Raw genomic sequence first — 144,179 nt, 5'->3', positions numbered from 1 at the left:
AGAGCTGACAGGAGACAGCTGAAGTGATAAAACATTTATTGGCACGTTAGGTTACCAAAAGCTTACCAACAATAGTTTGGCTGAGCTAGCTATCTTCTTTAATATTGTCTCTGAGCAAAATTAATGAGAGTGAGAGTAAATGAGCGTGCAGTGAGAGAAAGACAGCAGCATCATCACTGGATCTTTTCATTCGTCAGCTTACTTTGCCCGCAGTTTGCAGTTAAGTAAAACCACTTTTGCAAATGCACAGATGCTGTTAGTTTAGCTACAGTGAAATACCTGTCACAGTCTGAACCAATGACATTCTGCCATTAGCTTCTTCCATGCTACGTAAACTCTGCCACTAGCTGCTGCTGTTAAAGTATAAAACTGAACTGAATGGTCTGGATCACAGATCAACTCACTCTCAATGATATTTGATCCAAATATCAGATCTGTGCATCCCTGGGAGATACCACAGGACTTGCTTCATTAAAGCAATGTTTTAACTCAGCTGCCATATTACTAAGGGGGCCTCGCAGTGCATGCAAGTCTACTGAAATAGAAAGTCAAAATATAAAGTCTAACTACAAAAAAATCCTTGTATCCTGGATTTGCAAATAGTTTGTGTAGTTGCAACTCTTTATCTGCTATTTGTGTGTTGTAAAAAAATGAGTATAAAATCTGAATTTAACAGGATAACTGCCGATTATTCCTAATTTAAATGAGTTGTCTGTCCAGGTCAGTCATAGTCTTTTTACCGACAATGCGAAAGGTTAAAAAGCCATTTGGCTCAGTCTCGTCTACAGTCTTGTGAATGCTGTTGTCTACGCATGTCTTTTAACTTCATCTTTTGTGAATATATGCACAAAACAAGCCCTTCTGAACATGTTTTCTTCTAGAGTTATCAGTTTGTTGAAAAGAGTCTGTTCTTTCCAGCTGGCTAGTTATTATTTTTTGAATTATTGTTGCATGTAAATCTGCTTTAGTTTGATTTCTGCTGCTGTATCAGCCAAATATGTATGTTTGTGTACAGTTATCAAGGAATGCCAGGGCCTCCATCAGGTGTTATGATAAGTTTTGTGCCGGTAGCTGTTCTGGTGATCTAACATTAATGTATTAGTTCCAGTTTTTGCAAAAACACTGAAGGGTTTTGGAGGCAGGCCCATCCAATTTTCTCACCCAAAACTTCTGGCGGCTGCTGGTTTCTACACAGCATTTATATCTGTGGCTTCTGCTGTAAGATATGGCTTTGTCTCTGAAATGAGAACCCAGTGTAATGTGCTACTGGTTGTGCTAAATATGCAGTGGTAATATTGCTGAACACTGTGTCTCTAATGGCAAATTTGTAGGATAGTAAAAGCTACGAAGAGTGTAATACAGCTGGGAATAAAGCAATAGTTTAATATTTTAAGAAATACTTGCTTCCACCTTTATGCAGGGAGTTTTGTTGGAGAATTTGCTAGGAAGATTGATCCCACACTTGTGTGTGTAACCAACTTCTGTTAGTTTAAGACAGGAAAGAGTCAGACTCTGATTTCCATCTTGCTTTCTCTCTTCAAAAGGCTGCAGTTTACTTTTTATGTTTCTGTTTGTGTATGAATTCCACATGTATGAACTAGGGCTGTCAACAGATTTTCACTATACAACTTTTGTAGCCAAAGTGTTCTCATTCCCATTTTGTCACATACAGTGCTGTGAAAAATTATTTGCCTCCTTTATGGTTTCTTTCTTTCTTTCTTGCATATTTCTTACTTTTGCATGTTTCCAATAGTCAAGCAAATTGTATTATTAGACAAAGATAACGTGTTAGCCCTGTGACAGAGTGGTGACCTGTTCATGGTATATGCTGCCTCTCGCCCTATGACAGCTAGGATAGGCTCTAACCCCATCATGACACTGAATTGGATAAGCATTAGAGAATGTGTACAGTTTGTGTTCACCTCCAGCTGAACGTCGGCAAGACCAAGGAGCTGGTGGTGGACTTCAGAACGAGTCAGCACAGAGACTACAAGCCCATTATCATCAATGGAGCTCCAGTGGAGAGGGTGCAGTCCTTCAAGTATCTTGGTGTCCACATCTCCTCAGACCTGACATGGTCTGCCCACATTCAGGTCCAGACCAAAAAGGCTAGGCAGCGCCTTTATCACCTACGACAACTGAGGAAGTTCAGGGTCTCTCCAAAGATCCTCAGGATTTTCTATACAGGCGCTGTGGAGAGCATCCTCACACAGAACATGACATCGTGGTTTGGGAACAGCTGTGTGAAGGACCAAAAAGCTCTCCAGAGAGTGATACGTACAGCAGAACGCTGCTGCAGGATTGCTCTCCCCTCGCTTCAGGACACCTACACCAGGAGATGATGGACTAGAGCAGCGCAGATACTGAAGGACCCGTCCCATCCTGGCAACAAACTGTTCCAACTTCTGCAATCCGGCAGAAGGTTCCCCATCATCCGGGCAAGGACAGAGAGACTCAAGAGGAGCTTCTATCCCCAAGCCATCCGGGCCCTAAACACACACACCCGCCCTCTTACATCATCTATAATTGACTGAGACAGGACTCTCTTCCAGACACTCTAAACCCATCAGCACAATGTACATTCCAAATTCCTTTAATTTTAAATATGTTTATATTGTCTATTCTGTAAAATAGTCAGATGTCTATTCATATTAATGTACAGAATTCACCTGCTTGCTGCTACTACTGCACATTCACCCAATGTATATACTCTATGTATATATATATATATATATATATATATAATGTTCTTCCTCTACCCCCCCCCCCCCCCCCCCCCCCCCCATTTTTGCACATGTTGAGGAGTGTGTCAGGCTACATTTCACTGTGTGTTATACTTGTATAACGGACGGATGGATGGACAAACGGTAACTAGACAAAACACAGTTTTTAAATCATGATTTCATATATTAGGGGAAAAAACGTTATGCAAACCTAGCTCTCCCTCTGAGAAACAGTAATTTCCCCCAAGACTGAATAACTGGTTGTGCCACAATCAAGCGTTGACAATAAACATCACTGTGGAGGAACAGTTGCCCACTCTTCTATTCCACAATGGGAAGGTTCACCACTGTTTTTCTCTATATGTGAATAATGGCTCTCATCATGGTTCACTGCAGCTTATTATGTTTTGGGTTTTTTTGTTTGTTTTTGTAATATTTCTGGCAAATGGAGTCAGAACTTCCCATTCTGGCAAACCTGTTCTGGGTGGGTCATTAGCTCACACATTCAAGATTCAAAGTGTTTATTGTCATGTGTCACAAGAAAAAAAGGCATTTCTCTGTGCAATGAAATTCTTTCTCTTCTGTCCACCCACAGATGCCGATTAATATATACAATAGGAATAGAAAAGATAAATACAAATAGTGCAAATAAATAAATGAAGACAGAAAAGGAGACAAAAATATTGAAGTGTGAAACAGAGATGTGTGCAAAAGACACATGACTTTGCTGTGGTGTTTTATGATGGGCAGCAACCAGTGTTAAGTTGTAAGAAAGCTTTACATGAGAAAGATTTTTGCTTTTAAGGTTAGTTCTAGTAGAAGTTAAACTTTATTAAACAAAATAAGTGGCAGTCACATTAGGAAGTTTTGGATGACACTGAAGTGTAATCTTTTCTGTGTGGGCATATTTGTGCACTGGAGACATTTTTATAAGATCATTTTGATCATTTCCTGTGATCTAATTTCTGAATATTTCATGACGCCTCCAGACATACCACCAGCACTTTTCAATCAAACACCCTCTCAAAGCTGTTACAGGAATCACTTTGTGCTGGTTTAGCAGAGGCTCGCTAAACATCACACCCAAGTTTGAGATTCCTCAACTTCATCCTGAAACGAGTACTTGATAATGATCCAGAGCTTCTTCCAGACAGAGGAGCAGATACCACACACATGCGAGGTGTTCCAAAATAAAGCGAACAAAAAGGCTCAGGAACAAATATCCATACAGCTGCTTTTGATCGTGTCGTTCTTCTTGTTTTTCCTTCCTTCCTTTCATCCTCCATGAGAACCTGAGCGTTCCACAGCTGTTTCACTGTTAGCTCGGAGTGATTTGACACCTTCACTGAACATACAAACAGTCACCAGCACAAATACAGCCCACAACACTCGCTCTCTTCCTCTGTCTTCCCAACGCAAACACTTGCTAGCACACTAACCGAAACCACAAAGGTACAATGCTGTTTAGTAGAGGGGATTTACTCAGACAGTCACACTTTTTATTACATTTGTATAAACATGCCAACATTTACTGAGCATTTGGTCCACGGAAATGTTTTGGCTTTGCATATTTTGACACCTTTCCTGTTCTTTTTGTTTGACGTTTTTCTCATCCATTTGGTCTGCTCTGACACAGGGACTGTGAGATGTTTTATCAGCTGTATAACACTTAACTGATTAGAAAGCACCTAAAGTGAGCTCGAGTTTGCCAGTTTATTTTTGATTTAAAATATAAATATCAAAAACTTTGTGCTATGGGCCAGAAAATCAACAAAAGGTATTTTTTATGTATCATTTAATGCAGCTTCCTGTAAGCAGACTGTTGCTGGGGCCTGTAAACAAAGCCAACTGGTTTCCACTTCATTACCGCAGATGTGCTATGTGAGGTACTCCTGATGTAAACACGGGAGTGTCTATGTTGGAAGCACTGGTGTTTAAATTGCTATTGCCATGGTAACAAACAGTTATTGTGGGTAGCAGCCACATGTTTTTTGTGACTATGGAGAAATGCATTAAAAATCTTATTAGCTAAAAAAAACAAAAAACACAAACAGCTGCACAAACACATGTCTGATACACGTATGTTGTTATCTGAGGTTCGGTATTATTCAGATGATCCACCTTTTGACGAATCAGCAAAACTGCAGACATGCTAAAAGGAAATATTGATTTAGACATAAAGCTGGGAACGTTGTGGTTAAAGTGCAAATGCAAAGCCATATAGTGTGCAACATGAGCGAGTGTTTCAATGGATCTGCTCTCTGTCCTTCCATGGCTTAGAGACGTAATAAGGAACAAACTTAATACGCATTTCTAAAAGAAATCAACACCTGCTCAGTTACTAAACTAATAATCTCTGTAAGCTAATATTTGTGTATGAACATGTAAAACCTGTTGGCAGGCAACATAAGGTTATGGTATTGGAAGCTTTCTGGTTTGGGTTTGTGGTGAGCTTGTAGCTCATCATCTATAGTCCAGTAAAGTTTGAGCGGGCTGTGGCTCCATGAAAGTAAGCAGTCCTTGGCGAGAGCACATTTGCCAGAATGCAACGTCTAAATCACTGGCCCAAAGTCTTGGCCTGAATATCCACTAAATTTACCAGAAGCACCAAAATATTGGCTGTCATCACACCCATCCATTCTTTTACTGTGAGCTTTGGGTTTTACTCAAAGTGTGTGGTACATCCAGGTCTGTGGGCCACTCGTGCTTGTGCTGTTATTGATTCTTAAGCCAAGTGCAGAGAAGAGTGAGGTTTTAACGTACAAAGCGCTAAAGTGAAACTAAGTGTTAAAGCAATGAAACGTGTCCACTGCAGCCACTTTCTGTTCTTTTCATACTGTATTTTGTTTTCACATTTCTCCCATTTCCAGTGAACTCCGCTGTCGCTCCATTCTCTAATCAGTATTTGGCAGATGCTTACATTATCCGTTCAACCTTCAGGTTTCCTGTCATTGGCTTGAACCATAACCAGGTGTGTTCTTCATGTTGATTTTTCATGCCAACAAAGATAACATTAACTGCCAGTGTTACTAGACTTCTGCATATTAGTCAACAGATCCTGGATAATGGTTAACTGAGAATTGGATCCAGATTTCCTGTTCTCTGCATGGCACACTGATTACAGTCCCACTATCAGATAGATTTTTAAAAAGCCAAACTCACTCAGACTGGATATCACTACAAATGGAAAGCAAAAAGCTTCAGAGATTATCTTTTGGGTCCCTGAAAAGGAACCCCAGTGAAAATTCTCCAGGAGTGAATTGGTTTAGAAGTGCTGCTTACACGGCGTTGCATTTGAAAGCACAGATCTATGATTGATTGCTTTCACAGACATGTCAGCTATGCCTCTGTAGGAGTAACATTAAGGGTAAAATTATCTATAGTGTCTTTATATTCATGCTATCAGACCATCACACGCTTTGGATTGAAGGTGTTTTGAGTAGTTGCCCCGGAGTCACTGTTAGCGTTTGGCTATCAGGACACATTTATTAGCCTATATCAAATCGCTGCTTAATGAAAGTGCAGCTCTTTTTAAGCTCTTTTTAAAAAACAGATGTTAATGACAGCATCTCTATTTTATGGTCAGCCATACTGAAACACAAGATATGCCATCACAGAAAAAGTGCGACTCCAGCAGTAATTTAGCCTCTGGCTGTGTCTGTCCAAGCCGTCTGATTCACTTTCATTCCCACATATATTGTTGTTGTTGTTGTAAAAAGCAGAAGAAGAAAGGATTTGACTGTTTGTCTAGACATTTATGTGTGTGGATGCTGAACTTTAAGAAATCTATCTGAAGCCCGGGAAATGTAGACAGAAAATTATCTGAGATTTATTCGCATGGACGCAGTTTTCATGTACAGGAAGAAAAACATCATCCACAGAGCACCATAATCCATCACAATAAGCTCAGCACTGTTATTGGTTTTTCTTTTTGTGTTTTTTATTTGTTTATTGCAGCTGAGCTTCTTTCATAGCACGCAAAGATGTTATGCTCTGTCTACTGTCAATCACGACACCCACAGACATAAAAAATATATATAATCCTTCAAGTCACCTGACAAATAAACACAGGTATTATAAAAAATGCTCATTAAGAAAGGTGGTTATTCTTATAATAGAAATGACTCTCTTATCTCAGCTGTAATACTCTCTGCTTGCACTTACTACATAAATAAAGTAAGAAAGACAACAAAATCTGGGAATGCCTCCTTGACCTCCCAAGCAGTGCAGGTCACTGCTAGCAGCTGTTTATTGATGTGAGATTACTGGCGGAGAAATCCGAGCCCGTTTTTCCTCGGCATAATTTAGAAGCATCACGAACATCCCCATATGGAGCCAGTATGTGCAAACAGAAACAAATATAGGCTTTTTCTTTACCCCGTAGTACTATTTTTTTCCAGTTATACAAGTACATGTACTTTCTTCCCCCGCCGATCCGGTGGGGAATCCCGAGAGCTTGAGAGAGTTTGAGTCTGTATGCGTGTTTTCTGCTGCTTCACTGCTGCTTTGATTGACACTTTTCATATTAGTCTCCGGTCTCTTTGGCTGAGTGCCGTGCCAGTAAAGTCTCTCCAAGTGTTTTTAAAGGATCAGTCAGAAAATCTGCCTTCCTCAGTTTATAATCCCTGTGAAGCATTGTGGAAATGTGTTGGGAGGCTGTCGTTTCCTTCTTTTATGGTTCTATAAAAGTGGTGTGAGGACAAATAAGTTATCTCACTGCACATTTGTGTGGAAGGCCCTGCTCTTTATTTTCTTTTACTAAGCACAATTCATTGAATTTCTTCAGATTCACTGGAAATACCACTAACCTGTTCTCTATACTTTTGCCAGTCCACTGCTCTGCTCTTCCCCACGTGCTGAAAATACTTACTTGCTTTCAGTCTTGCTGTTGAGTCCACTCATTGTCCAACTGCTTCTACGTGCGCTTTCCAAAATTGACTCCTGTTACTATCCTTCCTACATTTTAACTCACTTCTTTGAAAGTGATTGAAACATCTGGGAATGAGATGTTTGGCTCTTGTGATGTTTAACACAGCTGCATACATTCAGTAATGTTCTGGTTCAACTCCGTCACTTTGACCTGTTTTGTAAAATTACATGATGAAAGCAGTTTTTTGCTTCCTCAGGTCAATTATTTATAATTGCGAGTTTCTTATAAGCACCATGTTCATTAAATGCTCATTCTTGTTGTTGTTGGAACTGATAGCAATCATAGTATGTTATGCACAGGATTTTGTATAGTTGTATATTATTCTGTATATATTTTTTTGGGTGTGTCAAGGAAACAATCAATCCCAATTATAATTTACTAAAACCAGATGCTGTGGTACTGTACAGAAGTCATGAGTTATCCCGCTTCTCTTTTAAAAATGTTTCCAAGGAGACAGACTTTCTTCTTTTTCTTCTCGGACTTTTTTTGTACCTGACTATTGCACAGAAGTGTTTCTTAAGCCACTTAACTCAAGGGATGAACCAGTGTTGTGTCTACACGTAACCAGTGTTGGTCAAGCTACTTGAAAAAAGTAATCAGTAACTAATTACTAATTACTTCCCAAAAAAGTAATCCCGTTACTTTACTGATTACTTATTTTCAAAAGCAATTAGTTACTTAGTTACTGTTTAAAACATGATCTATCCCCTAAATAGGTGATAAAGCGATTTCTGCCCAATTCTACTTTTTCTGCATAATCCATCATATAAAATGTAATCAAATGAAAAAGTCTCTTTTTAAAACTTGTTTTATTAGTTTAAATCTTTCAACTTTATGCATCAAGCAAAAATTTAATTATATGCAATATTCTCTGACTGGAAAAAAATTGTTTAACATTTAAACCTATTTTCTGCACATTCCAGCACATATAATAAAATAGTTTTTTGTGTTTACACTCAGTCTTTCAAATAGATGCACGTAAAACACAGCAGAAAATAAATAAAATCAAAGACTCAGCGGTCCTGTTGCTCTATTTTCACCTGTATAGCAGGAGTGGGGCAGGCGGAGGTTTGCCCTGGTGCAGGTGTGCCGCAGCGGTCAGTGGAAGGATCCGGCAGTTTCTTTGTGAATTTCACATTCCAGCGGCAGCGTATTTGGTGCTTCCTCAGATGTTTAGGGGTTTTTCGCTGTAAAAAGAAGTTTTCTTCCCACGCAGTGAGCAGCGGACGCTAATGTTTTTGTCACTTTTTACGGAATCAAACTCAAAGTAAGGTCAGTACTTCCACGCTTTAAACGCTGCACAGTCATACTCTCTCCCGCACTCCATATAGTATCCATTTTTGATCTGCACACAGCTGTTGCCACAAACGTCGCACTCGCTTACACCACTGTCATGAGACACTTGCAAAAAAATCACGGTTTTAGTAACGCAGTAACGCAGCGTGCTTACGGGAAAGTAACAGTAATCAAATTACCTTTTTTGCAATAGTAATCCCTTACTTTACTCGTTACTTGAAAAAAGTAATCGGATTACAGTAACTGCCCATCTCTGCACATAACAGACAACTTTGCAAAATACCACTTTTTAATTGTATCTTTGGGCACTTTGTTGCTAGCAGCCTGTCACAAAAACATATAATTTGTTCTCATTTGTTTAGCTAAATTTATGAAAATCGCCAAAGATAACACAGTTTGAAAAGAATAAAAATTATATTTTTGCTCCAACAATGAGATTCCAAAAAGCCTTTAGCCATAAACGTGGCATATCTCGGAATGATGTGCCTAAGAAATTTCAGGCTGTGTTGAAGAAAAAAGGTGGTTATATCGAATATTGAATATTGATTTCTGTATTTCCATTCCACTTATTTATGGTTGCACCTGTTTTAATAAATCAGTGTACCATATAACCATATAAAAATGTTGACCAATTAGAACCCTACAAACAATAACACTTGCAGAGTCTGTGATCAGCAAAGGGGATAAAGGCCACACCTTTGACACTGCGAGGCAAAATCCTAATTTTCATCCACATGTAAACAGAGAAACAGCGTCTCTGAATATCTTCACGTGGAAAAAGTTTTTCAAAAGCTTCATTTTGAGCAACACCACATATGCACAAAATTCCACTGAAAAAGCTTCATTTTCCGAATGTGTACCTGTGTAAGTTTGGACAGGGCTTGAATATTACTGGTCTTTACAGTGATCTCTTAAAAAAATAATAATCTATTAAAATAAACATAATAAAGTTTATAATATTCATTTCCTCTTATTTTCTCCTCTACTTGGCATAGCTGCGTATTGTTCATGTTTTCCATCTGTCTCTTCTGAAGTCGGTAGTGCTTCAAATAAACTGGTCATCCAGGATGTCCACAAAACAACCCTTTCATTCAATAAATTAACATAGATATCGAGCTGTTGGCATGAATTTAGAGAACTGTGGTTACTTTAGAAACAGTGTCTCATACTTTGTACTCACACACGAGGTTATTAATCTCTAGGTTGTGTAACACTCTTCAGATCTGGTGCTTAATCACATCATGTAATGCTGACATAAATGAATACAGATGGCATATCCTTAGAATAGGCAGAGACAAATTGCGTTAAACAGATACTTATAAAACCTCGTTTTTACAAGAATATTCATCAACAGTCGACAGCTTTCTTGCATTTATCAAACGAGCTTTTATTTTTTTACTCTAAGCTTGTTCCATGACATTTATAACCTTTCATTTTTTTTTATTAATTATTATTATTTATTTTTTTTACATTTACTAACTTTAGTCTTTCAGATCAAATCTGGACTCGAACCTTTCATTTTGTTTTGAATATTAAAATCTTCACTCCCGTATAGGGCGACAGATTATTTCCTGTCTGCTGGTTTGACTGGACTCACTTGGCCCTTCAGGAGCACTCTGTACTCGAGGTCTGTTGATGTCTTTGTAATGTATCTTTGGCTCAGCATTGCGTTGTTAGGGGATGCACGAAGTAAAACTGCAGGTCAAGGCGCTCCGCTTAAGTGCGAGTGAAGAATAGTCCAATTTTATGCTGGTTAGAATGAAATCTTTGGAGCAGAGCGCCTCTCGACCGCAGAGAAACGAGACGAAACCAAGCAGCGATCCTGCTCACAACTGTAATAAAAGCTGTTTTTTGCTGTGCCTCACAAAACACCATTTAGTGTAATATAAAGACCAAGCTGCGGATATGACTGGTTCATTATTTATAATTAACAACAAGGCAGCATTTTGTACACTAGCTACAAATTAGTGCTTAGCGAATAGATCGGCTTCCTTTGACCATTGTTCAGACAGCCCCATATTTACATGTATTCAAATTTAGAAGCTGCATCGTACAATAACAAGGTTCACAGTGCACACAGAGATCTGCAGGCATGGTGAGAGAAGGGAAAGTGTTTATTGTCTACAGGCGGTCTGGGAAACAAGCTATAACCACGGCACGCAGTCTCTGGGCTCCCACTATCATTTTATTTACTACAACAATTTCTGCTCCCTTGTGAAAGCAGTTTTCTGAGAGCAGTGCAAAGCATTATTTCATTTTTAATGGTTGCTGCTGGGGTCAGGACTGAGTAGTCTTTGCATAATTATTTGTGGGCATGTTTGTATTGCTTATAGATTTTTTCTTTCCTGCCTGTGCTGGGCCATTCATAGCAGCGTGCTCAAGGAGATATTTTTCTTTACAGTGCATCTACTTAATGCTTTTGTTTGGGAGCTATTGATTAACAAGAGCATAATGGTTGCGTCACCGAATCGATGCCCAACTGGACAAAAGAGGCACTGAGATGGCTGTAGAAAAACATAGTAAAACATTCAGCCCAATAACCGTCAAACACTCGCTCGAGTGCATTTACTTTTTGGAACAGTGTTCTTTCATTTCCGAGGCGGTAAGTGCGCCGCAGATGTCGTAAAAGTCACATTCCGTGTGTTTGCACAGGCGAGAAAAAAATAAATGGGTATGGAAACAAAGAGGCGCCGTATTTGCAGTCACCATAATTTGCACACACTGTTCGGCTCTCCCCGGCAATCTGTCACGTGAAAACATATTTGCACCTCTCTTATAGTTGGTTATTTACGGTAATGTACTTTTTCTTTTGCAACAGTGATGCACTGTATTGCCAAAACTATTCACTCACCCATCCAGATCATTGAATTCAGGTGTTCCAATCACTTCAATGGCCACAGGTGTAAAAATTAAGCACCTATGAAGACTGCTTCTACAAACATTTGTGAAAAAAGGCATCCGAAATGTATCTTTACACAAAAAAAAGAGAAATAATACATCAAACAATGTTTCTCCATAAACATAACTCCTGTAGAAGTGATGTGAGGGTTCAGCTATGCAGCAAAGTAGCTCTCCTGCCCCTGTGTTTGCATTTTTCTCTCAGCGTTTGAAGTGGGTAATATGCTTTTGGTCGAGGCCCAAAAGTCTTGATGGTAATTACCTTGTTCTTATTCTGACTCTCATAATTGTGTGTCTCCAGGGGGCCATTACAGAAGCCTCTACATCTAACTCTGTTGAAATAAAGAAAGGATAGGCTGGGAGCAATGCTGCCCAAATTTAATGTCAGGAGAAGAAAGAAATGACATATTTACTTTTGATTGCTTCAGAGGAAGACAAATGAGTTGTGATAAAAACGTATTTGCTAATTTGTATATAAGCCAAAGAGTTTCATCCTGATTCCAGGCAGCGATCTCAGCGAAGTTTAGAGACTGCATGCTGAAAAATATGTGGCTTGGGGTAACAGATTTGAAGATGCTAAGATTTTCCAGCATGGACAAGATTAGACAGGATTAGACATGAGTGTATCAGAGGGACAGCTCAGGTTGAGCTGTTTGGAGACAGAGTTAGAGAGGTGAGGATGAGATGATTTAGGTTCAAGGTTCATGGTTCTTTATTTGTCACATGCATAGTTATACAAGTATAACACACAGTGAAATGTAGCCTGACACGCTCCTCAACATGTGCAAAAATGAGGGGGGGGGGGGGGGGGGGGGGGGGGGGGGTAGAGGAAGAACATTATATATATATATATATATATATATGGAGTATATACAGATTTAGAAATGTGCAGAGGAGGCATAGCTGATATACTGGACAAAGGATGTTGAATATGGAGCTGCCAGGCAGGAGGAAAAGAGGAAGACCACAGAGAAGATTCTTGATTGTAGTCAAGGAGGACATGCAGAGCAGGAGGATAGTGACAGGGTGAGATTGCAGCAGGTGATCCGCTGTGGGAACCCCTGAAGGGTTCAAGAAGAAGATGAAGCAGTGACAGATCTACCATCTAGCACATGTAACACTCACTAATGATCACTATTATATCTTGTGTGCTAATTCCACTATATAACATATAGCCAGAGTCTAAATTATTGGCATTTTCCAACCCCAAATAAGCACTAGAAAACCACATGCATGAATTGTTACATCATTTAAAAACTGGATCTTGGTGTTGCTGAACCTCTTGTTGACCCTGCCACTGTGAATTTGTTTTTCAACCACCTTTAACACGAGCTGTGGAATATGAAATATGCAGCTTTATAACACAAGATAACTACAGTGCATTATTTTTTCAACAGTAAAATAACTTGGACGTCTTACATGGCTCAGCTGCTTCTGTGGATTGTATTCACTATTGTATTTAGCAGATAGCCCTGGCGTTTTTTGAAACTCGTCATTTTAGTGAGCTGATCCCGTAGCCTGAAGAGCATGAGACTGTGGTGTATTACAGACTCTGTGTTCTTTGTGCTGGTATGTTTTGGATCAATACCATTTTGAAAAAGGTGATGTTTGACTTTGTAAGCCTACTTAACCTTTATTGTCATTTTCCTTTTGTTGTGAGATCGAGGCTGAAAAGATTCTCGCGAAGGTGAACGGAGCCTCTCCTGCTGATTCCTTTCTTCAGGTTGTTGTGCTAAGCTAAGCTAATAAAATGCTTGCTGGAGCCTGAAGTTTCTTGGCCAGAAATCAGAGTCATGTGTTACGCAGGTTCTAGTTTACTGTATAGCAGCTGTATAACACAACATAACCACAATGCATTCTTTTTTTTAACAGTAAAATAACTTGGACGCCCTGCATGTCTCAGCTGCTTCAAAACCTGATAATTATAGGTGTTACCCATAATTAGGTAAGGCCAACTGCTTTCAAGTATGCAGTTCTCAAGATGACTGACAAGTACTCAGGTAGATACTTGATCAGTGGGTGGAGCAGTAACCGCAAATGTTATTACACTGAAACCAATTGCAGCTTAAGGTTTTCTTTCAAGTCTCCTCATCAAAAGACAGTGACAGATGTGTTCCATTTAAGGAAAAGAAGCGGCCCTCAATGCGCTGACAACTTCTGTGCACTAAGGAAACGTGTATTCTCCAAGTGGTTGGCAAGCGGTTGCTGAAAGTTGCTGGCAGTTGGGTGAAAATGGTTGCAAAGTGGGTGCCACACTAAAAGCCTCCTTGTTTGGTTGGCATCAGATTGCCATGGTTGACTGCATGAAAGACCTGGACTTGTCTGCAAACACTCACTAACTGACAACCTTCAAAGTAAAAGTACTATTTAGTGAGAATCTGATGAGCGCAAACAAGTCAGTGTCTTTCATGGAAACTACAGGCAGCCATGGCAATCTGCTAGGACTGTAAACAATCAAAAGAGGGTTTTTGGAGCAATACTGTATACCTCTTAGCAAATAATCTACCAAATCTACCGACGCAGAGTCCAGTCCAATGAGTGAACCTCATTTTGTATTCAGTATGATTTTAAGCAAGTGATAAACTCATCCTTATAAAATTTTTACTGAGATCAAAAAATCAAGAAAAATGAAGGGTTGTTTTACCGTAGACTTCTACACACCCAAACTTATTTTTGAAACCAGAGGAATCGCCCCCTTCTGGTTATTAGAAAGACTACAGCACACTGACTTCCCCTTTTAGATCTGTAGGCTGTTTCCATCCTTTATATTCAGTCTTTGCTTAGACAAGAAAAGAAAAAAGTTTGTTTTCTAATATGTTGAAGCACTTCAAATGTCTTCATAGAGCATTCGTCACGTGTGACAAGGTTATTAGACAGCGTTTAAGAAAAGAAAGAGAAGTACTTGAAATGCATAAATGATTCGACAGTGTAGACTTTGGCCCTCCCAAACTTCACCTCTCTGTCTGTTTCCTGCATGAATCACCGTGAGTCATTAGCAGTCCAGATCACTGACCAGACTTTGTGAGGATATGTTGAGCCTGCTGAATATTCTGACAGTTACATCTGACTGCTTTTCAGGTCCACTCAGACCTGACTGAAACTTTGTTATAACCGTTTTCCTAAAGTATGTTCCGGTTCAGTAAGAAAGCTTTCATGGCTCGACATGTTAAGACTTGATATTTCAGTGACATTCTTGTTGAATGACATAGAGGTAGATGGGAAACCTTTCCTGCTCTCTTTGTGTAAGAGAGAAAACTAGTGTTTGTGCTAATATGCACCTATCATTCTCGTAAATAAAACACTGACTTACTAAATGTGAGTTTACATGGCGATGTAATCGCCGTGCTTTTGGTGTCTGTTTTAGCTTAAAGTACACTACCTTGTAACACTAGCCAGACTTGGGTCTTTGATTGTGGCTATGATATATTCATAATATTTATTCTCTGTTTGGAAACGCTGTAAAATTAACTTCTTTCTACAAATATTCACACTGATATGTATTTTTATTGTCACTGCATTTTGTTTTCAGTGGTTTAACTCACTCGTTTAAAGCCAGTGTTGCTTGCAGCCAAGTGAACCAAACCAATGAGCAGCTAGTCAGACTAAACCGAAATTAAAAAATGCTCATATACTGTTTATCTATGACATGTAATATTGTTGGTTAAACAAGAGAACAGATATGTACAAGATGAGTTCACAAGCATGAAAAACAAAAACAAAACAGTTGTATAGGAGTCCAAAATGTACTGTAGAGCATGGTTGCTTGGCCACGAGGGAGCTTCTAGACCACTAATACATATCAAATGAACCCATGGGATTTAGCTTTCTGTTTGGAATATCAGCAAAGGCTCATTTAGTCTAAAATGAACAACACTTGGAGGGATTGTCTTGCAGACATCAATTCAGTCTCTTATGGTCTCTCTGGGTTCCTTTCTAGTGACAACTCTGACACATCTGACAGCAGTATTCTCCGAAGACCTAATTAGCCTGACCATTAATCTCAAAAGGATGATGGGAGGTGCTGAAAAGAACACTGCAAAGCAACAAATATTTGTCACTTTGTTTACTGCCAAAAATGATTAAGACAGCTTGTCTATATTTATTTTACCAGCTCTCAATATTCAGATTTTATTTCAAGATCTAACTCTCCGTGCTGTGTTTGTGATGTTGGATTACATATATTGCACAAATTCTTCCTAATAACCTTGTATAGTCCTCACCATATGAGAGGTTTTCACCACTCAGTGTGCGGCTGTGTGTGTGTGAGGCTGTGTGTGTGTGTGTGTGTGTAGGTGTGTGTGTGTGTGTGTGTGTGTGTGTGTGTGTGTGTGTGTGTGTGTGTGTGTGTGTGTGTGTGAGAGAGAGAAGCAGAAGGAGTTGATAAATTCCTTGAGGCAATCGAGGAGGGGAATTCAAGAAAGGGAAAAAGAAAAGATGTGATCCCTGAAACATGCGAGCGCTTGACATAAACAAACATACCAGGAGGATTTCAAAGCGTCGGCCCCTCAGTGGGAATCCTCTGATGCGCCGATGGCATATAAGGAGACAAATGCACCGCAGAAAGGTATGAAGACATACTGTCTGCCCACACACACAGTGCCACTGTGAAGACCCTTTCTCTTTCATGTGTTATCAGGCGAAGACTCAGTTGTTTGTTTACTGGCAATTTGTGCTGTCAGCAGCCCACAGACCATACCCATATCAATGCCAGGCCAGGAATGTAACCATGTAATGGAGGTGGAGGCGGTGGGAGGTGGGGATTTCCCCTCAAGCTCTACTGATAAGCTCCATGGAGCTTGCCGCATCTTGTATTTAGAAAACATCTGTTGAATTCTTTGGTCATAACAAAAACTGTTTATAGTTAAGTTTGTGTGAGAAATGCGAGTATGCTGCAAATTGCTGTAAACATGTGTTACATCCCAGTGTTCTCGGTTTCCATATCAACCCTGGCTATGGCAGGTGATTGGCACTTGTGCTGGCTTGTGGGCTGGGCTTATACAGGCTGGTCCTTTGTTTTAGCATGCTCCCTCTAACCTGCTCCGTGGTGTTTGGCATTAGGCTCTTCATTTATCTGATTATCTGCCTACAATAAACAGTGCTGTGTAAACTCTCACTGTTGTGCTGTGTCTACTAATATGTTTGGCGTTAGATCATGGGACGAGCCTCTATTATAATATTACAGACATTATAGAGAAACTTGGGAGACTTGTCCCATGATCTAAACCTACCCCATCACTTTTGGCTCACAAAGGTCATATGTGTTACCACATCAGGTAGGTTGGAATTGCTGAGTTGCAGGACTCGGAACATAAAGGAATTGAGAAAAGGAGGCAACTTTTGTTCACTGTAAACAAAACCAAATACTAAATACAAGGAAGCAAAAACCTGACCCTGGAAAATGAAAGCTGGGAACTAAGAACTGGGAACAGACTAGGCAGTAACAAGGGGACCGAGGAACACGGTGACACATGCGCCGCAAAATGGGACTACGAGACAACAGGCAGAGGAAGACAGGGGACTAAATGCACAGAGGATAACGAGGGGAGAGGAAACAGGAGGGAAACACAGCCAGAATTAATCAGACATAATGATACAGGGAGGAAGCAAAACTAAACACAACAAACACAGGACGAGAGACTGTCAAAATAAAACAGGAAACACACTGAGATGCAGACTAAAAGACAAAAGTTTGACACTGGAACCGGGTGATAAACAGACATGGGAACATGATAGACGAGGGAATAGAGAGGGCGAGAGACATGACTGCCTGGGGAGAACACAGGGGAGACCAAGGCTACGTCCACATGTACACGGGTATTTTTGAAAAAGGAGATTTTCTGTTTTCGTTTTAAAAAATAATCCTGTCCACACGTAAAGGCAGAAATGAAGGAAAACGCTGCTAGGAACATGCCAAAGCAACAGGTGGCGATATATTCCTAACCGTGCAGAAATGTTGGCCAATCAGAAGTCTAGAAGCCTCAGTGGGAAAAAGTAAACAAAGCTGGGGCATAGAAGCAGAACCAAGTCGTATGTGTGGAGGGACAGTAACTGTGTGTGTATATGTAAGCAAAGTGTGACGTCAAAAAATGCGCACACCTTTGACGCTGCGTTTTCTGCGTTTTCTCAGTTTTCAAAAATATCCACCCTGGCCGGAGTTTTTAAAAATCTCCGTTTTCAGTGACCAAAAATGCCGTTTACGTGTGGACGAAAGATGCAAACGTATAGAAATATCTGTGTTTTCAAAAATACCTGGGTACGTGTGGATGTAGCCCAAACCAACCAGAGCATGAAGGGGAACAGACTAAATGAACACGAACCTAAGAACTGCAAATACAAATGGATCATAGCACTCTTAGTTTGCATTAAGAAAGATCTCCAATCTGTGGTAGACCAGTTTTGGTCCTCCGGGTAATTTAAGGAATTTAAATATTTTCTGTGTCAAAAGCAATAGTGGTCTGGCTGAACAGGAGATATTAGTTGAAGTGTTTGAGTTGTTCTGTGACTTAACCACTGAAGGTGAAGAGACAGAACAGTTGCAGCAGAGTGAAAGGATACAGGACAGAGTTGTAGGATTAAAGGAGCTGGAAATAAAGACTTGGGTCTTTAAGAATTAAGGGTTGAGGCAAGGAAAAGGAGCAGGTAAGGTAGTGTGGGCAAAAAAAACAAAAACAAAAAAAACAAAGGCATGAAAGAGAAATGAATGAGATGGAGCTTAGAGCTCAAACCCAAAGTGCCACCATAAAAAAAATGAGTCATTTTGATATTTGTAAAAACAATAATCTGGCCCCCCCTTTCAGCGAGAAAGATGTTGAAAAGTACTTTCTGCACTTTGGACGTGTAATCAAAGAATTGCTAGACCTTACTGTTTTAGTTTTTTCTAGTTGGTAAAGCTCAGGAGGCATATTCATCACTCAGTATAAAGAAGAGTACAGACTGTGGCCTTGTTAAAGCTAGTATCGTGCGAGCTTATGAACTGGCGGCAGAAGCTTACCAGCAGCATTTTCATGGTTGTTCTAAAGATGAAGCATAAACTTCATCACACAGATTTTCAAGAACAAGGGTGATGTGCAGTGCTTTAGTAACTACAGGAGAATAAAGTCAATGAGTCATACCGTAAAGCTATGGGTAAGAGTTGTTGAAGCTAAGTTAAGAAGCGAGGTATGTTCACTAAGCAGCACTATGCTGAGAAAGAGCCCTACAGATACGATTGCTTTGAGAGTATTGAGAAAGTACAGAGAAAGTCAGAAGGAGTTTCACTGTGTCTTTGAAGATCTAGAAGCGCATGCCAAGAGAAGAGCTGTGGTAGTGCACGAGGGAGTCAGGAGTAACAGAGAAGTATTCGATTACATTTTCATTTCAGTTTTATTCACTTAGCACCAAATCACAACAATAATCTGCTCAAGATGCTTTATATTGTAAGGTAAAGAAGCTATAGTAATAGAGGCAAAACCCCAACAACCAAATGACCCTGATTGAGCAAGCACTCGGAGACAGTAGGCAGGAAAAACTCCCTTTTAACAGGAAGGAACGTCTGGCACAAACAAGGCTCAGGGGGGAGCAGCCATCTGCAGGAACTTAGGGGGTGAGGAGAAGAAGCAAGCAAGAGAGGAAGCGAAAGAGCACTTAGGTGTAGAAAAAGGTGTGGAAAGGTGTAGAAAAATGCTTGTGTAAATGGGTGAATGAGGCATGTTGTATAAAGTACTTTGAAGGCTCCAGGAGAGTAGAAAAGTACTATGTAAGAACTAGTTCATGAACAAAACAACAAAAACAGAACAAAACAGAGGGGCTTCCTGGAAGGGAAGAAGGACATGCAAAGGGTTGGTGTTGCAGAGGATGATGATGGAGGTAGGGGATCTGCTGTGGCAGCAACTGAAAGTTGAAGTAGAAGATGTATGCTGTTTATGCAAAAATTGTTTTTCTCACTTAGTTATTGCACAATGTGAAGTAAAATAAAAATAAGTAAATTAAGATCTTTGACGCAACAACAAATATTAGAAATTGCAAGACTAATCTCGATGAACAAAGTGTACAGAGTGACAGGAGAGTCCAAAACACTAATACCGAAGGTAGTTGGAAGATGGAGTAGAGGCGGTGACCTGAGAAAGACTGAGAGAGAAATCAAGGTCATAGAAATGCTTGGAAAAGTGAGAAAACACAGAAGGAAAAACACAGAAAGTAAAATAAAGCAAAAAGTAAACCAAAAAGGACCAGATAATATACATAAACACTAGGGGTGCAACGATACTCGTATCGATATTGAACCGTTCGATACAGTGCTTTTGTAACCAATACGTCTACTCACAAAAGAATGAGTGAAGCAATATGGATAACAGCAGAGGACAATTTATTTAGGGTCTGATGGCAATTTACCATCGGTATCCAGCACTTTAAAGGATTGATGGACTGGAGCACATCTGTCCTTAACATACCCTCTTAAACATCAGCTTGACACTGATACATCAAAGGAAACTTAACAGACTTTAAGTGCAAATGTTTCAACCTGAACAACTTAAAACTTCTCTGGGATACAATGTAAACAAAGACAAGAAGAAGAAAAAATATTTCCATCAATAGTCACTTCTCCTAACCAGGACACAAGTGAATATATCATGTAAAGAGTCTTTTTTTCTCAGTCCTGGGGTTGTAACACCACAACCTCCTCAGTCCGTAATCAGAGAGTGTCTATTTGACAATAACCAAAATGTCTTTGGATAGTCTTTGTGAATGCAAAAAAGAAAAAAAACAATGGTGTTAGCTGGCCAGCAAAATAAAGAGAGTGTATGGCACTGAGTGCGGGCGTGTGTGTGAGTACTTCGGTCCAAATAATCCAGGTCCGGATGGATGAATGGATGGCACCGGTCCTTTAATGGCACCAGCGAGACAGCACAGTAGTACGGCAGCACAGCAGTAAGGCAGCACAGCAGTAAGGCAGCACAGCAGTAAGGCGTCTGGCAGGAGAACGAACAATAGTCTTTTTTTAAGGCTACTGCAGAAGGAGATATTCCCCGCTAGCTCACCCAAGCTTGCTCTCTGGCACAGCTACAAGCCACGTGAGCTCGTAACCCCACAGTGACATACGAACTTGGCTACCAATGTCTGCTTAGCATGGCGGCTAATTGTCGAGCTTGCTAGCTTATTCCCGATTAGCGATTAGCACCTTAATAACCATTACTACACATCACATCATAGCAAACACATGATAACACATGGAATAGTATAATATACGTACGAAACAGATTTTTACCTGGCAGGAGAACGAACAATAGTCTTTTTTTAAGGCTACTGCAGAAGGAGATATTCCCCGCTAGCTCACCCAAGCTTGCTCTCTGGCACAGCTACAAGCCACGTGAGCTCATAGCTTCTCCCGCTAGGATGTACTACCACAGTCGACTGTCGTAAAGCAGCCGCAAGCCAATAGCAATAAAAAAAACTCAAAATCATTGAAGAACATTTTATAACTGAACATCCAATATAGATATATACATATATACTGAATATCACACAATATCAGATAACCAAATTAACATTGGGTTACACTTTCAGTTCAGGTACGCATATGTATTGAACAATACAAAATTTTAAATCTATTTTATCAACTTTTCTTCTGACGATGCTGTCTGTGTTGAAAGCTCAGTGGATCTGCGTTCGACTACTCCGCCTAGGCTGCACTGTCGAGCACAGATCCAATGAGCACAGCGCAAGCTAGCAAGACAAAAGCTAAGCTTGTTGCAACATGGCAAATTTAACCTCCCCCACCCTCATTCAGATCTGGCCTTTGGAACTATTTTGGTCTTCATGTGAAGTATGACCCTGAAGGTAAGCGCGTCATGGACAAAAGTAAAACAGTATGTCGGATGTGCCACGCAATGCTCAATTACATGGGTGGGAACTAGTGTATTAGCGCAGTTAGCTCGTTAACGTGTTGGCCATCCTGCCCCACGCATGAGGCGATCCACAGTAGCTCGTTAACGGAGATTTGCCATGTTGTGGCATTAACGTCATTTCAGATTAACACTGACAGCACTAGTGGGAACAAAATGAATATGACTGCACATTTACGCTGACATCATCCTAGTGCAAAGACAAGTGGAAGCAGACAAAAACAACAAGCACGTATGCTACAAACTTTACCCGAGTCATTTAGACAGCCGTTAGCACATGATTCTCCTTATGGGGACCTGATATGTTTAATATGCTGCTGAGAATATAGCCCAGAAGAAGCGTATAGTATAGCTTTTAGTTTGGAAAGAGCCATTTCTCTGTAATAAACTCTCTTTTCCAAATATGAGTGATTTCTCGATCAGATAGATTTATTTTTTATTACTTTGTTGTTTCAGCAACATTAAATTTAAAAACTGTACTTTTGATTTAAAATATATATTTATAATTTTAATAAATGACAAATTAAAAAAGCATGAACAGTTTTTTGTATCGAAAAAATATCTAACCGTGACACCAAAGTATCGAACCGAACTGAACCGTGAATTTTGTGTATTGTTGCACCCCTAATAAACACATAACACTGACACTGTGGGACACCGTTGGGCTGGGTGGAAGTGTTTTATCACGACTGCAAAGCCGAGTATACAGCACTCTCTGATTTAAGCCTCCTGCAAGCATGAGACCCCCTTATGCTGGAATTAAGCCTTGGGCGTTCGATGTTTGCGCTTCTACTCGTCTATTATTTACCACATCACTGCATTGAAAATGATGATATAGTGTCAAAGAGTTGAAGAACCACACTACCAAAGTTCAGTTAACTTTTATTCCCCCAGAATGCTGACGGAGCGTGCAGAGCAACCCTTTCTTTAGTGGGGCAGCCATAAAGGGTTCAGACAGTCAAATGATTTGAAACCTTTTTGGTTATGTGGTTTTGAAGTACCACAAAAACAAATTCTGCTTTTTCATGTGACCTACAGCTGGCTTTTAAGGCGGATTACTCCACAGGACTGTGTAAATAGCACTCCATGACTCACGCACATAAACACATGGCAAAAGACTGAGTTAATAAACATGCTGTTGGACAAGTTCTTCAAAAATGCTGTGTTTTTGTAGAAGAAAGACGGAAATGACTTTGAGCTGAGCTGTTGAGTGAAACATCAAGCACAATGAGCGTGGGTGTAATGTAAGTCAATAATACAGGAGCACAGGTGAGAGTACAAAATCCAAAATGCTCCTCATACAGTTAATGATATAGGTTGTTAAGTTAAAAAGTCAAACAAATGACTTCTTGGATCTATGGAACTGCTTTAGGAAGTTAATATTCATTAAATATGTTGATTTGTTTGAGTTTTGTACTTGCCAGAAGGCCACTCAAAACAGCCAGTCGGCAGACACACCTGAAAACTTATCAGTCATATTGTTGCACTACTAGTTCTGGTAAAGCTGACGGTATCATTCTTCGTGGTTACTGCATATGAATATCTCTTTGAAATGAGCCGTTAATAAAGCCATAATAAGCAGGTCTTTATCACATTTCATTTACATGTAGCCTTGGTTTAGTCGACCTAAAATAACTCCTCAGAGGTTAACAGATGACAGCCAAGATGCAAGAGTTTCTTTAAAAGGATCTAGCTTCTGCCTACTGGCTACACATTTAAATTCAGACATGACTTCAGGTGGAATAAAGGTGAAACTGATATAAGTTTTGTTGTGTGTGAATTAAAGGTCAAGTGTTCAACCTACCAGAAGCCGCCTTCTTTTTTAGGCTTTTTTTTTTTTTTTGTCTTCGTCAGCCAAGAACTTTTGACACTGTTGATGTCTGTGCTCTCCTGGCTTGAAGGCTGCCTCCACAGATCCTTACAGCTGCCCTGGTATTTAAAAAGTTATATGGATTTTTTTTCTTTCTTCCTGAACCACAGTCAGTCATCTTTCTTCTCCTGCCAAATGATCTTTCCTTTCCCTTTCTCACTTGCCTGACTTCCTTTTCCCTTTTTTTTTCAACACTTCACTCTTATTTCTAGGGAAATATTTTGAGTTGGGATTTACTCAGTTGAAGTAAGATGTTTTTCATTCTTTACCTCAATCAGTAGTGGCTAATCTTCTTGGTTACTCCACAACTTTTGTCATTCTTTATGTGGGTAACCTGTAAAATCCATAAAACAATCAACCACAAAAACACCCGAGGTGAGTCTTTATTTTGACTAATTTCTGCTTACCCTGTAAAGATTCTCACATCTACTTCAGTTTTGCAATAAATGTCGCATGATTATATCCATGACTGCCCAGGGCTGTCCATTAGAATAATCACCATTACAACAGAAACAGCTTACACAATGATAGCTTAAAGATCATTACACCACCATTAGGCCATTAATCTTAATGGTTGTAATTCTGTGGGTACTTTGATGATATCTTTGGTGTTACTGTGTCACAGACAGAAAGATTTGCTTCACTCGCCTTTCAAAACACGTGGATAAAAACTGGATTAACGTGTCTTGAAACAGATAAAGACAGTTGTAGCAAATAGATGGTCCATCGTCTTAGAAGCAATACAATAAAATAATACAATAAAAACAGGAATTTTCTGTTTGCACAGTAACTGCATGTGTGCAAATGCACAGTGAGCCTTTTGAAGGATCTCATTTGAATCTGACAGGTTGAGGAAATATTTTGGTACGAAGTATTTGGGATTCTATAAATTCTAGAATAGATTCTATTCATTTGGGAAGGGTAAGTGGTCCTCAAAATGTAGCAGAATATGCTGTATGTATGTGCAGTTTGACTGCAAATAGCTTCCCTGTAATTATATGCTTGTGACTGATTAGCATCAAAAATTCAGATTAGCCTTCACAACAGTCAGCTCATTGCCATACGAAAGTAGGAATCACAAGCATTTAGTACACTCAAAAAATGTGCACAAACAAAATACTGACTAATTACTAAGTAATTACATCCATCTAATTTTGTTACATAACTACAATATAAAACATTATATTTAAGTGAATCCAGTCAAATGAAGTTTACTTGAATGGTATACAGTTTAGTTTATACCCAGCAGTGGTATAAACTAATGAATTATTTGAATAAATAAATCTTTGATTATATATGTAAACTATTGCTTCATGTTAATAAAGGCAAAGAATATTTTTGTAGTGTGTGAATGTAATCATGCATATGGTGTTATGTGTGTGTTATGGCTGCTTGACAGTTTATAGACCAGGGGTGTCAAACTCAAATACACAGTGGGCCAAAATTCAAAACTGGAACAAAGTCGCGGGCTAACATTAATATTTATTGAAATATATTTATTCCTCCAGATATAAGAATGAATCTTTTCTTATGGACTCAAACACGTTTTGCTGAAAAACTGAATATGGAACAAGCAAAGCTTAATACTAAACAATATATATATTAGCTGTATAATACCAGTAGGCCAGCTCTGATAGTAATTTGGTATGGCTTCGCGGGCCAAATATAATTAGGCTGCGGGCCAAATTTGGCCCGCGGGCCAGAGTTTGACAATTTACTGTCTCAGCTGCTCCACCAAATATACGTTTGTCACGCTGCGCTTTTTATCTAAGTAAGCCTAATCTCTCCACTTTGGGAACAAAACAACATGAAATTCTGTGCAAAATGTTTAGAATGCATTTCCCTGATGCAAAAAAAAAAACCTGTCCCTAAAATGATCGAATGATTGAAAAACTATGGTAATGATATAAAAACACTTAAAGCTGGAGCAGCTTCTTTCATCACTACTGAAGACAGTAGTGAGGGAAAAAAAAGATTAATTTTGTAAAAATATTATAATATTCCCCATCATATGTTTCAGTTAATGATACTAGTGAGACTAAAAAGATTGTGTGATGTGGCGTAAAGTCCAATGAACATGTTATTTTTATTTCCATAGAGAAATGGTAAATGGCCTGTATTTGTATAGCGCTTTACTAGTCCCTAAGGACCCCAAAGCGCTTTACACAACCAGTCATCCACCCATTCACACACACATTCACACACAGTGCGCCACAGCCACCCTGGGGCGCACTGACAGAGGCGAGGCTGCCGGACACTGGCGCCGCCGGGCCCTCTGACCACCACCAGTAGGCAACGGGTGAAGTGTCTTGCCCAAGGACACAACGACCGAGACTGTCCAAGCCGATTACAAGGCGAACTCCCAACTCTTGAGCCACAATGATGAGCCTGTAATAAATATGATTTTGGATGATGACTTAGGCCCAAGGAACAAGTCTTTAGTTACAGTCTGCTGGATTTTATGGTCTACAGATAAAGTCAAGGAGTGTGTGATGGAAGATTCAGATCTTTGTTCTTAAATTGTTTAAAATGTTTACAATATTTGGCACTGGCATTAGCTGTTTTTGGTTGAATTTGCTTTTCACACGTGACATGCAGTATCATGACTTCATGTCTATTTTTCTCATATAATTCAGTGTCTATGCATGGATCCACATTCAGATTTTGCCTTGTCATTTGATCATCTCCACGTTTGCAAATCAGCTGAACAATCTTTGGTATTTCTTGGGTTTTATCAGAAGTAAAGACAACCCCTTAGAAATCTTAAATTTCAAATGATATCTAGCATCTTTCTGTTTCTATCACAGCTCCTCTGTTTCTGCTTCTCCCACACTCCATTCCACCAAACTGATCCTCTTATCAGGGATTGTGGAAAGGATTTCTGTATTCACCGTGGCAAATTCTCCACAGGGTTCCTTTTGATTTGTCTCTTCTGTGCACATGTGAGCACCGCCATCATATTCCTTGTCTTCAATAATAATTTTTATGCCAACGACACCCAACTCTTCTTTTCCTTTCCTTTTTTTAAACACAGCTTGATGCTTCTCTGGTCGGGACCTCCAGCTGGAGATCTGCCCTGCACCTCAAGCTCAGTCTTGACAAGGCTTAGCAGCAGTTCCTTTACTGACAAGCAAGTCTTTGCTCTCTATCACTGTTTATATCACCACAGTGCCGCCTGTCAAGACTTACAAGAGTCTAGGTGCGATTCTTGAGAACTGTCATGGATTAAAAAAAAAAAAAAATTAGGATTGAGGACTTTTTGTAGAAGGAAAAAAAAGCAGGATTTCATTTATCTTAAAGATTCATCATCTGATCTAAGACTTTCAGTCAAACTGTCTAGAGTTCAAGTTGATTTTTGTGTATCTGTACTATGAGTGTCTTTATGAAATATGTCAGAAAGAAATTATTTTGAAAAATTTGTAAAAAAAAAAAAAAAAAAAAAAAATTAAAACTTCAATAAGACTTAAATCCAAAACTACAGCACGTGACGTTATAAGTTCTTAATATAATTTGCAAAATTTTTCATGTCACATCATTTTACTATTTACCTGAAAACTCGACTTCACAAATATACACAAATATCTATACTATACCCACACATACACAAAGAATTTCTCAGCAATAAGACCTTTGATTATGAAGATGTGTTCTGTATTGTTATTAATTGAACATGCTTTAGTAACATAAGGTCTAATCCATACTATATATACTTTATTATATACATATCTATATATACTCTTATGTTATTAATTGCTACACTGGTTAGGTTGTGGTAATGTTGCTGTAAGCAGACAAGGTTTTTTCCGAGGTTTGATATCTTTGATTTAAAAGATATATTTCTAAAAACAGGCATAATTTTTGTTAGCTTGTAAACCATTAGGGATCCAGTTCAGTATTCTGATGCAGAATTTGCAATATATGGAATAAAAGGTATGTATTCCTGCGACTGCATATGCATTTGCTTGTAAGAGTTTCTTTGTGCTGCTTTACTATACGTTTCAAGAACACACACCTTTCTGTATATGTGCTGCAAGTTGTGATGTCCCATCAGTCCTTGAACACTGGCCCAATGTCCTGCATGTGAATTGACCATTTCTCCAGGCTCTGACAGCTGGGGAGGCAGGCGAAGCGCAGCCTGCCTGGGCAGACAGCTGCTATAGCCCTTCGTCTTGCCCTCTAACAGTGAAGCCTTGTGCAGCGCCTGCCTCTCCTGAATGTCAGCACTCACATAACTACCTCACGCTCACATTGCCAGCTCTGTGCATTACTCCGCAACCCCGTCTGTCCCCTCGCTCTTTTTCTTTCCAAGGGATGATCTGTCTATCTGTTGCAAATTTGCACCTCTCCTTTGTTTATGTTTCTCACCATCTCTACTTTCTGCAGGAATGTCGGCAGGTCAAAAACTTCACCGCTGCAGGGTCAGAGCTTTGCCATGCTGTAAACATCTTGCCATATTCCCACATTCAAATCATCATCTTGTACTTTATTATATACTAAAATAATTCTTTCAGTGAGCTTGTGAACTGTGAATTTACGAAGTATTATTCCATAAAAGATGATAATTCCTAAAAAAAAACTGGTTTCAAATAAACACGTGATTATTCATCTTCATAAATACAATGAAAGCACTTGTGGCATTCAGTAGGTGTGATATAACCTCATGTTTAGGAATGCAGCCTGTGTGTGTTTTCGTTTACCTTGGACAGGGTTGAACTTGCGCTCTGGAGCTTGACTCAATGTTAAGTCCAGTCAAGGAATGCTAATGTGGGAGGGCACTTCAACTAAGCTGGGCTTCCACATCAAGACGTGAAGGATGGGGTGATTCAGTGCTGCGGGAGGATCAGTCACTCTGTGCTTGCAACTTGACCAATTTCCGAGGTCAGAGGGCGTTGCTGTAAAGAATGTGAATGGATTGACGATGCAGCTGTGTGGAGAGATGCAGTGATTTATCATTCCGGATCAAATCTGAGCAGAAGAAGGAGCAGGATGAAGGAAAGTGGAAATATCACTAACTTATAATAGAAATAAATGAACCTTGTCACACTCAATGTTTGTCAGTTAACACAAATGATCAGTTAATGCATACAGAACTTACTGATGAATATACACCTTCATCTTTATTATAACACACTTAACAGGAATTAAAACCATAGATTCAAGGTGCACAACGTCTCTCACAGCATATGTAATGCTGCTGCAGAATCGTGCAAAAAACATTTTTTGCATGCCTTTTCATTCCACTGAACAATGCTCTCATATATAGCGCTGTCTAGAAAAGCTCAGGTATGTGGCGCTTGTGTGAAAACAAACTGAGGTAAGGCACACACATACACACTCACACACACACACGGAAAAAGTAAAGTAAGGCACAAGTGAACCTTATCAGACAATACAGAGGGTGGGAAAAGAACAAAGACAGGAACCATGACAATGACACTGACAATAAAGCAATGAATGATGGACTGTAATGCAGTTCGTTAGGCCATTTAGCAAAAAGTTCTGCAGTGAAAAAGCTATGAAAGCCCATCAATTTGCTTTATTTAATAAAACATGACTTAACACAGCACAAACTTAAGGATAAAAGTACAGTAAAGTACATTTTAATTACTCTCTAAATTCATTCCTTATCTCTGTGTTGCAAGCAATGCCTACCTCTGCTGCTGTGCGGAAATCTACTGTAGATAACCTCATAGCCATAGTTATAGCATGTGTCTGTAGGAATGGAAACATTTCTCAGAGATTTTGGTTCATAGTGACAAGATAGCATGACACAGTGGCTGCAGACTTGTTGGCTGCACATTGTGATGTGAACTGCCCATTCCATTACATCCTAAAAGCGCTCAATTGGATTGATATCTGGTGATTGTGATGGCCATTTGAGTACACTGAACTCATTGTTCAAGAAACCAGTTTGAAATAATTTGACCTTTGTGACATTGCAGAATGGGGCCATGCTTTATGTTTATGCTAAATTCTGATCCTACTACCTGAATGCTACAGCAGAAATCGAGACTCAAGCAATGGTTTTCCCATCTTCTATTGTTCAGTTCTGGTGAACCTGTGTTAACTGTAGCTTCAGTTTCCTGTCCTTAGCTGAGAGGAGTGGCAACCAGTGTGCTCTTCTGCTGCTGTATCCCATCTGCTTCAAGGTTTGCCATGTTGCATGTTCAGAGATGCTGAACCTTGGTACGGTAACAAGTGTTGCTTTCGTATTTGCTTGAGGAAGTCTGGCCATCCTCCTCTGACCTCTGCAATCGACAAGACATCTTCACATATAAAATCCCAGTAGACCAGCACCTTCTGAAATACTTAGACCAGCCTGTATGGCACCAACAACTATGGCACATTCAAAGTCACTCAAAATCACCTTTCTCCCCGATTCTGATGCTTGCCGCGAACTTAAGCAGTTGTGTATTGAGTTTCTGCCATGTGATAGGCTGATTAGATGTTTGTATTAACATGAAGTTGAACAGGTGTACCTAATAAAGTGGCCAGTAAGTATGCTCTTGGTAACAGTTTTGCATTTCGGTATCATATCTTGACAGCTATTGTTCAGTTTTGTATCCAAATAGCTGAAAAGACACACCTGTCTGTATTTCAATTCAGTTAAATGTTTTTTATATAGTACCTCATCGCAACAGTCGCCTCAACGATATAAGTAAAGACCTTATAATACTACAAAGAAAATCCCACCCATTAGATGTCCTACTATGACTAAGCAGTTGGTGACAGTGGGAAGAAAAATCTATCTTTTCACCGGAAGAAACCTCTGGCAGAACCAGGCTCAGGGACAGGCAGCCATCTGCGGTGACCGGCTGGGGGTGAGGAGAGGAAGACGGAACTAAAGACCCACTCTCTTCCACACTGTGAACAAGAGCCAGTCGTTAATAATAAGTATTAACAGTAATAATGATAATCAGGCCTTTTAACAATTAGTTATCTAATCTAATCTAATCAAATCTAGAATAAAATGCATTAATATTAGCATTGCTAAACTCAGTTTTCAGAACAGTTCACAGTATGTGGCACAATTATATTCAAAACCTATAATCTTCCTTCCCTAAGCTCTGTTTTTTAAACCAGTTAAAATACATGTAGCATGATTTACATTGCCTGAGCCCACACATAAAGCAGAGTGTGAAAGAAATGATTAGAGAAGAATGAGAGCTTGGAACTGAGAAAATCCTTGTGCGCCAGGCTGTGTCTTGAAACCTTGATCTCTTCAATGCAAATCCTTCCCAGAGGTCATAAGTATTTTCGTGCATGTGAGAGCACGTTTCGGCAACAACAATCATCTGTTCTGAACGCTCTGAAAATAAGCTATGTCATGTATGTGTGTGAATGCGGTTGTTGTTTTGTTCCGTCTTTGTGTGTTAACGTTTGGCAACTCGTTTGATGCCAGTATCAACTGGTTGATCCAGCTTTGACAGACTGCTCATTTAGACGACGTGTCTTTATGCGAATTAGGTTTCGTCTCCCACGCTTCGTTCATCATCATGTTTTCTTTGTTAAGCAGCACAAGTTCTTTCTTTTTAAAGATCCTACTGGTTATTTAATGCCGCACTAAACCTTTATGTGTTAATCACCGTGTGAAAAAAAAGCCACACACACACACACGCACACAAATAGCTATCATCAATTATTTCCACTAAAGCAGTGATTTATTGCTGTGGCAGTTTTACTGCACACCCACCATTCTTTAAATGTTATTCTTACACCTGCTTTCTCCCTCTTTCCCCACATTGCCCTTCCTCTCATATGTGAATTTCAAACGTAAACTATTACCCTGAGGGTCAAAAAGGAAAAGGTCACCAATTACTCAATATGTAAATTTCAAGGCAAATATCAGGATCCTACAGCCAGCAGGCACACAATTATAACCTCCTCAGTGGGAGCAGTTTAATTCCTGAGAATAGATCTTCTCATGAGTTAAGAATTAATGAAGCACATAATTTGCATGTAACTGGAAAAAAAAAAACTTTGTTTCTTGTCTCCTAAGAACTTCTGTACTTGCAGATAGTTTACTTAGATTTTGCTATCACCCATTTTTATGTGCTGGCTTTCCCTCTCAGGTGCAGATAGGTATGTGTTTGTGTGTTTATGGAGCTTCCTACAGAGTAGATTGGGGGTAATTACAGATCTAAAGCCTCGCATATAACAATGTGCTCTTTGTCCCACCGACAGGGTGCCTAGCATGGGACAGGGGGTCACGGAGTGCGCTCGAATAGCAGCAGTGTAAGGATCAGATTTAAACGTCTGCTGGTGGATTGAAAGACACACAAACAGGAATGCACAGGTGGATGTGTGCATGAAGTTTTATACTTGGTCAGTAATGAGACAAATCTCAGTGGTGCCCGTTCCTGATTTATGTATTTTTTCTAGTTAGTGTTGTGCCGTGTCATTGTCAGTGGATTTCATTTAAATGTGCAAATGTCTAAGCTAGAGGTGTATTCAAAACCAGAAAATTAGAAACAAGAAACACACACACACAGAAAGAATTTCAATTACTACAGCACACAAGTCATTATGATATCATTAGCAGAATTCACAACTTATCAGTGCATAAGCGTCTAGTAGGGGTGGGTTTTTATAATTGATTTATCGATTAAAATCGATTCTGGCTTGGATAACGTGATATTGATTCATTAAAATCCCGAATCGATTTTGCCCGAAACGCCAGAATCTCAGGTTAAACCTCACAAAATTTCAACAACCACCAAACAGCTAAAACAGTAAATGAGAGCAGGAACACGGATTCTGCACAAAGACGTAAACACAAAGCGCGGAGCTGCTGATGGATCAGAATCAGTGAGATGTCGCCTTTCTCACCCGACGGACACGGTGGGGGCTGAAAGCCGACAGCTCGCTGATTCCGATGTTTTCGGCCGTGCTTTGTGTTTACGCCCTTTTTGCGCTGATTCTAAAGCTGTTAGTCTGATCTCTCTCCAAATAATATTGACCGAACCAGCAGCAAAAGAAGATCCAAACTATGCTTCACAAAAACATCGTCATGAATTCCCTCTTACTTTTGCTGTTTTGCTTCCACCACACGTCATGCACAGCTCTCTCTCTCTCTCTCTCTCTCTCTCTCTCTGTATACTTCAAGAACAGTTTCCCATCTAAAAATCTGTTTTCTGCATTATTTGCTTGCTTGTTACCCACAAGTCTACCGTTGTTTACAGCGCTGTCGGCCGCTGTTTTTTTCCTTTTACTTCTGAAAAGAAAACCTGATTTCTGTTGTTCAATAGGCTTCTGAACAAATGTAAACTTTTTAAAATTATGCAAAATGCAAAACGCTTAGCCGTGTCTCTAATAAAACCGCTGTAACTTCAGAGGTAATGTTCATATGTTGATTAATGGTTTAGTTTTGTTTTTGATGTACTGCAGAATATTTTTATAAAATCCCAGACCAGGAAAATCACCTTCATGTTTTTCTGTGTTTTATCTTTATCTACTTTGACACAAAGGCATCTGCTGTGATGCTCACACCTTTGATAAAGTCTTGCGAGTGTCAGCTTCCTTTTTATAGATACAAAAATATGTAAATGTACTGATCTGAATTATAATATTCCTGACTGTCTGAGGCAAAATTTCCCAGATTTAAATTGAATTGAATCAAATCGAATCGAATCGTGGATCGAATTGATTCGGAACCTCGTAAATCGGAATTGAATCGATTCTAGAAAACAGTGACGATACCCAGCCCTCGTGTCTAGTCAGGTTTCTAGTGGTGTGCAATACTGCAAATGTTGATCCAATACCAAGTAAACACAGGCCCAGTTTTTCAGATACCAGTACTGATCATTTTAACCCATAAAGGCTGTTTATATAGGGGAGAGCAGTGTGTCATGATTTTTGAGATGAATCATTATCATCATCAGTCTGAACATATTTTAATGACCACTAAATCACTGTGATTTTTACTTTCTACAATATTAGGTTAACACAGCAAAACACACCTTTTCATGTATTTTGAAACCGGGTTTTTTGGAGACCTGGAATGTAAATGTGTCCGTCTCTAAAGCGCTCTGGCTCAGCTTCTGTTGTTCAGATGCTATATTTGGATTAATCCACCAAGCTGTAATCAACATCAGTGGTTGTTAGTTGGTTAAGTATTGCAGTATTGCAGTAGTACTTGCCGGATGATCTAATTCGTTACACAAATTGTTACATTACATTCTTCTTACTCTGTAAAATAATCTGAAATGCATTGTCTCACTAATACCAGTTTATATAAACCTGAGGCTACAGCCCCACACACTAACACAAATCCTTATTCTAGAAACCGAACAAAACAATCTTTCTTTTAGTATTCAAGTGTGAACATAACGCTGGCAACAAGAAGCAAAACTGAAAACCAGGACAAAGACTTCAAAGTGACAGTGATTCTACTGTAGAGACATGAACAGGTTGAAACAGAGTCTGCAGCCTGACTGCTTTTCACTGCCTTTGTTACCTGTTGAAGTTCAGGGTCTGGCTGCTGGGCTGAGGTCGCCACACATTCTGCTTTAACATCATTCTGCCGTTTTGGCTCGCTTTCTATTAGCATGCTGTCTGTGAAGATGTTTGCAAAGAGTTGTTGTGCAAAATTGTGTTAGTAGTTTAATCCCAGTGTTTATGTCCTGGGTGCTTTTTGCACTTTGCCATCACAGTCTTGTTCTTTTGTTGAATAAAAGTCAAAGTAATGTCCATATCACTGCTGTAGACCACTCAAAGTGAATCAGCTGACTGTAGCGCAAGTACCACAAGAAAACAGCAGGTTTGTTTGATGTTTTTTTGTTCTTTTTATTCGCCTGGTTAACCGATAACTGAAGAACCTTTGAAGAGACATAATTGTAACTGTAATGTATTTTTGAACAAAATTAAACTTTTGGCAAATGAGTAAAGCTGTGAAACAAAAAAATATGATATGATGAGGTTCTTGCTTTGTGTCTGGGTGTTTCACTTTAATAACAATTTAGATGGTTAACATAAGGTCACCGGACAAAAGAGTGCAGATACCTGTGTGTAGAAGTGTTCTTTCAGCAAGTCTGTATGGATAGGCTTTTCAAACACTGTTACTCATGCAGTATTAACATGCTGGTGTAACACGCTGACTAAAGCCCGCCAACAGTGAGTGGCACAAAGTAGACTTAATCTGATGCAACAGCCACTCAACTATCATCTGTGAGCTGATGCAGCTTAAAGCACCTTCGGCCTCTGTGTTGTCTCCCTGAAACTCAACAAAAAGTCTGACTTTTTCTCCTTTTTAGAAACGGGGGGGGGTCAGCACACAGACCTTTACCATAGGCCGCTTTGAGGCTGCTCATTGCTACATGTGTACAAGTTATCCTAGTCTGCATATTTATTTCCCCTTAGCTTTGCATTCATCCATACATTAGCATATTTTCTGATTATCTCTGCATGTGAAATGTCAATCACATATGCATAAGTGGCTCTGCAGAAAACCATGAAGAAACTGTGTAGGCGTAAACAAGCGTTGATTAAAAAAAAGGTCTCTTCAGCAAAAGTGTTCTGTGAACATGTGAGTGCAGACTTCAGTGTTTCAACCGAAATCTGAAGAATCGCACGCTCGTCCCAGGCTTGAGAAACCTGTGCTACATTCAGTCTTATAAAACTCTTTGAAAACCCACTGGATGAATCAGGAATTATGCTTGCGGTCACACTTAAACCAAGACAGCTTTTTTTTATTCCTAAAAAGGCTGGAATCTTAAAAAGTGTTCCTCCAAACAAAAATTGGATGAAGAACATAGACCTAAAAATCTCCTTAAAACAAATACAATGCTAAATGTTGTTCACCGCATTCACATCCGCAAAGAAGACTATTACAAAGCAATGGTTCAGTCCTGACATTTGTATGGAATCATTCTGGATACGATGTCTTATCCGTGTCATTAATCTTGAACATACCACAGCAAAATTAAATAAAGCTCGACCCACGACTGTTGAAGCTTGGAAAATCTTCTCATCCAAAGTTATCTCCTGGAAGAGGCAATAACTTGTTATGACTTTGTGTTTTTGTGTTTTTTCTTTGCTGTCCCTATGCCTTGTGACCAATGTTTGCTTTGCTACTGCAGTTTACAGTTGTGCTGTATATGTCTGTACCCCCCCCCCCCCCACACACACACACACACACACCCCGTTTTAAATCAATAAAATGTTGATCACAAAAAAAGAACATAGACCTAAAAGAAGGAAAAAAAACAGACACAGATCCAGCATGCACAAAAAAACATAAACATAGAATTCTTCATGCAGACAGGAAATAGAAAAGATGCTATCAGGTATTAAATTTTAAATGGAAGGATGACGCTCAGCGATAGTTTGTTTAATGACTGCAATATCTTGTTTCATCACTCGTCCGCACGTCCAATGAAAAAGATTGTTATGAAAAGTCATGTCAGCTGGCCAGACGCTATCAGACTCTCACGCCGACATATCAGTTAACAAAGATTTGCAAACTTATCAGGTTACAAGGGTAGCTGGTGAAACATGAATAGGACATAACATGCAAGAGCGCAAACATCTGTGTCAACAAAAGTTAAGAGCACAGGGGAAAACTGGCAAAAATGGAAAAGGGTCCAAAAAAGAAGAAAATAGGGCAGTGTTGATTCCTCGAATGGAGAGATAGCCATCTTTGCGTTCAGCCACACACACACACACACACACACACACACACACACACACACACACACTTCTGTGCAGGTGGTTCTCACAATAAGACTTGCTGAGTGAAGTACTTGTGTGAGATTAATAGTTGTGATAAAGCTGTAATGAGCGAGCGAGTGAGGCGGAATAAGTGGGGAGAGAGAGAAAGAAGAGAGGAGACTGTGAGAGAGATGATAAAAAAAAAGGGGGGGGGGGGGGGCGCCGATTTTTTGAGAGGGGAACCCACCTGGCTGTCTGCCAACAGGATGTCAGCGGTCTCTAGATTATTGGCTATACATACCGCAGCCTATGAAAATACTGCATTCAGTGACTGATGCTGACAGCCTGACCAGAGGGCGGTTACTGTGTGGATGAATGTGTCTGTCTTCATTTAGGCTTTTGATGTTGCCAAAATCAATTTCTTTTACCAAAGTCCTGCAAATGACATGACAGTGGATTTCTTTAGGTCTCCCAGAGGAAACAAATCATTGCTCTTCACTGCCCAGTTATCAAATTTTCAGCGCATCTCTGATGGTCTGATTTTTGCAGCTGGAAGTAGAGGCGAGTGGATCGACCCGAATATCGATAGTATCGATACAAACACTGATATTAGAAAAGATTCAAAATGCATAAAAACTGTAAAGTGTGGAGGTTTTTTGTAATTATCTGGCGAGTTAAAATCACACTACTTTATAGCTTAAAAGTATTGGTATTAGCAATACTGGCTTTTTATTTAAACTGGGAATTGGATACAAAAATTTGTAGTATTTCACAGCACTATCTGAAACCTTAGGGCATGCAGCACAATGAACTCCAAAGACACATGACCTTCCTCTCCAATAATAACCCCAGGAATAACCTCTGCTCAGCTCTACACTTCCTATACTTAAAGTCCCCTTTTACACATGCCCATTTTAACTTGAAGGCTCAGCTGGCCAGATCAGTAAATAATTACAGGCAGCCAGGCAGGCTAGTGCTATAATTGAATCTACAGCAAGGTGAGATGTGGTGATGGAGGAGTCCCACTAACCAAACTGAGCTCGTTGCAGTTCTCCTGAGGATAAGTTAGGTTCAAACACAACCTACTTCACCTACAGAGTAGTCTGACACCCTGGCTGACAAAGTAAACCAAGAGATTGACAGTATAATTCAGAGCAAATTTACAATAATGGCTGCCCACGGCGTGGCCACTCTTTGCCCTTGGCTGTTTCCTCATTTTTAAATGGGTAGACAACACCTGCATTAGGTGCACTTCTGCTGAGGCAGTTTGCAAGAACCAGGAGGCGGAAGGAGGCACTTGCCTCCATGACTTTCTCAAACTCTCATCTGCCTCTGGCTCTCACTTGAAGCACTTTAACGTGTGGCCATTCGACAAGATGTGCTTGTTTGATCTTGTGACCTTGTCCCGGCATACCCATTCAGTTGAAGGCAAGGAGCGCAACACATATAGCAGACGGCGCTGTCACACCGGCTGTGAAGGGCATTTCATTTACTGCTTCACTGTAGATTAAATTCTGGAGGCTGTCGTGCACAGTGGCTGTATTTATAAGCAGCACGGAAAGTTGATTAATGTGAGACGTGGCCAACCGAGAAGAAAGCCTGACTTCATTAAGATTTAGAGGGGAGGGGTGTAGATAATATAATGCAAACTGCTCATGTAAAGACTTGGACTTGAAATGAAGGATGAATAAATCACCTGTGGCAAATAGAAAAGTGGGTCACATGGCGAACAGCACGACTTGTCAACATCTCACATGTCATTCCTCTGTTTTGACTTCAACAGCTGCTGTGTTCACGTCTTTCGATGAGCATGGGCTGGATTGCTATTCAGTCAAAAGATCAAAAGTGTCTGTAGCAATAACAGTTTTATCTGTGTGCTTGTTTCTTTTGCCACATTAAAAATATTGGTTTTTCAGTTTCAGTTTGTTTTTTTTTGCTTTTGTACTGATATTGCATAAGTGCCAAGTGAAGGACCTCATTTATAGTAAGTGATATTCTACCAGTTTTGTTTTTTCATGCAAGGTTAAATTTTTCCCTCTTCCTCGTGTCTGTTTTTTCATTGTCAGATGCAGTTGTGAGGTTGTTCTATATATAGGCTGTGTTTACGTTTGCCGCGTGTGTGTATTTGCATGGGCAAATCCATACGTTTGCAGACCCCAGACGGCATCTGTCTGCAGCCTTTTGTTGAAATCCACCATTAGAAGCACGTCTGAAACTGTATTCCAGTGGGTGATGGTAGTAAGGTGATAGTTGTGAGTCTCCTGTTTCACCTGCACAATTCATTAAAGGAGACACCGTTAAAGTCCTGGTCACTTTCAGACACAGCAAAACTTCAGCATAAAAAAAGAGAATAGAAATAAAGGCATTTGGTGAGTTAGGCATGCATTACGCTCACTCCTCACCCATCCTTGTTATTTTAAACTCGTGCAATTGTATTGAAAGTGTACAATATTCACATCAAAATTTACTGACTACCTGGTTACTATTACAGGTTAGTGAGCAGCAGGAGTTGGTGTTTTATTTGAGCCTGTTAGCATTTGTCTATCTCTAGTGTGTTTGTGTGTCTCCGTGAGTATTCATGTTGTGTGCCTGTCGAACAGATGCTGTTGCCTCAGACTCTCTTTGGTGTCCTGTGGGAGTCCTTCATGTTTATTTCATCAGTTCTAGTATTGCAGAAGTATCACCTCATCCAGCTCTTGCAAGGAGGCTTCATTGTTTTGTTTTGTTTTTTGGTGGATGCATAATGAAATCATTATGCACAAGAGGGAACAGTGTGAACAGTGACACCAGTAAGCCGCAGCATTAAAACCACATGCTTAATGCCGTGTAGGTTTCCTTCATGCTGCCAAAAGACCCGTGACCTGTCGGAGATTAGATGTAAAACAGCAGCATTCAGGAGTCTCAGCTCCACCCACCTGCTGATCAAGTATTAAAGAGAGAGCAGTCTTCAGTCGGTCCTCAAAACCTCTGAAACCAATTATATGAACCCATTATATGAACGTTTGATCTGTGACACATGCTGAGGTACCCTAGCAGGGAACAAAAACAAAAATATTGGTGTGGGAATATTCATAAATAGCCAAATATAATTTGTCAATGATGCTCATGAACATTACAAATAAAGTGTATTTGGGGCAATGCAATGTGAGCACCCTCTGTTGGTTTATTGGTCTTTTTTTGTAGTGGTCAAAAAACATTTAAAAATAAGTAATACCAGGGCTCCTTTGTGGCAACATGTGAAATAGGGTTGCGTATACGTTACACTTCTGTTCCAGATTATAAAATGACCCCTACTGTGATACAACTGTACAGTCCCATTAACAAAATACATCATGATTATGTTGTTCTATAGTGTTACTGCAATGCTGCAGGGTGTAGTTGTTTTCCAAACACAAAGCAATGGTGTCACAATGTCATGAGTTGGCAATGTTGCAACCGTAACAAATCATAACCAAACACAACATTAGCATTATGTCGTGAAGCTTATGTGTAAACTCAGTGAGGAAGATTTGCAGTCACACATCTGTCTGCTAATCTAAGCTTTACATCACTTCCACTTTCCCAGGCTTTCAAGCTCATTGTGACATCACTGGTGTAGTCCAATCATCTTTCTGCCGGCCTCCTTTAAGCTAATCAGCCTCCACTCCGCATACTTTGAATCTCACTGTTCATCTGTCATTCTCCCTACGTGCAACTTACATTCTCTCCATCTCCACCTCCACCTTGTTACTAAGGCTCCTCCATCCTCATCTCTACTACCTCACTGCTGGGATTACGTTCTGCTGTGACGGGCCATCGGGGTCTAATCGCCAAACACCTTAATTGAATTATGTATATCAATAAATCATGTTCAATTACTTCTAATAATCCGGCCCAACAATTTCAATTTGTCATCATGTTATGTTTTAAGGTCTTTGATAACTTTTATTATCCAATGATAACCGGCATGCTCAGAAGCACCTCGATTACTTACTTACTTCCCTTTTCAGTTGTTTTATCCAGACAGTTTAAGAAAAAAATTATGCATAGATTATGTGATCACACTGCTTTTATTATTTGTTATATTATGATACATTTTTATTATCTATTTGTTTTAATTAATTAACTTATTTATTTTGCCATGAGTGTCTCATTTACACTTGCAGCCAGTGAAATGTGCTGCTGTGTAAGCGTTTTGGCAGCAGTGATGGAAAAAGGCCTTTGTTAGATGGTCATATGCTTTTTTTATAATCAGTCAACCTGTGAACTGGGTGGACCTGAGGGGAAAAAAGAGGCCTAAACAAGAACACAAATGAAACCTAAATTCCAAGCATAGCTCGGTCACATGAAAGTGACTCACCACAAAGGGTGTGCAGACACTCAAAGCTAATTAAATCCCTGCATGCTATTGCAAGCTTTTGAGCTCCTGGCAGAAAATGCAGAGCCCAGAAACACACTGCAGAAATGTATTTCCAGATGAAAACGCATGAAGTGCATCATCATCTTGATCAATGATCATCATTATTATTAAATGTTGACCAAAGATTATTATTTCAAAGCCCGGATGCTTTCTCTTTCAATGTGACCTGTTGTCTTGGGTCACAGTAACAGGTTGCCCTCAGCGCTCCATATGCTGATCACTGATTTAAATTAGCTGTTCTCACTTTTTCCACTGTTAATGCATAAAATTCAGTTCAGTCCAGTCTACTGTCAAAAGAAGATTGTTGTACACCTTCTAACTCTTCCATGTCTAAGGAAGCATTTACTTCTGTTTGTACTATTGTTGCTTGTGCACAATGTTGCACCTCTCACGTGTCTGCTACTCTGTGAGACTATATTGCCTAAGCCTGAATCTATTTCAGTAACAGTAGATTTCATGGGAGGGCAGCGTGCATCTGCTCAGTCTGTGTTTACACAGATAGAGGAGAGAGGTACGGTCAACCATCTGGAGTTATCTGCTTCATTTCCAGCCAGCACATTTAGGTCACGGAGAAGTCTACACTCCAAACCTGCAGGGGCCTTAAGATAGCAGATCAACCTCTCTGCTGTACCTGAGGGACATATATGAGAAATTTGGGGGACTCTAATTATAGGTTTTTATCTGTGTGTGGATGTGTAGAAACTCACCAGTAAATGTAGTGCGATGTATACAGAGACGGGAAATGAAGAAGGGTTAAACGTGAACAGAATTTATGGAGAGAAAACAAAAGGAGACACAATGAGTTTTGAACACTGAAGCAAAATTTGTTAAAGAAACATATTGTAAGCATTTTTTTAAATATCGTATCAGTCTCTTTTTTTCACGATTATCGACATCTGAAGGTGGGAGTGTGCTTCTCTTTCAGCTGTGTATTCATGCCTAGTTAAAACTGTTCACCAGAAAACAAAATATATGATTTTGTTAATGTTTGAATCTCTATCCAACCATTCAGTCACACAGGTGTAGACCCTCTGCTAACCTCTGATCACTAGGGAAACATTGCCTGACTAGCTGGCGAGTGCTTGCTGGATGTCATTAAATGAAATCAGTCACAAAGAGGGTGCTGCACCAAAAGTGGGTTGTGACTGCTTTGCTGGCTTGCAGATATTTCACATGGAAGATGCAAATATATCTACAGACACTTGCTAACTAAGCACCGAGCGGTGGTGAAACTTGAAAAGTCAGACATCAGCCAGAAACAGAGACTGTTTGCCTTCAAAGTAACAGTCTTCCCTTACTACTGCATACATGTTATTCCCTAGAGACCTGTGGTTTCCAGGGCTGCACAGACTGGTTTCTAAGCGTTTGGAGGGGCCTTTAGGAGTTGATTTAAAAGCAATTACTATCCACTTCCAGCAACTATTCGCATTTGGCAGGGGAATACTTATTTTTTCCTAGCAACTGGTGCTTTCCAGACAGACACCAACTGGTCTCTATCCCTGTGTGACTGGAGCCTTAATCTTCACTTCAGGTTTCTTCTGACTGTAATACACTGAAAGCACAAAAATTAGAATTAGCATCTGAAAAGTGAAGTTCCTTATACCTGTTCTTTGCAATAACCAGTGGGGGGAATTTCATGCTTTGCTTTGCTTCCAGTTTTTAGAAGTCTGTGGGAAAACTGCCCTCATCTCCCTTCTTTTTCCTAATGACTGCACTGGGTCTTTACTAGTTTCAGATTACACTAAATTAAGTTGATTTTTTTTTTTTTTTTTAAGTTGTTATTTGAGACAAAAAGAAGGATTAATAGGATTAATCAAGATATCCTTATTATATGCTTATTGAGTTTTTTCTTTTATGTATATATAAGAATCCTATGTAGGAATCTGTATTATTGTTATTATTATTATTATTATTACAACTTAATAATTCATTGGTTAAAAACTGACCAAAATCCCTATAACTTAGAAACCATGATTCTTACAAGGGTGGCGTTTATTGCCAACATATAGAAATGACCATATACAGATTCAAAAATTAACGTCTGATCTCTGGTCTATATAGAGTTACATAAACATGTTTCTTGCTGCCATTATTTGTGTTTTACATATCCGATTACTTTGGACCGCTTCTTCGCTTCTTCAAGATCAAATAAGGCCAAACGTTCATAAAACATCTGTAATCTTTAAAACTATGCCCTACTGCCTTTGTCTATATTGGGGAAAAGTATGACTTTGTTATGTACGTCATAGCAACAGGATGTAACTGTTTATATATAACAATTTGAGTTTGAACAATTTTTACAGTGTTTCTGAATAAAAAAATGTTTCTTTTAAAAAACAAAAAAACAAAATAGACATTTAAACTATTTTTACTAAATAATGAAATAAATTATTCATGTGTACTATATTAGCATAAATAAAAATAATTTTAAAAAATTATTATATTTAAAATGATGTGAAATATTTTTAAATGGGTTTCACAAAGGCGTATAACTTTCCCTTTGCACTTATTTTCACTGCACAACAAATCTGTTAAAGTACTTTATAGTAAAATAACTTTAAAGTTATTGGATTGGATGTCATTATTAGGGGTGTGAGCCCATAATTGTTTCATGTTCAGTGTTCAGTCTAACCAAGACAGGTAGTCAGTTTAAGCATTAGCTGATGACTCCACAGCTCTAACCCTCCAGTCCACATGTGGTTGAAACAGTGATATTCACAGTGTTTACTCCCAGAATTCAAACTCCACATTGTCTCGATTACAGTTTCAGGTTTTTGTAGAAAACATGAGCCCCTGACAGTAAAGTTGCAAGTTGGATCGCTGAACTGTCAGCTTTTATAAAGCTTCATAAAGCTGGGGGGAAAGCAGAGGTTTCACATAAAAATAAAAAACAACGCCGTTCTCACTGTCACTTGATATACTGTTATAAAAAGCTCAGTTACAGCAGCTTTAAAAGACTCAGGAAGACTTAAACACAATATAAATCTCTCCTTTATTTGGATTTGTTGCAGTGATCGGATCAAGGCATAACTCACAGAAAACTGTCTCCTCCAAGCAGCTTTTGGTATCTTGTTCTAGAAGCTCGGGTCTTTTCTTTGTACTCTATAGCCCTGACGCCTGCACACAAACATCGGATCAGCTTTACTGATAGTAAAATGTTCCAGTGAACCTGATTGTGTTTCCTTTCAGCTACCTCTGTGCTTTTTTTTTACTATTCAACCAACACCTCACTCTGAGAAGACCAGCGTGCAAGGATGATGGAAGAGCTTATTAGACCAAATCAGACAGGCTGTGTTTTGCAGCTGTCTTTGAAGACACAAACCACCCTCAAAGATTCTGCAGTACAGATAAGGCAGTTTTTAGTGTTTGAATTTTTCAGTAACCTTTCATATCACATTTCCTTCCAGAACACATGTATGCAATTTTTTAACAGCTCAGCCTCTGTTCTCTGACTTAACTCTGCGTTTCAAACACTTCAAACACTGCTCCCACCTACTGCTCTCAGCCAAACCGGCTTTCCATCAATAAGAAAATATTTTTGTTGTGCTCCTTCTCTCTCTCTGCAGCTCTGTGGGTGTATGGCTCTCTTGTGGCAATGGTTTATTGGGCTGTTCTCCTCTCCTAAATGATATGAGGGCTGCCTTCTACTGGAGAGGCAGATAAGAGCTTTAATGGATTACCCTGCAAAGCTGCAGCTGACATTGGCCTCATAAATCACATCGTAGTTGTACTTGAGTGCCGAGTTGTGTGTTTGTATGTACTGGTGTGATTACAACATACAAATCCTTTCATATGCCTGATGATATACTGCAATGAAGGTAGCTGATTTTTTTTCCACAAAACTTTCTTGTGATTTGTTTCACATTGCAAAGACTGAATGCAATTGTCAGGATGAGGGCTAAGAATTAAAGCAAAACTCAACTCTTACATGTAGTCACCATCTATCATCACAGGGTTTTACTGATAAACTATTTATGAGGCCAACGGAGGCATGGAATCCATAGGAGACAAAGGAAAACACTGTTGACATGGCTGAACGCGTGGCCTGAATAGAAATGAGCTGACTTGCACACGCGGACCTGACAAGCATGATCTCTATCTTTCACTCGAGATTTGTAGAGCAAGATGCCAGTTTGACTACAGAATAAACTGTTGCATGATATACCGAAGCAACAGAAAAAAGGGGGGGAAAGGAAGAATAAAATATCATAAAGCGCTTTTCGTGTCACAGAGAAAGACTACAGCAGTGACAAATTTCAGGAAAAACCAACATAAAATGTCTTAATAGTATACATGTAGGCTGCTCAAAAAAATGAAAGGAACACTTTGAAAATGGATCATATCTCAACAGGGGAAAGGAAATGCTGGTTATCTGTACTGATATGGACTGGGTGATGTGTTAGGAATGAAAAGATGCTACATTGTTTCATGGAAATAAAAATGATTTATCAACAGGGGGCTGAATTCAAAGACACCCTAAAAACCTAAGTGAAAAAATGATGTTGGCTTGTACAGTACATTTTGCAGAAATCTCATTTTTGCAAAATAGACACAAACATAATGTTCCAGAGGTGTTCTACTGGGTTTAGGTGAGGCGAGTGTGGGGTCCAGTCAGTGGTATCAATTCCTTCATCCTCAAGCAACTGCCTTACCACATGAAGCTTGTCGTGCACCAGGAGGTACCGAGAACAGATTGCACCAGGGTCCCCTGGCCTAGCCTGTAGAGTCTGTGTGTCCCTGCATGGATATGCCTCCCCAGACCATCACTAACCCACCACCAAACTGATCGTGCTGAACAATGTTACAGGCAGCATAACGTTTTCCACAGCTTCTTAATACCCTTTACATCTGTCGCATGTGCTCAGGGGGAACAGGGTGTCATCTGTGAAAAGCACATGGAGGCAGTACCGGGCATAACAATTCTGGTATTCTATGGCAAATTCCAGTTGAGCAGTACAGTGCACAGGACCCACTAGATGGCATCAGGCCTTCAGGCCACCTTCATGAAGTCTGTTTCTGATTATCTGGTCAGAGACATATATCTCAGTGATTTTGTAGCTCTGGCAGTGCTCATCCTATTCCCCCATGCACGAAGTAGCAGTCCTACAGGACCTTCTACAGCCCTGTCCAGCTCAGCAGGAACTGGAATCTCCTCCATTCTTTTGACACTGTGCTGGGATTCACAGCAAACCTTCTGGCAATGGGCCATGACATTGTGCCATTCTGAAGGAGTTGGACTACCTGCACAACCTCTGTATGGTCCAGGAATCTCCTTGTGGTGCCAGTAGGGACACTGACCCTAGCCAAACGCAAAACGAGTAAAAAAAAATTAAAAAAGAAAACAGACAGAAATGATTTGGAGGAAAGAATTGCAAGTTGTCACACCTGTAAAACCATTCTTGTGCTTGGGGTTGTCTTTTTGTTGTTCCCCTCGCACACCTGTTAATTTCATTAACACCAAAGCAGCTGAAACTGATTAACAACCCTCTCTGCGACTTACCTGACCAAATCAATATCTCAGTAGTTTAGTTCCCTTGATGCTATTCTCTGATTAAAAGTGTTCCTGAGTGTACGTCTGGTAGAATAGCTTCAGTGCTGATTGATTTTTCACTCGCAAGAATACTGTTTGGAGGATGGAATACCATTTTTCCTAAAGGTTTTTCTCTCATTTGATGTTTTAATGAGGATGATAAAGAGTGTTGCTTTTGTCCAAAATTGTAGGTAATTAGTTGGGTTAAGATCTGGTGTCTCTAAAGGTCTTTGCATGTGACTCACCATATTTTCATGCTCATTAAAGCACTGAGTGAAGCTTTATGCCCTCATCCAAGAAGAGACCACTTCCACTCTCATAAATACATCCCTCACAGCATAATAACAGAGGGATAATACTGCAGACAGTCGAACACACCACTGATGAGTAGTCTTTCCTGTTATATTTCTTTGAAGTCCCACTAAAGTCTGCCTGCAGGGCACATACGTAGTTGGTGAAATGTTTTGGTGGATGAGTTCCAGGAGTCACAAAAAAATTGAGTGCACGCAAACATCTGCACGTAGCCTTGCGCTCACCATCTGGTGACAAAGTTTACATCACTCGGACCCAAGTGGCACCCTAGCATATTCACGGACTCTGAAATTATGGCGTGCCTCTTAGAGTCGAGGATTAGGTTATTTCCTTTTATTTGTAACCTTTAGTGTGATCTCGCAGTTTCTTGGATTGACTTTCATGCGCCGCTGGTAAGTAGCACATTGTAACACGCGCGCTAACTGATCTCAGTAACAATCCTTTGACATTTTGGGCTTAGCTTGTCTGCTGCAGTAATGCTACTTTGACGGAGGGTTAATCAGTTCGGTCTCTGCTTTCCTTCCAGCTGGTGCTAGCTTGGTGCAAGAGTTTGGGGTGGAAAGTTGTTATCCTCTACCATAAGAGGACAAATAAGTCAAACTGTGTATGGCTGCCTGTCAAAACTCTATGACTAATTTTCTATATATACCATAACGTGTTAATTGGAATAGAGAGAAGAGGTTTCATCCACTCGTGCAAATATAGCCATTCTGTCTTACGTAATAAATGTGTTGTTAGTATTTGTGTCTTTGCCCTCAGCAATATCTTATAAAATCTGCTCTAAAGTTTCTTTTATTAAACTTTATAACATTCTGGATCTCTGATGCACTATTATGAATCACATTTGCGTCTTCTTTGCTCGAATCAGAAAAACAGCATCATGATGGAGAATCTCTCAATTTAACTCCTAGTTCTTTTTAGACTTCTCTGGCTGTTCCTTTGTGGGACAAGTTCATGAATACCTGACATGCCCTCCCATCTCTGTACTGTCCAATAAGAGTCAGCAACCCTAGGTGATCCGTTATTACTGTCCATGATTTAGTTTCATTGTCTCATGTCAAATGCCTCTGTGCTGGGGTTCAGTGTGACTGGATAGCCTCACCACTTCATCATGTTGGATTAAGTCAAATGTCTCCACCCTGGCTGCATGCCAGAAGAGGTCAGGCTGGGTGGCCCGCTTATGCAAACACAAGTCTCTCCTCCCGCTTTCTTTAGCAAGGATGAGCACTGCAGGGGAAAGTATAGTGTGTTTAACTCGTGTGTGGCATTTTCAGAGATAAGCATCTCTGCCTGAGGCCCCACTCAGTTCCAGCCGGATTGGTTAAACACTTTTATGTATGTGTGTGCATGTATACGCTACATACGCTTTCACTGGCTCATATGTGTGCGAGTGAATTATGACCTACCAGAGTCTATCCAAGCTGTTATAACCATGTCAGTCTGGGTTAAATCCATCTGCCATCACTATCGCTGACTCCACCCTGTCCTTAAGAAATGATCTCACCCTCCAGACGATTCATTGTTCTCACAGCATCACTCAGGCCTGAGTCCGAGTGCACTGCTGTAAACTTATACTCACCAGAGTAATTTCACATTGAAGATTGCAGGAGTGCTTGCCAAATACTGTCCTTTTTTGATTTTGTAAAGGCCAACATCTGATTATTTTATCCCTGTAAGCATCACTCAAATAACACAGCTAACATATCAGAGCTTGACTGTTTAAAAGCAATATATCTGCCAGCTTGAGACAATTTGATTACAGCGCACAACGATGAAACAGTATCCAGTATGCATCATGACAATATAGTGCTTTATTTAAGATACCTCACACCCAAAGAAATTATGCAAGTTCAAGTTATTGAAGAAATCAGATTGCAGCAGAGTGAATCATGCTCCTGGGAACTTTATCTAGTTACATTGTTCATCTGAAGCGAGGGTTGAAGTGAGGAGATATTCATCTTGAGCTTTTTATAGCAAAAATAAGCAGATTTCACCAATCCCTATGAGCATCTGATACCTGATTGTCATCTGTATGCTTGACTTCCAGCAGTTTGCTTATAATTTCTAAAAAATGCTTTGGAGACAACCCCTATTTACCTCCAAGGAGCATTCAGTCGTAGCCTTTCTTTACACATTGCCTCATTTCCTGTTTTAATCATGTTTTCATGCCACCGGCCCTTTAATGCCAACCAGTGCGTGAGCAAGCGGGCAAGGTTTCCTTTCATACAACAGTCATTCCCTTCAAACCTGCAAGTATGAAAGCAAATAGAGCTTGCAAACTGCAGTCGACGATGCCCCCCATCCACCACCTCCCCAGTGCCAAACTTCATGATCTGCTTTTGACATGCATTTGGTGTGACAGGTAAACACACACAGTTGCCTGGCAGCCCTATGATAAGGTGAGTGTGTTTGTGCGCAGGGGGAGAAAAAGTTCTTATCAGTCCATATTTCATTACAAGCAGGTGCGTCTCAGACTCTGCACCTTCAGATTGCTATGAAAGTGAACCTCACACAAGGAAGTGATATACATTAATGGAAAAAAAACATCACTGTTCCACTGGAGAGGCAACACTGTTTGCAGACACATACACACCCTCTCAGCTGTCTCTCTCACGCTTCCACACACGAAGGCCAGTATCCATTATCTTCTGCATCCGTTAAGCGGTTTATTAAGCTCTGCACACTTGTCACGCGGTCAGTTTCTAATGAATTCTCTGTGTGAGGAATGGAGGCAATAAAGGGGATGCAGATGAGAAAAGGAGACTGAGCTGTGTGCAGGCTGAGGCCTAATGAAAGCAGGGATATGTACAATGTAATGTATATTCCCCTGGCCATGACCACACTCCTGACGCTGTGTCATTTTTATGGCACGATCCTTCTTGGATGCCACTGGATCTCCCAAAGGAGAATTCAGCTCGGCAACCACCAAGCTGAGGAATTGCATAGCATCACTTTCTTTGCGTTTCTCTCACTCTCACCTCTGATTTCCCTCTCTGCTCCCTCTCACCTTTTTTCTCTGGCAGCTTCGATTCAGCTCATTCATTAATCTGTGTCACTCTCTCGCGCTGACAGAAGGAGCAGGGACGCAGTGGGAAAGACTACATTTCAATAGCAATCTCAGGAAGCAACATCCTGTGAGATGTGAAATACGGTATTTTAGATTTAGATTTACACCTTGATATGAATGATAACTGACCAGTTTGTTTAGCAAATGAATTTTAAACAATTGAGATGCTAGTTTTGAAAGGCAGGGGTCGTTACCTGCAAAAGGAATTGGCTTTGGAAAAATAGCTGCTTGTGGGTTAGCAAGCTAAACATGCTTGTTTTTACAGTTAGGTCTGTAAGTCTGTGCACAGTGGCACATTAGTTTGTAATTCTGCCTATGTGCACCACGGCAGTGGAAAAAAACAATCAAACAATGTGACTGAAGTGCAAATTTTCATATTTGATTGAAATGCATTTCACTATTGTATTGTTTAGGAATTACAGTCTACAATGTTTCAAGTTTTTACATCAAAAGTAATTGTACAAACAGTTTTATATTTAATAACTAGAAACCATACTCTACTGAAATCAGATGAATGACTTGCCCATTTAAAAACATCCCATCTGTTTGTCTTGAAAAACACTTGTAGTGGTTTTACAATAGGCTTTGAGTTATTATTCATTTGCATCGCAGAGCACTGTCTGATCATTTCTGCTTCATTTGGCTGAATCTGAATAATTTCTTTCTCTACACTTTCTGCTTCCAATCATTCTGGTACAAAATAATCTTGGTTTTATTCATCCAAGATTGTTGTTGTTGTTTTTTTTAAGATCTGTTAGCTCTTTTAAATGATTTCTGCCAACATGTAATCTGTCTTCTTGTTCTTGCGTGTAACCAGTGTTTTGCACTTTGCAAGGTATTTATTTATAATCAATCAGATGTCTTCATACAGAGGTTTTAGTAGTCTTCTCTGGCCTTTTGGTGTTGCTGAGCTCATCAGTGCATTGCTGTTTAAAAATAGACCACATTGTTCATTTAGCCACTCCTAAGGTTTTTGCTATTTCTCAGATAGGTTCATTTCAGTTTTTCAGCCTAACCCTTATGTGAGGTCTAAACCTTTAGACCAAAGTTCAGCACTACAGCATACAGAGGAGGCCTCACTATGCCTTTAAACTGCTTGTCAGTTAGTTACTCAATTAGTTTAATTCAATTATTTTGCTTGTAATTCTTAAACAGTTAATATGATACTTTGGTAAATCCCTCGATTTGAAGCTGAAGTTAGCATATCTATCACATCCTATTAGTCCAATTTAAACTCAGCTGGAAGTGTACACAGGCAAAATCACACAAAAAAAAGGTCTTTGTCACAAAAATGTTGAATGTAAATTTGTTCCGACTGTTCCACACAATTTTACTTTGGTGTTTCTGGTTTTGGGAAGATGCTGGTGAAGTCTAAAGACTTTCCAACCTGCTTATGCATTTTGCATGTTGCTATGGTTTCACTATGATTAAGGGAACGGTCAGTTAAACAGTCTTTGGTCTGCTGCTTGTTCTTATATATTATTTTCCCAAGAAAACAAAAACACTTACTAACACTTACCGCTTGCCTTGTGTGTTATCATACAAGTAACACAAGTTAATGAAACACCTTGTTTTAGGTTTTCACATTGTTTTTTTGTTTGTTTGTTTGTGTGTGTGTGTGTGTGTGTGTGTGTGTGTGTGTATTGATTTATGCTCTAGATGCTCTAAATAAAACAGGTTTAACGGGGTACTGGCTTCACTACTGTTTAATAACTGTATGATTTCATTTTCAAAACAGGAGGTGTGTGTTTGTGAGCCTTTCAGAGATAATTACACAGTTAACTCTGACTGTCTCCAGTGTTTGCTTAGAACTGAACTGAAGAAGAATTTAACTTAGAACTGAAGAAGCTTCTCGGATGAGAGGTGAAATGTCTTCAAGTAACTTAAAGAAGTCCAGACGCTTTTCTTTCCAAACTCCTTAGACTACGATGACCTTCACAGACAGACTGTCTCCAGTGTTCTTAACATCTGCCACAAATGTTATATCATGGACACTATGCATAAACAACTAGAATAGGTAGGGAAATGTTCACATCTATTCAAAATACCAACGTAATGTTACTAGCATGATGGAGAAAGGCAGAAAAAGGGTATAGTTAGATGATAACTCACTACATAAAAAGATTTGCCCCTTATGCCCCGTCATTGTGGAGCAGCCCAGTTTTCATCTATTTCATGTAATGCGTGTTATAGAATTATACTTTCACTTCAAACAACGTGATGGAAAGTAATTTGTGGAATGAATCTAAGTTCTGTAGGGATTCTCTTTCTCTGTTTGGCTATGAAATGAACACCCCTTCCCCTGCTCAGGCTTTGCTTTGTCATCCTGCCTCCTGACAACGTCCTCTTTCAATATCTTCTTTTACCGTGAAATTTGCTACACTGGATGTGTTTTATTGTGTGCACAGTAACAGAAGCAGTAAAGGATTCCTTTGTGGATAACAAGTCACGTGCTCTTCCTCCTCTTTCTCTCCATTCACATTGTTGAGATGTGTTAATGCTGAGACATAACACCTTCTATATGAGCCGAGGGCTTTTGTCTGCTACTAATAAAACCTACTCTGGCTGATTACATCTTGTGAAACTTGGATTATAGACACCCACAATGATGTACTGAAAATGGACAGCTTATATAACATTATCAGTGTGTTAAGAGGTGTAACTTAGATTCACCCATTTTTACAGTTTGCCATAAACTCTTTTTCTGTTCTTGCATGGTGTAACATCCATGTATCACCCTTTTATCATCCTTTAAGCTACAAGAAAAGTCTAAACCAGCACATATGTGATCCTATGTCAAATGACTCTGGTTGACGTAGTATATAAACTATCACGGCAGAGGCGTTCACATACCTGCCATATTTCATATTCCACAGTGGTTCACCAAAAAGTATGCTTACGATTTACATCCCATGGACTTAATGATGAACTCTTGGAAACCTGAAGCTCATTGCTGCGCTGGAAACATAATGGGGGTGGCGGGTACTGAAGGGACTGAAACTTGGAGCGGTCTGCTCTCATTATGTCAACCTTATAGTGCTGTGTGCTGCTGTTATACTCACTCTAAGGCCAATTACAACAAAGAGCTGACCTACATAGCCTTGGAAGATATATGAATGGTGCAGGTTGATCAAACAGTGAGAAACATCTGGAGTCCTTGTTCCTGAGAGAAGTTTCGCTCTGGGTGGGAGACGTGTCTAGGTTTTTTTTAAAACATTTAAAGCAATCAGAATGAGGCCCCTGACACAGGTTCAACGCTGTCTTCTACAAGAACTAAATATATGTAAGCCTGAGCACAAAAATAATAATTTCTCTTTGCAAATTGACTTGATTTGCACTGTATCGCCACAGTTTCCTGATACAGTTCCAGTGGTCTCAGGTTTCAGCGTTCATCATTCAACAAAATAATTGTAAAGAAACTGAAACTCTAAATTATGATCATGTATAATGGCATTCAATCATTCTCATCTATTCTAAGTCAGTTTCCACGCAAAAAAAAAAATAGAGTCAGAGATGCATGTCTATTTTTTTCCTACACGCTTACCATGTCATCCTGTCATGTGCATGAGTAAATTTAGGTACAGAACTAAATATAAGTCACAGTGTTTGAGTCAGCTGGACAGTTGGCATTTGGGCTGAGTAATGACACATTAAGCAAAAACTACTTACACATAGGCCTTCCTCATTAATTTCATGGACAAGACAAGACATAACTAGCAAAACTAGCATACAGAAAAAACTCTTGAAACTAATTAATTCAGTGTTGTAACTTTGTCTTTCATACGGCTCTGTCTGTCTGCCACTTGTTTAATTGTTTGTATCATAAAAACTGGTACCTACTCTCAGCTGCTTTTTAGTTTTTTAGTTATGGCTTTGGAAATGGGATGCTAGCTAGCTAGCATAATCAGCTTCTCATGCTCAACCTGATCCAATAACCTTCAGTCTGCCCAGCCTGTGGATACTCCCAGACCATCAAATACTAACTACAACTATCAAATACGACAATTTTTTAGAGCTGCTGAAATCTACAAATTACACAAAGCTGTCTTTTAGTAAAGTGTCTGAGACATTAGATTTAGGCTAGCATGAGGCAGACTGGCAATTCCCTCGTCATTACTCAAAAAGGAAATTCATTACACATTACTTGTACTCCATGACATATATTTGCACACATTGTTGTCCTTTCATGTTTATATGTATTTTTATACCTATATCTCTATATTTATCTATTTATCTTAATATTTATCTACCAATATCTCTGTTTCTACACTCATTTTATATGAGTGCTTAATGTTTGTCGTATATTTGCAGGGATTGCTGCTCTGGGATTAATGAAGTCTCTCTGATTAGTAATGCATTGCATTACTTTACTTATATAATATTAATTATGTTACTTTTGAGCCTGGATCCACAGGAGGTTTCTTCTTTTTAAAAGGGAGATTTTCCTTCCCAGTGTTGCTAGATTGCTTGCTCATAAGAGTTCATATGATTGTTGGACTTTTCTCTGTATTCTCTGTATCATTGTAGGGTCTTTTACCTTACAATTAAAATCACCATGAGGCAACTGTTCTTCAAAGCAACAAATGTAACCAGATTACAAGTTCATTGTGTACGTTCACAGTAATTTGTGCCACAGTGTCCAACAACTGTTTTCCCTAGTGTGACTGTAGCATAAGACGGTTTACATTTTTATCACAAGTCCAGAGAATTGTCAGTGCTAGCTTGTCGAGACAGCATAAAAGGAAGAAAATTATTTCCTCGTTATGTTAAACTTTATTCGGGTTGGATTATGTTTCTTTAGTTGCGTATTTAAAAATTGCGAAGTACATAATAAAGTCTGATTGCATTTCTCAGTCTGCCGTTATGGGCAAAAGCCAGGCACAGTCTGAACAATTTTTCTTCTGTAGCAAAGAGCCACAAGACCAAAACAACAACAACTGCAAAGAAGAAATGATTTGATGCAATACAACTGCCAGGTATGTGGGATATTACAGAATGAATCCTACTGTTTGTGCTGGGAGTCTTTTGGCTCAAATGATGAATTAGCAATGCCTAATTAGAGCTTGTTATCTCAGATTGGCTACACAAAATGAGTAAACACAAGTTAAAACTTAATGGAGTGCCAAGAAGCGAGAATTCTCTCGCTCTTACAAAACACAGGCTCACTTACAAGCAGGCACATATTGAATTAAGGGTTCTACTTTTTATTTTTTTTAGTATTGCAGTTCTCACAAAATAACACAGTGCTTTACACTTTTTGGCATTTTGTTCACATTTGTATTTGCTTGTTGTGAAGGTGTTAAGAGCAAACACAAGGCTGAAAATACGAAGCTTTAAATGCCTAATAAATGCTGCCTTGTTCACTTCCCCATAAAATATTTCACTGTAACTCCAGCTGCCTTTTCTCTCAATTTATTAGACTTGAAAATGTTTTCTCTCCATGGCTTTACTTCTACAGGTGAAAACAATCACACATACCAACACGAAGTAAACACAATTAAGATACAGTTGCTGCAGGGCTTTAACTACCTTTAGAAAAAAGCTGAAAAAATTACTATGCTGAGACAACTGATTGGTTGTTTTAAATAAAACAATTCATGGAAATTTTTCAGGTGTTTTCTCACTGTGTGTTAACTCTTCTTTCTTCTTGCCAGTTAGTCAACAGCAACTTCTCAACAGTCTCATTTGCGGTAATAAATTACATTTGACAAGCCAGCAGTAAGTTTCAGTAAGCTGTTTTGAAAACAAAGGAGCCTTGAAATTCTAGGTACAATAAACTTGTGGTTTTATTTCAGTACATTTGGTAATACCGTTTTGTTTTTTTTTCTTTTCTTGGCAACATTTTTCTAAAATTTTGGGAGCACAGTAATCATAACTGAACCTTTTTTTTAAAATATCAATTAGGACTTTTCTCACCTTTAAGAAATAGATTTTTAATAAAGAGGAGACAGGAAGCAGACAGGGACAAAGAGAGAGAAGTAGGCATACAGCAAAGGGCCTTGGGTTAGAAATGAACTCGGGCTGGTACATGTCGTTACCTGCTTAACCACTAACAATCCACAATCTCAAGCTGCTTGAAAACATAAATTATGGTGCAACATTTTGAATATTAATAGACAGAATAATTAAGCATGTTTAACCTGATTGTATTGAATGGACTAATAGATTACTAGATATAGCTGCAAGACACAGCTTGCTGCTAACATTAGCATTCTTGGTTAGCATGCAGCATCTGTAGGACACAACTGATCATTTTGTGCAACAAGTACAACCAGTACTCTAGGAGGTCTAGTGATTCTTGTGAATTGTTTTTGGTCTCTGCAGCTGGAATTGAAACCATATTTATGCATAGTCCCGCATTTTCAAACAAGTTGTTACAAATGAAGATGATAAGATCTCTCGAGTTGACTGCAAATGTTAAATGGCTCGCGTTTGGTATCTGTTAACTGAGTTCTCAATATCAGAGTCAAAGAAATGTTGGTGTGAGTGAATGAGGCCATGTTGGCTAACATAAATCTGCTACATTTTTGAAAGGAAGGAATTAACAGGATGTGTGTATGTGTGAATGTGAAGACAGGAGGATATAAAGAGGTGTACGCCATGGACAGTGTTGGGAAGGTTACTTTTAAAATGTATTCCATTACAGAATACAGAATACATGCCCCAAAATGTATTCTGTAACGTATTCCGTTACGTTACTCAATGAGAGTAACGTATTCTGAATACTTTGGATTACTTAATATATTATCATCCTGTTTACAACTACGTGAATGTACTATTGCTGTGATTTATTACTGTTACTGAAGGTCCGCGGCTCCGAACCGTAGTAAAGGACCTCTGGCTAATACGGTGGGTTCTGTGTAGGCTCGTAGCTGAAAACTAGCTTTACTTTGTTGTCTGGGTCAACTTTGCTAGCAGAGACAGAGGCGTTGAAAGGCTGCTCCGACGGAACTTATTGTTTTGGAGGAAAACACGAACACGGTGTACAGTCGAGTCTTAATAGCTTACTTACAACTGGGCTCGTCAGGCACTCTTCTTGGCTGCAGTGGTTATTATTATATTTATATGCTTCCAGCTCCCGTTTTTGCTCAATGACAGCTCGTACTTTTCCTTTTTCTCCCTCCCTCGCTCACAGACACATAACGGGTATGGCAGTCCATTCTCCCTGCAGCACGGACTACACTGCCCATGATGCTACATTCTTTAGAGCTATACCTGTAGCATTCTCCCTATTAGCTTAGCACAACAACAACAGGCGCTCTCTCACCCAGGAAACACGCACAGAGAGCGTCACCCTGTAACCATGGCAACCGTAACGCTGCTGCCTGGAACAACAGAACGTAGCTGTCAAACAAAACCCAAACAGTCCTGACCCGCGACAATATGAAACAGGGAAGTACCGCCGTGTAATCCATTTATTTCAACAAAGTACCTGTATTCTGAATACCACCTTTTTAAACGGTAACTGTAACGGAATACAGTTACTCATATTTTGTATTTTAAATACGTAACGGCGGTACATGTATTCCGTTACTCCCCAACACTGGCCATGGATTACACTCAAGGAAAGGAAAACCTGATTATATTTTGCTAGAATAAAATATATCATCATCTGTCTAACATGGTGGAGGGAGTGTTATGGCACTGGCATGTAAGGCCCCAATAAAACTGGGGTTTAATGACTTTAGTGACGGTTGATCGAACATAAGAGGATGAATAGTGTACACATTTAGCTAAATGATGCAAAACTGCTCAGACAGCACATCACAGAGCAAATGGATAACCCAAAGCATACTGCAAAAGCAACCCAATAGTTTCTCAAAGCAAAGAAATTGGATATTCTTCAAAGGCCAAGACAGTCACTCGATCTCTGTCTAGTATTGCATGGTTTTTGGTTACTGAAGCCAAAACTGAAGGCAGTGAGATCCACAAACAAACAGCAACGGAGAGACGCTGCAGTAAATGCCTGACGCATCTCAAAGGAGTAAATTGCATTTGCTGATATCCATGAGCTCAGGCAGCATTGACTGTAAAAAACAAAACAAACAAACCAAAAAAAAACGTTTTTATGATAGTTTGTCCAGTTACTTTTGAGCTTCTGAAAAGGCCTTTAATTCAAAAACAGTTAATGCAATAATTGTGTTGAACCCCTGGAATGAAAGACTGCACTTTAATCACATACTGACTGCTGCATTACTGGTAAAATGATTTTAAAAATGTGTAATTGTCCAAATACTGTGTAAAATAAAAGTACACATGAGAAGGATTTTTTTACATATCAGGTAGAGCGTTAGCAAGTGGAAAAGTGTAAAGGTGATCAGCTACCCTACAGTGGTGAAGGTTGTAAAAAGTCCTCTACTTGTGTCTGTCTCGCACAAGATTCACCTTGTTTTCCTTTCCTCATATCTTTGGTTTGTAGCACTGAAAAAGAACGTGTCCTCATTCCTGCCCCGATTAGTTTGATACCACTTGACCTGACCTCAAACTTTATGTTTGGTAGCTCATTTCTCTTATTATTTCAAAGTGGACATTTTTAAGGGTTCCTTTCAAATCTGATGTTTCCTCAGAAGCTTCGCCATAACTTGACATATCTCAATTTTGACTAGAATTTATTCAACTCTATTATTGTCTTTAGCAAGAACATGTTTCCCACCGAAGTCCCAAGAAAGATTTCCCTCCTGTTTGATCTAATTCTGTGAGGGAACCGTAACTGGGTTAGCAGCTGAAAGCTGCTCTGGGTCACACCAGAAAAAAATCAGGAGTGCGTGCCAATCAGGACAAAATACAACTTTAATATAATTTGTTACTACTGACTTTATAGACCAATCACAGTACTAACACCTCACAGAAAGTACTCACCATGGATCATTTAAATGCATAGGCTACAAGCCGCATATACAAGCTTGGACAAAGATTAATCCCCATCCAGAACTAAGAGGTTCTGTTTTTTTGCTTTAAGGTTGTCTGACATTGTTTATGTGCTCAGCCTCACACTGGGAGCACTTGAGTTTCATCTTGTGTATTATTTGTTGTTTTTCTTTCATTGTTTTTCATTTGTAAATTTAAAGCTTGGCTTGAGTGACACATAGTTTTTGTAGAGGTGAGAGAAAGATTTGCAATAAATTATTCATGATCTATCTGTAGGATGGGTCTGTTAAGAATTGAATACTCTAGCTGCTAAAGGGAAAGAAAATGTAAGAAAAACTTGTGACCTGAGACGGCCTGGATGAGTCTCCATCTCTTTCTTTCCTTCTCCCACATTATTTTGATGAATAACACTGACACACGCAAACATCAGGGGTCATCCATCAGTTCTGCACCAGCTCACCGTTAGAAAGGAGGACATCAAATATTAACGCCCACAAGTCCTCCCTGCACACAACAGAACTTTGACACATACAGTGCAGTGAATTATTGAAGCTCTTCATCAGTTATACATTTAAAACCAGTGATGCACACTTACAGCGGGTGATAGACATTTGTGATGATACTGTCTGCACTCACATACGCTTTACTGAAGTCAGACATAACTGCATCATCGTACCAGAAGAATACTAGTTCCATGGACATTTAAGTGTTATGACCACTTGTCTTTCTTACCATTCAAACACAAAAAACAACAAAAATGTTGTGAATAATCTGTCACTGGACACAGAAAAAAAAGAGTATTGTGAGTTGTGCACCCAGGTGAGCTGGGAAGCCTGGTAGGATCTCCCTGAGCAAAAGTGGCAAAAAAAAAACAAAAAGTCTGATTAAAAGATCACCATGAAAAAAAAAATGACTGTGACTATGACTTGTCTCAGGACTGGGTTACTGGGGACTCACACTGGAGTCAAGCCTGCAAATGGATAAAATGACTACTGTGATGGCCAAGCCACTAGATTCAGATCCATGGCAAAAGAGCTATGGGGTCTGGTGTGGATCAAACAGTGGTCAGAGGATGAGTTCCTGGAACATGGAAGGAGCCGCGGCTAGCTCTTTAGGTTGAAAGATACGGAGTAGATATAGCTGCAGTCGCCACTCTTTCTGCTGGGTCTGAGTCAGTGTGCTGAAGAAGAGAGTGAGTTTCCTCTTCCAAGATTGAAGACACGACTCAGTAACTGTACCGGTCTGCTGGAGTGAAGAGAGAGCTGAATATACAAGTGAAGCTGGAGGAGACCATGCTGGAGATGTTGTGTCTTTTGACAAGCATGGGAATATATTGCTGTTCCTCTGAAAGGAGTAGAGGGGATTGCCAGAAAGGGAGGAGGAGTATCTTAATACATTCATTTCTTAACCAATTCTATCACAGTTTGGACTTTTAGAGTGCTTCTTACAGTACTGGAAACCATATTTTCAGGACTATGGTTCTGCTAGCCTAGTTTTTCAAAACACCACCTGCCAAACCTCAGTAACAAAGAACAGTATTTGTAGAGCACAGTGGACACGATACAGCAAAATGTTGTCAAGTTTGAGGATTTAATGTGATTAATGTAGCAACTGTAACATCAGCAGGGCAAAGTGTGTATATCTATGATGATACCCTACAAACAGGAATAGAAACAATCATCTCTTACCATAGCTTACTGCAAAACATACCGTTCTCCTATTTGTTTATTTGTTTAATGAAACCATAGCATAATTTTGGCAAGTTGGTGTTAACTATGACAATTAATTCTAGTCAGCACATTAATTAGACGTCAACAGATGGCACGATCAATTGCACTGTATGAGCAGAGCCTATTGTCTTTAATGCGAATGCTCATGTTATACTATGCGACTTTAAATAGGTTTGAATAGACTAATTAAACTTCCCTCGCTGTCTGTTTACTCTGACGTATGTGTTATCAGGCATTCATTTTGACAGTGTTTTCTAATGGTGGGTGAGAAATTCAAATAGCATTAGCATTTTATTTATTTTCTCTTTCCTAGCACGTCTATCTCTGTTACCAGTTTTGGCTTATGCTCAACAAAAGCAAGGAAGATGTGTGCACCTTGAAATCTCTAATCTGATCCCAGGGTCACCGTTGTGCCTTGACTCCCTCCAATCATTCAAAGATCTCGCCAAAAGCTGTTCAGTTCAGTAGTATTTATATAGCGCTAAATCATAACAGTAAAGTAAAAACTGTACAATAATACAGAGAACCAAATAATCCGATGACCCACTACGAGCACTTGCCGAAAGTGGGAAGGAAAAACTCCCGTTTAACAGGAAGAAACATCTGGCACAAACAAGACTTACAGAGGGGCAACCATCTGCCATGACTGGTTAGGGTTGAGGAGAGGGAGACAGGACAAAAGTACAGTCTACCTGTTACTGGGATGAATGCTAATTAAACAAAGTGCCAAGCAGTAAACTCTTTGCACCCATGTTAAACTGTAGGACATGTGTGTGTAGAACTACTCTCCACATCCCAAATAATTCTGCTATAGAAATTCACAGGACACAGACATAAAGGAAAACAGTGGTCTCTATGGGTGTGGTATTTCGCCTCACTACAGACAAAGACAGAGACGTGAGGTTCTCACCTCAAATCACACTCATCCAACCCCTTGAAGAGCTTTCTAAATTGGAAAAAGCTACCTCAGCATACCATCCCCCCACACTTTAGGGTTTTGTTTTTTTTTCTTTACTCCTCCAAATGGGCAACCCGGTGAGGAGCTAACAAGTAGATGACACTCTGTCCCAGCAGGTGACACCAGCAGTAACAAAGGCGAATGGGTGCAGAAGTTAAGGGGAGAGATATATCAGGGAGAGAAGAGGTGGGAGAGAGCTAGGGTGTGAGCACCGCAAACAAAACACTCAACCGCTTCCAATTAAGTGGCAGCAGTTGCCAGGGGCCTCTCTGAAGTAGCTGGTTGTTTCATACAAATATAAAGTCAGCAGGTTTTTTTCAGCTTCTTTTTTCCCGTTTCAGTTCAGCTTAGTCTTCGTGCATCGCAATGGATAATATAAAATGATACTCCAAGAACCTGGAAAACTGTGCATACACAAAGCTGAAATGTGAAATTTATCTATCTCTATATAGAACATACTTGTTGACCTCTTCCATTTTTATGAATAAGACACATTTTGAGGCAAATGGAAAGTTTTGAGTAAAAAAAAACAAAAATCTCAGTTCCCAAATATCCACTATGGTTTGGTCCCAAAATTACATCAGTCCCAAAGACAATAAAAGAGATGGACATGGCCTGTATTTGTATAGCGCTTTACTAGTCCCTAAGGACCCTAAAACGCTTTACACATCCAGTCATCCACCCATTCACGCACACATTCACACACTGGTGATGGCAAGCTACATTGTAGCCACAGCCACCCTGGGGCGCACTGACAGAGGCGAGGCTGCCGAACACTGGCGCCACCGGGCCCTCTGACCACCACCAGTAGGCAACGGGTGGAGTGTCTTGCCGAAGGACATACTACCTTCTGTCTTAAATCTGCATTCTTGTTAATATTCTTGTTAAAGCCAACTCCTCTGGTTGCAATAGACTTATGATTGCATAGAAGTCCATGGAAAAACAACCCTTGGCTCTCTTGCTCTGTGACCTCTGATGACTCTGATGACCCGGCTCTGCGTGGGATCTTTTTTTTATTTTTAGAATTCACCCAGTTAAATTGATTATGCATTGTTATGGGTGGGCCAAGCTTGATTGATAGGTAGTTGCTCACCAGGTAACTAATCAGTAAATTCCTCAAACACAAGTCATCAGTCAGTCCCTTCACAGTCAGATCCACCCTTTGTCCCTTCAGGCTCTGTTTCTTTAAGCCATGACGCATCATGGTAGGCCTCTTGTGTCTCTTGTATGGCGGCTTATCTGAAGAGGTTACGTATGTTTTGGTGCCTTTTGGAAGACAGCCCTAAAGCCTTTCAGACATATGTACTGTAACTGATTTTGTCAGACGGGGCCCCGCATGGGGATTGGAGAAAAATGATGTAGTGCAGTGAAGTCAGGTTGTAGAGAAGCTGGTTCAAATATGATTCATAATGTTTTGTAGCTGATGTATTGGTGTGACTAATTCAGTTCTGGGAGTCTATTTTGTTGATAACAGATCAGCTCTTACAGTGTATTTCTCTCTTAGTCGCCCCCATGCTATCTTTGTTATGCTTTACAGTCCTACTTATAGGCGTTTCTGCGAGACACAGATGTTTGTTTGCTTTTTAAAATCAGTGATCTATGAGTCTTTACAAGTAAACACATTCCTGCTGAAACACTGTGTTCAGAACCATTGTTATCTGTAATTCTCAGGGTTTTTTTGTTTTTTGTGATTATCTGATTCAAATATCACAACAGACTCTTCCTCACTGTGACAGGTGACAGTATTACTACTTTAAATGAGAAGCGCAGTAATGTATGAAAATACATTTATTAGCTGAGAGTGTAAATGAGATATCTGGTTCTGTAATATGAATTGGCTGCAGCCAAGAGATTTGTTTTTTTTACTCTTAGCCAACAGGAAAAAGAACAGCTGGCAGTCTTCTGATGGTTAGCTTAGCATAAGATCACATCTCCACGTCTGCATTTCGGTATTTTCTCACTGTTTATGTATGTATGGATTTCTCGTGATTTTATTCACACACACCCCCCACCCCTCCACCACCACCACAAAAATGTTCCTGTGTTTGATTTAATGTCTGCATTTGTTCTTCTTGATTTACACCTAATGGGTTTGTTTGTTTTTTTTAACCTCCCGCAGACAAAAAAAAATGTCATCTATTTGAATTTTTCACAGAAACGATGATGAGTTCGGGCTCGTCTTACATCAAAACTTTTGACAACTTGGCCAACATTTTGCAGGGGGGGAAATGCAAATCGCAGATTTGTCTCTGAGTAGACTCGTGGCATGACAAGTTTTTCTTTCTAAACTGAATAAACATTGTATTCTATTATAACTCATAAACTGTTGACGCGTATGAATTTGTATACAATGCCAATTTGTGGCTCTCTTTGTTCCAGTATTGATTGTCTGCCCAGCAGCGGCACTTTTCCTTTTGCAGTCAGTTTGATAAATAACCAGATGCTGTACGATGCTGTTGATGTGATATTATCTTCATATATATTTGCAAACTTTTCATAGTAATACCATTTAATTTGTGTTATAAAAGATCCTCTCGTACTCGTGCACTGCAGTACACTTTAATTTCACTTGATATCCTGTATTTTTTGTAATTGCGAGCAGAAATTAGTAATAATTTCAACACCAAACAACGAATTAAAAACAAATGACAATAAGCTGCTCAGCCCACAGTGCTGCAGGATGAGTCATTTTAGACCATTATTTCTTCTCAGCAGAAGACTTCCAGTAATGAGTAAACAAGGCATTATGTTACTGGGTCTTTTCTCAGAGGCTTGAGTCCCAGGCACAGCAGAGTGATGCAAAAACCAACCGTGCTTATTGTTATTCACCGTTGAGTTTTTATTTCTGGGGAGAATTGCAGTAGTTTCTCTGTATTCAAATGTGGTGAGAATGGTTTCAAAGCTCAGGGAAATGCAGTGGAAATCTCATTACAGTGTACACATGCTGGAAAAAATGTTGGCTCCGGGGCAAATTAAACGCCTTCTCCTGAATCGCAATAGGCTTGTTAGGATTTTAGTGTGGAAATCTAGCGCGGGGGTGGGGTGGGAGGAGAAATAGGTTGGCAAACAGTTGTGCCGCTACCTGACTGCTTTAACAAGCAGGGTTAAACTGTAACCTGTGGTCTTACGTGGCCCTTTCAGATGCAACTACACAAGCTGATTTGCATTAGACGTGACTGCTGGTATTTCCAAGACCGGACAAGCCAGCAGCCTGAGGCACATTGGCAGGTGACTGTGTGTAACAGATAAACACTGATTTATATTTGGGTCAGTTGTGTACCATTATTCCTGTGATTTGTTCAGGAAACTATCCTGAATGTGATGCATATTTAAATCCGTCAGGCCAGTTAGATGGTAGCTCAAACAACAAAATGACTGTAATCGAAGTGTGGTAGAGAAAGTGTGCCATGCTAGATCCAGCTTAAGAGCCTGGAAAGTAGAAACAACTGCTTATACTATCAGCCAGTACAAGAGCCATCCGCAGCAAGGAGAGTTACTATGTAATTATAAATAATTCAGAATCATTTTAACTGTATTAATTTTACTCTAATAACATAGTGAGGTAAAGGTAAAGGTCAGAATACTCAGAGCATTGCAGTATGTTGCGTATGGCGCTGAATAGCTGCAGACAAGTCAGGGTGTCACGCTGGCCTCTGTCAATCACCAAAGGTGCCAACAATGGGCCCATGAGCATCAGAACTGGACCATAGCAATGGAAGAAGGTGGCCTGGTCTGATTAATCGTATTTGCTTTCACATCACATGGATGGCGGGTACGTGTGCGTTTCTTACCTAGGGAACAGCAGGCACCAGGATGAACCATGGGAAGAAGGCAAGCTGGAGGAGGCAGTCTGCTGGGAAACACTGGGTCCTGCCATCCGTGTGGATGCTACTTCGACCACCCATCACCTACCTAAGCACTGTTGAAGACCTTGGAAACTTTACTCCCCGATGGCTGTGGCCTCTTTCAGCAACCTTAATCTTGTTATGCTTGCATGATGCCAAAAAAGGAGCGTTAAATCTTGAAATGTGACCTGCTTTGTGACACTAGGAAGAGGGCTTTAACAAAGATATATGGTTTTTAATACAACCATCGATATGTTAATACTTAAAATACTGCTAAATATTTTTTCAGGTTTCAGCATTTATGACAGCACCTAAATGTATTTATTGTTATGTGCCTAAATGCATTACATTAAACATATTTGTGATGAAAAGTGTTGATTCTAAGTGAAGCAATATTTTAGTTTATATTCGCTTCCATGAGCTTCTTTTTTAGTTCAGTCAGTGCTCATGCCTGAATAAAGGCAAGCTGGTCAGATGAAATGTACTGTGTACAGCGTAAAGTGTTCATTTCTGCAGCAGAAGCAAAATAGGAAAGGCTCTGATTTCAAGGTCAATTAAAATTCCAGTGTGACTTCACAGGAAGTGGCTTTCATTTTGGTGTAACATACCAGCCATGGTGTTTTAAAATGGTTTCACAACCTGATGATAAAAACCTATGAGGATTACAGCCTTCAGGTTTTGGCTCCAGGACATCCGATGACACACAAAAAAATAATTTCTCTCTGTGCTCAGATACAGGAAAGGAAAAACCTCACAGTAAATGAGCTGCCTGAGGGAACAGCCATATAAGTATTGAACAGTGACCTTGAGTGATCTGGAAGACAGTGAAGCAGCTCTATCACTAATGGTCCACTGCATAGCCAGTGCCAAAGAGGGCCAAAGTGGTGACTTATTAGCAGGTCAGCATTACTTAGAGCTTGCTAATGGAGAGGAGACGAGAGGAGAGGGGAGGACACGAGAGGAGAGGAGAGCTTAGATTATGACTGGCTATTATGATTACAGTAATAAGGTATTTTGTCATCCTTGCTGTCATGTTTTTCCAATGTGTTATAGGCTACCCATCTACAGCAGATGAGCAGTATCTGAAAGACATGTCCTTAAGAAACAGGAAAATATCCATCAAAGGCGTGGCACAGGACCTGAGAGATGCATCTGACCCTGCAGCTGATACATCTACTCCTCACTGAAGCTCATCAGAAATGGTCTTAGTGGAAGGGTAGCTGTCAAGAAGGTATTCTTATGGAAGGGTAACAGGAAGAACAGGCTGAGGTGTGCGAAACATACAACCAAGTATGTTTGCACATGTTACAATAAATCTTTACACTTATTTCCCATCATCCTAGCAAAATATAATGGGATTAAAAACAGGTGTTTTGTCTACTTTTTTCTAATATTAATTTTTCCTTCTAATTGACCTTATACCTGAAAAAAAAACCTTGCAATACTTTTTATTATTCATGTCCATTTCTATCAGTTTGAAAATACATTCAGTTAACGCTTCATTTCTTTTTCTGAAAGATTGAGGTATTTAATTAGCCCAGTAATTATTTCAGCATGATAGTTTTTTGTTTGCTTGTTTTTTTCATTTATTTTTTCAGGGTAAAACTGGTGATTTGCAAACGGTGTGAGGTGAGGTCAAGAGTTTACAGTCTGTGTGGGAGAGGATGGTATGCAGTGCTTTGGGAAGAATTGTTCCAGCTGATTAGTCATAAGGGAGTAGGGGGGTTGTGCTCCCTGCATGTAATGTAATAGATGGAGATTTCCTGCTGAAAGTCGAGATGAGTTTAAAGTTGAAAAGTGGGCCAGTGTCTCTTGAGATTTAAATGCAGAAAGAAATAGGGATTACATCTGAATCTGAGGAGGACAGGGTAAAATACAGATATTTGCTCATCATTTACCCATATTTAGTCTCACTGTGAACTGCTAAACAGTGACTGCATGAAACAGCTAAGGAGATTTTCACATGAGTTTACAAAATCTTTGCCTCCCATCCCCACCTGAATTGATATGTTTTTTGTTTTTGTTTTTCAAAAATGATGAGAAATAAAGGGAAGTGTTCTACCAGAGATGTCTTCATCTTCCAGCCTCAAATACTGAATTACCTCAAATACTGTCAAGATATTGTCCTTTACAAGAGGGCAGCAAGTGGCAGCTCATGGCCTTTTCATGTAAAGAACATTTTTAAGCAGCTTTGTATCCTGGGAGAAATTTGACGTTTTTAACTCTCTGTTTTATCTCCAATAGCTTGTCCAGCAAGCTAGCTGTACCCCTCACTTTATTCCCTTGATGCTAACTAAGCTAATTAGCTAAGCTAGCTGTAGCTACATTTTTATAGCGCACATACAAGAGTGTTATTAATTAAACAAATTTACAATAGTCTTTAATTTGGCCCGCTAAAGTGGGGTGTGAAGGTAGAGTGAAGGGTTTTCTCATTCTGTGATTTTCAACCAGCTTAAATATATCGCACATGAGGAAAATTACAGCTGAGGAAGAAATGGTTGAGCGGACAGTGAGAAATGAGAGGCAGAGTGGCGGATATAGCGCCGGAGAAGATAAATTTGTGGGAAACAAGCAAAATAAGCAAGATAACAAGACATTCTTTCAAGCACATTAACTGCGTTAAGCTGCAGTATATCATGTTAGATCCCCCTCAGCTCTTCTGCCTATTAGCGCTGAGGGCCATATGCGTTATCACACTCCAACACACTCTGGCCAAGGTTGTACCCCTGCATATTTTATGGCAGCACAGTTTCCTGCAGTTTAAACACCCAAGATTAAACACAGTCCACTTTTCTGTGGAGACATATGACAGTAGTCAGAAGGTAACACCTGAAGGTGCTGTGCTGTATGAGATAACCGTAATCGTAAAACTCTTATCAATGAGCACCTGCACTATGGCTGCTGATTCAGCCTGTTTGTGCTCAGTCTCAGCACTATTGACCGTTTAGAGCTACTTAAATCTTGATCCTTTGTTTGTTGGAGGTGTGGTTTTTTAAATATTGAAGAGTTTATGGTTTACGAATGTGTGATTCAGTCTTCTGAATGACAGTTTAATCTGATGCTGACTAAAAGTAACTTGACTACAACCTATAGCTTGTTTGTTGTATAGATATAGAACTTGGTGATAAATCTGAAGGTGTGAATCCAAGAGGTAGTAAAATTCAATTGTGCCTTAAATGAAATGTAAGTAGAAATACACTGCAGTTTCTCTCAGCATTCTAATCTTAATAGCGATGGCATTCTTGTTTCTAAAACTCACCTTGATAGTGATAGTTCTTTGCACTAGAAAAGCCTTTCTTGTGCAAAGGCTTTTCACGCTCATGTTTTATCACCGAATATATTAATCATTTGCTGTGCAAATGGATTTGTTTTGAGTCACAAAACAAATCCGCTCCTTGCACTTTGTCACATTTGACTTGTCTCTGGATTTCTCTATTGGCATGAAAAAATCGAGGGCAATTATGCCATGCTTTTGAAACATGACAAGACACAAATAATAAAGCACAGGAAGCCATTATTCCAGCTCTGGCTGCCAACAGAATTTAGAATTAAATCTAAAATTGTGGTTATTACTCATCAGGCTCAGCACAGGGAAACCCCTGAGGACATTTCCGATCTGTCGTGTCCGTTCACTAATCTGAATATGCTGACTTGACTTTAAAAGAGGCTGTGCTTTTGCACCCTTTGCTTTTAAACTCTTGAACAGTTTGGGTTTTACTACGGCATTATTGTTTGAAATGTTTATTTTTTCAAGAAGGAAAATTTGCTTATTTGCCCCTCGCCTTTTTTGACCTAATGTACCTGATTTCAGTGTGAAGTGTGTTGTACTTACTATTTCGGCAACGCCACATTCACAGGCACACATTTCAGGCTTCAGCGATCTTCCATCCTGTTTACCTTGAAAAAAAGGTGACGTCATGTGTTGTTGTATTGGACCAATCTGCTCCTTCAGTTTGTTTGTGCTGAAGAGCTGAGAAACGCTTATATTTGGAAGGACCAGTCAATAAAACCACATTTATTTAAGTGATCCACTGCTGCCACTAGTCAGTCTAATCATATTATTATTTCAGCCCGTCATCTGACATCAAATAAAGGAGAAGTTGATCACTATGTTGAGTAATTATCCTGTGTTACCTGAACATGCAAACTGATGTGTGTACATTTGCATGCAGATTTCCATACAGACAGCAGATGTTTGCAGTAGGTGCACGTTACTGGATGTGGATGAGGTAATGTTTTAACAGGAATGTCTCAAAAACTATTAAAAGATGAAAGCCTAAATTTTTCACTGGTGGTTCTCGTCATCAAAATAAACCAGAATCTGTAATTTTGGACAGATCAAAAAAAAATTCATGCTGTCCTACAGAATCCAGTATTTTACACTAATGAGAAACTTCACATTGCAAAAGACAGCTATTGGCAATACAATTATGTAGTAATAGCATGCAGTTTCTTATTAGTTTACACTCAAATATAGGACTTTGCAGGAGTACTGGACTTTTTTTTTCCTACTTTAAGGTATGAAGCAAAAGGCTCGAGCAAAAGGCCCATGTTGATTTGAGATCGAATGAACCAACATCAAAAATCAAAGGATATAGCATGAAAACAAGTGACTGATTGCAGTGGACACTGTTCATTGTTTATAACACTTGTATGTTATAACGGTTCACAGCTGGCAGCAATGTAAGCAAGAGTAGATCATACACCGATTGAACTGCATACTTTGTACCATCGATAACAGATGCTCTCAAGTAGATGGGCTGCCCATGGACTCCCAGCACACTATCACTGCTGAATGATGATTTCAACATTACAGTGACTGTTATCGCTGTGATAATATCTTCAAATGTCAAGCACACCTGTCACTGAAGCAACACCTACATGTGAACCCTTCCTGAGGCCTTGCCTTTCCGTATCTCCAAGTTTACTTAGGTCCAAGTGACACAGATTTCATTTCAGAGTGTGAGCATCCGTCTAGTTTTTTTCATCTGCTAGTTTTTTGCTACCGTGCAGACTTGTCCATGGAAATTTCATGTAATTAAACACCAACTATGCATGCACCTCAGGCGGCTGACTTCAAACCAACTTAAAAGAAGTATAACAGGAATGATTACTCGACCATGGTGTCTCCAGCTGTCCGTGTCCGCAACAGAGTATGATCAAGGTTTAAAAGAGTATAATTAAGGCTTAGCTCCTCTCACTGGGCTGGTCGACAGGTCAGTAAATAACTTCAGTAGGGGTTTGCAGGGCTGCTTCTAACACGGAGTTAAATGTAAGGTAAAGCTTTTATGTAGTCACACAGAGTCAATCAGTGAATGCTTCAACAGGAGATGGTGTAGTGTTACTTTCTTGAGACTTTCAATATGTTTGGATTTCATATAATAGTATCTATGCAGAATGAAAATAACATTCTTTATAAAGCCTGTTTTACAGTTATGGACCTGTTGCTCTTACAAAGAGCCTATGCATGCATTCTTTGCACTGTTGTCTACAAGCAAGTTGCAGTGTCAGAAATATGTGGAACAAAAGGTCTGTGTTGGTTCATCAGTCAGAAGAGAAGGTAAGTTCTAACATACAAAGAGCTAAAGTGGCGCAGGTTGTTTGAAACAATGCAAACTACCCTTTGCATTATCTGCACTTTTCATGCTGTGGTGAACTCCGCTGATGCTCCCTTTCCTTTTGAGGCCCTGTTTTTAACCAGTCAGCATTCAGGTTGTGTCATCCCTGTCAGGCTACGCACTGTGGGTCTTTTGGGGGGACTACACGCAACCACATCTGCTTAGGTTGCATTCCATAATTCTTCACTCCGCATAGCCAAATACAATACATACAACCCAACACAACCATGGTACCATGTGTCCACCATTGCACACCAAATCTAGCCTTATAGTAATCTTTAGATCTTTCTTGTTGCTTTAATCATAGCATAGTTTTGAAACCTGAAACCATAAAATAGTGTTGGCCAGTCATACATAACACATCGCACAAACACAACTCTTTTTTTAATGTTTGATACACAGTCTTCTTCCAACATTTATGCAGATTTTAAATGTGGCTCAATCAAGAATCTATTAATGAGTATGGATATCCTCCATCTATCCATATCCATAGGTCAGCATCCATTGACTAGAATCCAATGGATGTTGGAATGATGGATAAGCACACCGATTGATACCTATCTATCTATTGATGATACACATTCAATTCAGTTCAGTTTTATAGTAAAGGGTAAATGGACTGGTTCTTATATAGAGCTTTTCTACTCTTCTGAGCGCTCAAAGCGCTTTACACAACTTGTGCTTTCACCCATTCGCACAAGCACATTTTCTTAGTGCTTTCTAACTAACATTCACACTCCGATGGATGCATTGGAGAGCAATTTGGGGTTAAGTATCTTGCCCAAGGATATTTGGCACGCAGACTAGGGGAAGCCAGGAATCGAACCACCAACCTTCCGATAGGTGATGACCTGCTCTACCGCCTGAGCTACAGCCACTCCGAACCACAACAAAAGTTGCTTCAAGGTACTTTATACTGTAAGGTAAAGACCTTACAATGATATAGAGAAAACTCCAACAATCAGATGACTCCCTGTGAGCAAGCACTTGGAAACAGTGGGAAAGAAAAACTCCGTTTTAACAGGAAGAAACCTCTGTCTGTTGCGACAGGTTGGGGTGAGGTGTTGGAGACAATCATTTATATCTTAAATTATCAATCAAAAGCCAGAATATATTAGGTTGTACTCCTATTATGTGTTGCCACTTACAAACTATTCTAACCTCATTGTGTCGTCCATTTTACATTCAGTGTTATTTTTCTGCTCATGATACAGCATGACCCATTTCCATCACTGTCTCGGGAATCCACTGAAAGAATATTGCTTCTCTCGTTGTCGAAGGGCAAACTCATTTGGCACTATAATTGAAATTGTCACTTCACTCCATCACATTTAAGTTATTTTTCTTCTCAGATGAAAGAACGAGGGAAGACAAAAAAGCGAGGAAGAGTCTTCTCACTATTCCCCAAAGAGACATTTCCCTCCACATTGAGCATAAACAGATTTGCAGGCTTATGTAGGGAGCGCAAAGTCAAGCCCACAGAGAGTGCTGCCAGCACCCGTTGCTGTCTGCCTCCCTACAGACTACAGCTAAATCCTCACACTAATCTCCAATTAAAATGGCGATAATAGGTGTTTGCCCAACTCAGTGCTCACCACTGCACCCCAGCTCCATCCTCCCTTCTTCCAACCTCACATCAAATCTGTCACAGGGACACACACACACACACACACACACACACACATCTACAAAACCCCCGTCAGACTCTTTCCAAAGTGCCCAAAGGATTGACCTAGATTGAGGCCACTTCAAGAACTAATTTCTGCAAACACAAAGGAGGATTAGTGGAGATTAAGATGACAAGGTCTGAGGATTGAGTGGTAGCTGGCATAGGCCAATTATAATTACTGTTCGAACAAAAAGTGGACTGTGGCTAATCCATGGAGGGCTCGTGTTTGGATCTGCTCTGCTCCAAAATTGTTATTTAGCTCATAATTTTGCCAGCAACTGTACCTTAAAAGCTCCACATGGACCACAGCACCGCTGTCCATGTCTCTCCCAACCACCGAAATCTTCTAAAAACAGCACAGCCTCATTATTCATAAAGGCGCAGCGATTAAATCCTGTGAAAGGATTCGAGATGGGTTGTATTCAGAGTGTGACATTTTCTGCAAGGTTATGCTAACTAAATGTTTCATCTTGCTCCTTTCAGCCTTGTGGTTCTGTTTGCCGTCGTGCATTGTTGTGGCCGCGCTTCCAGACTATAAACAGGTTGCTGGCAAAGAGCAGCTTACCCTGCTTAAGCCAGTAATTTTTCCTAACATATTCCATATGTTGATCTACTTTGCTGAAATACACATTTTACTCAGCCAATGTGATTAAGCCCGATCACACATATATTATCAAATACATCCAGTGTGCACGTTTAAAAGTGGGATTTAAAAAAAATGTGATGAAAATGGGACACTTAGTCCTCTAAAGATCAATCCAGTGCTTTAAGTTTATGTTGTTGAAAAAAGATGGCTTTTTCATGTTGGTCCTTTTCTGCCCATCTTTATCTCCTTTGCTTAGACAAAATGAAGTAAAATGCTGGAGAGGGAAACATGTTTAAGGAGCCGACCCGAAGCAAAGTTTGATGTGGCCACTAAAGCTGTCAGTAAAGCCGCGTGATAAAGCTCCTCCGAAATGCCAGACGCTTTTCATCGTTTCTGACGCAGAACTTTGGGTGTTTCGAAAAGTTTTCACTGCACATTGGGGCATTGGGGACTGGGTGTGTGAGCGACTGTGGCCAGCAGAGTGTGTCTGTGGGTGTTTGGAAGTGTGCTCGGGCGCATGTGCGGTTTGCAGTGTTTATGTTCATGTGTGCGTGTGTGGTCCGGTGCAGAACAAAAGCGGACACTCATCGGCGGGGTTGGCGTGCGCAGAGCACATTTGGAACGGGAAAGAGAGGCAGGCTTTCATCTTCACGCGTGCTTGTTGATACCCCAATGGGGACCACATGCCCGAGTCAAGCGAGGAATCCTTTTGTGCGATTAAGACTAAAAGTTTAGGTGTCCCCCACTGTTGGGGCCCTGAGATAAAGCTTCATAGCCTCATCAGGGGGGCCAGTGGAAGCCAATGAAATCCCTCTAAGGCTCAGATAACAACCTGCCATGATGGAAGCCAAGCAACGGATAAAACAGGCAAAATCCTAACCAGCTGTCAGACGTCCTGCATTACTCTGCTAATTACAAACTCTGTGGGTTTCCAGATCTCCCCCCTGCGACCACCTCCAACACCCTTGGCTGTCCCAGCCTCACCTCTGCTCCATCTGTAAGCGTGGCATTTAATTAAGGAGACTTTCCTAATTAATGAGAAATGCTTCAAACCTGCAGTCTGACTTCAAGTGCTTATAAAAATGCCTGAGAAATTGCAGCTCTGCACACCGCTCACGCTCATTCATTAGCTGCGGCTAGGCTACCTTACATCAGCAAACATTCATTTATCAAGCTCATTGTGAGCAAACCTCAGTAAACACTGCTTTCTTTTCCTCCAGCTATGTTTTCTTTTCATTGTTGTCTTGATATATATGTATTTTTCCCTCTTAGTCAGGTTGTTTTGGTTTGCAGATTAAGGTCTTAGCCCGGAGTTGTTTGTACAGACATGTCTGTCAGAGTTAAAGCAGCGCTGACCTTTATCTGACAGGTAGTTTCAAAGGATCAGGGAAAGTCTGTCCCCAGAGAACGGTGGGTAATAATGAGTTCACATCATGTCCGTCCTTGAAGATTGCAGAATTCCAGTCGTTTGGTTAATCAGGAAAGCTAGAGGTGCACTGTTTTAAGAGCCTGAGAGTAAACAGTTTTGAGCTACTTTTCAATTTTATGCCAATCTTACTTCACTTTAATTGCAGAAGTAAACAGAAAATTCAAAATATTCTTAAAAGTGAAACGAGGGATTTGCACCATTTTGGATTGAGAGGCCTAAATTAAAGAGTTAATTAATTTTACCTCTAAACATGCCATTGTACCCTAACCTCTTAACCCAAACCTAACCATATATTACCTTATACTCACTCTTCATACTAAAATGTAATCAATTATGTCATGGGGTGTTGCTTTTGTCCCTAAAAGAGGATGCAAGTGATTTATTAAAAGTATGACGTTCACTCACCAGCCACTTTGCAACATACATCTAGCTGGTACCAGGTGGACAGATTCAGCAAGGTCTTGAAATAATTCCTTGTGATAGCATTATGCAATAGTTTTAAGGCCGCAGTATACCACAGTAGTCACTTTGCATGCCAGTAATGTCAACACAGTAACATGCATTCATGCTCGGCGTTAACTAGCCACTGCAATATTCTCCTGAACAGTAGGTGTTCCTCCACATCATCTCCCTCTGTATAATCTGTGAATCTCTGTGCCATTGAAACTGTGTTAAAAACTGACATGGTTGAAAGATGCACGACCAGCACAAATGGCATGTTGCGACAGTGGATGTGACGTTCATTTGGTGTAACTTTGTCTAATGGTGCCATTCACCTGGCACCACACAGCCTCGTTGTAAGCTGACAGGAGTGGCACCTGTGGGTCTTCTGCTACTGAAGAGCATTCAGAGATGGTATTCTGCATACTTTTGTAGTAAAGAGTGGTTAATTGAGTTACTGTAGCTTCCCTGTCACTACACTAAACAGTTCCTGAAACACTCAGATGAACCCTTCCTGCACCAACAACCATGCCACATTCAAAGTCTGCTTTCAAAGTAGCTTTTTTAAACTTGTCCCTGTATTGACAGTGATACTGGAGGTACAGGCAGGAACTGTAGGAAAGGACAGAGACATACAGCAAAGGTCAAGCTAGTGGTTTTGTGACATGTGCTCTTTACCATTAAGCCATGAAGCGCCCCCATAACTGATTATTCTGAATGATTTCTGCAGATATACATCTTGTCAGATTGATATAGGTCAACAGTGACATGCCACCATACTAGTTCCTAATGTTGTCTGTTTGAAAAGGGCAGCTGACAAGGAGTGGAAGACGCAAACAGGGCACATTTAGGCCCCACCGCCCCTGTTCCCTCCCTTAATTAGAAGGCAAGAGTTAATTGATTGTTTTGGCTTCTCATTCACGTCACAAGGGAATAACGTTTACAGACTGCAGCCTGAGCTATGCTACTTTAAAGTTAAGTGCTTTTACCCCATCAACCCACCTAAACCACCAGGCCCTTCTTCAACTACTCCCCCCCACCCCCCCACCCCTTCCTTTCCCAACCTCAAACCACACCCGAGTGAAAATCCATATAACAGCAGAAATTGCAGGGCAAATGCCTTTGAGCCACACTGATTAAAAGACCCACCAACCCCATTTCAAAGACGACATAAACAATGTTAGGAGCACGCTGCCTGCAGTAACTCACCCCACTGTTATTACATCTTATGAAGTAGTTCGGCATTTCATCTTTCTGTGGTTTTCAGCACTGAGATAAGCCTGAGAAAGCTGAGGTAAGCTAAGTGGCCTTAAAAGCATCCCTGAGCGGTTAATAAGTATGTACTAATGACTCCCAAACACATCTTATCAACATAAAAAGGCCTGATAAAGCGCCAGCATAACCAGAGGGTGAAGTGGTGTTTTGATTCGTAGGCTCGTAAATCTGCAGCTGTCAGAAAAAAAGGAGTGTAGGTATTCATGACACTTGCAACATGCAGTTATTGAGCTGTGGTAGAAACACAGTCTTATCTACGGCCTCACCTAAGTACAACTTCATCTCCTTATTGTGTCCTTTTCAAAACCATTAAACCATAACTAAAGAGCCTTGTGCTTTCACCATCTACGCCATCTAAATTGCTTCTGTCTCACAGCTTTGAAGCAGCGTGATGTGTTTAAGATCCAGCAGAGGAGGATTTAAGAAGGGTCACGGGTGCTTCTGTCAAGAGGTATGGTGTCTCAGTGACAATTCAGATAAGGTTCCGGTAGATTGGTCGCTCAGTTGTTCTCAAGCTCCTATGGGAGATGCAAGTGAGTGTGTCATTACACATGATACATGTGCTCTGTCCCAGAAGGCATTTTCTCCCATACACAGTCATTGGAACACCAGCAGCTGTGAAATGATGAATATTGTGTAGCTTCACAAACCACTCGATCCAATAACATTTGGAAAGTCTAGAAAAGATGATTTTATTTCATCACGTGCAGGAATGTCAGCTGGTGGAAGTCTTGGACTGGAAAATGATATTGTACGGAGGATAGGTCCTGTTAAGACCGTGCCAAATATTGATTAGGTGGTGTGTCCACACCAAAAAATCCTAGCAACTCCTGAATCAAAATGTATATGTGCCATTCAGGGGATCCAAAAGGACTGCTTAGCATTGTCGTGTCACAGAATAGAAGGTTTGGCCATCCCCTCCACAGTTCAAAGATGTGCATGTTAAGTTAATAAGTGATTCTAATAGGCTGTAGGTGTGGATGGGTGAACGTGCAGTCGTTGTTCTCTCTGTGCTGGCCCTTTCATGTCCAGCCTTTTGCACTCAAATAAGCTCCAGCAACTGACACCTCATGACCCCGAAATTGGATAAGCGGTTAAAAAAATGGATGGATGGATCCCCTGACCTTTCCCTTTGCAGCACCACGAGGTTGACATTTATGTTATTGAGTGTATGCCCCCTCCAGGTGAATTCTTATTTTTTGTCCAGTGATTTATGTTCAAATGACTGGAAATATTAAACCTGCTATATGTTAACATTGTCACTCAACGTACCAGCCATAACAATTTGTTTAAAGACTCGGTGTAAGTTATGTTCATTTTCACTAAGCAGCCAACAGTAGGGACTTAAAACCACTGAAAGTCATATGAATGTGTAGGCAAAACTATAAACCAGGCATAACCATAAACCTGATTAATAATTGTGTGTATTGTGTATAAATCAGTGTATAAATGGGGCATCCTTCAAGTCAGAGATCGGAACTAATTGTTGATTCTGAAATGGCTACAGGCGCAAATGTGGTGTGCGAGTGGCTGTCTGTGTCAGTTTTTACACAGAGAGACACTATATGAAGGTGGGGCTCACTGTCTCTACCAATCAGATGTTCAGTGGTTTCATCCTCAACCAGTTTGGGGCGAGTTTCCCCAGATGCAGCCATCAGAGTGTAAGTGCGACTACTAGTCAAGGTGCACACTTATATGAAGAACATGCTTTGAGTCCTCATATATATAAGTGACAATCCATTAACCATTTCTGGGGCTAAGACAATGGATGGATGAATGGATGTGCTGTGCTGTGCTGTGCTAAGATAAGATAAGATAAGCTAGCTGATAGTCAGTAACTGAACTTAGCAAAAAGATAGAAAACAATGGAAAATGCTAGCCTGCCTCTGTCCATAAAATAAAATAAAATAAAAACACAGACAGCACCTCTGATGCTCACTAATTAACACATTTAATAGTAACCTAGTTCTAAAGTCTTCCAAAATCAAACAAAACCAGGAGCAGGAAAGCTCTTGCTGAACACTACTTTATTGAACAAGTCATTAACAACAACTTCTTCTTCCCGTGAGTCATGGTGCTCGCCTCACGTGTTTATCGACAGGCACAACAACAACAGGCACCTTCCCTTCTTTTTTTATGAAGCAAAACTTTAACAAACTAAGTTTGCTGTCTAAATTTGCACTTGGACTGAGAGGTGAACAAAACCAAGGTCAGTCATGCATTAGTAGCTCCCTTGTGTTCTTTTAATTAAAGCACTTTTCTTAATGTCCTCATCTCACTTCAGGTGATGTAAAGCAGTAAATTAGCTTGTGGCTGCAAAGCACCATAATCAGCAGGATGTCTTTCCAGGGATACCCACAAAATTTGAAGGACGGGGTCAGTGGGATTATCCTTGGGGGAGGCTACATTAATGACACAAGCAAGAGACAAAAGCACAGGGCAAAGATAAATAAAAGAATAAGAAACAGAGGATTAGGAGAGACTTCCTCAGACTTATTTTCTGCCCATCCATTTTCATTCAGCTTTCTCACAACAATGCAGAGCCATGCTGTGGAGGATAAATAAAACGAACAAAGGTGTTTTAAATGAACTGGAATAAATTCGTTTAAAAAAAAGAAGAAGAAAGAACAAACATGTAATGGAAATTTAAATTCCTAGAGACAAACAGCAATAAGCCAAAACCATAGAACATCTCTGCAGACATTCCTGTCTGCGGTTAAAAGGAAGCCTTGATAAAGGTTAGAGGAAGGTTTTGAAAGTCTTCTGTGATCTGAGCCTTGCATGGCCTTTTCTTTAGCAGTTTATCATTTTTCTTTTTTTTCCTGCCCGTTATGTTATCTCCGAAGTCTGCTTTGTGGTCTAGATAAGCAGCATCTGCTGAAGGGCTTTTGAAAGCAAATTAAACTTCACTGAAGGACACAGAAAACAACAAGGTTTAAAAGAAATACCAAAACATTTCAATGTCACCATTGCATTTTCAAGCAATCTAGAAAATGTAATATAACATTTCAAAAGGAAACCTGGTGTACTTGTGCTATGAAGTTATTTTAGAGGGTACTTTGAAAACGTTTTAAATTTTTAAGTGAAAGATTAACTTCATCATGTGGATTTTTTTCTGCTATAAGCTTCATTTTGGGACATGTGACAGTGGCACACTGGCCCCTGACACAGTACCCTTGCCTGAGGCAGATTGGTCTTCAGCTGCCTGCCTGAATGCTGATGTAACTCATAGGTCAGAGCGAGCACAGCCCAGTGGAAGGCTCTCTCATTTCGAAAACATTCCTGGCATGATCACAGTGTCTGTCTGGGGTGGTTTGAACCAGCTCCACCCTGAATGGCATGAAAATTTCGTGGGTGGGCAAAACCAAAGAAGCTTCCAGCTTTGTGTCCATGTACCTGAACACAGCTGTCTCAACACAGCTGTCTCCAAAAGTTGATTCTGTTCATCTGGACGTAGCGTTTTGTGGGAGAAACGTTTCGTCACTCATCCAAGTGACTTCTTCAGTCTCAGCTGACTGCAGGTTTCCCCAAATCTCATAAACAGATTGATCAACACCACTGACTAAAACCCACTGATCAATGGCCATGAGTACCATTCACAGAAAGTTGGGGAATGGCTGCAATCACAGCATTGTAAGATGGCGAAAGATGTACCCTTAGGCCCCCTCCTTGATTCAGAGATGGTCTTTCCCTTTTCACGTAAATGGCCTCCTTGACTCCGCGCTCAAACCAGTGTTCCTCCCTGTCCAGGATGTGTACATCCTCATCCTTGAAAGAGTGTCCACTGGCCTGTAGGTGTGAACAGACTGCAGGGTCCTGGCCTGTAGAGGTAGCTCTTCTGTGTGGTGCCATCGCTTCGCCAGAGGTTGTTTGGTTTCCCCGATGTATAAATCCTGGCAATCCTCCTGGCACTTGACAGCGTGCACTATGTTACTCTGTTTGTATCGGGGGACCCGATCCTTGGGGGGGCTTTGATCAGTGGATTTTGGTCAGTGTTGTTGATCAATGGTCATGAGAATTTGCATAATTAAGATTAAGGAACTGACCTCCCAGCCCATTGTTCCTTCAGAGGGCTGGTTTCAGTCATTATGCAAATGTACTGTGGGCTTGACCAATGAAATGACATGATAATGTGTGTAAAATTGCACACAAATTTCTGGTAGCACAGAGTGTCCTGTAGTTATAAAATCAAGAAAATATTAGGATTTCGTTAATTTACAGAAAACGTCCTCTTTTTTAGTATGTTTCCTCTGTGCTAATAATAAATTTTAGATCAATTTATTGCTTTCATGTAGTATAGAAATCCTTCCTATTTTCCAAAGCCATCCACTGGGCTAATTGAGTCTTTGCCGGGTCGATACTGGCCCCCTAGGCCTTATGTCTGACACTGCCGCTCTGTGGCATGTCATCCTGATATTGTATTTATGGCTTTAGGTTCAAGAGAATATGCCCATTTAACTCTCAGAAGCCTTCCCCCTACTGTGAGCATAGTACTAATCTGATATTGTATGCTGTAATTTCTTTGTACCATGGAGCTTTATTGTTTCCAAAGGCAATTAAAAACATCATTTGCCAAATGTTCGCCCTCATTCTGGGGCCATCTCACATACACAGTGCCACTGCTGGAAATACTCATCAGTGCATCACATGCGTAAACAACTGAAAAAAGTCACTGACATAAAATGCACTCTGACTCATGCTTGAGTAGCAGTAAAGTTAAAAACTACAGTGCCCATCAGTTTTGAGAAATGGAAGAATCCAAAAATAAAATGAAACTAAATATCTGTATATGTATTTGTATTTTCTATAGGAACCAAAGATCTTGGAGTTGAGTACCCCAGACAAACCAGTACTGTGAGACTTATGCACTGTTTGTTTTGGCCTTCTAACGCAAAATGAATGAAATACAATGATACCATATAGGCACGTAATTATATTTAATTGTTCCGGAACATTTTTGTGCCCCATCTCAAAATTTGTATAAATAAATCAATAAGATCTTTGATACTTTTTCATTCATCTTTCATTCATGTTCCAGATCATCTGCTGACGTTTACAAAACACAGAGTGGTGGTAAAGACACAACAAATGTGCAGTTTTTATATTTTACTGGAAAAACATCTGAAATGTTTTTGTCTGTGTGCGTGTGTGCGTGTGTGCGCGTGTGCGCGTGTGCACATTACTGAGTCAAGCCGAATGCCTGCGTTGCCAGGCGACGGTAACATGTAGGTACATTGTTTTTATCACACTCGGCCACACATACAGACTGCCCACACAAAATCCTAGACTTTTAGTCTGTTCAAGCCAAGTTCTGCATAAGCTTACAGCACCCAAAGGATTCACAGTGTTAAAGGGTCGAGCCACCCTCGGTATGGTCTGGGAGGCGCAGGGAGGTGGGGGGTAAGGCTGACATCCTGGCGGACAGGAAGCCCAACTTCCTGTCTTGATTAATGAAGGGACTGTTGAGGCACAGAGGGGCCTCCCACACACAAAGCCCCCGCATTTAACCTTCAGTGTCAGCTTGATGTTGTTTTTTTCCCCCGGATCTCAGAGTGCTTGAGAAAAACATTCTTGTAAGAAAAGTGAAAATGGTGCCGGTACGATTTTTCACAGCTTTTTTAGTTTTTTTCACAACATCTGAGCACATGCTGACACAGTCAGAAAAAACACTTGTTTATTTCTCAAGCCACCATCCCTTCCCCCACCCCTCCAGCGTGTTTTTACTTGCATGAGGGTCGGGGATCCAGTAGAACTGGTGTTTCTCAACCACATGTCACCGGTCAGGAGTTGTGTGAGGGCAAAGAATGTAAACAGACTCAGCAGAGCTGGAGCTGGAAGAACTCAGCCGGTGGCGGTGCGCTCTGCGGTCGCGGGCTGATAGGATGTTAAAACTTGTTACTTGTTAAAACCTGGGGACGTCCTAAAGCAGCAAGGACTTCACTACTAGCGTGCTGCTTTGCAATGCATTTCATTGGAAGATAGAGGAGGGGGAGGGGGTGTAAAAAGTGAGAGGGGGAGTCAGGGCTGGGGAGGTGCTTTTTAAGATTTCATGATGTCTTCCAGCCCCCACAGTTGGCAGGAAAAAAAAAGGTTGCTGTTGCCAAGGTGACTTGACAGAGAAAGGGAAAGTATCTGGCTGTTCTTGTGCAGGAAGCTCAGAAGCCAGGGGCACAGATAAGATGATTTCAGTCCCTCCTCCACAGAACAAAAGCCGTACGCATGATATACTGCCTTAAATACCTCAGGACGCTCTGGCTGCTGCGTTCACCCCAAAGCTGCCGAAATATGTGAAACATGCAGCAGTGCAGAAAGTCTCCTATGCTGTGCTGAAGCTGCCTTGCGCCCTTTAAAATACACACCACCACCGCGTTAAAACAAGCCAATGGACAAATGGTTTTTGGCACTGAGAAGAAAGACACAACACTTTACAGTCAAGAGGAAAAAACTCTCATGTTTATTTAGCCATGAATTTCACATTGTGAAAAAAATCACATGTACAAAATAATGCCATAAAAATAGAAATTAAAACTCTTACATGACGAAAGGAACCGATGCACACCGACGGTGGCTTAATTTACATCAACACATGAAAGCAAGATACTGCACCCGATTCTGAGCCGGCTGGATTTCCAGATAAAACAAGAGGATAAAGGAGGAGGGCAAAGAGCTGAAATGGGAAATGCCACTCGGCAATTAGGTGCAAATTGAAGGGGCATTCATTACTCTCTTGTTGCCAGGGAAACTTGTGTTCTACAGGGAAAGAAGTACTCCCGTCTGATTGGCGGGGCCGGAGGCTCCGTGTTCAGTGGTTGGATGAGGTCAAACTTATGGAGCCACAATGGTTTGTCCTGAAATTGCCAATAAGAGGGACTTTTGGGTGGCTTAAGGCGCTGAAGCAGAATTTACTGGGCTGTTAATCCCCTGTTGATTTAATTTGACTGCACATAGAAGTTTAAAAAAAGAATTACATACATATTCCACCAAAACATTACCTCTTACATTGAAATTCAATGATACCATTAATATTCAAATGTAAAACGCCAATGTTCAGGTCACACAGACAGACACACAGACGAAAAACACTGATTAATGTTGCCAAGTGTTTCATATGAAAGTGTTTAATGACACATGTTTTGGTCTTCGGATACCTTTTTTTTTTTCCTTTTTTTTTAATGTGTATGAATGACACTATGGTGAAAAGCACTGTGGTGTCTGCCCTTAACAATGCACAGCTTACTGGAGTTCTTAACCTAATGATTACAAAGACTCATGAGAAGCCAAGTTAGCACATGTGACAGTCGTCCAGCTGTCACAATCTTAGCCATGTCAGGGGTACTCTCCCTTGTTGGTACTGGGTCATATACTGCACCAATCTCCCAGCCTTTTCTGTTTTATGGTTCATCTAACCCACTTCATTTGGTCTCCTATTTAGGCTGATTTAAGGCAAGTTTGGAACCAGATTAGAGCTTAAAGAGAATTAAAACAACATTTCTTTCAAAGCCGTTCAGTCTTCTATAGTGTAAGGGACTCTATAGTCTTGCTAATGACTGCTTTACATCATCCGTAGTGTGAGTCATTCTGCCTCTTGCACCCATGAAACCCTGGGAGAGGTTTCTCTTAAAAGAACCAAGTACCTCACGCAAAAAACTGGACTGTCCAAAATACAGCCGCCCACCCCAACTGCGATGAAATTAAAACACAACAACCGGCCATGCACAACATAACCCAAACATACATTCACATAATGAACACAGGCAGAGAAGAAAATAAATACGATTAAAACATCTTAACATAACAAGAGTATTCATTGCCATATAAATTAAGACTACATTGCAGCAAGTTTAAGAAGAAACTGATAACTTCTCAGTTTGCGTTTAAGGTGACGAGAGTCCATGCCAGTTTTTTTGTTATCTTTTGTTTGTTTTCTTAGCGAATCACCACGAACATGCTCAAAAAAGGGTTCAGCTACGACTCAGGCGAGCGAGCCGCTGCTTTTGTCAGAAGCAAAGCCAGTCTTTTACAGCATGAAGTGTTACGGCGTTCCTTCCGAGCCTGCCAAAATCCGCCCAGCCCTGTGTACAGTGGGTTGGTTCAGCAAGCGTCACATGCAAACATGTAAGGTCATGACCTCAAGGCACCTTCACCCCATCCCACTCCTTGGCCATGCACAGATCTACCCCTCCAATCTCTTCCAACTCAGCTGGTGTTGGCCATCAAAACCTCACAAACCAGGCAGTGCCCTGTCACTGCCTGGTTTGTTTCTGTGTCACAGCTGTTAGACGCACAAGCTTGAAACGACGCAAAAGAAGATACAAACGGAAGAGCTTATTAGAGGACTGAGGGGGTGTTTGCTCCTTCATTCTGCCTTTTATAAATCATCTATGTTCAGTCAAACTTTAACCTATCATCGTGTTCCACCTCCAGCAATCTAAACAGGGCATCTGTCATGCTATACATTTTTTTCTTCTTTTTCTCTTAATATTTAAAAACAACAATAAAGTCTTCACAAGCATTTCATGACTGAACGGGGGGAAAGAAATGCAGGTAGTGTGATATGTTTTCAGCACGCCAGTGGCAGCATGAAAGCACAAGTGTAAAATGCCCCACGCAGAGTGGGAGTTTGTGCCAAGCAGCAGTTTGTTTGGTTTGTTTGCGTGAACTTCTTTTTACTGTACGCCTCAGCTTCCATCTCACAAAACGAGAGATGGCATCGTTCTAGTGAAAGCGTCCATCTGTCCATGCCTCTGATTTTTTTTTTCTTCTTTCTTTTTTTGCCTCTTTGCAACATCAAAATGAATGCGGGCGTCTGTACATCACTGCTCAGTGTCTCTTTTGGAGAAAAAGAATGTGTGCTTCTTCACAGTTGGGAGACCAGTAGATGATGCAAAACGGGGAAATCTAAGGGAGAGAGAAAAGAAAGACTCATTAGGCAGGCTAATAAGGTGAAAATGCCTGAAAGCAAACAGTGCTAAACAGTTTAAAGGTGACTTTTTAATTATTCAAAACAGTACAGAAGATGGATTAGGAATAAAAGATTTTTTTTTCTATCTAAAGAGTCAGGGTGCACAAAATAAAACCAAACTCCTGTCCAGTGGACTGTATCCCTGCTGTTGAGTCAGCTTTTTGGAGACGTGTATTTGTGTTTACATGAGCAGTATTGGATTCACTTAATAATCACGACAGACATGAGCGGTGCACATGATCTAAACAACAATTTAGGAGTATGAACAGTCCACAGGTTGTATTTTACTGCAGAATCAGTGAATCTAATTCAAACTCAGTGAATGTATTGCTGGGAACCACAGTGAGAAAAGTGTAGTGTTTGGTGTCATTTGGGTGAGCGTGCCTCACATGTTGGTTACAAGTTGCTTTCTGTTAGCAGTATATTCAGTTTAATTAAATTCCATTTTGTTTATACATTGCGCCAAACCACAACAATAGTCGCCTCGAGGTGTTATATACTGTAAGGTAAAGACACTACAATAATACAGAGAAAACCACAACAGTCAGACAACCCTCTGTGAGCAAGCACTTGGCAACAGTGGGAAGGAAAAACTCCCTTTTTAACAGGAAGAAACTAATAATAATAACTCATGATTAAATGCAAAGTAGTGCATAAACACATAGAGAGTGAAAAGAGGTAAGTGAAGTGCATATGAGTATATGTCTGTGTTACACTCTCCCTGTATGGGTAGTGCTGTTGTGTACCTTCAGATCCAGAAACCTATTTAAGTACTGGATTTCTGTTCAAAATTATTAGTAGTCTGAAAACTGGAGTCCTGAGTTTTGTTTTGGTACAGAGATTAACACAGATTTGCTAGAGTATTTAAAGCAGTGGATACTGTGTGATCTCCATTTGTTTACTTTTATGTCAATAGTTTGTTGTTTGAAGCCTGATTACTCTGACATGTTCTAAAAGATGGGATTATTAGCTTATCTTAGCTTATCTTAGTTTAGCTTAGCAGCTAACTGTGGAAAATTGAGAAAACGCTAGCGTGGCTTTATCTGATGCTAACAAAACCCACCAACCCACCAACCATTATATTCGCGGCAATCATGGCGATCGTGGCTCAAGAGTTGGGAGTTCGCCTTATCGGAAGGTTGCCGGTTCGAGCCCCGGCTCGGACAGTCTTGGTCGTTGTGTCCTTGGGCAAGACACTTCACCCGTTGCCTACTGGTGGTGGTCGCTTTGGGGCCCGGTGGCGCCAGCGTTCGGCAGCCTCGCCTCTGTCAGTGCATCCCAGGGTTGCCATCACCAGTGTGTGAATGGGTGGATGACTGGATATGTAAAGCGCTTTGGGGTCCTTAGGAACTAGTAAAGCGCTATATCAATACAGGCCATTTACCATTACCATTCACCCATACAAAAGACTGAGTTCTAAAATGATTCTGTTATGCCTCACATTAAGCATTTTGGTGGTAATTCTTCAACCATTTTCCTTGCTAACAGCTTTCTGAGAAAATAAAAAAGGAGAACTCATAGAAGAGTTAGGAATTTTCCCCTGGGAGAAAAAGACAGCAAACTTTGTTTTTTCCCCTCACAGCTACAATCTCCTCCTGTGAGGTCTAACATCCTTCATTCTCCTTTTATTCCTAAACAGTCAGCCTTCTTTTCCATTCCTCCACATTTCATCTTTTCACCGCGTTCATTGAGTAGACTGTCAGTTGCCATGACAGGCAGACACAGAAAAAAAACAAATTCTCTATTAAATTAGTGGCAGGATTATTCACTTCACTGAGCATTTTATTGCGCTGGCTTACAGATAGTTCAGGCCTTCAGTCTCTCTTTCAGAGACAAGTCACAAAAAAAACAAAACAATGCAAAATATTTCATCCAGTAAAGAAGAGGAACATCACAGCCTTATAGCAGTGATGCCACTCCGAGCAGTTTCCTGGGATCATCAAGTGGGACACCGTTTGTGTATGTCAGTACTTTGCATTCATACCTGCTAGCCATTTCAGAAAAAAAATAGAGAAAAACGAAAGACTGTCTGCAAGGCTATGTGTGCGTGGGCATCGGAGTAGGTTGCAGTGATTGTCTGATGTGATGTGATCATGACCCTCCAGCCTGCAGTGCGCCGAAAGATCAGGTTTGCCAGCTCACTACCCATGCTCCACATACGTCCAGCCTATTTACCATCAGAGCTGGAGACCGTAGTTAAAAATAAGACCAGGAAGGCACAGACGGAACCGGAAGAGATCGTAAATTTTCAGAGCGAGGCCACTACTATGAAGGATGGTGTGTGTTTGAGTGGGCTGAGGGGTAGGTCTCACGCCGTCTAGCTTTACAACGCCTCCTCATGTCCCTCGCTGCCACTTCTCGCAGTCGCCTCATCTTGTAGCTGATGATGAATGGTTTCCGACACTGCGTGAGTCGCCAGCCACCTCCCTCTCACCCAGTGTAAAGACCATAACCTCATCAAAGGAAGGCAACTGAGAGTGGATTATCCGCGCTGGGGTGTTGCAGCCTGCTGGTGTGGAGCTTGTCTAATTGGCAGACCCCCTTTTCCCTCTTAGAGAGATTTCCCCCACAGGAGCAATAAAAGTATCCTATTCTCTTTCAATTACCCTCTCTGTCCTTCGGCCCATCCCCGCAGCCGCATAACTCACTTAACTAAAGCACACAAGCCCTATCAATCCCCCACTGGTCTGCTCTCCACTCCACTTATCTTGCCAGTGTAACTCTTTTTGTGAAAATCTAAAAGCCTAACAGAGTGAAAAATTGCATCACGTTACAGGCCTGAATTCTTTTTAATTTTAAAATCATGATACTTCAAACTCTAAATGCAATTCACATAGACATACATCTATACGGGAGTAAAACATTAATAATGCAATTCAATACTGAGTGTTTATACTACCAAAAACTGTCAAACCCTTCAAAGGGTGCTTCAAAGAATCGCTCTAGTGTAGCACTGTCAGATTTGTGATGGAGGGTTCTTAAAAAAGGATCAAATTGTATGATTTCCCTTGGGAAAACCCGACCCTTGGACTGCCCTAGATCAAACACGAATGCTGACAGAGCTGTCAAAGAGTCAGGTGTGTTATAGCAGTGGCTAACATAGCCTCGAGGTGCTAGTCCCAAACAGAAGGGAAGTGTACTGCTGAGGGTGTTTTTTTTTTTTTTCGTATTTCTAGTTAAATTTCCAGTTACTTCAGGCAATTTATTGGATTTTTTTTACAGCTCCAACTGAAACAAAAAAAACCTGCTTCATACAACTGTTCTCATATATCGCATAATACCAGTACTCCACAAGGCACTTAAAATCAAAGGTGTCAGGAGCACAATCTTACCTAATGGAAAGGGTGCATGTAGAGGGTTCTGAACTCAAGCAGGTAGATGTTTCCAGGTGCTGACGAAAGCAGTAGGAATGAGTGAGTATGGCACTGTAGTTATGCTGTTCCACGCATCCAGTGTGGGGTCATAGCAGTCCAGAGTTTTACACCTCTGTGTGCCAAAGTACCCACCCACCACATAGAGTTTGTTCCCTGATGCCACAGCCTGGCAGCTCATCCTCTTGGCAGTCACATCACCCACTTTTGTCCACTGGTAGCTCTCGCTGCTGAACTTGTATGCCGAGCATGCTGAGAACTCTGTGTCTCCGCCCATGACGAAGATCTGGTTTCCCAGGACAGCGGCGGCTGTGTAGCGCCATGGCTGAGGGCAGGATGCAGGCACGGTCCATCGGTTCTCCTGCGGATCGTAGCACTGCACCTTGGGCAGCTTGTCGTGGGTGACGCTGGTTCCTCCGAAAGCAAAGAGTTTGAGTTTGACGCTAACTACTGCTGCGTTGCTCACACCCTCTCTCAGAGGAGCTACCATTGTCCACTTGTTTGCCACGGGGTCAAACTGCTCCACCTGTTTGAGAGACACTGATGGAGAAGCTGGAAGGCAGCCTGTCGCTGCGGTGTGACCACCTACGACGTAGAGACAGTGTTTCAGCTCTGCAGACCCGTGGCCGAACCTGGCAATCAGCATGGGTGCCGCCTTTGACCATTCCTCGTGGACAGTGTCATAGACCCAAACATCTTTGGACACGCCATTTTCTGAGCCTCTGCCACCAGTGATGTACACCTTACATCCAATTGCACAGGCACTAAACTCCTTCCGTGGACTGGGGATGTCAGCCTTTGGGATGATCTCTTTGGCTTTCTGGTCCACGAGGTACAACTTGTCACACATGAAAGTCTGGCCACCCAGAAGAAACAGGGCATGGCTGGTTTTTCTGGGTCGAGCACATGGGCTGTTAACAACGCCATCGTTCTGCAGGATTTTCAGCTTACAGCGAATAGCTTCATCCACCAGCTCCTTGCTCTTGGCCTGGGAGTTAATTAGCTCTTCAGTAGAGACGTTCTCCATTAAAAAGATGGCAGGCAATAGCGCAAGGCGAACCGTTCTCAGGAGCTCCGGGAGATGGCAGTGCCTCCTTTCCAAGTCGTAGTTGATCCAGTTAAGAGCAGCTTCGTAAACCAGTCTCTCATCTTCTGTCTCTAGCTCCTCATGCGATAAAAGCTGCACCACCATATCTTTGGGCAGTTGGAGGAAGTCCTCCGTCTTGCAAATAGCAGGAAAGTTGCTGAGGCACATGCCCCAGGAGAGCTCTGACAGCTTGGTACACTGATGGGCGTCTGACAACAGAAGCATACCAAGGCAGTTGGATGGGTGAAGGTTTCTCTCTAAGAATTCTGCGCAGGCATCCCGGATGTCCTGAAACTCCAACATGTCCCCAGCCTCCAACAACGACTCTGCATTCTCCTCATTGATGACCACCCGTGATGAATAAGCGTAATCCAGCAGGAGCTCCAAAACCTCTGGGTGGATCGAATCACGGAAGTCAACCTCACTGGCCTGACTCTCCCTGAGGCCACCGCTGAACATGGCCTCAAAGTAGCGACTGCAGGCAGCCAGCACTGCGCGGTGGCAGGGAAAGGAGCGGCTGCCAGCATGGAGCAAGACATCGGTGAAAAGCCTTTGCTGCCGCAGCGAGTTGAGGTGCATAAGGACGCTGTCGGCATAGGAGGACTTGTGAAAAAGGTAGATGTTCATGGAGCCGGTGCTGGCTCGCGATTTTCGGTTCTCATGGACGCACACGGACATTTTCATTGAATCCTAAAATGAAAGAGATAAAGAAAAATCTCTCATCAATGCACTGCATATTTGAAGCCCACTACACATAATTATTATTCACCAATTCAACATTTCCCACAACGTGTATCTTCCGTCTTCAAATAGTCTGTAATATGGTGTATCTTAACCTTTTAAACACATCCACTAAAATTTAAAGCTAGATGCAATTTATGTTGAAAAATGTGGCATGTAATAGCTATTAATCAGGAGCTTTACAGTGCAAACAAACTGTTTGTCCTGTACAATCAGTCATAAAAATGTAGGTTTAGTGAAGTGAATACAGTGGATGCACTATGTGGTGATGTTGATGCTGATATATTACATTGTTGGGCACTGATATCCACAATGAGATTTAAAAAAAACGTAAAATGTATTTTTGGAGGAGGAGTCTCAATCCTTCCCAAGAGATCAAGATATTCAGAAAAAGATCAAGTGATTACAAATTACAAAACAGCATAAATCTGAGGGTTCTGAAGGTCGAGTAGATAACAATTGTCTTGCAGAGACTGCAAGGCCTTGCAGCTCTGAGCAATGCTAATCCTCCTCTTTCAGAGATGCCACGATTAACAATGAAGTTTCCCTTTGCAGAGGATTCTTCATGAAAAGGGAAAAAGAAAAAAAAGGACAGTGGGGCTCTTTTAAGCCTCTGAGAAATGCACACTCTCCTCCCAGAAAATCACAGATCCCATCTTCACTGTCTTCGCCCTGTGCTCGCTCACAGCTCGCTTTTATTCCAACCAATTTCTAGACATGTCAAGTGCCTTCTGCACTCTATTTACAGAGAGACCAAGTCTCTGTCTGACCCAGTAAATCCACAGCTGACAGACAGTTTAAGTTGTCAGCCTGCCCCTAAGTCTATCGGTCTTGATAGAATTTGATAGAAGGCTGGTTAATCTTAGTAGAAAGGGTAGGTTTTAGTACAAAAACAGGACTGGGCTTGTTTCTAATGGTTTTGTAATTTCATTCTTGACTGCAAATAGCTCCACAACCTGACAGCTGCTGTGAATTATAATGATTAAAAAGTTCTGATGGCTCAATAAGAAAAAAAAACATCAATAAAATGCTTCAGAAAAAGAAACAGACCTCCATATATGCTAGGTATAAAACAGATGTAGACGTTTAATAAAAACTGAATTTCTATGGAGGTTCAATGCTTAAAATATATATATTTATATATATATATTTATATTATATATATATATATATATAAATATTTACACTTTTCCGCATTTCAAAGGCTCTCCTAAAGTGAAATCTATTGTAGCTGAAAGGGGTCAAGCTCTGTCAGCAAGCAAATGTTTTACAAACCTACAGGTGGTGAGCATTTGATGTTCGAATGATAGGATTTTCACTTCAAGAGTGAAAGAGTTCAAAAGTTCCTTGCTGTCATAAATGACTCCTCTTCAAAAAACAGAAAGCTACAGAGTGCTAAGGACAGTTTCCATTTTCCCTAAGTTGCATCATCTGTTCCAAAATCCTCAGAATGCAGTCTCATGAATAGGAAATCAAGCCCAATCCCTGCAGGTATGAATGCAAGTCCAGTGGGGATTTCTGGTGAGCAATGGCACTCATACCTTGGGCTTAATATCTCAATGCATACTGAATGAACAGCTATGAATTTTGATTTTATTTTTTTGGCATTCAGGGTGCTCAGAGGATGAATCTTAATGATTCTGGGCTTTGTCCCTTTGAACATGTTCGCACAGGGATGTCAGCGCACAGCTCAAAGGACAGCGATGCCTGTGCACAGCCATTCCGCGTCTTTGTATAAAGAGGAAGAATCTTATTTATTACAAGTTAATGAAACCCAAAACCAACCGCCACCGGTTGAACAGGATTTACTGCATTCCTGCAGTGACAAAACTGGCAACCTGTCAACTCCTGGCCTCTGGCTCATCTGTAAGGAGAACATCCTCACCTAATCTCCTTGCACACGTCACATGCTACACACACACACAGACACATTGCAGCTCAGGGTTTCTAACTGGAGGCTGTAAGTGACTCGATTTAAATATGTGATCCTTATAAGTCAGGCGCTAAAATGAAAAGGTTTCACACTTGTTAATCATTGGCATATTAATAAATAGAACCATTGGTGCTCTCAGGCACTGGAGCTGGCAGATAAACACTTCAGTTAGTCCAATAATTTAGCTTCATACTAGCTAGCAAAATGATTACAAGCTAATTATAGTCTACCAGTAAATGATAGACACTTAGCTGAGCTGCTAACCGTCTCTGTTCTTTTGCCAAACAAATCATTTAGTGGCAATAAAATAGCAAAGCACAACACAGCTTTTCCATTTTAATCTCACTGCAACGCACTCATTCCTCCAAACAACACTGCTGGCCAGCACAATTACCAAAGGTGATCTGTTTGCACAATCTTCATTTTCCCTGTTGTCAAACGAAAGTGCTCACTCACGCCCGCATACTGGGGAGTGCGGGAAAGGTGAACAATGAAAAGATCAGTAAACCACATGCCTCAACTATTTGCATATTAAAGGGTAAAGCCTGGATTACCAGCTCAAGCAGCTGGTCCCGAAACCCGTCTGTGACATATACAAGCACGGCTAGATTCAAAATAGAAATAAATAAAACAAAAAAAGGTTTTATACAAATCTTAGACAATGCAACAAGAAAGAATAATTGAAGACTGCACTTACGCTTAAAAGTGTTGGATTTGCTTCCTGATTATAAGCTTAAACTTAGACTAACCTCTGAAACATAAGCACGTTTCTCTTGTTTTGATCTTAAGCACTAATTACAGAGGAAATTAGATAACTCGTATCACTGTTTAAATTTGCTTTACCTTTCATTACTTTAATCTCATCATCCACAGGACACAGGCACAGGGCGCATTCAAACATCACGAGTGTGACAAGTCTGTAAAAATTCCTGACAGCTGTCTGGAAACTGTAAATTACACGGAAGCTACAAGCGGAATGCAAAAGGAAAACTATTTCAAAGCTAGGATTAAACTGACAAACCCTTTTCGGCTATTAACTAATGCAGGCTGTCTTACTCCTGCTCTAAATGAGAACAAACTCCTGGACACATCTTCACATCTGCAGACGTAATCTGCACAAGGTGGATTTTGTGCATTTCCCATGAGAATATAGGAAAATATAATCAATTTCAAAGTAAAAATAATAATAATAAGCAAATTATAACATTTACATAACATGTTGGGGAAAAATTAACAAGAGCTGCACTTCCCTCTTTGGTGACTCAAGTTTTTCATACCATAATTTGTCTGATTATCTTATGTTTCTGACTCTTTTTTCTTTGTGCAACATTCTTCCTCCTACTTATTCATAGCTTTATGACAAAGCAAAGTAGCAAAGAATTTTAGGTTAATGAAACCTTATTAACATAACCTACAAAGAGGTTCAACCTCAAGTAGTTTAAGTCCCCACCCTGCCTCCATTCAAACCAAATTGGTGAGAAAATTCCTGAAAGTTTTGTACTGTTGGTCAGAAAGAACAAAAGACATTGCTGTGAGTACTGAGAAGTTCTGCTGTGCCATTAATATTTCTATTTCTTTTACAAAGCGGTCATTTTTATAGTTTATTTTTAAGGACAGTGGAGAGAAAGACTCACAGTTGCAAAGGTGGTGCCCATTTTACCACAAATGTGCAGCCTAATTTCAAACACAAACCCTTTGATGACCATTAAAATATGTGACAGCTTGTGGTATAATAAAGCAAATATCTCTGTTGCACAAGTTAATACAAACAACTAGACTAAAATAATAATTTGATACAGCTTATCAGCATTGAGGTTTCCACGCTGCTCTGGAGGACTTCCCTGACTACCCTCTATTATAATACCACAGTCACTACACCAAAGGGTCCAGACAGGAAGAAATGCCAGCAGTGCCAAAATGTGTGGTTGGCTGGGTGGCTGAGAGAGAGGGAGAGAGAGAGATGTCTTCCTCATCCCACCCCTCACAGAAATCAGATCCAAACACTGAGCACACAGCCCAGAAAGCCCACACTACACGCCTCACTCAGAAAGCACACAGTTAAAGGACATGCACATGCAGCCACTGGACACGAGCCAGGGCCTGGCTGACTACAGCCTGTTTAAAAATCATTGCCAGGTGTTCACAGTCAACCATGGACTCAGGAAGAGGGATGGGAGGGGAGTCACTTCAAAAGTAAACACCGGAGCTTATGTGGACCTCGTTCTGTACATCTGCCACTCGGTGAGTGGGGGCGGTAATTGAAGCAAGATGCAAAACAAGAGGAAAGAGCAATGAGCTATAGATGTGTTCGCCTGCTTCTTCAGTTTTGGTCGGAATCGAAATGTACGATCTCAAGTCTAAATGCACAAACAAACGCCGTACAATTGAAAAACAAACAAACAAACAAAAAAACCTAATTAAATAAATTAAAATCATGGCTTTGTAACGTCGAGAAGAGCGTGTCACACCTGACGTCGCATTTTAAACAAAACATCCCCAGCATGCACGGATGTGCAAGGAAACAGCTGAGGACATGAACGCAGACGACAAAGGGGGAGATCAGCTATCGATAAATCAACAAATCAATAAAATGAACCTGAACGTGATCAGCGGATGTAAACATTGTTGCGCTTCCTAAGGCTCCAGCCTGGAGCTTTCCGTCATCGTGAGAGCAGAAGGGGGATGCATTCGTAGTTACTATCTAACAATCGAGCCACACGCTTTAACATGATGCAGTGAGGTGGTTTAGCATTATTATTATCCTCATTATTATAATCAATATTATTATTATGCTTTGTTTTGTTTTACCTCTTTGGGTGAAAGCAGGAGTTCAATTGTGCCCGGAGTTTCCCTCGAACATGCCACTTCTACAAGAGCCACGATGCAAGCCTAACGCTCGGGGAGTGCAACTCCGTGGGATTTATATCCGAAAGGTCACGGAATACTAAGTCGAGATCCACGCCGATTGTGAGTTACAGGGAGTTTACCGAGGCTTCTATGGACCTCTGGACAGCCGGGTATCAATAAATGGTAGCTGTGATGTGAAGGATGAGCGGAGATGTTTGGATGAGCTCCTCTAAAGCTGCTGCTGCTGTGTGACTGAATCCTATGTGTCCTCCTCCTTCTCCTGCGCTCCCACTTCTCTCTCACTGAAACAAGTGGGTGTGTCCACAGTGGGAACTGGGAGGACCATAACCTCGCGCACGAAACCGAGTGAAGGAAAGAGAATATGTACCACACTGTGTAAGATAATTACCAAGTAATTACCAAGTAATCCTTAAAGATGAGTTCAGTTAAAGTTTTCTTTCTGACCGTCCAGACTCTTAATAAACTTAATAAACTCTTAATAGACTCTTAATAAAGTATGCATTAGAGGAGTCATATGATTAACATATCTGAAAGATATATATATATATATATATATATATATATATTTCTACAAAGTAACTACTAAGCAGGCTGCGTGAATAGGAGCGGTGCTTAACTTGGTTTGAAATGCAAATGCTTTAGTAAAATGCTGATACAGTTTGCAGGATCTGATGGTAGATTGCGTCGCAGCAGTCCACGTAATGGTTTAGTGATTCCTCAGAAGACCAAACAGGATCCACCCAGCATTATGACAGAAGAGCCAAGAGAAAATTAAAGGTATTGTTCCGGTGTTGTGCTTTGTGTTCTCAAGACTTTAAACAGCCACTCCAAGACATTCTGAAACAATAACATATAGGAAATGCCACAAAGTCTGACTGAGTCACATTGAGCCAGTGTCAGGTCCTATAGGATTACAAAGGTCTCTGTGGTTTTTAGTAAAAGGGGGGAGAGCTGGGAACGGGAAGTCCAATTTTATCCGTGAGCATCTTGTGTGAGTCACATCTGCGGTGCTCGTTGACGGTGCATTTGGCTGTGACTAAACTCTTCAGAGGATCCTCGACGCTGTGATGTTGCTGTTTGGTTTGTTTGTTTTTGATGTGCAATGTGGTGGCCACAGAGCTGTTGAGAACTCACACTCAGTTCCCTTTCTCATCGACTGTTGATGAAAACCGAACAATCGGTTTATGGTGAGGATAACGCAGCATACCGTTCACCAGGGAAGTACACTCTGAAAAGTGTTGAAGAGAAACGTCTTTGCGCTCTAACATGGACTTTGTGTATGGCAACAGAGACACCTAGTGGGCAAAGTAATGCAAGTAGCCCTGTTATGTGAAGGATGCTACTTTATTTGGCAGCATAATTGTTGCCAAATAATGACAATTTAATATATTTGCCAATAATTATTATTGTCAAATAATTAATTATTGTCAACAGCAGACTAGCAGACAAACAGGTTTTTGTATTGTTTCTTTGCTCACTTGTAAGAAGTTTGTAGTGCAGTAAAAATCAGGTAAATGTAGCATGACATATGTTTTCTTTATTATACAAACATTATATAGGAGTAGATAATGGATAACTGAATAACTTTATATTACAGTATATTCCTAACTAAGCAGCTCATTTTCAACACTTATGAAAATTTGACCTTATATGACCTTGAAGAAGAGGTCAGAGGTCCAAGCTAACGTGATATCCCTTTACTGTACTTTCTATAAGTTGATAATACATACGCTAACAAATCACCATTAGGTAATACTACTTTATATGAAGCTTCAAGGTGGAGCCTGTCCCAGATGCCATAGAGTGAAAGGTGGGTACACCCTGGACACATATGCTAGCATGGGTGGAAAGTGGAGGACCTGGAGAGAACTCCTGGTACTCCAGTGGATTCCAACACAGAATCCTCTTGCTGTGAGAGATTAATAATAACTAATGATTCAATGCAGAGAGGTGTATAAAGACATGGTGAGTGGAAAAGGTGACTGAAGAAGTAATCCTCGGTGCATCATGGGAATCCCCCAGCAGCTATTGCAGCGTAACTATGGGAGGATTCAGCCTCACCTGATCCAGCCTTAACATTTTCAAAGTAGAGAGGATGTCTGTCTCCCAAATACAAAATTGGAAGCTGGTTCCACGGAAGAGAGCCCTGAAAGCTGAAGGCTCTGACTCCCATTCTACTTTTAAATACTCTAGGAACCACAAGCAAGCCTGCAGTCTGAGAGCAAAGTGCCCCAATGAGGTGATACAGCACTATGAGGTCATTCAGATAAGATGGGGCCTGATTATTCAAGACTTTATATGTGGAGCAGGATTTTGAATTTGATTCTGGATTTAACAGGGAGCCAATGAAGAGAAGCCAATATAGGCAAAATATGCTTTCCCTTTCTAGTCCCTGCCAGTACTCTTGATTTTGGATTAACTGAAGGCTTTTCATGGAGTTTTTCAGATATCCTGATAATAATGAATTACAATAGTCCAGCCTAGAAGTAATAAATGCATGAACTAGTTTTTCAGCATCATCCTGAGACGGGATATTCATAATTTAAAAGATATAACGGTAATACAAAAAAGCAGTACCACATATTTGTTTAATATGTCCATTAAAGGACATATCCTGGTCAAAAATGACACCAAGGTTCTTCACAGTGTTACTGGAGGCCACAGTAATGCCATCCAGAGTAAGTATCCGGTTAAATACCATATTTCTACCATGTACAATAACCTCAGTTTTATGTGAATTTAGAAGCAGACAGTTAGAGGCCATCCATGGTGTTTATGTCTTTAAGACAACTAGAGTTTAACTAATTGTTGTGTCCTATCTGGCTTCATGGATAGATAAAGTGGTATGCTATGTTGTATAAAGGCATAACTCTAATTATTGGTATGCCATTATACAAGTGGTTACAAGTGGTAGATATTCAACTACATAGTGTATTGATCAAGTCCATGTGGTGTTTGGTAGATTTATTTGTCTATTCTAATTGTAGTAAAATGGTATTCTCAATACTATACACAAATTTCTTTTAAGCAGGGATTATACTGTTATTTGTCAATTCATATATAGATAACAAAATGATGTGCCATATTTTAGGAGCAAAGCCATCAATCCAATGGCATAAAATCTTTTATATGACATGAGAAACAAAAAAACATTTGTATTGGCCTCACACAGCTGAATAACACTGTGGTTAGTAGATGTTGAAAGGCAGCATCAGTGATGAGTTAAAATGACCAAATGACAATGCAAATACATGCTAGCTATTTGAAGCGCTTAGACTGTAATCAGCTAATTCTGTTTTACCCAAAGTGTCTGCCTATATTTTTATCATTTGTGAGTTAAATAAATGCTCCAATCTGCATATCATTCTTTCAGTTTGGGGTTCTTGTGATTAAAAGTAATTAATGGACGAATAAGCATGCATAGAGCTAGTTATGTTACGTTTTTTTAGATGACCCTGTCATGTGGGCTGTCAAAGGTACACAGTAAAACCTGTTGTTCTTGTTTAGCACTAACTTTAGCGGCCAAGCACGTCAGTTAGAAATGAGTAAGCAAATATACCCGATGGCAAGTTGTATGTAAATTCACACACTTCACTTTAGGCTGTAAACACATTCACATACTCTAGATAATAGAATAATAAGGTATAATTTACATACTGGTCAAAGTTTGGTGTCTTTCTTTTTAAACAGAAAGGTAGGTTCGTGATGCAAAGCATACTGTACATTTAGGTGCTATCCCAAAACATAGTGTGAAAGAACCTTCTTTTTTAAGTCAAAGAAAGAAAAAAAATGGAATATTGTTAAAAGGCCAAGTCAGTAACCTGATGTCACAATAATGTAGTGTGCTTTTGACTTACACAATACAAAAGTAAAAGCAGAGAAACCATTAAAAACACAGCTGCCATGAAGGCCTGCCTATTCTGGCAGAATAAACTAGAATCTCCTGGAAACTAAACTGATAACATCAATGTGCTTCTTCTTTAGCCGATCCTTTGTTGATTTTATGACATGTTTTGGGTCACCGTCGTGCTGGAAGACATATCCGTGATCCAGCTTCAGTGTTCTGGCTGAGTGGTGAAGTCATCCTGTATCCTTATTAGAAAAACAACCCAAAAGCATGATGCTTCTACCTCCATGCTTGACTGTGGGGAGGGTGTTCTTTAGATTATACTCAGCATTTCTCTTCCTCTAAACATGGCGGGTCGAGTGACCACAGCGTTTCCTCACAATCCTTCACTGAATCATTTAATGTTCATTGGCAAACTTAAGATGGGCCTGTACACCTGTCTTCATGTACAGGGACCATATGAGCACTGCAGGATTTCAATCCATTACATGCATTCAGTCCTTACTGAGTTACCAATGGTGTTCTCTGTGATTGTGGTACCAGCTGAATTCAGATAATTAACAAACTCCTCCCTTGTAATTTTGGGCTGATCCCCCACCTTTCTCATGATGATCCTAATCACACGAAGCAAGATCTTGCATGGAGCTCCACACCAAAGGTGATTCATTGTCATTTTGTATGTCTTCCATTTCTGAATAATCACACAAACAGCTATCATTTTCTCACCAAGCTTCATGCTGATTGTTCTGTAGCCCATTACAGCCTTGTGAAGGTCTACAGTCTTGTCCCAGACAGATCTTTGGTCTTGCCTATAGTGGTGGAGAGGTTGGAATAACGTGCTTTATACACACACTATACACACGAGTATCTATAACTGATTGATTGGTTGACTGATTGTCATATGTGTTACACATGGGCAGACAGCCAGTTTGTGGGGTATCAAATACTTATTTGACTCAATGAAATACAAATCAACGTATGACCTTCATGTAATGTGTGGATTATTTCTGGATTTGTGGTCGATATTCTGCCTGTCGCCAATAAAGTGAAACTACAATTACAATTAGCGATTGTTCATTTCTTTACATGTAAGCAAAATATAAATTCAGAAGGGGATCAGATAGTTACCCCACGGTGGATTGTCTTGATCTGTACCAAATGTGGACTGTTTTAAGGTCAACAAGGTCTTTAAATTTGAATAGACCGTCGATTGAAGCAATCAGTATGAATGCAAAAGTTTTAATAATTTCATCATATACGATATCATCATTTTTGTCACGCGTTTTCTTACTTTGAACTGAGTACTTTGTATTAGTTTAGCATTTGTAAATCAGCTTACTTCAATAACATTTCATCCATACTGGACCTGACTCGATGATTTGGCTGAGTAAATATACGATCATTGTACTTTTCAAGAGAGTAGGCAGGTTTGTGGTTTCTCTTTAAATTTCTGTTAAATTTGACTTCCGCATGGAAGTCCCGCCCCCTCTCGCAAAATAAAAGTGCTGCTGTCGCAAGGTCTTGTGACTTGACTGTAACTTGTCAACAAAACAGTAATGCTGAAGTTCGTGTCGCTGTTGCTGGCCCTTAGTTTCTGCCAGGGCCTGCAGCACAACAACATCGACGACTATGTTGAGGCCGAGCCCGTTTTCGAGGCGTCAAAGCACGGCTCCCTGTGGCCTCTGCCGCAGAAAGTGCAGATTTCAGAGGTTTCACTCAAGTTAACCAGTAGCAGCTTCAGGATTGTTGATGCCAAAGCGTCGTCAGCTGGACCAAGCTGCAGTCTCCTACAGAGCGCATACAGGAGGTGAGCAGCTGTGTTTATAAGCTGTTTTTATATTTATTTATTTAAATCGCTGCACAATATTTATATATGTGTCGAAATCTCAACACCGCAGCCCGTGTTGCGTTCAGGGGCCAGTTTCCACCCTCGTGCTGTCTCTCTCTGTAGGTATTATGAGTACATGTTCGGCAGCGCTAAAAAGCAGTGGTGGAGCAAAAACAACAGGCGATCAGATCCTTCTGATCTGTCCGAGCTGCAGGTGTGGATCACATCACCTGACTCTGAATGTGACGGATACCCCAGTGTGACTTCTGACGAGTCATGTGAGTACCTTCCCTTCCTCGTTCATGTCATGTTTAACGGCGGTGTCCAATCAGGTGCCTCTTCCTCAGCTATTCCATGTAACTAGCTGTAACTACTGTTGCTAAACTGCCTTGCGTTACAGAGGGGAAATGCTGTAATTTTTACTCTATTACATGTATGTTCCAGCTTTTCAGGGTACTTCCCACTTTATGATTTTACAAAGCAAACCAAACGAAAAAGATGTGCAATGAAAGTGAAACCGAATGAATGAAAATATGGAGCAAATTTGTACAGCTGTTTTATATTGATTATGTATGAAGTGTTCCTAACTTTATTGTAACTATTGCCACCTGAAAACAAATTTTCATACTATGCAACCATGTGGAAAAACCAAGTATACCCTTACAGCTCCCATAGGAATTAAAAGGTTAATTCCTATGGGAATCCTATGCTGTGGGCACTGGGCACCTCTCTTAAGGCACAAGTTTGGGCATTTAACATCCCAGGAAATTCACCCCAAGGTCAGAGCAAAAGCATTTCAGACACTACAGGCCTCAGTTAGCATGTTAAATGTTAAAAATCCATGATAGTACAATTACAAACAGCCTCTCCTAATGGGTTGTCTGGAGAGGTTTTTAAATGTGCATAAGAATGAATCACAACCCTTCTGGAACAATGCCCAAGGGGTGATGTTTGGTCATAATTTACAACTCCAAATTTCGAACGCAGTTAATCAGCACAAATACCTCATGCCAACTGTCAGCCATGGCTTTTGGGCCAAAATGCCTCTACACCAATGAGAGACTATTCCAGTCATACAGAGAACACTACAACAGTACAATACTACAATAAGCAAACAATAGTTCGAGGCATTCTGCTGCTGAATCAAGGGGTGTACGTAGTTTTTAACAGGACTGCGTAGTCCTGTAGACAAGTTCGTTTTCACAACTGTATATAAATGATCTTAATACTTCGTCCATCTGTGATTATGCAGAAATGAATATTGCAAACTGTTATCTGCCTCTGCATGATGAGCATGATATTTATCTATTCTTGCTTGTGGTTTCTCGCCTGTTTTCTTAGACTTTAACACAGTACATTTAGAAATCAGACTGAAATGAAGAAAAAAAACAGGTTTATATTGTGACGTTTTAAAGAGATTAAAATTTCATTAAATTACAGAGTTTAATTACATTTTTGACATGTGACTTCTTACAAAACGTCAGTATTGACTTTAGTACCACCAACTTGCATTTTATTTGATTTACAAATGAAATTGTTTTCATTCAAAGAAAGTTATAACATTAATTTTTCTGTGAATGCTCTGACTAATATTTCATTGATGATACATTTATTTACATTGGAAATGCAGGGTAATTTCAGTGCACCAGAGCATTTTTGGCTGGTTTCTGTGGTCACACTGAAGACTTTGCAGTGGAATTAGTGATCCTGGAGAGCAAATACTAGAATTCACCCAGTTAATCTACACCAAATGTTCAAATCCTTCCTTAAGGCCGTGACTTGACCATTTCCGTACCCTGACTTGAACACCTCTACAACAATTGGCCAAGTTTTGACACGCTGAATATGCAGTAAACAGGTTGTGGTTTCTTACAGATGAACTGACAGTGAATCAGCCAGTTGCTGTCCTGAAGGCACCTAAGGTCTGGGGAGCTCTGCACGGTAGGATTTACAGCATTTATTTTCTTTGTCAAATAATTTCTTATTTCCCCTTTTCTGTTTAGTAGTAAGAAAACAAGAAATTCTACCAAGATTTCTTTATCTTTTTAAAAAAATTAAATAGCTCATATGAATAGTTTTTGTTTATCTTGTTTGTTTTCTGAGAAATTTCCTTATTCGATTACTGGCTGAGAAACGAGAAAACTATCAAATCAAGGCCCTCATTAGCTAGAAACGGGGTGAACAATGCCTTCCAGCAGCTCTCAGGCTTATCAATGATCATGTTGCGCATCATTTATTTGTGTACAGTAATAGTCTGCTCATGTCTTCCGTGTTTGCAAATGCTAAATGGACTCATACTTGTATGGTGCTTTTCTGCTCTAATTGAGCACTCAAAGTGCTTTTTACTGCACTCACCCAAAGTCCTACACATCCTACACACACTCAAAATCCTATGAACACACTGGGAACATGTAGGCTGAAGGAGCCGGGATCAAACCACAACCTTCCAATTGGTAGACGAGCCACAGCTTCCTGTTTATAACTTTAATGCTAAGCTAACTATAGTTGTAGCTTCATAGACTCTTTGTGCAAAAGTACTGGGCCACCTACAGGTGCTGCTCAGCCTTGGAAACCCAGACCACGAAGTTCCTAGTGCAGTTTTTGTGCTGATGTTAATGCCAAAGAAGGTTTGGAATCAGCTGAGCTTTTACACAGGACACACCTCAACACGACTTGTTGTTGTTGAACTTTGGTCATATTATCCTTTGCTGTTTTCAGATTACATTTAGTTTTATGGGGTTGTAATGTTTTCCAAGAACTGTATCATGTGTTTATTTTGGATTGCTTTATTTTTTCTAGGCCTGGAAACCTTTAGCCAGTTGGTGTTTGAAGATGAATATGGAGCTGTAAGTTAAAGACATTTGGCTGTTTCTGTTTTTTGTTTTCGACCATGTTAATCCTTAAAGAACTTTTTGTGAGCGAGATTTGAATTGAAGTTCTTTTTTTTCCAACTTTGCATCTTTTTCAGAAAAGTATCAATGCAACAATAATCAATGACTTCCCCAGGTTTCAACACAGAGGCATCTTACTGGACAGCTCTCGGCACTTCCTTCCCATTAAAGTCATTTTGGCCAATTTGGTATGACTTTTTAAAACATTTTTTACCTTTCAATCATTTAACAGACTTTCTAAATTACTTTCTCTCCTGGTTCATTCATACAGGAAACAATGGCAATGAACAAATTCAATGTTTTCCACTGGCACATTGTCGACGATCAGTCCTTCCCTTACTTAAGCCGAACCTTCCCACAGCTCAGCGAGCAGGTTGGTACAAAGTTTGTTGGTTTTAAACTTCACCAGAGAGGAGCAGGGTGCTTTTTATTAAGAGTGCTGTGATCCACTGTTCGCAGGGAGCTTACCACCCATACACCCACGTGTATACACCAGCCGATGTGAAGATGGTAATCGAGTTTGCTCGTCTAAGAGGCATTCGTGTCATACCGGAGTTTGACACTCCAGGACACACACAGTCTTGGGGCAAAGGTGAGGTTTTTAGACTTTTTAGTTTTAACAATTTTTTTTTTATTATTTGAAGATGTCTTGATCTTTACTCTTTATCACTTCCCATCAGGCCAAAAAGATCTTCTCACACCCTGTTACTCTGGGTCCAAACCCTCTGGCTCTTTCGGGCCAGTGAATCCCATCCTGAACACCACGTACGACTTCATGGCTCAGTTCTTCACGGAGATCAGCACAGTGTTCCCCGATGGCTACGTTCACCTGGGAGGTGATGAGGTGGACTTCACATGCTGGTGAGACTGTGCACGTATAGTCGGAAAAATTACTTTTAGCCTCAGAGGTCAGGCAACAGATTTAAGCTGCTGGCTTTGTCCTGCAGGAAGTCCAACCCAGACATTCAGAAGTTCATGCAGCAGCAACATTTTGGAGACGACTACAGAAAACTGGAATCATTCTACATCCAAAAGTGTGTTTCCCATCAAACCTCTGTTTGCTATTTAATAGTTGAAATGAAAAAAAAGAAGTTTCCTTTGATGCTTTCTTGATCCAACAGACTCTTGGATATTGTGACCTCTACCAAGAAGGGCTACCTGATCTGGCAGGAGGTCTTTGACAATGGTGTTAAGGTAAGGTCTTGAAACATTAGCTAAATCAATTTGAATGTTGAATGCTTAATCATCAATTTAACTTTGATTTAATTTGAAGTTTTTCATTTAGTTAGTGAAGGACTAATTGGAAAAATTAAGCTTTTTTACTATCTTGCTGAAAGTTGGATAAATACTCAATTGTCTAAATGCTAAATTATAGGCTCGCACTAGTAGCCAATTACTGGGGCTATAATTACCATGATACATATATATATTTCTCTGAAAGGAAAGGTGACTTTCAAGACTTCTGCACAGTACTGTATAATTGTGTTAAACTGTCATGAAATGAGTCACTTTTCTCAGGAAGCTTGTTAATATTAGCTAGCTGGCAATCATAGAGAAATATTCAAATAATCAATACTGTGAAATGATGCTAAGACCAAACTAGCTCAATTTGCATCATTAAGAAGCTTGTCTTGCCTGTATGGGGTCCTGGCTACTAAAGTTTGAGAGTCAATGGCGTAAAAGATTTAAAGTCTGCTTATTAGACTTTGGGATTTTATGATGAAGGCTGTAACAGCATTTTACCCCTTTCAAGACTTTGTAGTAAGCTTAGCTTGCTAGCTTTTAATGCTAACTTAGAGACAGACATGAAATTAGTCTTGAGATTCTCATCTAACTCTTGGCAACAAAGCAAAACGATGTTACACCAGTCATGTCCTCTAATCATTTCTTTAGTCACAGTCAACCTTCATGTAACGATTTAACTCAAGTGCACGAGTTTGATTTGTAACCATTCCAGCTAAAGCCTGACACGGTAGTGCATGTGTGGATTGGTGGCGGAAGTGATAAGGAGATGAGCAATGTCACGGCAGCAGGCTACACCACCATCCTCTCTGCTCCATGGTACCTAGATTATATTAGCTACGGGCAGGATTGGCAGAAGTACTACAAAGTTGAACCACTCAACTTTGAAGGTCAGTTTTAAACAAGAATTGGTCATATTTTGAATATATATTGATATGAACTCAGTTTTTTTGTTACTTCCAACAGGCTTACACTTGTACACTTGAAAATTGCACAGTTGTGACAAAAGGCCAACAGACTGAACATGGGGCATTGTGGTTGGTGGTTTCAGATGTTGTTCCTTTTAATGTGCTGCTGTTTTCACCACTATGGGGGACCAATCGCATATTTGAAATGATACTGAAAAAACTAAGAAGGAAGTCATGAGTAAACAATGTTGGGTACATTTGTGCATGACTGGTCGAAATGTGTAAGGTTTGGTTCTCTATAAAGCTGGAAAAAGCTTTTGTCTTGGTTCCTCTCCGTACTTTTCTCTTATGTTCTCATTACTGAGATGTCTGTGTATGTGTGTGCTGTGTAGCTGAAAGCAGACACACTAATCCACGTTTGGAAGGGAAACCAGGAACAATACCAGAATGAGATGGCAAACGTTACTGCATCAGGGTACCAGACCCTGCTGTCCACTCCCTGGTACCTGAACCGTATCTCCTACGGGCAGGACTGGCAGGGCTTTTACAAGGCCGACCCACAGGACTTTAAGGGTTTGTGTCTGCATTAATGATTCATATATATATTTTTTTTTAAGATCATTTCCGATTCATATTTACAACCTTTCAGAACTTGACCCCGTTCATGTGATAATATTTTATTGCTTTGTTGTTGTCAGGGTCACACTGTAGTCAACTTTTGGCCTAGATCTCAAGTTTCAGGAATGTCACTCCTGTGCAAATTGGTGTAAGCCTGTTCAGTAACGAGCAGAAAAATAAATTAATATTTTACTGTCATTCGGGAGAATATATAATTTAGATAATTCAATTATTTTATTCATCACTGTTGTCCCTTTTCAGTTTTTCGAACGTGTCATTGTTGAATTTCCCTGACCCGATCAAATACTAAATTTTAAAACAGGAACTGATGAGCAGAAAAAGCTGGTGATTGGTGGAGAGGCCTGCTTGTGGGGAGAGTATGTGGACGCTACAAACCTCACACCCAGACTTTGGTAAGCCTGATATAGGTGCATTTTAATAGGTGATTAACAGACAATATGCATATTATTCAGTTCTAAATGAGGTAAATGCTACCTGAGCTCAACAACACATGACATATTACACTCTTTTATTCAATAACTAAGCAAAAATGCAGAAGCAGTGTATGGAAAACGAGGTGCACTTTATCATTCAGTAATTGTTTTCTCTCACAACATTGTGGAGGAATTATGGCCCTCTATTGTTTACAACAGCGGTCCCCAACCCCCGGGCCTCGGACCGGTACCGGGCCGTGAGAGTTGAGGCTCAGGTGTGAAATGTATGGTTTTTATCGGTTTTCAGCGTTATTTTGTTATCGTTAACTCTGTTTTCCTGGGTCTTTTCACGTGTGTTATGAATAAATCTTATTATTTTTCGGTACCGGTACTAGTTTTATTTTGTTGTATTTATCCGCGACACCTTAAAGGCCGGTCCGTGAAAATATGGTCGGGCATAAACCGGTCCGTGGCGCAAAAAAGGTTGGGGACCACTGGTTTACAATGTTCAGTTTATTGAGGTTTTCAGGAACCTTTGAGAGCTATTTGCATGAACACAGCTCTCTTGAAGTATTTATCTAATGCTGTGGAGTATTTCAATCAAGTTTGAGGTCGAGAGCGTGGTCTGGACTTTGACTGTGCCAATACAGCATTACTTTTTTCTCTTTCAGCCATTCTGTTATAGGTTTTCTGAATTTTCTGAATCTGAAATCTCACATTTGCTTCTATAATACTTTAGTATTCAGAGGAGTTCATGGTTGACTCGGTGCAACCTAAATCATCACCCCTCCACCACTGTGCTTGGCAGTTGTTAAGAGGTGTTTGTGCCAATGCTGTGTTCGATTTCCACCAATTTGGCCAAAGACTTCTGTTTTAGTCTCATCTGTTCAAAGGATGTCATCCCCGAAACCTAATCTGTGCTGCCATGTTTTAGAGGAGATGCTTTCTCCTGGCAAGTCTTCCAAACAAACCCATACTTGTTCAGTCTTTTTCTGATTTGAGACTTTCAAAATGTCCATATAAGCCCTCCCAAATTGATGGGCAGCAACAATTGCTTCTCTAAGATCACTGCTGATTGCTTTCCTCCTTGGCATTGAGTTAACCTGAATACTCCAGACAACCAACTTCTGCTTCTTGTTATTACTTCCAGGCCTCGTGCCAGTGCTGTGGCAGAGCGGCTGTGGAGCGCCAAAAGCGTGACCGACATCGGCGATGCCTTCAACAGACTGTCACTGCACCGCTGCCGTATGGTAGAGTAAGTATCAGAGGAGCCTTTGTACCACTAATTTGTATCTACCTGCTAATTTTATCAGTTAGCAGGTGCCTTTCTGTTAAGAGGAGAGTCATTTAGGTATTTTGCATTAAGGTGTTGTTCCACTACTAAATCATTGTGTCCTACATTAGGCGCGGCATCCCAGCTGAGCCGCTGTTTTCCAGCTACTGTCCACGTGAGTACAAGGGTGTCTGAAAACGAAGACCGGACCCAGCAAATGAAATGGAAAGGGAAAAAATTCATATTCAACTATATGAAACTAAAATGCTGAATTGCCTAGATCACTGTACTGATGAGCTCTGAAACACATCGTCCTTTTTTAGATTTCCTCCACAGAACTTTTAAATCATATTTAATGTCGAGGGTGTTACTGTTATGATTGCACTTTTTTTATGAATGTTTCTAGAATTCATTGTCAATAAAAAGTTAACAGTTCAGAAGATTTTTCTGGTTGTTTACAAAATAAAAACCAAGGATTTAAAGTGACTGGTTTCACATTTATTTTAGAACATCATACACATTCTTGTCACTGTTAACCAGCTGTAGATATTCACAGAATAAATATTTGATCCAGACTAATTATTATTGTCTGAGGGGGAGGAAAAAAATCATCTCTCTGTTTGAGAAGGCTTCTGGTCACATTACTGAACTGGGATCACAGCAGGCCAGAGAGTCTTTTGAGGAGTGTGTTCTGCTCCTGAGGGTTCATGGCCTCGTAGGTATCCAGCTCCAGGGAGAAGGTGGCGTTGCCAGATGTCAGTGTTCGTAGAACGGTGGAATAACCCTTTACGTGGACACAAGTTTTTAAATCATAAATAATTCTCACTGGCAAATTAAACCCTCCAAAAAAGCAATCTGTTAACATTTGAGTGTCCTCTCACCATCATCTCAGCCAGGGGCACGGTTGCTAAGAGCACCTTGTTGTCATGACGGCTCTGGATGTCTCTGACCGTTCCTCGTCTTTGAGCCAAGTCTCCCAGCACCGAGCTGAGGTGGTCATCGCCGACAGTCACTTCTAACGACATGACTGGCTCGAGGACCTGTCCACCCGCGAGCCGCAGGGCCTGCATCCAAAGAAATGGAACCACAGCTCAGCCTTATAGTTCCAGCACTAACCAATTAGAGCTTATCAATAACGCTTTTACCTTCAGCATGCAGCGAGACACGCAGGCAGACACCATGGCAGGTGATGTCCCAGGTTCTATGGTAACACGCTGCATCAGTGTAGACACACTCTGCAATGGGTAACCTAGCAGTGGACCTGAATGAAGGAGTTATTGCAATTAAGGGGGGAAATTCAGTAAAACAGATTAAAATGAAGTTGTAATAAATATACAGCATATAATTAAAAAAAAATTTAACCAAAATAAGGGACGTTCCAGTGCTTTGTGTGTTTTAAGTCATGAAAATGATACTTCACAAAAGAAAAAATGAGTTTGGTCCATTTACCTTGAAGAAATGAGCTGTGCACTCCATTCTCCACTGCCTCTTTCATTTCTGCTGAAAGCTGTCCCTCTAATTCTTCCGTGAAAGCCAGTTCGCATGAACCACCCACTGAGGCGATATCCACAGGCCCGACAGCCAGCTCCACTGTTACGACATGTCTTCTCTCCCCTACTGTCCGGTCCAGCGTGTCTGCACCAAATTCATAAAAAGAATTTGACGGCTGCTGCGCAAAGCTGACGAAAACTGTTCCTCCAAATGTAACAAGTGAAAAGTGTTTGTACCTGAAGCCGAAGCCTCGTGGAGAATTGTCTCTCTGTAAGCAACCTGCAGCGGCCCGAGGTGAGTCTCAATGCCGTACTCTCTTCTGATTCGATCGTGGATGATCTCGATGTGCAGCTCTCCCATTCCGCATAAAATGGTCTGAGAACGGAGAGCGAAGGTGGTTTCGGTGACTCATTCTAGCACTGGACAAAGAAAGTCCCGGCTAATCCGATGCATTACCTGACCAGAGTCTGGATCAACTCGGACTTTGAGACTGGGGTCTTCTCTTTGGAGGCAGTTGAGCACATTTTCAAGATCTTTCATGGTAAAAACAAATAAATGAATAAGTGAGTGAGTGAGCACATAGTTGGTGAAGCACAGCGACACACTAGCACATAATCGCCTCAAATAACTGACCGGCCTGTTTGGACATAGATGGCGGTTCTATGGTGCAGAAGAAGACGGGATCAGGGACCTCCACTCCTGACAGGATCACGCTGGCACACTCTCTGCTCCTCTTTCCCGCCTCGCTGTCATTTTGGACTCGGCGGGCCGCGGCTGCTGCTGACGCCTTCGATGACACAATAGTGTCTCCTGTAACTGTCTTAAATGAAAGGAGAAACCATAAGGAACATTTGAGGGTGGGGGGAAATCTTAATTTAAGCAAATATTGGAAATTTAGAGAAGCTCTACCTGCTTGAGTCCCACAGTAAGGGCAATATTTCCCGCTGTCATCGAAGGGATTTCTACATGCTGGTCAGCAAATGGCACCAGCAGCCTGCTCATCCTCTCACTGCAAATATACAAGATTGGACATGCTGCGTTGTAATGATGACTCTATGATGGAGTACGTCTGTGAAAGTGTGTTACACTGCAGCTTCTGTGGAGATCAGAGGTTCGAAACTGCATACGTGCTGTTCCTGTTGATGTTGTGGAGCGCCGTCTGTGGTTTCAGAGTACCAGAGTAGATCCTAAGAAACACCAGAGGGCCGCGCTGCTTGTCGTGGAGAACCTTGAAGGCCAGTGCACACAGGTCGTCTTTGTACCACCGCCTGTGAGATGATAATGAACAGGGCTTAAGGGCCTCCGTGTATCAGTCTTGTTTGTCCAGCACATCCCACAGCCGCTCGATTGAATTTTCAGAATTTGGAGGCCAAGTCAACCATTCCTGATGCTAACATGACCCTTTCACCTTGTTGGCCCTTTCAGAGGTTGACAGAGGTGAGCATGGAAACCCTGACGGGTCTGCGATTACGGATCCCCATATGCAACAAACTGGGACACGCGGTGTATTCTGACGCCTCTCTTTCACCTTTCTACTGACCGCTGCAACTCGGGAACACCCCACAAGAGCTGCAGTTTAGGAGATGCTCTGACACAGTCGTCTAGCCATCACAATTTGGCCTTCGTCAGACTCGCTCAAATCCTTACGCTCTCCCATTTTTCTTGCTTCTAACACATCAACTCTGAGAGCAAAATGTTCACTTGCTTCCTAATATTTCCCACTAGCTAACAGAAGCCATGACGAAGAGATAATCAGTGCTATTCACAGCATCAACACCAAGCATTCTCTGTAGTTAGGTTCAGTTGTAATCTAGTCAACAGATAAAGAAACAATCATTTCAGTAACAATTAATCATATCAAATTGAAAAAAACAAAACAAAACAATCCTTCCAGCCTAATCTGATCAAAACTAGAGCAATGTGATCTAAAATGATAAGACTTAACTTGGTGTTATAACAGGTCTAGTCTAAGTTAGCAGTAAGCTGAAAGGTTCACTTACACCACATCATGGTGTCGTTCATTAGGAGCAGGCAGGTAGGCAGTGATGGCATCTAAAAGAGGCTGAACACCTTTGTTTCTCAAAGAGCTGCCACAGAGGACCGGTACACCTTTACGGGCCAGAGTAACTCGCCGCACGGCTTCTTGAAGCTGGAGACATGTTCGACACTGATAAGTCTATATTCACAAGAACTAACAGCAGCACTGATGTACTTTAAAAGGTCATATTGGGGTACTACAATTTGCAAGACTTACTTTATTAGAGGGAATGGCATCGAAATTCTCGCTAAAATCGGTTAGCAACAGTTCTGCAAACTCATCGTCCAGATCAGCGACCTGTGATTTGAGAAAAGACGTGTAAACTGGAAGAAAAAAAATCGGAGGCACCTTAAGAAATGCTGGAAAACGTTACTCCAATCTGATCGTGTACCTGCTCAATTAAAGCTGTCCTTGCATCGCTGACCACCTGCAGGAGGTCTGGATCATCAGACCGGTCAAGAGCTTTGACTTCAAACGCTCTGCCATCATCTCTCATAGATTTCATCTTCCACATCAGCTTCTGGCTGGTTAACAAGTCAACAACACCTGTGAAGTTCTTTCCACTGCCAACAGGAATCTATGACACAGGGGTTTATAGACTGTGAAATATTGCTGTTAAATACTTGTGTGTTGTATTGTTGTACTAAAAGACACTGTGTTCAGTTCATCCAGTAAGTACATTTTGTTTTAAACCTGTTTTTGTGCTAGCCAAGTTTAGGATCACATTTAATATCCTAGGCTTACATCCACACTGGTGCGGTGTTTTAACTGTGAAATATAAAATATATATATGTATAAAGCTGCTGATGTGTAGATGTCAGTTGAGGCTGAAGACTCAAAACTATGTGTAAATAAAATCGGCAAAATAAAACAGAAAAACTTTTCAGGAACGTAAAGAGCTGTTGAAAATTTCTGATGACCTACCTGCAAGAGGACTGGATTGGCTTTCAATTTCTGCCTTATGCTCTCAATGCAGAAACTCAAGCTGAAAGAAAACAAAATGAAAGAGAGTCTCAATTTTAACACTGCAACAGAAAAGTAAAACAAAACTTGCATTAAATGGGAAAACTTAAACTGAGTCACTCACTTCGCTGCAGGCTTGTCCATCTTATTGAGGAAACAAACACAGGGGATGTGGTGCTTCTCTGCTTGTCTCCACACGGTCAGAGTCTGAGCCTGTTGGCGTTTTCAAAGGAAAAAAACCCACAATGATCAGAGCCTGAAGCCAATTTTAATGAAAAAAAGGAAGGTGTTTGGAAAAGGGGAAATAACCTCAACGCCAGCCGACGCGTCGAACACCGCCACAGCCCCATCAAGCACACGAAGTGCCCGCTCCACCTCAAGCGTGAAGTCAACGTGTCCTGTAGTGACGTAGTCATTCAGTCATTTTTTTAATTTCTACTAGAAGTTGCCTTATTTCTTTATTCTTACCTGGTGTGTCTATGAGATTTATTCTATGACTTTTCCAGTCAAACGTTACTGCTGCTGACTGTATGGTGATGCCACGCTCTCGCTCTTGGGCCATAAAATCTGTCACTGTATCCCCATCGTCAACATCTAAAAACAACAGTGACATGAAATCAAATTGTTAAAAAAAAACATTTTTAAAAAAGAATCAGAGTCAGGTTTGGATAATTAAGAATTAGCATCACTGCTGCATGCTGTTTTCCTGCACACCTCCCAATGCCCTTGTGTAACCGGCGTAGTAAAGCATCCTCTCTGTGGTTGTCGTCTTGCCTGCATCGATGTGGGCCATGATGCCGATGTTTCGGATTCTGTAGACACATGAATTAATGGGACTCTAAGAACACAGCAGAATCTGCCGGGTACTTTTTAATGCAGATGCAGAATGCAATTAAATTACTCACCTGGATATTTCAGGGTTGACGAGAGCCCGTAATGATTTGACATCATCTATGACAGGAACAGGAAGCACAATTATGAGGATTTCACTGCTGCCACATTAAAGTCTATCACTGACTAGTTTATCCTGCAACTGACTGTTGTTGACTGTTGTATTACAGGAAAGAAGAGCAAAGGCCTAGTTTGCTTTCTATTGATATCTTTACAAACGTACACCCAAGATTTCTGAACCAGTTGTTTTTTTCACATTCTGCAAAATAATTTAATTTATTTAAGAAGGTCTCAAACTATTTTTAAATTCAGAGCAATAATTAAGTTTAACAATCTCAAACTAAAACACACACAATGACAGGTTTTTGTACTTCATATGAAAATACATCTTAAATATATCACAAATCTTCACCTAACCAATTAATCCAATAAGAGAACGTCTTGATGCATTCTCAAGCATCCAGGAAAATAAATTTCCAAAAGTGGAGCTTGTCTGCATGATCAATTCTGTCACCTATAACATCTCCAAGTTTCTGGCTTTGATCCTCAACCCACTGGTGGGCAGCTCTGAACACCACATCCAGAACACCCTGGATTTTGTTGAGAAGGTGAGAGATGTCATTATGGAGGCAGATGAAACCATGGTCTCGTACGACGTTACATCTCTCTTCACTTGCATCCCAGTCACGGAAGCGTTGGAGGTAGTCCGTAAGAGATTACAGGATGACACCAACCTCAGCAACAGGACTACTCTCAGCATCGACCAAGTGTGTTTGCTTTTGGAACTCTGTCTTAATTCCACCTACTTCACATACAAGGGTCAGTTCTACAGGCAGAAACATGGGTGTGCCATGGGCTCCCCAGTTTCACCCATCGTGGCCAATTTGTACATGGAAGAAGTGGAAAAGAGGGCTTTGCTATCCTACCCTGGAACACCACCAAGCCATTGGTTCAGATATGTGGATGACACCTGGGTGAAAATCAAATCTCAGGACGCACTACATTTCACGGATCACATTAACTCGGTGGACCGACACATCAAATTCACCAGGGAAGATATGAAAAGTGGCAGGTTAGCCTTCTTAGACTGTGAGATTTCCATCAGTAATGGGGGACATCTAAAAGCTGACGTGTACCGTAAACCTACACATACGGATCAGGATCTAAGGTTTGACTCTCATCATCCACTGGAGCACAAACTGAGTGTCATCAGGACGCTACAACACAGAGCGAACACCATCCCCACTGACACAGCGGCCAGGGAGGCAGAAGAACAGCACATCAAAAAGGCCCTGAGTAAATGTGGTCATCCCAGCTGGACTTTTGTCAAAGCTGAAAAGGCACCCAAAGAAAGCTCCAGCCGATCCAGGAGAGAAGGACAACCGCTGCCCAAGCGAAAACCTGTAGTGATCCCATATGTGTCAGGAGTATCGGAACAGTTGAGACGCATTTTTTCAAAACACCGGGTCTCTGTGGCTTTTAAACCCCAAAACACACTGCGCCAAAAATTGGTCCACCCCAAGGATCGGGTCCCCCAACACAAACAGAGTAACATATTGTACGCTGTTAAGTGCCAGGAGGATTGCCAGGATTTATACATCGGGGAAACCAAACAACCTCTGGCGAAGCGGATGGCACCACACAGAAGAGCTACCTCGTCAGGCCAGGACTCTGCAGTCTATTTACACCTACAGGCTAGTGGACACTCTTTCAAGGATGAGGATGTACACATCCTGGACAGGGAGGAACGCTGGTTTGAGCGTGGAGTCAAGGAGGCCATTTACGTGAAAAGGGAAAGACCATCTCTGAATCGAGGAGGGGGCCTAAAGGTACATCTTTCGCCATATTACAATGCTGTGATTGCAGCCATTCCCCAACTCTCTGTGTATGGTACTCATGGCCATTGATCAGTGGTCTTTGATCAGTGGGTTTTGGTCAGTGGTTGTTGATCAATGGTCATGAGAATTTGCATAATTATGATTAAGGAACTGACCTCACAGCCCATTGTTCCTTCAGTGGCTGGTTTCAGTCATTATGCAAATGTACTGTTTATAAGATTGGGGAATCCTGCAGTCAGCTGAGACTGAAGAAGTGGATGAGTGACGAAACGTTTCTCCCAGAATACGCTACGTCCAGATGAACAGAATCAACTTTTGGAGACCAATAAGAGAACTTACCTGGAAGAAGGCTGTAATGTCTCTTTACGTGACAGCTTAGTCTACATCTGCAGCACTGCAGCCCCGCAGCGAATAAACGCCTCCCCTGTGGACCAAAACCAGGTTATCAAATCATAAGAGTTAATATATCCAATCACTGGCAGTACTGATTTTTTGGGGGGTGGAAAAAATTATATCTCACCCGAATCATCCTGCTAAAGGTCTGCAATCCCCTGAGAGACATTTTTAATATCTGCTTATTATCCGAGCAGCCATTTCTTCAGAGTCAGAGAAGACTTGAGCCATACTGGAGGAACATTAGACAGAAGAGGACTGAACGAAGCAATGTCAGCCGACTCTTTACGGATGCAGCACAACATTTAAAACAGGAGAGCCGGGAAGACTGTCGTTCTAATCAGCACATTACTGAACTTTACCCAAAACCGAAAGAAGCCCTACATAGATGAAAAAATATACCTCTCAAAAAAAAAGTCACGCTTGGTACACGTCAAAATGCATCCCCGGGACACCTTAGAGATCATAACATAGTTCCGGATATCAAATCAATTCTGTTTCCGTCCATATTTGCGGCTGTAGCTCATTTAATATACTCTCATAATTTACAATAGCATTTTTGTAAGTTTTTCTATTCGCAGCGTGAACAGTAAACTTTATCCGTCCGTGTGTTACATTAAACTGAGGCCGGTCAGTTGAAACGAACGGACAAGTGGTTACAGAACGATGACGTCCTTCCTCTAAGTATCGGCTTCGGGGAAAACAACATCAGAAGGACCCCAGCCTGAAGCAAAAAACACCGAAACCTTTCGTCTTTACCAACTGTTAGCATCTACGACACGTTCATCGTAACACGTAACTCCGCGCACACAAAATGGTAAGAAATCAAATTGTTTAAAATACACTAATTAGCTTTTATCAGGGAGTTTAACGCGTTAGCATGTCGTGCTAGCGTTAGCTTTGGATTACATGTGGCTGAGGGACGCGCTCCGCTGCTCTGAACAGCACTGTGATTCTTACTGTGTCAAAACATTTTGATATTACTTAACCGAGTGCGTTATATTCCCTCTAATGTTAAAGTTAAGAACATTTCGGGTATTTAGCTATGGAAGAGCTATGCTATGCTATGTTAGGTGAAGCTAAAGGCCATTTCGCTCTGTTTTTGTAGAGCTTTTGTATTTTAGACAGTGAAGCTGACTGAAGTTAATCTGAACTGTCATACCTCTTATGCGTTTCTGTGTTGAAATAATCTCCCATTGTTGTTTTACATCTGGAAAAACCTGCCTGTTATGTGTAAAACAAATTCATAATTTAGCATTTAATGCGCCAAATTTGTAAAAGAAATCTCCACAAGTGAGATGGTCCGAGAGATGGTTTCTTACATTTTCTTTGATCTAATATTTGATGAACATGTTTAATTAAATTTCAAGTAGATCTAAGCTTCTTAATGTAAATTACATAACTTCACAGCCCAACGTAGTGTTTTGGAGGTTAAAGTTAAATGAAACTTTTGTGCTGTGATGAAACCATTAAGGTTTGAATTTTTGTTGGCATTTCTGTTTCTGCCATCTAAACCAGTGCTGTCACAGAGTCAGCTGTTTACAACTTATTTAAATCATGAATTTTGAATCAGAAAAATATTGTTGACCTCCATGATCAGAGGTGTGTGGGACAACATCTCCAGCCTGCTGCCCTTTAATAAGAATCTGTGAAAACACACACTCATTTTGACAATATGTACTGACCTATTTATTTTTGTTGTTGTTTTGTTGCTAACCTTGTGCTTTCTACATCTCATTTTCGGTGGGGTGGTTCAGAGAGCTGTAGAAACACCACCAGGCTGCTCTGCTTTCATTGAGAAACTCGTATAGCTCAGCAGTAAATTCAGATGTGCCTGCTTCACAGCCTCTAGTACTCTTTATAGATTTTTATTATTTTTTTTAGAATTAGACGGTTGTGGAGTTAAATCACTGAACAGGCTGTTATCAGTAGTGCTGGAGCTACGGTATTCTGGATCCTGTGCAGTAGATTTTACTTGAAATTGCAAAGAGAAGCCATGCTCTTATTATATCTTTTAATTGGGTTCAATTGATTTTCATGATTGTTTTGTTTCTCTTGTAGCCCCAGAACGAGCACATTGAGTTACACCGCAAGCGGCATGGATACCGTTTGGATCACCATGAAAGGAAAAGGAAGAAGGAGAGCCGTGAGGCCCACGAGCGGTCTCACAAAGCCAAGAAGATGATAGGTTTGAAGGCCAAACTGTACCACAAACAGAGACATGCAGAGAAGATCCAGATGAAGAAGACGTGAGGGTTTTTTTTTTTTTTTTTAAAAAGAAAAAGGTCAAATACAAAAACACAAAAATACAACTTCCATAAACATCCAAATATCTAATGTGTCTTTGCAGCATCAAAATGCACGAACAGAGAAAGACGAAGCAGAAGAACGATGATAAGACCCCCGAGGGAGCAGTGCCAGCCTACCTGCTGGACAGAGAGGGACAGTCTCGTGCCAAAGTTCTCTCCAACATGATCAAACAGAAGAGGAAAGAGAAGGCCGTAAGTGTCGGCAAATATCTGCTCATCAGCTGCAGCTTTTCCAGTTTGTTTTTTCAGGGCCATCTTTCATTTTGCCATGTGTGGAAATATTGTCACTGTTTGTAAACTCCACCTGGATTCATTTCTGTAGGGCAAATGGGAAGTGCCTCTGCCCAAGGTGCGCGCACAAGGAGAGACAGAGGTGCTTAAAGTTATCAGAACCGGAAAGAGACAAAAGAAAGCCTGGAAGAGGATGGTCACAAAAGTTTGCTTTGTGGGCGACGGCTTTACCCGTAAACCTCCAAAGTATGAACGTTTCATCAGACCGACGGTAAGATGGAAGCAGATGACAGACTGAAATGTTTGCACGTGTTACATGTTATATTCTGCACTTGAAGGAAACACCTTTCCTTCACATGCTCATTGTTTCTTGCCATTTTTCTGTTCTGTTTTCAGGGTTTGCGATTTAAGAAGGCTCACGTCACACACCCAGAGCTGAAAGCAACGTTCTGTCTTCCAATCCTGGGAGTGAAGAAGAACCCTTCCTCACCCCTCTACACCTCTCTAGGAGTCATCACAAAAGGAACAGTTATAGAAGTCAATGTCAGTGAGCTGGGCCTGGTAACACAAGGAGGAAAAGTTATCTGGGGTGAGTCTTTAAACTCAGCTCATTTACATGTGCTGCAACAGTCCCATCACTCACCAGTCTTGGTAAATGATGACAAAATATCAGTGTTGACAAATGGTTACATATTCTTGGATGAGTGCAGCGGTGTGTATATTTACTGTATTTCAGGCTACAAATGGTGGAAAAGGGCTAAATATTTAAATGTCATCTATTTCACTCCTTAGGTAAATATGCTCAGGTGACAAATAACCCAGAGAACGACGGCTGCATTAATGCAGTTCTGCTGGTATAAGACTTTGGACCTGCCTTCTGACCGTGCCTGGTAGCTGTTGTGTATCCACCTAAATATGCAACAAGCAATGAAATCTGCAGACTCATGAAGATTTTGGTGCTGAGCTTGGTAACATTGTTTGTAACAAAAAGGACACTCTGAGGGGGAAAAGTGTGGCAATTACGGTGTTAAATTTAATAAATAAACTTGAAATGACACCAGATCCTTTTTGACTTTTGCATACTTGTGTGCACACATATGAAAAATAGTAAAGTAGTCATGATGTTTTCCACTGCGCAAACTGTGATACTGGTTGTTGCTGATAATATTGAGGGTTCGGATACTCTGTTTAACAAAGGAGGACTGTGTGGGATCCTGACGGGCTAAACTGTTACATAAAGCCAGGTCACAGCTATAATCAGACATATGAGTGCCATGTTTTCATGACGCTTTAACTTCTTACAAACTGCTTAGTCTACAGCAGTGTATGGTAGATAATAATTAAGCACTAGCAACAGGATCCCTTTGCTATTGAAAAGCATCATAGAAACATGAGGATGTCCTTCTTTTGCATTAACATCTCTTTGGACCTCATATTGAGAGCTCCAGCTAGAAGATACCAAATGCAAATTCAGTGTATATAATCAATTCCATAAATGTCATGGAAAAACAAAGGGACAGGCTTTACCGGAATATGAAACTGCCTGTCAGTTGTCCTGTTGCTTTTGAGCCTCTGGAAATGCGAGACCTTGTAGAAAAATGGCTGAAATTCTAGAACAGCAATACTTCTGTAAAATCCCTTGAATTTAAGTTAAAGGTGAGCACTTCAGTTTTCACATTGATTGATTGATTTAAAACCTGTTGTGGTGGTGGTGTAGACTGAGATAAGAACCCAAAATTGTATTTTGAGAATAAAGTTGTTTGACTTGAAAAAACACTGTTAATCTCCACATTTCAACTTTATTCTCAGATAAATCAAACTATACTGTTTTATCCTGAAATAAAATAATGCCCATAAATAAAGATTAATTTCAAAACTCACTATTAGTCTGTCTCTAGTACACGAAATGGGACACATACACTTTGAACTCTGAAATTTTGTAAGTCTGTTGCAATACAAAGTTGCACATATGCATCATAAAGCTTAGTTAATATTCCTCAAACTGTTGACATCATACTTTACTTTTGAAGTGCCTAATTCTTTCAATAAAACAATGATTTTTGCTCTGTAATATGTTTTTAGCTTCACATTTTACTAGACTTTATATTGGCACAGGAGCAAGGTCTTACTGCAATGTATATCACGTTACGCTTCTCTTTATTTCAGGTTCACTCATTTAGACTTTGCACAGTCAGGTTTTGCAAGTTGTTTGATTATTACACAACTCATGGCCTAGACCCCCTGCTTTAAAAAGTCAAACCACTTTCATTAAGGAATGACGACTTCATAAAGACCTTGCAAGTAGACGGCTTAACCACTAATGTTAATTCTTTTTTAATAACAAGCACTGTAATAATTAACATTTAGCTATTTTAATTTGTTTCTGCATGGCTTTCAGATACTCCTTATACAATCTGTATACCACTGTGTCCTGCTATGTGCCTATGTTCTAACCAAATGTGGAAAAAAAACAGTCCCACAAAGAAAACTGGATATTTTATTTGTGCATTGCTACTCTGGTGGTGTTTACAGCCAAGAAGCTTGGTAAGGTAAGTTTCCATAAGCACCAATTATCTCAGAGTCAGAGGGAGCCATAAACAGCTGTGCAGAATATGGAAAAGATCTTTGAAATGCTTTCAAAACCCAACAAAGTGTCATATTTGGGGGTGTATGCTCTCATACTCTTCCTTTCATCTTTCCCAGACAGTATTGTGCTATGAGGGGAATCATTTTTTACTTTCTTTAAATCAAAACAAGATAACCAGTCACATACAACCACATATTTGAATTATCAAAAAAACCCAAAACAATAATAATAAAAATCCCAAGTTTATGCAGGGCCCAGTTGCAGCTCCAGTGATGCAAAAAAAAAAAAAAAAAAAGTCTGTGGTGTCCTTTCAAGTAGGATTATATTCATGCATTACAAACATATTCATAATATATTATCATATATAATATATTTGCAATGAATCACATGAAGCTAATTTAAGACATTAACAGTAGCACACATGTTTTGCAAATGTTAATTTTAATATGACACATGTAAAACTATTCTGCGTCATTACTTTTTGGACTGCACAGTAATCCTTTTCTATAACAGCTTCACTGTGATGATCTCACCTACAAAGTCCTCCCTTGACTTAACTGAATTACATGTACAGTGGACCAGTGGGTAAAAAAAACAAAACAAAAAAAACCCTAACTTTAAAAGTACTAAAAAGAATTTAAAATTAAGTAGTAAGGCAGGTGTTTTCCAGTAATCTATATGGATGCATTACACATTCATAAAAACAAATGCACCACAGTGACAGTTTCACTGACTGAAGGACACCCTTAATAACCAAGAAGCTCTCAGGAAAAACTCTCTTTGAGATTCTTGCAACATAAAAGCACACATCAAGCTCCTTGATCAGTTGCAATGGAAAGTATTTCATTCTTATTAATGTTTCATTCAGCTGGCACTGCGCTCTTCATCAGCCCTTCATTTAGTGCGAGTGAAATGTAACACTACAGAAGGCCTCCTGATATCATCTCCATGACCACAAGGCCAGACACAGAAACCGTCACAAAGACCTCTTCAGTCAGCTCTTTAGTCTTTTGGCTGAGTGTTTTCCTCAGGGGAAAAAAGTGCACATAGTGACCAAGCCCGGCATCCATCAGATGCTGACATTATGTGTAGTAGTCCAGCTTGCTCTCTATCGTCTTGCAGCCTTTCACAGAGAAAACCCTCTCAGATTTGGGAAAATACACTAAATCTCTGGCCACCATGTCTGCCACGTCCTGGTCTGGCTTGATGTCTCTGGCTTTCATCTCGGCCATGGCACACTGGACGACGTGTCGGTACTCCAGAGGCAAGAAAGGGACGAAGAAGTCCACCAGGTTCTTGTCTATCAAATTCGTACGATAAAAGCCACCTGGAACAAAGATTTCCATGTGGAGCAGTTACTCATTTATTAAGGATAATGGCACAAATATTAGTGTCGTTTACACTCACTTTGGTTGTTGTTGAACACTGACAGAGAGAGCGATGTTTCCAGGTCTTTGAGCTCAATCTCTTCTCGATCTCGCCCTTGTTTCCAGAAATCTAACGCCGTCTGTATAATGCTCTCCCCTCCAGCATTGCTATGAAAAAGATTAGAAACATAAGATTTAGCGTTCAACTGTCTGTTATCACTCACAGCCTTTATACCTTTATTTACTTCATTGTTGAGAATAAGTATAGCACACTCCTTATACTGCTAGGAATTTTTTTTTGTGGACAGCACTGCTCACATTCAGTTGATTTAATAACAACAATAAGACAATAAGAGCCCATTAGCCATTACCATCTCAAAAACTTCTTTCCAAATGTGTTTTTGAGGAGTAGGAGCATTGCTGTTCACATGCCCTGTGCAACACCCACACAGATACGGAACCTGCTTAAAGTGACTTAGTCCTGTGGAAATGCTTTCAGCTTTTCACCTGAGAAAGATGAAGATTGATTTGCGGTAAGAAACCCCGTCCAGCTTGACATAGTAGTCCAGGTAGGGCTTGATGCTGTCGATCAAGCCGGGATGCATCTTGTCCATCTCGTCAAAAATGAACATGGAGCGTTCGCAGTTTGTGACGTTGCCTTTGATCCACTGCTGTAACTGAGACTGAGGAGAGAGAGGCAACAGAATAAATCGGGCCAAACAGAGCAAGACCACTGGGTTTCAATCAAAAGCTAAATGCGTGGCTCTCCATACCTTATAGGTTGCATTTTGACTTTGATGTGGAAAGTGAAGTGTGGATGTGAACACGTGAACGAAGCTACTGTCCATTCCCTCCTTGTAAATGTTTTCAGCAATCAGCTTACTGACAAAGTTCTTCCCTGTGCCCGTCCATCCGTGCAGGGAGAGCACCAGGGGCTTCTTCGGGTTCTCATTGCTCATGAATCCACTCACAGCTTTTAAGATGATGCGTGAAGCGATGTGCTGCCCAAAGAGTTTAGTATCCAGGTCATTTCGGAGACCTACACAGCAGAATGTCAAAGGAATTAACGGCTAAATGTATGAGTCTAAAACAATTTTCCTGTATTCCTTAGCCACAGCAGTAGGGTGGCTAAAAGTCTCACCTTCTTCATTATCATAAACCATTTATAGGTTCATATAGTTAGGGGAAAGATATATCAACAAATACCTGACAGGACAGTACAAACTTTGTGCGCAACAAAGAGTAACTGATCAAATGGTTAAAAATCAGAATAGATAAAAATTTAAATAAATACTTTAAAAAAAATTTATTAAGTGCACTGACAGCTTGGGTAACCTCCAATCCTCCATTGGACAAGCTGTGAAGACAGATGGATAATTAAATTTGTATTATGGCCATAAAAGATCTGAATCGAACTCCAGCTGCAACTAGGTTTATGGTTCTTGTGACCAAAGTACTTTAAGCTGCTCCCAGATCCTCATGCTGACCAGCTTGGAGGATAAAAAAAATGGCTAACGTCGTGCCTTTTAGAAGAACTTCATTTAGAACACCCTCTTAATCATACACTGCACGCAGACGAGATGAGCAGTTAAGGCTACCTAGAACAGTGGTGTCAAACATAAGCAAACATTTCCATCATTTTACAGGCTGATAAAAAGTTAATGTAAACATTCACAGCACATTTACACACATCTACAGTTAGCGCCTTCAGTCCTTTCACATTTAAAGAAGCAGCAGTGGCGGTCTTTGGCTTAGATCAGGTTACCCGATGGGTCTACACAATGTTCACTGCTGAAAGGTGATCTAAAAGTCTTTTACTCTGTTAGCTTTCAGTTTCGAGGGTTAAAATAAGCCACACCGATAGCACTGTAACGTCGGCGCCGTACGATAACGTAAATAATTAACGTTACAGCTGCCTTCACTTTTAATCGAGGTCAAACAAACCATGTGCACAGAGCTACTATGTTTACACTGCACGGGGCACCTGCTCACCTGTCGCATTGAAGGCGATCCATTTGGAATCGCAGCTTTCGCGAAAGTAATTGTAGATAGTCCGCCCTAGAGTCGCGCCTATACCGATAACCACTGTTGTTGTGATCGGATCAAATGCGTTAACTAGCACGCCGACAGTCAAAAAAATATGCAAAAGAACATATACGTGTCTCGCTCTCATCGTTAAAACTAACTAATTTCGGGTATGAGTCGTTTTCTGTGGCAAAATAGTCATAGCACCACGATCATACCGCGCTAAACATGTAAACCAACTAGCTTCTTGCTCTACAACGCGGAACTTCCTTATTCGTCACGAACACGTGACAAATGCGTCGCTCTACGCTCATCAGGCAAAACAATGTTTATCAAGTTTAAAGATGCAAAAAGACAAGAAAAGAAAAGCACTATACATGTTTATACCAATAAACTAGTCGTATCGCTAGCTTATCATGTAGCACATCCCCCGCTCAGCTAACGTTAAAGCGGCAGTTAGCGACAGTTGGGGTGTTGTTTGTGTGCAGTTCAGAATAGGTTCAGGTGTGTTTGGTGGATATGCTACCTGTCTTGTTGAAAGAAATCCACTCTGGTCGGCAGCACTCGTGGAAATAGTAAAAAATGTTCTGATACCTAGCTAAAATCCCGGTGAGAGCCGCAGCCATGCCGACAGCTATGGTGGTGCTAATGGGCTCTATCGCCTGCGTCGTGCCGGAGCACACCAGCATCCACAGCAGCAGGAAATGCCGCGTACTCGGCTTCATTTCTCACAAATGTCACCGCTTCATAAAACAGAGTAGGAAAAAGACAAAAGCAGGGAGCCTGTGAGTAGAGTGAGTGAACTCGATACAGTCAGCTGGCGAAGGTGGCGCTGCGGTTGTCAGGGGTCCAAAGGTGAGGTTGCGTCTTCTTCTCCTTATCTATTTTCGGTAGGATTGACAATTCGCGCGTAACGTCTGCCTCTCCCAGGTCCGGATGTTGCAGTCAATGACTGTTGCACTGCACTTCTTTTTTTTTCTTTCTTTCTTTCTTTTTTAATATTTGTGTTTTACAATATTTTTCCACACTATATGGTCTTTGGAATTGTGCTCATAAAGCTCCTCCATGGTTTCGCATTAGGTCTTTATTTGCAATATGTTACAGTACGCCAAATATCCCCAGGTCACATTGGACTTGTCAAAAATCAGGATAGTTTTGGTACCAAGGAGAGGCCGCCATATTTAATATATATATTATATATTGTTTTGTTGTCTTGTGTATTGTGAAGCTGGTCTTTAGGTGGAGAGCATTGCCAAACACAAACATTTCCCACAGGATAACAGTTATGGAGGAAAATCACTGACCTCAGCTGCAGACTAAATCAGGATATGACAGTTTTGAAAGACCATTCAAAATTATTGCAAAATTCACTGAACTTCTGACGGAGCCATTTGTCTAGTAAAAACATCTGTTTGACATCCAAATTCTTTTTTTTTTTTTATTTTTTTTTTTTTTACTAATTCTGGCACTTACAAAATGAAGTGTAAGCTATTCATGTATACGTAATATAACATTTTGCATAAATAAAAAAGAAACAATACAACAATCTTTTTTGCACTTATATTTATTTTTAATTGTATAAATGTGACAGCTCTGGTTCTGCTATAATGAAACAAAGGCCTCAGGCGGACCTAAGGAAGAAGGTGGTCTGATGTCTTTTTGATCCTGATCCTCAAAGAGCTGAGCACTCAGCATCTATCAGCACTCCAGTGCCAGTCTGATCACCATGGTAGTATCTGCACACCACCATGGTGATCAGACTGGCAGGAGAAAAAGAAGAGCATAGAAATAGAGAGGACAAAAAACAAACTATAAGAGAGAGAAGACAGTTTAACAGCATCTGGCATAACTAAAGGAGGGGTCACCTAATCTACCCTGACTAAAAACTTTATGGAAAAAGAAAGTTTTGAATACAATCTTATAAAAAAAGAGTGTCTGGATAGTCATGGATAGTGCTCTGGCTGTGGTGTTTTGGATGAACTAGAAGCATCTCACACAGTTTTCAGAAAAGTCTGATAATAGGTTATTAAGAAATTCTTAGACAAAAGAAAGATTTCAGAAAATACTTTCAAATGTTCCATTTCTCTACCATGTGTCATGACAAGACTGAGAGTGTGATTAAGATGATGGGTGGGCTCATTTAGAATTTGAGATAGGCCAGTTGAGTCTATTAATCAATTTAATGCAGTGTTAAGGCAGTCGTGTAATTAGAATGTTAAACCATGGCTGGAAGTCTTCAAATAAACCATTGATGTGATCACAAAGCTGTTTCAAAACAACTCGTGAATTTTTGCAATTAAAAAAAGATGAGAAAGTTGTCTATGACCATCTAAGGCAGGGGTGTTGAACTCCAGGCCTCGAGGGCCGGTGTCCTGCAGGTTTTAGATATCACCCTGGGTCAACACACCTGAATCAAGTGATCAGTTCATTACCAGGCCTCTGGAGAACTTCAAGACATCGAGGAGGTAATTTAGCCATTTAAATCAGCTGTGTTGGATCAAGGACACATCTAAAACCTGCAGGACACCGGCCCTTGAGGCCAGGAGTTCGACACCTGTGATCTAAGGCATCTGAATCAAACAAAGGTTGACTATGTAATGGTTTAATTACAACAAATTTAAACCTATCTGGCCTTTTAATTAAAATAAACTGATCATATTTCAAATAAAAGCCCAGATAATAGTAAGATAATGAATTACATCTCTGTCTAGGGTTAGTTCATCAGTAAGGATTGTTGCCCGTTCTACTCCTTTTAAGTAGGAAATGGATCTTTTAAACCAACATATTCTTCCTTCAAGAAATTAACAGTCAAAATAGAATAAATATTAAATTATTTATTAACAAGGATTTGGGAGAGAAAGGCATAATGTTCAATAAAGTTAAGTATTTTTTTCTGTTCTAAATAATGATTCTATCTATATAAATTATGTTGCTTATATAGATGTTTAGATTGGCTTGTTAGGTATTCTGGGAGCAGGAAGAGCAGTGAACTACAGAAAGATAAAGAATTTGATGCCACGTTTTCACATTAAATGTTAAAAGATGGGTTTCCAGATCCTTTATAAAAAAAGTTTATATAAGCAACTTTCACTCTGTGTAAATATCGATTTCAAAGTTTATCCTAAACCAGTGTGAGACATCACTGCTTTGACTTGGTCAAATCAATAACGTATCATGAAACTTTAAAGCCAGTTGTTTTCCAGATTTAGTTTTCCAGTTTCTTATTTGCACTAAAGCTCTGTGGATTTTCTCCACCATCACATACACTGACAAGGACCTCGTAATAGCCGGTATGAACAGTAGAAGCTGGAACAAAAACACTCAACATGTTGTTTTAACTTTTCTTTTTTTTTTTTTAATTGGCTAAGTTTCTGGAAATTTAAGGAAAATGTGGTTTTCTTTTTTCTTTTTTTTAAACCTCTAGTTGTGCTCTCTCTCTCTCTCTCTCTCTCTCTCCAAAATTATTCCGTTATCCTACACTTTTATTCTGTTTCTCAGTTCTGGATTACCTCTGTGCCCCGTTCTGCATACTTTCATCTGTCCTTCCCTGTCAGTCATTTGTCTTTTCGTCTTCCAAGCAGTCAGTTTAGCTTCCTCCTCCTGATGTTGTGTTTCCTGAAATCACAAAGCAAAGAAGGACATGTTTATTGGCTTAAATTATGAATTCAAATCTATCTTGCTAAAGATAGACCACAGTTAGGGTGCTTCCTAGCCCTAACCATATTATCATCTTTAAATGTCTCAAAAATGTGTCTAGATGTCATAACATAAAGTGAAATTCATGAGTTAACTAGCTATTTTCCACCATTACTGGGTTTTTTCCCTATCATATAAACATATATTCTAACATATATTTGCCACTATTTTTTACAAACAATTAGATCCAAAAAGATCATTTACATACACGACAGCTTGATTGATAGAAGTCTTTATGTCTTTTTGCAATGACATGCAAAGATTTGCAGGTTTTAAAAAAGCCCAATTATTTTGATACAGATCAAAATAATTTCCCTGAATATTTGCAAAAAGGGACGTTGTGTCTTATGAAGTATTTGTTCTCTAAAAGCCCTTTTAAATCAGAGAAAGAAAGCAATATGCCCTGACTTTTCACCATACTACATTACTTACAGCCTGAAGAGTTCTGTCACACATGGCTGGCTTTATTTTTAAAAAGATTAATTTAAAAAAAAATTGTTGACAGTATTCAACCAGAATTTGGATTTATGTTATCAATGTTCACAACTCCATTCTTGGTATTTCTGCATGGTGATGACTATGTGATGTGATTTTACCTGCTTAAATAATGTGCAGATAATGTAAATTTCATGTCCTATAAGGTCGCCTCCTGCCTCAGCTTGACATCAACTTTTTTAGCACGTTAAGACAACTAGTGCAAGGCCTGATTGGGAAGAGTGTAACCTGGATCATTTTTTGCAGCTTCATTTTAAAATGGTCACAATATGTTTTTACTCTGCTGGTACATTAAGAATCGTTATTGTTATTGCAGCTTTCAGATGTGCAAACATAACTGATTAAGGGTATTTATAATAATGAACAGATTAGGCTTGACTAAGTCCCAAATGACAGGAAGTGAAATGGTTTAAACCTACAATGCAATGCTTGAGAAATGGTAGGACACTACTAGCTACTAAATGAAAAAATAAATAAATAAGCAGAACAATAGCCTCCAGTTTGACAATTGGATTCACCTCCACATCTTTCTCCAGATCTGTTATCTGCTTGTGATGAAATAATGAGAAAACAGACCCTGCATGGCCTTGAAGCTGCCTGTCAAGCAGCTCTGCAGTTACGTCATTTCGAGTGGAACTCCCAAACAGTAAATGCAATACCTCTGTAAAACCCTTTGAGTCTAAAATTATTTACTGGTTTAAGACAAATTTTAAAATATGACTTAAAATCCACTGTGGGGTGTGCATGCATAGGCAAAAATAGAAAAAAATGATATAATTATCCCAAAAAGTTAAGCTAACCAGCAAAACCAGGACTAGCTCCACTGTGGGGTCTAGTTGGACCACACGTGGGATTTATGGTGGATAGATCATTTGTGTTTACCAGCACAACAGCTGAAAAATTAACACGTAACAACGATATATTTGTGCTGCTTTCCTTGTTTTTATCAATTACCTTGACAGGAAACATTAAGAGTTCCCTGATTCTGCAGATCAGCTGCAAACGTCCTTCAAGGTAGTCAACTGTGAGAGGGCTGCCTTTCATAAATTGATATAAATGTGCTCCTATTACTGCAACAATTGCTAAACAAGCTAAATTAACCAGAGGTTAACCTGTGCCACTGAACAAATCTATTTAGATTAAGATGCCTTTAAAAGTAATAGCACACTGGCCTTGGTGGAGGTGGGTTGAGAGCACTTTACCAAGTTTAGATAGGGCTTCTTTAACTATGACTGTATCCATTATGTTTGCTATGCTACAGGATTTTCCCTCACTGACTCCAGTGCTTGACAAATCGGGCACCTTCTCAATGGCCATCAAGTGGGAAAGAATAACTTTTCAGAGTAAAAATATATGACTAGTTTTAAAATAACTTTGCTGTTACCAGTTAGTAACAGAAGTCCTTTCTCCTCTTTTATTCCCTCCAGTTTCTCATGGGTGCTGTTGTTCTGTCCCCCAAAGCATCAGAGCTTCGGAGGGAAGAACAGAGGAGACGGGTCAACCTCTAATCCCACTGTAAATAGCACTACTGCAACCTCACACTGACCCCCCACTCCCCTCTCTTTTCACCTCATCTAACCCTCGCCTTAACCCCCCTCACAGCGATAGCTGTGGCTGAACTTAAAGAATCGAACCCGGCTGAAAGCACATTCCTGTGAAGTGAACAGTGAGAAAATCAGGCTTACCGCCACCACGAGGGGTTCACCGCTTTCATGTTGCAGTGTGTGATAATGGAAACTAGAGGAGAAACAGAAGGGGAAACAAAAATAGACATGGGATCCGCAATACCAAAAAAATGAGTCACGCGTAGTGGGCACTTAGAGCTGCATTTATTGCATCATGATAATCAGACACTGGAATAAATCCACTGAAAAGTAGAACAGTTTATTTTAAAAGTCTGTGTAACACATTTTGATTGCCAAAAGATTCTATTGTTCTCCATGAGAGCTCAGAGTTAAGCAACATCATCTGTTTTTGCTGATTAATCAAGGAAAAATGCAATTTAATGAACGTGCCTTTTGGCTAAATTGTAAGTAAGTATTGCTGGTGATGCCGAAGCATTTATTAAAACGTCTCTTTCAAATAATTTCCACAAAACTGATCGATGATATGCTGAAAAGAGTGCAGACTGCCTCTTTGCAGTTTCTTCCACCTGATGGTGGTGCTGCAGGAGAGGGAGCTCACCAATGATCAGCTGCATGCTTATCTGGAGACTTGTATGTGAGAGTTTGTGTAGATTACAGCTCCCTCTACAGGCTAAACATTCCTCATTCCTCTTGTGCTGTTGCAGGGTTTGCTGCTTTTTCCTGGACCTGCACAAATACCTTGGTCCTGACCTCTACTCACTACTATTGGAAAGATTAATGGCACTGCTTGCTCTTAAAATAAGTTGAGATTATCCACCCTGATCTCGAAAATAATAAATAAATTTACAAGAATATGATTAATCCTTACTTAGGGAGCTGAATTTAGTTTTAACACAGTGATGAATTTGGTAAGTAAAATGGGCAAACAGTGTAGAATAAGCCAAAAGTCAAAAATCTAAGCCACACAAACTCTGTGCACAGATCATAGATACTTGCATTTTATGTTATTTAATGATCAGAATGCTAAGAATAAAAATTGCATCAGATTTGATGGGTGTATTGCTAGGGATAAAACTGGATGTTTAAAGTTGGCTGGATTTGTTTTGTTGCGGGTGGGGTTCTTCTGTTTTTTGGGGGGTTTTTCTTCGCAATTCAGACAGTATTCACAGTATATGGCAAGGATGTCAAACACACTGCCTACAGGCAAGGACCAGTGTGCCAAAGTCTCCTTTATGGCCCATTAGATGTCTTTGCAGAGAGTAAAAGTGAAGAAAGAGAGAGCGAGCATACTCAGAAACTGCTGATCTCCTGGGATTTACAGGAGTTTACAGAGAATGGTCTGAAAAAAGAAAAGAGGACGGTAGAAGTAGCTCAAATAACCTTTTATTACAGCCAAAGTACGCAGAAGAGCATCTCAGAACACACAACACGTCAAACCTTAAAGCAGATGCGCAACAGCACACTGGGTGCCATTACTGTTAGCTTAAACTGAGGCTACAACTCTCAAAGACTAACAGAAGATGGGCACTAGAAGAATGGAAAAATGTTGCCTGGTCTGATGAGCTACTACTGATCAACTACTTTCTGCTTTAACATTTGGACGGTACGGTGAGAATTTGGCATAAACAACATGAAAGCATGGCTCCATTCTGCTAAACTAATACCATAATGGTATGGGGGGATATTCTTATGGCACAATTCCGGCCCCCTAGTACAAACTGGAAACTGTTTAAACACCACAATTAATGAGTAGTGTTTTTGTATCCCTTTATGACCACGGTGTACCCATCTTCTGATGGGTCCTTCCAGCAGGCTAACACACTGTATCAAAAAGCTCAAATCATCTCAAACTGTTTTCTTGAACATGACAGGCCTCCACAGCCAGGCTAGCATTAGGTGATCAGTGAGTGCATTTTACAGCAGGAAGTGTAACGTTTAAATCTTTAAGAATAGATTGCATCATGAGATTGGTTGCCAAAAGAGTTTGAGTCATTGTCACTTTACAACCTACAAAGACAGACATTACAGAAAATGTCCTCCTTTGTCGATAGATAAAACATTAAATGACCGAGGATCTCCTGCTTGTTTTTTGTCTTTGACTTCACAGTGGTCCACACTAATGTAAAATAAATGAAAAGATGGTTTGAAAAGATAGTTTTGGTGACTTACGGCAGTAATAACATTAGATTTCCTTAATGTGAAAAACTTAAGCATTACTGAAAGTGCACTTTATTATCAGTTTTAAGAATGAATTATGAAATATGAACATTTTTAGCAAGTACACTAAATGAAAGAGAGTAACTGGATTGAGGGTTTTTTAACAGTTAAAACCACTGGTTTCAGTGGTCGACCTACTTAAGATTTGACATTGTAATGTTTTCAGCAGTTGATACAACATAGTTAAAAATTTAAAAAAATAAATAAACTAAAAATAAAAAAAAAAGCCAACATCAAATAACCTAACATGACATCTTCCTTTGCTGATGCTAACATCACTGTTATTATAGATTACATCTCTTGCCTTTGTCCTGTGATGTATGGCAGTCACCTGCCGGGGTCTTGTTTTGCTTTCCTCGATACATTAAAATATGGGGAAAAAAATCACCTAAAACATTCAAACTCAAACCAACTGTGTCTGTGTGTGTCTTCTTCCGTCCACATTTCGTGTTCATATATAAACTGAGCAGCTCACAGAGAAACGTGAATGAGCCAGGAGAGCAGAGTCAATTCTCCACAGATAACATGGAACACCTGCTCTCAGGCTCGTACTACTGCACCATATGTGTGACATTATTCTCTGGATCCCTGCAGGAGTGAGCTGGGCTTTCTGTTGGCTTGCAAATATTTTCAAGCTGCAATGAATGAATAATTATTTCATGATAAACCGAAATTAGCTTCATCCTGGCGTAGATACGAACATCACTAAAGATAAACAAAAACCTCTCACAGTCGACCCTCAAGGAAAAATTCTGACAAACATGGCGCACAACAAGTAGATAAACAGAGATAGTGAAAGGCAATGTTCATCCTCTGAGGCATCAGCCTCCAGAAAGCTAAATTTTCCCAGCAAAATAGGAACACACACATCCCAGCATGCAGCAGGACAATAAGGACTAAGTGGAACTTTACTCTGAGACTGAGAGAGAAAGAACATTTCTGCACAACAATGCTTGCCGTCATGCCACAAAGATGCTCTGAGCTGTTCCTATTGTGTCAGGCCAGCAGCCCAATATGTAAACATCCTCTCTTTACTGAATCACGACTATATTCAGACCCCGAGCAGGAAGTGATTTCATATCCAACATCCGCCTCAGCCTTCCTCTTTCAGGTGGTGAACGATCCTGGCACCCGGACTCTCAGATCAAGGAAAGGGAGTGATGGAAGAGCTAGTTAGTCTTTGCTAATGTAACAGTAAAACCACCAAATGTCTTTCTTAGTTTTATTTTTGATATGTGTAAAATAAACACCTTGATTTTTTACACTGTGTTACGTTTACACACATAAAGCATAAATGCATTTTATAACACAACAGTCCATTTTAGTGTTTTCTTTTCTTCATGCAAATACCAAACGTCAAATAAGGCCGTCAATTAAGCAATCAAAAATGTAACCAAAAGATTTATTTGTAGGAGTCTGTATTTACATAACATATTACATTTTTTATTTTTTTTATTTTGCATAGCTAGTTGCTCAGATTTACAAATCAGCCAGTAAGACAACACAAAACGAAATGCATACAAAAATGGTTTGTATTTTGCCGTAATAGAGAACAAAAGAATTGAGGTACACAATCTGAACAAAAGGTTGTTTGCTTTAACGAATAACAGCAAAATCAAATGAACTCATTTATCTGATGCTGTGCATGGAAAGTCACTTAGCGATGAAAAAAACATGTGTAAAATCTAAACTACAAGTGACTCTGCAGAAGGAAAATAAACTATTTAAATAAATGGATCGTTCTAAAGGTGAAATATTTTAAAATTTTAAACAGTGCATTTTGTATGCTTTATAAGGCATCGGTTTCCATGGCTGAGCAGCTCCTTGTAATGTGGATGTGGTTTCTTTTATTTATATTTCTACTTGTTTTACTTTATTTATGTATATCAATTTCATAGTAGTTGTTACCTTCTATCATACTGTCTTCTATTATATTGAGCTATAGTACTCTTCTGCTAGGCTCTTTTTAAATTACAAAATGTGGGTAAATAAAATATATCTTATCTACATCGACCCACATAGTTTTGTTTTTGTTTGTTTGTTTATCTTATTTTGTAAAGTGTAGTACTGTAGTATAGTGAAAAACATGTGGCCGTGTCATGTTGAAAGGTCTTCTGTGGATAGATGTAATCAGTGGAGCTGATTACAACAAACCAAATGTAGAAAACGAGCCAGAGAACCTGCCAGGAACTAATAAGCTGATAAAAATGTAAACATACTTGGATGAATGGAGAGCTACATGCATCAATTTAGTACCATTTTAAAACAAACCTGTAAACTGTGTATGGAAACGACCAAAGAGAAAACCAACGAGGAACAAAACTAAAAATGAAATAAATAAATGTAACGTTCAAACTCAATTTAAGGGTCATTACATACCTTCATTTAAAAAAAATCACACACAGGAAGAAAATTACTCACTTTGAATCCCAGGATGTACATGCTCTAAAAACTGGGTTCAATCAATTCACTCCATTAACATCTGCAGAAGCACTGGAGCTGAACGGTGGTGCTGTTATTTTTTAAATGCCCGAATAAATCATTTCGCTATAACCATCTTAGAAAAACATAAGGAACGACATTGGAAGCATATAAAACATAAACAATAGCAAGTTTCAGCGCTACAGTATGTGATAAGGAACGATAAAAGAGATAAATGTATTTATCTCATGTTGCTTTTAATGAATCTAGTCTTCTGGGAGCTTTAGGCTCATATATACAAACTTAACAACTCAGAGCTTCAAGAGGACAGCTGAGAACAAAAAGACTGTTTTCACCTTCAGAGTAACTGGTCTATTCAGTTATGCTTGCTTTGGTGTGTAAACGAGTCAGCGTCCTTCAGGTCTAATAGCTAAACAAACACAGACTCAATTGTTGGATCAGACTATTCAAACAGGTGTCCAACAACGGCCGGAGCAAAATCTGTACACAACCGATCTCCTCACAATACAGAGTGTGTCATCTCTACTTGTTTACGTAAGAACTTGCAGTACTACTGAATAACATCAAAGTCCTACCGGATCAGAAATAGTAGTGAAATCTATCGCTGCCATGTGTGACTCCCAGCTGTAAAACAAGCTCGCAAACAACTTGTCACACACGGAGCAGGTGAGGGATGAAACGAGGAAAGTGAAAATAAATGAACTGAGGCAGCAACGGTGGGTGGTGGTGAGAAACAAACAAGCAAGAGGTTAGTTTTTACACCCACCTGTTCCATCAGCTGTTCTATACCAGCTACTGACAGAAGGGAACAGAGTGCGACAACTGGCGAGTACACCTAACCAAAGAAGCCTTTTCCATGTTCGAGTTTATCATCAGTGGGAAACATATTTGAAGCATCAGAAATATTTTTATGTTACTTATGCTGGCGGCATGTCTCTGGTGATGACACTGTTAGGCTGACAAGTCAGTGATTCTAAAGCTTTGATGCAGGCTGAAATATACATACAGCTACTGGGTGGAATATCGTGAGATTTTGCCCAGATCATAAGTCAAACTGATCTGAGCTCCTGACTCTTCCTTCAGTGCTACTGGAAGGTTTACAGTCTTGCTTTAAATTAAAAATCTACTTGACAGATTGCCACGAAACTCTGCTGCAACCTTTTTGTGTCTTCTTGAAAATAGAAAACACAAATCCTGTCTATGAAAACAAATTAACAAAATTTGATGTCTGTTTCACTAACACTTGTGCTTCATTAACATCCAGACTATACTGGAATATATTTACTGATCCTTTAAAATCCTTAATGATAGAGATTAACTTCCAGACTTTGGTTATGCCTAAATTTACATTCCTATTATAATCAGCAACACTTGGGCTTTATGCAGTTGTATTGACTTGCCACGTCAGTACAGGCTCAGGTGTAATGAATAACCTTAAGGATGGCTGAGTTTCATATCAGTAGTTATCCAATACATGTTACGACTGTGCTATTTCTGTGATGAGGCAAAATGCCTGCTATATCTTTCAGCAACTAAAGTAGCGATCATAAATATCAGTCTGTTAGCGTGTTAGCCGAAGAGCCTGTTAGCTTGTTGGCGTTTACCTAAATGCTAAATATAGAGCATTTGCAGTGAGTGTTGATCAGTGATGGGAATAACGGCGTTACAAGTAACGGTATCAGGCTGTGATGTTCTCCTTTATAGTGGACAGAAAGTATTTTTTTTGGAGTGGCACAAATAATTTGTGCGGCATCTTATTGAATGCAGAACACCTGATTGTTTTGTAAATAGTTTGAAATGGTTATTTAAAAAATCAAGGTAAAAGGTAAATGGGTGCAAATAACTTTGTTGTTTGCAAAACTTGAGCATATGATTTTAAAATTGTCAATTTATATTTGCATTTAAAGTTATGAAATATGATTCATTAAACATGTTTGTGGTTGTTACAGTAAAAAATATAACTTTTTCTACTCTGATTTTATGTTTTTTGTCTGATTTTAGATCAATTGTGTTAATACAGTATGTGAAAATGAAAACATAACTGTAAATTCAGACACATGAGGTTGTGCTGAAAAGGATGAAACCAAACAAGACAAAGTAAATAGTTTTTAAAGGGAAAATGTGGAGGGAAAATCCAAAGTGGTTAAAAATGGCCAATTATACCCTGGACCCCAGAGGGTTAAAAGTTTTTTTAAAGTAACACAATAGTTACTTTTCAAGTAATTAATTACTCTTAGAATATTGTAACTCAGTTACTAACTCAGTTACTTTTTTGAAGAAGTAACTAGTAACTATAATTAATTACTTTTTCAAAGTAACTTGATCAACACTGGTGCTGATATACCTAAACCTGTAAAAAGTGTCCTTGCAGCGTTATCACCAGGCTGTGATTTCCTCTTGGCTTCTTTCCTGTTTTTGTTCACTTTCACAACTCGTTTCAATGCTCTTTTCACATTTAGCAGGTAGCTCTTTGGCCTCACTACCGCTAGACAGAGGAGCTGGTGAACATAAAAGAGCAATTAGCTGCTAACGAGAAGCTATATCCCATGAGAGATAGCGGAGCCCCACAAAAGCATGAAGGATCATCCAGAAACAAAACCCCAAACAAATATTGCTCTTTGTTTACCAGAAGGGCTAAAAGGTAAGTGTTTGCATACTATATCAGTGCTGCCTTAGTCAGTTAATCTGTAACCGTCCGAGGCCTGATGTGCTAATCTTACACCACCAACCAAGATGTCTTCAGCTTAACTCTGGCTGAGTTAGCAAAAATAAAAAATACAAATAAAATAGCAAAATGCAAATGAAAAATGGCAATGTATGAATTATAACATTATGTGACTGATTAAATATAAAATACTTTAGAATATTGTCTATTTAAATTCTAATTACAAATTCATATAAATATGTAGATTTTTTTAAAGTAATGTGTAACATGTATTTGAAAGATATAACAAAAACAATTTAAAAAAAGCATTAAATGAAGTAGGAAAACTAGAGAGGAAACAGATGCACCCCCACACACATAGTTCATTATTCTCCTGCTAAAAGCCTTGAAAGGACACTTGGAGCTTCAATAGGCAGTAGTTCAGCTGTGAGATAACACTTCATTGCTTCAAGTGTCCCGACAAAGACGGAGAGCGAAAGGTTGCTGAAGCCATCTGCAACCTTTATACCTCGCTACTCATTTACTTACTCTCCCTCCTTTGCTCTTCGACTTCTCCTTTACTCTCCCACACACAGAGTATGCACACGCAAACTGATAAACACAGAGAGCTGATCGAACTGAGAAAGTGAGCCAGTGCAGACAGCCGACCAAGCTGGGCCAACACGCTGATAAGAGCTGCTAGTAGTCAGGCTGATGATCAATAGCCAGACACCATGTGTACAAGTGTGTGGATGTTTGCCCCTGGTCACTGCAGTGATGTGCTGCCACCCACACCCCATCCATGGAAAAACAAAAATTCTGCATACACAGAAGAAATGAATGTTTTTGTGCAAAGGATTCACTTCATATAGAGACAACGACTCAACCTTATCCAAACACATCTGGCAAGTCACAAATTTTGAGTGAACACATCTGTGAGATGTTAACTGATAATGTGTTTTAAATATGCAGCAAATCAATTGTGGTTGTAGCTTCTGCTTTAAGAGGTAAACAGCAACTTCAAGTTTCAGAACCACAAACCTTTGAAAAGGAGCAAAATATTGTGTGTATCCACGTAAAAAGGTTTGGGTTTAAGACCAAAAATAGCAGTTACAAAGTGGGGAAAAGGTCTACACACAATTTGTCTTTATTGCAGTCGTCAGACATGCCCGAAGAAGATCCCATTGCCTTTAAAGGATGTTTAGATAAACTGGAGCCACGCAGCGTGCAGACCTTTTCCCCTCTTCCCAGTCTTATCCAGGTTTTGTTAAACCTTACAAAAGCAATGTCTGTGAACAAAAGCAGACTGAATTTTGGAAATCCAACATCCTTAACCCAGATCTTCGTTGGCCATGTGTGGCAGAAAAGCGATGCGTTCACTGCCCCAGAAACAATAAAAATCTCAGGGAAGCCAGCAGCTCCTTCTTTATTGTTATTGGTAATTCAATTATAGAATTTGTCAGACTGCACAACTTGTCTGGTCAATTAAAACCAGTTTGGATTGAAAACCAAACAAATATAAATTTTTAAGGCAGTAGTGTGAACAAATTTAGAGAGAAGCAGCTGTTTGATGGTGACATCCAAAATCACGTTAAGCCACTTTATGACCGGTAGCCTCGGATGGCGCCTTTTCATGTGAGAGCTGGTCCATTTATCAACCTGATAAATCCCACAGCACTGACTGACAGGCTCTTAAGAAAGACAGATGGGCCTGCAGAGGATTGTTAAAGGTGGGAACCTCAGATTTTTCCTTTGGCCAGGAGCAAGATTTGGGGGAGGGGGGGATGGGTCATCATTATATTTAGCAATCTTTAAATCTTACTTCTACTCAGAAAGTCCAACACGCATTCATACAGACAGAGAGAAACGTGAACCCGTATTAGCGTGTGTGCCTGTGTGCAAACATGACAGAACCGAGGGGATTTTCCCTGTATGGGATTTCAACACTTTATTAGATTTTTCATTACTACATGTGGGGGTTTTTTGTTTTTTGTTTTGTTAAATAATATGTCTATATTACATGCTGGGAAATGCTGCAGATGGTGCCAGTGACTGAGAGTGGAGATGAGGTTGAGAGAAAGAATATCAGCATCAGCAGGTTGCAGGAAATCAAGTGATCGGGCTTGTTTTGTGTCCCTGAATGCAACTTAATACTGACCAAGTATAGTCGAGGCGAGACTGGATTTATTTTTCTTGAGTTACTTTAAAAAAAACTCAACCGGTAACAGTGTCACAGCATATCCACGGTGAATTGAAGACGGAGTGCTGTGTATGTAATTCATCTTTCACTCTCTGGCGGCCTTCACACTAAACCTCATCTTGATGCAAAACCCTAAGCGCAGAGCTTTCCTCTCGCACAAATCACAACAGAAGGTATTCATTTTACACCATTTTCACTGTTAGCTGAACAGCCAGCTAACCCATTTTAATGCTGCTGGCCAAACCGACCACCCTCTTTGTCTATCTGTCTTGCACACAATAGATTTCTACTTCTACTACTGCACGGTTTTGTTAGGCTTTTATCTCCGTTGCAGTCCACCCTTCCCTCCTGTTCATCTCCTCATCTATCAGCCTGCAATGTGACTCATATATTATTGTAGTGTTAACACAGGGAAGCGCCCGCTGACCGGAAGATCTGTTTCTGCAGATTGAGCCAGTAACTAAATGACGCTTCCTGTCTCTCACCCCTAATTCCCTTCTCTAATGTTGCCTACAAAACCATTACATCAACATTAAAAGCCTCATGCTACCGTATAGCCCTGCTTAATGATTTTTTATGAAATTGAACTCGAGCTGTGCGCTTATTAAAGCCACGTTTAGACATTTATCTCGTGGCAAATATGCTCTCAAGTCAGTCATATGTACCTGTACAGTGCAGGAAAAAGTCCAGGCATTTTCAATTATGGGTTTTGCATATTTATGAAAAAAGAAGTGGATTACACGATGACCATTTGTCACATCCAAATGAATCGTGACAGAATAAACATTCAAGGCAAAAGTGCAGACTTTTTGAGCAGGGAACCCGAACGAGACACCCGCCTTCTGCACTCAAGGATATTTTCTTTCTGCCACAGACCCCGAGGCAGAATGCCACATGAATCAGAGGTCAGAGTTCACAGCAGGTTTATATTGAATCAAGCGCAAAATACGCCCTAACGCTTGTTACAGATGTATCCTGCTCATTTCGCCGCCAATACATCTACATTTATTTTAAGTCAAGGGAATTGACTAAAAAACATTAAGTCTGGGCCAGCCGGGGTGGATAATCCCAACCAGACTGACCTTGACTGAAAGAATGAGTGAAGGCTCGGGATCAGGGGGATCAAAGACCGGGAACAATTGGAAGATTTTGTTTTGCTGGATCTCAAATGGCGGGGTGAACCGTGCTGAGGTGCTTTTTTTTTTTTTGTCTTAACCTTTTTCAGGGTGGGGCCGAGTGGGAGGCGAGTCTGCAGGACTGAGATAAATTCAGAAGGGAGTCGATAGGAAGTGCTCTCACATCACTTCCTCTCTTTGTTTCAGCCGCTATTTTCAAGGCTCGGAATGTAGTTCCTGTCAAGTAGGTGAAGGAATTCAAAACAAGTTCATTAACCTCTGCATAAGTAAGATGGGAAAGCACTGTGGGGTCTATTTGTGGGTTGTGTTTGTGAATGAAGGAGTTTTTAGTCGAAGGCTCCCACAAGAATGCTTTTTATGTCTATTTTCTCTTGTCGGAGCGAAACAAGCCAATCACGCGTAGCTGGTTTTGTGTGCGTGTGTGTGTCGTACGCGTCCTGTATGTGTCCCAAGGTCTGTGGGAGACTGAGAAAAACTTGAGCACCACACCCGCTTCACATCCTGTAGCAGGTCTGTCCTTGTTTCCAAACATACCAAGCCCTGCAGTCCCAGCACACTGACATAAACACTGACCCCTAAAAGGAAGTCTGTGTGTATTTGTGTGTGTGTGTGCATCTCTGCTCATCTGTGCTACACACTTCGCAACTTGATGCTTAAAATGTGCGACTCGAATACTTGTTAACATTCCCAAATAAGATGACTGGCTCAGTGGGTTTCCACATCTTCAAACACCTGGCACTTCCATTGTGTTGGTGAAGACAGGATGTAAGTCATGCTGTGCTCACCAACAGCGTGTCTACAGGCTTTTATTTGTAAGTGGGTATATCTCTCCTGGGACATCTCAAGTTATGCCTCATTCTCTGCTCACAGACATGCGGAAATCCACCATTTTTCTCGAGAAAGACTTCAGTCCCACTAATGACTCTCTAGGAAACTGCAGTCGGCAGCAGAGGGATTTGGGCTGAAACACAGCAAACCTTTTCCACAGCCAGTCTGACGGGCCTTCACAGATGTGAGCCTGAATTCTCACCCTTTTGGGCTGTTGGCAACCGTCACAGGCTTGTGTAATTCAGTGACTTTGCTTTAGTTTGACATCTAAAAGCTTGATGTGAAAACAATCTACAATCTTCTGAACTGCACACACGCAAATGTGAAAAATAAAGAAACATTGTTAAGCAGACTGTCACTTATTTCATCCCATATATAGGAACAGTTTGACATTCACTCTCCTGCCAAGAGTCAGATGAGGAAACATGAAGCTTTAGCTCAAAGATGGTGAGCTGCTTTCATTAAACATAACAACTAGTGTGTTTAAATATTCTATATTGACCAGTTTTTTACCTCCAGACATAGTTATATTAACATTAGCTAACCCGCAGCTAGTTCTCGCTTCATAGTGAGTGCATATGTAATGAGCATTTCCCAAAATGTCAAACAATTTCAGCTATTGTGACACTGTGAAGAATAAACATGGGTGTGTTGTGCACCACACTGCTTTTGGCAAATGGATTAAGGGTTTGTGCTAAAATCGTTTCGTGGCAGACACACACACACACACTTTCCCTTCTTTTACTACCCTTCCTTGCCTCCATTTATTTCCTAATGCCATCATCAGCTCCTTGGTGCCATCAGTACTATTGCATTTGAGACATTTTTGGGACGGTGCAATACCACACACACTTTTGTGGGCACATTAGTGCTCCGCTGCTAATGTCTTTGACAAAGTTATGAGAGTACTTTGTCTCATAAAGCCTGTGTACAGTAGCTGTAAGCCCCATCGAAGAGAGGCCAATTTGTCTCATCTGGAGAGGTCACTCTATTTGATAATCTTTCTTTTTCAGTGAATTTTGATTGGCACTGTTAGAGGGAAACCAAAGACTATGTTTCCAGTTGGTGGCGATATAATTTAAAACAATACTGAGCAAACTGTCAGTTTAAATTTGCCTTGGTTTGCCCTCCATGGATGCTGTGAATGGTCACATTTATCCTAAATCAATGTCAGGGACAATGCAGCTTTAGATCTCGTGTAAAAACAGAGGCAGACAAGAGCTCAAATAGATGTAATGTTGAGACTGTTGCGCAGAGTTTCCGAGGTTCAGCTGCGGTTTGACATAAATCTCCCCTGTTTGATATGCCATAACTGCTTGTCAGCCATCTGTGCTTAGTTAGAGAGCAAGATACCTTTTTAATGAACCTATCATTAAGACTTTAGGAGAAAGCAACAGCATTCAGCTGGTATTCCCTCTGTGGTTTGCTGATGGCTCTGTAAATACAATATTTCAGACAGCACTGTATGTCATTACAGCACTGCACTGCAAGACTGCACTCTCCCTCATAAGCTGTGGTGGTCCACTTTAATGCTCAGTTCACATCAATCAGAATCAAGTTGTAACCTGACAGAAAGAGCACGGCGGGGGTCTCCGAGGTGGATTCTCATAAAACTCTCATCAGTGCAAGAAGTCATGCTGTTGAGTTTTAACTCACACTGATCTCTGTTTTGTCTGCACCAGCTAAAAAAGAGCAACCCCCTCCCAAAAGAAAACAAAACGTCCGTGGCCTGCTGAAAGGAAAGTGCCTAAAAGGAGTCGCTTTCTTTTTAAGTACACCATGATTTTTTGGACTTTTGTTTGCAAAAGTTACAAAAGAAGTGCAGTTGGTAAAACATTTACCACTGAGATTTTGCTAATCTGTAGTAAACACTGGGAAGCGCTGATGGGAACGTATCGACAGAATCATCGGTTTACTTAACCTTAATTCAAATATGCATGACATATTATTATATACATGACATTAGCATGTTGCTAACTTGTTGAACGTAAGCAAGAGATTGTGCAGCACATCTTAGGAAGAAACCGCCAACATGTTGGTGGTCTTGCCTTTAATGAACCGTGGACTTTGTCTCAGCGCAGGAACAGATGGCTGCCTGGCTGAGCAGAATCCCACCCCCCCCTCTGCTCCAGCCTGATGTCACTCAGCCTTTTTGGTGCAATATCCCTCCACTCAGCAGTGCAGACAAAATCCTTGTGGCTGTCATCAAAGCGGCTCCAGACTGGCATCAAAATCTATAAAATTGACTGACTTGGCTTCTTTGGTTACTGCAAGAAGGGAATCGATTATGTTGAGCCTCTAACTTTCAGAGCAGACTTTCAGAACTTTTATATGTTGGTTTACGCAGAGCTCACTGTTGATGGCAAAAGTTCAATTAAATTTTGCCCCAATTTTTTACAGCGGAACAATAAACAGGTAGCCAACTAGTAGAATTGTTCTTGACCCAAGTGGAGCTTTCATACCCTTTTATTTAGTACATCTATAATCTGGCCTGAACACTTGCTCTAAGCTACAACCCTGACCATGTTAGTGTAAAATTTAAAAACTGAATAAAATTATTATGAAGACAGTTTTAAGTCTAATATTGAAAATTGTAAACTTGAAATGTATCAAATATCCAAACTCAAAACTGTAATTTAAAAAAAAGCTCATTTGTATATAACACCAGCAGTTATTTCAAAAACATTTAGATGTGAATCTAAATTGTTACCACTGTGTTCTATACTTCTTCTTTTAACAACTCTCTGTAAGTCTTTGGAAAATTTAAAATAATGTGGTGTAGAGTTTTACTTAAACAGCATGGTCATTCTTAAAAAAGGCAACTTG

At 40.3% G+C, this 144,179-nt stretch overlaps 5 protein-coding genes across 8 annotated transcripts; 2 read left to right on the top strand and 3 right to left on the bottom strand.

The window, feature by feature from the left end:
- Positions 1 to 82,437: 82,437 nt before the first annotated feature.
- On the bottom strand, positions 82,438 to 95,193 carry enc1 (ectodermal-neural cortex 1). The gene is made up of 3 exons (XM_006796845.3): positions 94,876 to 95,193; positions 88,268 to 90,083; positions 82,438 to 84,871 (listed from the first exon to the last, which is right to left on the bottom strand). Exon 2 carries the CDS (start codon positions 90,075 to 90,077, stop codon positions 88,302 to 88,304), a length of 1,776 nt encoding a protein of 591 aa, XP_006796908.1. The 5' UTR covers positions 90,078 to 90,083; positions 94,876 to 95,193; the 3' UTR covers positions 82,438 to 84,871; positions 88,268 to 88,301.
- Positions 95,194 to 100,260: 5,067 nt separating this feature from the next.
- Positions 100,261 to 108,462, top strand: hexb (hexosaminidase B (beta polypeptide)). Of its 3 annotated transcripts, none has more exons than XM_006796843.3 (14): positions 100,261 to 100,589; positions 100,734 to 100,888; positions 102,486 to 102,551; positions 103,410 to 103,456; positions 103,579 to 103,689; positions 103,773 to 103,874; positions 103,961 to 104,093; positions 104,182 to 104,362; positions 104,449 to 104,535; positions 104,623 to 104,695; positions 106,044 to 106,224; positions 106,592 to 106,682; positions 107,854 to 107,958; positions 108,108 to 108,462. In XM_006796843.3, the coding sequence occupies exons 1-14, from the start codon at positions 100,339 to 100,341 to the stop codon at positions 108,169 to 108,171; spliced, it is 1,647 nt and encodes a 548-aa protein (XP_006796906.1). In that variant the 5' UTR covers positions 100,261 to 100,338; the 3' UTR covers positions 108,172 to 108,462. The 3 variants fall into 3 exon arrangements, with proteins under 3 accessions (XP_006796906.1, XP_006796907.1, XP_087699980.1); XM_006796844.3 differs by lacking the exon at positions 106,044 to 106,224 and adding an exon at positions 105,459 to 105,633; XM_087843854.1 differs by having other exon boundaries at positions 103,773 to 103,878; positions 103,965 to 104,093.
- A 2-nt stretch (positions 108,463 to 108,464) lies between these two features.
- On the bottom strand, positions 108,465 to 116,191 carry gfm2 (GTP dependent ribosome recycling factor mitochondrial 2). Its single transcript, XM_006796842.3, has 20 exons — positions 115,718 to 116,191; positions 115,537 to 115,621; positions 113,374 to 113,419; positions 113,183 to 113,280; positions 112,937 to 113,062; positions 112,778 to 112,866; positions 112,593 to 112,681; positions 112,430 to 112,490; positions 111,897 to 112,082; positions 111,722 to 111,802; positions 111,468 to 111,616; positions 110,595 to 110,735; positions 110,377 to 110,476; positions 110,101 to 110,287; positions 109,924 to 110,000; positions 109,704 to 109,842; positions 109,426 to 109,611; positions 109,122 to 109,237; positions 108,858 to 109,040; positions 108,465 to 108,760 (listed from the first exon to the last, which is right to left on the bottom strand). The coding sequence occupies exons 1-20, from the start codon at positions 115,757 to 115,759 to the stop codon at positions 108,632 to 108,634; spliced, it is 2,310 nt and encodes a 769-aa protein (XP_006796905.2). The 5' UTR covers positions 115,760 to 116,191; the 3' UTR covers positions 108,465 to 108,631.
- Positions 116,192 to 116,249: 58 nt separating this feature from the next.
- Positions 116,250 to 119,192, top strand: nsa2 (NSA2 ribosome biogenesis homolog (S. cerevisiae)). The gene is made up of 6 exons (XM_006796841.3): positions 116,250 to 116,407; positions 117,652 to 117,839; positions 117,941 to 118,091; positions 118,222 to 118,401; positions 118,527 to 118,719; positions 118,923 to 119,192. The coding sequence occupies exons 1-6, from the start codon at positions 116,405 to 116,407 to the stop codon at positions 118,988 to 118,990; spliced, it is 783 nt and encodes a 260-aa protein (XP_006796904.1). The 5' UTR covers positions 116,250 to 116,404; the 3' UTR covers positions 118,991 to 119,192.
- Positions 119,193 to 120,021: 829 nt separating this feature from the next.
- On the bottom strand, positions 120,022 to 125,010 carry tor1 (torsin family 1). 2 transcript variants are annotated; one of them, XM_035910384.2, is made up of 5 exons: positions 124,636 to 125,010; positions 122,858 to 123,123; positions 122,592 to 122,767; positions 122,125 to 122,252; positions 120,022 to 122,044 (listed from the first exon to the last, which is right to left on the bottom strand). In XM_035910384.2, exons 1-5 carry the CDS (start codon positions 124,832 to 124,834, stop codon positions 121,800 to 121,802), a joined length of 1,014 nt encoding a protein of 337 aa, XP_035766277.2. In that variant the 5' UTR covers positions 124,835 to 125,010; the 3' UTR covers positions 120,022 to 121,799. The 2 variants fall into 2 exon arrangements, with proteins under 2 accessions (XP_035766277.2, XP_006796903.2); XM_006796840.3 differs by lacking the exon at positions 124,636 to 125,010 and adding an exon at positions 124,077 to 124,388.
- Between the last annotated feature and the right edge of the window lie 19,169 nt (positions 125,011 to 144,179).

Source organism: Neolamprologus brichardi, chromosome 7 (assembly GCF_056152115.1).
Source record: "Neolamprologus brichardi isolate AB-2024 chromosome 7, ASM5615211v1, whole genome shotgun sequence".
Classification (NCBI taxonomy): Eukaryota; Metazoa; Chordata; class Actinopteri; order Cichliformes; family Cichlidae; genus Neolamprologus; species Neolamprologus brichardi.
Note: the sequence above shows the minus strand (reverse complement) of the source record. Positions and strands in the feature narration are given on the sequence as shown.

What these genes read in the sequence shown, in the direction of transcription:
- nsa2 (XM_006796841.3), top strand. An exon ending in AGAAGAGGAAAGAGAAGGCC is followed by an intron (nt 118,092 to 118,221) that starts GTAAGTGTCGGC and finishes TCATTTCTGTAG; the next exon opens with GGCAAATGGGAAGTGCCTCT. An exon ending in AACGTTTCATCAGACCGACG is followed by an intron (nt 118,402 to 118,526) that starts GTAAGATGGAAG and finishes TTCTGTTTTCAG; the next exon opens with GGTTTGCGATTTAAGAAGGC.
- gfm2 (XM_006796842.3), bottom strand. Translation starts at nt 115,759, where the DNA reads ATGTCTCTCAGGGGATTGCAGACCTTTAGCAGGATGATTCGG. An exon ending in CCTTTAGCAGGATGATTCGG is followed by an intron (nt 115,622 to 115,717) that starts GTGAGATATAAT and finishes TTTGGTCCACAG; the next exon opens with GGGAGGCGTTTATTCGCTGC. An exon ending in ATGGACAAGCCTGCAGCGAA is followed by an intron (nt 112,491 to 112,592) that starts GTGAGTGACTCA and finishes GTTTTCTTTCAG; the next exon opens with CTTGAGTTTCTGCATTGAGA.
- enc1 (XM_006796845.3), bottom strand. Translation starts at nt 90,077, where the DNA reads ATGAAAATGTCCGTGTGCGTCCATGAGAACCGAAAATCGCGAGCCAGC.
- tor1 (XM_035910384.2), bottom strand. Translation starts at nt 124,834, where the DNA reads ATGAAGCCGAGTACGCGGCATTTCCTGCTGCTGTGGATGCTGGTGTGC. An exon ending in GATTTCTTTCAACAAGACAG is followed by an intron (nt 123,124 to 124,635) that starts GTAGCATATCCA and finishes TCTGCTGTGTAG; the next exon opens with GTCTCCGAAATGACCTGGAT. An exon ending in TCAATCTTCATCTTTCTCAG is followed by an intron (nt 122,253 to 122,591) that starts GTGAAAAGCTGA and finishes TCTTTTTCATAG; the next exon opens with CAATGCTGGAGGGGAGAGCA.
- hexb (XM_006796843.3), top strand. Translation starts at nt 100,339, where the DNA reads ATGCTGAAGTTCGTGTCGCTGTTGCTGGCCCTTAGTTTCTGCCAGGGC. An exon ending in TTGAAGATGAATATGGAGCT is followed by an intron (nt 103,457 to 103,578) that starts GTAAGTTAAAGA and finishes CATCTTTTTCAG; the next exon opens with AAAAGTATCAATGCAACAAT. An exon ending in CGACCCACAGGACTTTAAGG is followed by an intron (nt 106,225 to 106,591) that starts GTTTGTGTCTGC and finishes ATTTTAAAACAG; the next exon opens with GAACTGATGAGCAGAAAAAG.